The 121,896-nt window shown below is 47.8% G+C and overlaps 1 long non-coding RNA gene across 1 annotated transcript; it reads right to left on the bottom strand.

The window, feature by feature from the left end:
• Positions 1–9,332: 9,332 nt before the first annotated feature.
• On the bottom strand, positions 9,333–89,922 carry LOC132421130 (uncharacterized). Its single transcript, XR_009518502.1, has 4 exons — positions 89,772–89,922; positions 87,089–87,322; positions 81,769–81,880; positions 9,333–9,434 (listed from the first exon to the last, which is right to left on the bottom strand). It is a non-coding gene; the product is annotated as an uncharacterized lncRNA (long non-coding RNA).
• Positions 89,923–121,896: the final 31,974 nt, after the last annotated feature.

Raw genomic sequence — 121,896 nt, 5'->3', positions numbered from 1 at the left:
ACTCAGCTTCAAGCCCAACCTCAACCTGAGCCCGCGGGGAGCTCTGGAGCGTGAACAGTCCCATTGGTTGTCCCACCTTGAACAAGGGGCTGCCCTTTTGCACAATGCAGGTTGTTGGCTGAATGTAATGACCTGGGGGGAGGGTGGGATCGTCCCTGCCTTTCCAGGTGAGGCAGCTCCTATCAACCCTGGAGAAGGGCTCAGCTCACAGCACCTGGAGGATGGATACCCCAGCCTGGGGATGGGGGTCTGGACACTGGCAAGCACGTCTCTCCTCTCCAGGTTGGAGATTATAATTGGTGTGTAGAACCCAGCTCAGCTCATCAAGTCTAGTATTCCTTGAGGGCAGATCTCCTGGACCCCACTTAGGTTTCGTCACCAAACCCTATTTTGTTTTCTTCTGGGAACGACATACCCCTTTATCTGCAAGTGGTTCTTCCACTGGGACCTCCTAAACTGTTTCTCCAAAACCCCACCCCCTCCCCTCCACCCCATTTTCTACCCCTATTCCAGCCATAGGTGAGTAGCTGAAGAAACTGACAAAAACAGGAAGGAGACATTGGTAGATGTGAGGCAGAAGTGTGGCTCTCACATGTTCAAAAGTTGGGGACTATGTCTGTTTTTCTTGTTGGTGCCAACCCGATGTATCACAGTAACAGAACGCATGAGTCAGAAGGTTGTCCGGTCCCCTTGGGGAGCATCTGTCCTGTTCTGGTTCAGCCTTTGGAGTGTGTGCCTCTTCATCCAAGAGTGTGCTCCCCTATAAAACCCTCGGAGTGATACCAGGCGTGGAGAATCCGGCTGGTCTTCTGTATACAGTCTTCTCAGCTTTAGTTTCCACTGCCAATCCTTTTGTTTATCTTCCATGGAATTTTAAAGAGAAATTGGGAGGATTCTCAAAGCTATCAGGAATGGCCAGTCTTCTGCCAAGTTAATTCAGAAGAGTTTTTAAAAGGAAAAGAAAAAGTGTTTGCACATTTGAGAACTTTTCTGAGAATGCCTTCGAAGTGATGTCTTTTTTGCTAAAGACTTCCTGTTTAAACCAGACAGTCTTATTTCTACATACACTTGAGAAATAAATGATAAATATGCAAATTCAAAAGGAATAAATGAAAAGCACTGAGGCTTTTCCCCATGAAGTCTTAAAAATAGTCAAAAGACAAGGGGATCTAATGGCGGAATAGGAGACGAAGATTACAGAGAAGCAGAAAAATTCAGGAAGAACTGAAGTGGTCAGGGCTTAAGTTTTTAGTTCAAATCCCTGTCCTACTCCTGAACATCTGCCACTTTGGACAAGGTTATCTTCCCAAGCCTCAGTTTCTTCAGCTGTGTAATGGGAATGACGTTTCTTTCCTCTCTGGGCCAGCATGGTGACGGCTGGGGATATCTGCCCTGCAGGCTCTGGAGTCAGAAAGCCTGGCTTTCAGTTTTGGCTTCACCACGTCCCAGCAGTTTGACCTTAGACTCAATAACCATTTTCAGTCTCCTTTCCTGAAAAAATGAGTATAATGAGAGTACTTATCTTCTAGGGGATGATTGGAGAATTAAATGAGTTAAAACCACTGAAATGCTTAGAAGAATACTTGGCATGTAACAAGCCTTCAAACCACATTGGCTGCTTCAGTATCCTGTGATAAACCATAATGGAGAAGAATGCGAAAAAGAATGTATACATATATACATGTATATGTATAACCGAATCACCTTGCTGTACAGCAGAAATTAACGCAACATTGTAAACCAACTAGACTCCGATAAGATAAACTTAAAAAACAACATTGGTTGCAATGTGTTAGATATTATCATGATTTTTAAATTAACTAATGTATATAAAGAAAATGATAAGTGGTCAATAAGTGTTAAAACAACGATTTGATCTGTATGTATTTCATAGCAAGTGGTATATTATACGTGAACGCCAACTAAATGTTTCTGATTTGACGTCACCATCACTAAGGACAAATAACTCACACGTCGCATGACAAGGTAACTGAGGCCTTCTGTGCGAAATATTGACGGATCTGTCTAAGTTCATTATAAATATGGTGTATCTTCTTTCTTCATTTCTTTTTCCAAGAATATAAAATATCCCTTATCTTAGCATGATGGATCATACTGACAAAACCGAAAACGAACCAGTCACTAAGAAACAGCCTTGAATAAAATTAGCCCTCCTCTCCCAGAGTGACAAGGAAGGAAGGAAGGAAAGAGGGAGAGGGAGAGACCGAGAGAAAGAGAAAGTCAGAGACACAGAGGGAGAGAGACTACGAGAGTGAATGAATAGGACACAAAAGTAAAATGGTTTCATAAAGATATCAACATGCAACTTAGAAACGGAAGGCTACATGGTGTCTACGCCTGATGTTAGAAACTAGTCAACACTGAATCCAGGCTACCTTGGATGAAAGGGCATTAGAACAGCATCTCGCTTCCAGGCAAATGAACCTCTACGTTACCTTTTTGGTAACTTCAAGACTTAAAGTAAGGACTTGCAATCCGTTTACAGAGATCATAGAGACACATCGAAATTAAGTGTTGACATGTGTCTTCCAGGTAAAGATAAGACAGGTGTTTCGGCTCTAAGGTGATGTGTTTCCTTACAAAGCTTTGTGCCCTGCAAAGTGATTTACTGAAGGAACTGAGTTTATGAAGACATGAGATTACAGCAGGCCATTCTAAACTACGCAACCTTGTAACCAGAGCAGTATCAAAACAAAAATTGGTTCCCGGAGTAATAATCTCCAGAGCCCAGTTAGGCAGCTCTCGGGGAGTCTAGAAAATGCCACAGCAAACGAGTGAGCGGCATCCCGGGTGACGTTTACATCAGAACAGAGCTGGCAGGGCTGCGGCAGCACAGATCGGGGAGGCTGTGGGCTGCTGTGAAGGTAGGCGACCCTGGACCTGCTACTGCCCCAAGGCGAGGGCCACAGAGGCTGTGCCTCGCTTCTAGGGGAGGGTCTCCCAGAGGCCCACGATATCTATTTCCTTAAAGGTACAGGTTATAGGTTCCTAGTGCTAGGGTGGTAATCAGGCTGTTTAATTTTTCCTTCTCTGCTACCGGTTATCATTCTATTGCTGTGGTAACAGTGCCCCTCGCCCAGGAAGAGATCGTGAACCCATGCCGTTTCCAGGTCCTGCTAACCTCCTTTCCTAGTGATCAATTGCATGGGAGTTAACTTGCACTGTGAGTCATCTAATGTGATCAAGATGGTATTAAATTGGACACGTTTTTAGAAAAATTACAAAGCAACTTGCTAAGAGACAGGTTGCTTCTGGCTGTGGGAAAGAGAGCTACAGTTTGAATGAAAGTGCTGGGGACCCTGGAGGGAAACTGAGACATGAGCACGGTGAGTGAGGTAGATGAAGGCCAAACCATCATAATAAGGCTTAATGCTTAGACGATGTCTAATCCTGTCAGCCCTCAGTATCTGTGGGTTCCCCATACACAGAATCAACCAACCACAGATCAAAAATATTCAGAAAAAGAAATGCCAGAAGGTTCCAAAAAGCAAACCTGGAATCTGCTGTGTCAGTAACTATTGACAGAGCACCTACGTGGTGATTTAAAACGTACAGGAGCATGTGCGTAGGTTCTAGGCAAATACTACCTAATTTATATAAGGGGCTCGAGCATCCGCGGATGTGGGTATTGGCGGGGCTCGTGAAACCAATCCCCCAGGGGTGATGAGGGATGACTGTACGAGGGGATCTTTGGGAGTCCTAAAATCCATCTTTAGCATTTTCCCAATTTCCTTCTCTCCCGGGGAGGCTGGGACTGGGGGGAGGGGGAGCACGAAATGAGTAAATAACAAATTGAGATAGGAAGGGCTGTTGAAGAGAGAGACAGGGACGACCAGTCCCCCCATCTGAACATCAAGGGAGGGGCCTTTGAAGAGCCAGAGCGTCCAGACCATGATCCCGGCCTCGGCTCCGGTTACAAGCCGAGGAGGCTGAGGGACAAAGAGGCTTGGGAGCCTTTGCTCTTAACATCTGTGGGTCTCCGTCAGCTCTTTTTACCCTCCGTCTGTTTCCAGCTGTTTCCAACTTCAAAAGGATGAACGGATTGTGGTTGACTTCAGGAGTTGGAAAGCAGGAGGGTCTTTATGGCTGATCCCAAGGCTTAGAAGCAAGAGAAGGATGAAAACCTTGACCCCAAGAAACAGGTGGGTGCAGTGGAAATCAAAGCCATGGGACAAACCCAAGAATTCTTGGGAAAAAAAAAAGAATTAGTTGACCTCAGGCAAAGAAGCAGCCCAGGGGACTGCCGTCTGGAGGCTGAGCGCCTACAGAGACACCACCCCCCTCCAGAGGCAGCCCCTTCCCTCGGAACCGCTCACTGTGTCCTGGGAGTGAGGGGACCCTGCTTCCATTGTCCAGGATGTGTGGGGCGACTGAGGGGGTCTTTGCTCTGGGAAAAGAGACTCTGGAATCCCACGTTAGAACCGGCAGGCGTTCTCCCAAAGGAAATTTCAGGGTGTATAAGCACAAATAATGTAACAGTAGAAACATGCTGGGTACCACTTTTAGCTCAATACAGGAAGTGATGAGGCCGAAGGGAAAGTTTAAGGATGTGACGGGAAAGACTGGAGCTCTCGCTTATCGGAGGTGATTCCTGAGCCACCAGGCATGATGTCTGGCTCTGCGGCCACACTGGTGCTCAGGAAGCTGGCGTTCACTACGCTTGGAGCCTGGAGGAAGGAAGAACCAGGCAAGCTCTAGAACGGGAGACGGGCATTCAGGTAACGGCAGCCGGCAGAGGGGTGGGCTTCGGGTCGGTATCTCCCCAGGTGAATCTCCTCCGACCACGAGCACTGAGCTCATCTGGTGTACTGGTTGACAAGGCAGATCCCCAGCCTCTCCCCCAGACCTACTAAGCCAGCACCCCTGGTGGCGAGGCCCTGGAATCAGCATAGTAACAGCCACTCCAAAACTTTCCCATTCTTCTGCATGTTAATATCGGAGAACCCCTGGCTTAGGTTTTGTTCTCTAGAAATCTGGGTGCCTGGATGAGAAATGGGAACAACTGTCCAATTATTTCCCAGAACTCTGAAGACTGAACATCCACGCACAGGCCGTGCATAGGGTTATAACTGAATAGATCTCATTCTCCTTACAACGCACACAATCGCTATTGTGCTACTTGGTAATTAGGCGTCATTGTGAATGTTTCCCCAAATGACTGCGATTCATGTGGTTTTCAAACATTTCAAGCCAGCATTTCTGCCAGCAGCAGGGGAGAGAAGCGGGAGCTGGAGGGTGCTGTAAGGAGAATATCAACTCTTACCAGCATAGGATCCGGGTTGGGTGTGCCGTTCCTGCAGCTGGGACGCCCACGATAGGAGAGGTCATCGCTTCCTTTCCTGCATGGAAGGTGGAGCCAGGCCCCAGTCTCGGCTTCCTGTGCCGTGTGGGTGTTCTCTGAAGCCCTAGCTCCCTGGCCCTTCTCAGGAGCCCAGCACACCGACCACTGGGCCCGCTAGCCTCTTCCCTGGGCTCCCCGGGCTGGGAAGGAGAGTCGGGTCAGCCACCTTGAGCGGTACAGCCCGAAGGAAGATGCGGAAGATTCGCATCGCAGGACAGAAGAGCCTCTCATCTTGCTGGAGAGAGCGGCGCCTCTGAGGATTAACGGGGCTCACCTGAGGGCACAGGACTCACTCAGGGCAGCTCTGCACCCTGACTTCGGGTCCTAACTCCTAACGCAGTTCCCCTTCTTTTCCATCTATCCCTGAGCTGTTTGGCTCCAGCTGGGCAGAAAGCGAGCATCTGACTCACAAGAATTGTATACCAGGCACAGCTGGGCCCGGGAATAGCTTCCTGCTCTTCCGCACATCGCCAGATGGCTTCTCTTAGGCATCACTCCATTTTATTGGCATATTAAAATCACAACTCAGAATCGGCATTGGTGGCAGGATCTTAAGCCCTGGGGGAAGCAACATGGCAGATCTCTTACTTTCCGCTGACGGATTATTGAACATCATTTTTTGGACCCCTATTTGTTATTTTCTAGCAAATGTTCTTAGTGCGGCCAAGGGGACCAAAAATAGATTCCAACATTACTTGTGGTAACTGTGAGAAGCTGAGGCCATGCAGCTTGGAAATACAGTGAGGTCCTGGGGACAGACGTGGCTACACTCAGCCTGGTTACATTTCTCTGTGCTGAGGTCATCAACAGGGCTGGGGACTTCCTAAGAGACAGACAAAGTCCCTGCCCGGAAGGACTGTTCCCAGAGAAGTTTATGTGCTGCACAGAAGCGTCCTCAAGTCTATCAGAACTTTCCACTTAAGAACAGCCATGCCCCGTAACACTCTAAAGTTTGGGGAAAAAATAATCAAAGCCCTTCTTATTTCTCCACCTACTTACCAAATAGCATTGAAAACCAAGCAAGGCTTGTGTTTTAAAAAGGCACGTCTGTTCTTCTTCACAAGTGATCTTCTTTTCAGCCTAAGTGGATGTGAATGTGTCAACCTGGCAGGTGATACAGGCCCTTTACAAGAGCTTATCCTCAGCCCATAAAAGCGCCCAGAGACATCACACAAGTGTGCTTACCTTCCGTCAAGTGATGCTCTATTGTTCTACGGGGAAAAAATCCTTTCAAGGGCCTGTGGTTTTTAGCCAAGGATGAGCAATTTGGCAAGCTCACCAGGACAGGCTGCTAGATCATTCTTCTAAAAGAATGGTGGAAATCTTTGACTCTGCAGGTCTTGTCCAAGAAATCCCCAAGGGCCCCACATCCCTATGAACTCCCCATTTTTCTTTTTGGAACAAGTAAATGATTCTGTCAAGAATAGATCCTATGGTTGCAAGGAGGAGAGAACCAATTTTTTAGTAGAAATTCAGTCATCACTTCACTTCTCTGCAAGAACGAAGGGGGGAAAGGTGTCAGTGGCATACAACCAACTATAATAGCTTCAGCTATGTGAACCTCTTTATATATCTTGGAATTTTTGAAGCTGAGATCGTCTGTGCCAAGATACACTTGGGCAATACAACCTGAGAAAACAAAGTTTTAAATAAAGCACTCTGACATCTTTTTCTAATGACACATGCAATTTTGTAATAGACCGAGCTTACGTCTTTCCTTCCAGCTCGGGAGAAGGCAACATCGTCTGAGTCTGGCCCCAAATCAGGAAGAAAGCTGGGCTTGGCTTCACCCCTGGTCCTCTGTGGCAGCTGGTCCAAGAGGCAGACGGAGAAACCATACACCACCCCCTTAAGCCGAGAGTTTTGGGGAATCTGTTCCTGTTCCCTTGGTTTCTAAACATAAATATGTGTGAAGATTTGGGCTGGGAATGGGCAATCCTCTTAAGTCATTCTGGACGCCCGAGGAAGGTGGGATGAGCTCTCCTTCATCTGGAGAAGTTACCTGGGAAACTCCAAGTCATCCTTCTGTAGGCTGATCACAGTAAGAGCTCCATTTTCTCCACGAGAGCCAAACTCAAAGTTAATATGATTTTCTACCAGTTTCAACATACTAATTAAATACCTGGCTTTAATTTTTTGGAAGAAAGAAAGCAGAACCTTCATTTCAGTCACAGAAATAACCGTATCTTTGGCTTGTATTAAAGGCTGTTGGTCTCCCAAGCTCTGTTTGAAATTCACAACATGGGAATTTACAGAATTTTCATAAAAGCAATTGAAGTTACAGTGTCTCCATGAACTCCCAGGGTGTACTTCTATTAACAAAAGATGTTTTGCTTTACTCACACCTGCTCGGCTCTCCATGGGGGCTCAAGCGATACACATTCCAATCGAGCAGCGTCAATAAAATCAAATAAAAATTAAGTTCCAGGGGACGGAATGGAGATAAACAACATAAAGTCCATTTGAAAAGGAGCTGAATTATTGGAACTGGTTTTCTAAGCAGAAAATGGTTACAGAAAAATAGATTTTTCAACTGTAAATCATATAGTTTTGACTTGGTGGAATTCTCTTTCTGCAATTCTAACACGTCTTCCTTCTGTTTCTCCCTCTGTCTGTGTGTGTGTGTGTGTGTGTGTGTGTGGGCGGGGGTGGTGAGGGAAGGGAAGAGAAGGGAACAGGGACGGAGAACATTTGAAAGAGGTAGGAGAGGGATTTCCCTGGTGGCGCAGGGGTTAAGAATCCGCCTGCCAATGCACGGGACACGGGTTCGAGCCCTGGTCTGGGAAGATCCCACATGCCCGTATGTCACAACTACTGAGCCCGCGAGCCACAACTACTGAGCCGGCGTGCCACAACTACTGAGTGGGCCACAACTACTGATGCCCGTGCGCCTAGAGCCCGTGCTCCACAAGAGAAGCCACCGCAGTGAGAAGCCCACGCACTGCAACGAAGAGTAGCCCCCGCTTGTCACAACTAGAGGAAGCCCGCGTGTAGCAACGAAGACCCAACGCAGCCAAAAATAAAGAAAGAAATAAAGAAATTAAAGAAAAAGAAAGAAAGAGGTAAGAGAAAAGAGCTAGTGAAATAGGAATTTCTTTTTTCTTTTTGAATGTTACTGGAAAGAATTACAGAGCTGTCACAAAGTCTGCCTAAATGAATGTGTTTATACTCATTAGATTATGGTCTTAAGAAAAGAAAACTTACGTTTCCTTACTCAAAGTCCATGAAATCCCACTTGTCTTAAGAGGCCTTCTCTCTGTTGGGAAACAAGGTAAGAACTTAATTCCCCTAACTGCCAACACGTTCATTTTCAAACACAGTATTAACATGACTAAGGTTTGTTCTGAGAATCAAAGAACATCCGAAGAGTTTGGCATCAATAGTGCCCCTTCCGCACGCACACACACTCACGCGGAGCACATAGAACTATAGGTGAAAGGCAAGGTCCCTGCCTTTAAAGAACTTACTCCTTTTGGGGAGCAGGAATGTGACAGATATGTGCGTGATGGGAACAGTGTTTTTGTGAGAGGGAAACGTTCCTTGTTATTCACAATTTTCTGGCTGTTTTTGAAGGAAGGGGGGATCCCGAAGGGACCGTTTAGGGGGAGGTGATGGGTGTGAAGATGCCGGGCTGGGGAAAGAGCGGTAGCTCTGCCTGGGAAGGGGACATATTGGAGGGGGGGAGGGTGCGGGGAGATCCCGGAAGCAGGAGATGCTGGCCCAGAGCTATGAAGGGCAAGTAAGGAGAGCAAGGTGAGGCCGCCTGTGGCTGAAGAGAAGCTCTGGAAGGGGACCAGAGATGTACGATGGGGACTTTTCTTGATTTTTTTTTTTATTTTTTTTTTTTATTTTTTTATTTTTTTTTTATTTTTTTTTTTTTAATTGAAGTATAGTTTATTTGTATCATCTTTTTAAAGATTCCACATATAAGCGATATTATATGATAGCTGTCTCTGTCTGACTTACTTCACTCAGTATGATTATCTCTAGGTCCATCCGTGTTGCATTATTTCATTCTTCTTTATGGCTGAGACACACACAGACTGAAAGTGAGGGGATGGAAAGTTATTCCCTGCAAATGGAAATCAAAAGAAAGCTGGAGTAGCAATACTCATATCAGACAAAATAGACTTTAAAATAAAGACTGTTACAAGAGACAAAGAAGGACACTACATAACGATCAGGGGACCAATCCAAGAAGAAGAGGTAACAATTGTAAATGTATATGCCCCCAACATAGGAGCACCTCAATATAAGGCAAGTGTTACTGATTCTTCATTCATTCATTCATTCAAACGTCTTTCCTGAGCACTGCTGTGCACCAGGCTCTGTTAGATGCTGGAGACAAGGCAGACACCGGCCCTCAAGAACCCTCCGTGAAGGGGCTCATTGCCTTGTGGAGGGCATTTTCTCCTGAAGAGGGTAGGGAAGGGTTCTGAGATGTTGTCCAGGCTGGCACGGGGTCGAGGCACAGAGGTGCCAGGGAGCACGGCCATGCCTGCCCCCCTCACGTTTCAGAGGGGTGTCTGCAAAGGATAAACGCAACGTGCTGGCTCTGACTTGTAATTGACTTGATGACCAAGAGTTGAAAGCATCGAAGTGTAGGAAGACCATGCACATCTGTCAGGAATGTGGAGGGAAGGGAAAGTTTGCTTTGGACGGGGTTAGTGACTTCTCAACGTGTTAAGGTGACTTGACCTAATTAGCTTGTTCTTTCACCTTGGTCTGGAACAGTCTTGGGAGTTTAATCCTTCAGAGCAGCTGTTCTCAACAGAGGTGTCCCCAATAAATTGGAATGAGTTTGGAGGGGCGCTATAATTTCTTACTAAAATTACCAAAAGTGGGCAAATGAAGCCACCAAAATGTTTAAAGTGAATATAATAAAAACTTGGATACTTAAAAACAGCAACCCCCCCCCTAAAAAAAAACTCAGTCTTCTCTACCGCTGTAACATGTGACAGTTTAATGTTTGTGTTTGCATGCATAACCCAATGAGTGTTCCCAGCTTGGTAGCTATAATTCCACTCCTTTCTGTCCCTTTCAAGAAGGAAATGCAAGTGAATACGAGAGAGATTTATTGTAGGTATGATTTTCCTTAAGGCTACTTCTGGGCTCAGTGGAAAGAGTGTGTGATTGATTGATAATGTCTGTCTTGGATACAGGAAGGGGGTGTGGCAGTGTATTGCCAGGTAGTTGCCTTTTCAAGTTAGATCATTTCTATGAGCTCCATGGTGTTGCAGCTCTTTAGTTTGCCTTGTGTTCTAGTCACCTATATTGTAGTCATCTGGAAAACTCTATCTTACACAGTTTTGAGTAACTCATCTCACCTAGCCCAGCCACATCCTGCACCAAAGGGGCTCAGTAGATGTCGTTAGAATTCAACTGACTTTATATACCATTTAGCTGAGCGCTTCTAACCTGGGTGCTCTCTTAAAATTATGGAACGACTTTACAAACGCAATGCCCATGGCAACCCCTGTGCATATAACACTCAATATAGACAAGGTACACAAAATATTTTTCTCAGTAATTGTCCTAATAGAAAAGAATACATTTTGATCGATAGTAAAGCTGTATTCAACCAGAAATTTGGGGGAATTGATTTTTCTTCAGAGCCAGTGCTTTTAGGAACCCATCAAGCACCCATGGCCACTTTCCTGACTCGGTAAACACGGTCCAAAGGGCCAAATGCAAGCTGTGCTGGCACCTCGTGGTCCCTCACACTAAAGATTACTTGGATGGGGGAGACTGGGTCAAGGTTGTACGAACTCAGGTGGCCACCAAAAGTTGCTCTTAAATAAATAAATACACAACTAACCAACCAATCTGGGCTCTAGGAGAATTTTGCTGAGAGCGACCACTTTATGAAAAGACCAGGTAAAGAAAAATAAATTCAATAATTGAGCATTCTGGTAAGCCAGGAGCAGATAATTCTAGGTTTTTCTATATCTAGTTGCCCAAACATGGATAAGAACTTAGAACCCTGAACTATTGAACATCTGAGGTAACATTTAGTCTTTCATGGCTTGCAGGTCCCATGCCTGGATCAATGGATTTAAAAATCTCACTTCCTGGTATTTATGGTTCCTTAAAGCTTCATTCATTTTAGCATTTGGAAACAGCCAGTAACCACCTTGAAGAAGGCAGCTCCACTTGTTCTATAAACTTACCCCCAGCTTGAAGAATTGTATAAAGCAAGCAAATAAAAATAACTACTACTGGGCTTCCCTGGTGGCGCAGTGGTTGGGAGTCTACCTGCCGATGCAGGGGACACGGGTTCGTGCCCCGGTCTGGGAAGGTCCCACATGCCGCGGAGCGGCTGGGCCCATGAGACATGGCCGCTGAGCCTGCACGTCCGGAGCCTGTGCTCCGCAGCGGGAGAGGCCGGGACGGTGAGAGGCCTGCATACCGCAACAAAAAAATAAATAAATAAAATATGACACAATGGACTTATCTATGAAACAGAAACAGACTCACAGACATAGAGAACAGACTTGTGGTTGCCAAGGGGGAGGGGTGGGGGAGGGATGGATTAGGAGTTTGGGATTAGCAGAGGCAAACTATTATATAGAGAATGGATAAACAACAAGGTCCTACTGTAGAGCACAGGGAACTATATTCAATATCCTGTGATAAACCATAATGGAAAAGAATATGAAAAAAGAATGTATATATGTGTATAACTGAATCACTTTTCTGTACAGCAGAAATGAACACATTGTAAATCAACTATACGTCAAAAATTTTTGTAAAAATTATAGATGGGTGAGGTCTGGTGCTCACAACACCCACACCTAGAGGGTCAATTCTCATATACACACGGCCTTTCCAGCTATACGATCCACAGTGATGTTTCATTGCTGACCAAATTCTAAAGTCTGAATGTCAGCCAGTTCTTTAAAGTGGCTCCAAAATTCTTTCATACAAAGGTGACGTGGGTCTAGTGTCCACTCCCAGAAGCAGAGTGGACCTGGACGGCAGGCACTCTGGCTTGAGAACTGGCACCAGGGAGAGGCTGGACCCCGGGCCCGAGCAGCCATGAAGCACTGTGACAAAGGGACCAGTGAACAGTGCAGCTAAGGAAGGAAGCCAGAGGTCAGCCTGACGGCAGCAGTATCAGACCACAGGCCAGAGGAGCAGGAAACAGGTCTAGGGCTGTGACCTGGCCAGTCAGGACCAGGTGGGGAAGGGAAGTGGCCAGCAAGATGGACCGAGGCAAATATTTCAGGATGCAGCCTGGGAGCACGGGGAGGGTGCCGGGCGCCTTTTGGATCAGAGCCAACAGTAGGAGGTGGGGATGGGCCTTCCAGTTTAAAGGCCTTTGCAAATGACTTTGCTTAAGGTATTCTGAGGGGCAGTATTTATACTATTTAATAATCTGGGTTGGGAGGGAATTCTCATTTCTTCAGAAACTTCACACAGACCTTTGGAAGTTTGAGATTGAAGTAAACAGGCTCAAAACTTAATCTCCAGCCCCTTCCCTTCTCCAGGCTTCCATACATCAATGAAGGATGCCTCTGGGGACAAAACTCCCTTAAAATGACATTACGTGAACAACAGTGAGAGCATAAGTTACGTGAGCCACAGTGGTGGGCATCACGTAGCTGAACGACCAAAGTTCTCTATGTTCACAGGGTGCGGTCGTACAAGGCGGAAGTTGCACATGCGAACCTCCCGCCCATCCAGGATCTTTATTCTTGTCTTCACCCCTTGATCCGCTTTGTGGCCAGCAGCGTCCTGCTTTCTAAACCACTCACCTTATGAACAGTAGCAGCAACAGCTATGCCCACGTATGGAGTCGTAGGTTGTGCTAACTCCTTTACTCGTAATACATGGTAGGATCCTTGCAACGATCCCCACGGTAAATGGTGTCATTATTCCCGTTTTACGGATGAGGAAACTGAGGCTCATAACGGTGAAGCAACTTGCACAAGGTCACCGGCAATGGGCAGATCTGGAGTTAAATCCAAGTCTGTTTGACACCAAAGCCCAGGCTTTTGACCACTCTGCTGAGGTTCTAATGAGAATGGGTTACAGCTGCTGATGGATTAATTACACCCAGGGAATGTAAGTTCTAGGCCCTGCTCTCAGGATCTATATTTCAATACAGATGTAATTTATATTTTTAATTTATAAAACATATAAATGTAAAATATTTATATTTAATATACTTTATATTCATATGTTTTATCTTCAGTTGTGGAACAAAAGTTTAGGTCCCAAATTATTTTTTTAATTTATTTTTTCACTGAAAGTATAGTTGATTTACAACATTGTGTGAATTTCTGCTGTACAGCAAAGTGACTCAGTTATACACACATATATTCTTTTCCGTCATGCTTTATTACAGGATACTGACTATAGTTCCCTGTGCTCTGCAGTAGGACCTTGCTGTTTATTCATTCTCTCTCTATATGATAGTTTGCCTCTGCTCATCCCACAATCCCAGTCCGTCCCCCCTCCCCCTTGGCGACCACAGGTCTGTTCTCTAGGTCTGTGTGCCGGTTACTGTTTTGGGTCCCAAATTAAAAGGATGGGAGGCAGGAGGGAGAGGGCTGGGTGACAGAGGGGGTGAGGCTGCCTAAGGCCAGGTGTGCTGCAGGGGGGTTGGTTATCCTTTTAGGACCACCGGAGTGAGTGCTCTGAAAAGGTTGGGAGGCTCTGATCCACTTCTTCCAGAGTCTAGGAGGAGAAGCAGCTCAGGGCTGCCCGGGCCCCTGCCAAACCTATTTTCAGTGCCTGCACGCATTTGGCCAACGTTCTTATGGACGTGCCCTGTGGCCTGGAGCACGCCGTTCCACCCCAGCCCCGAAACCTCAGACACGCTCGTGCTCCATGCTTTGCCTCCTGTCCTCCCTCTGAACGGTCCCCTTCCTCATACGGCCCATGTGCTGCTGCTGAGAATAAAACGGCAAACGCATTGTATTCACTATCCAAACACGCTACACATCTTAACTCGTTCGATTATGTTTCCAGAGCATTCGAGAAGTTTTTTCTAAATAATCCTCTTTGCTCTCATCCCAAAGGACGTTCTTAAGTTCCTTGTATCTTTTCTTCCTTCTGATGACCATGTTTCTGACAACCTGGCGTGTCACTAGAACGCGTCCTTTCTGTCAACAGAGGGGCACAGTCGGGCTCCCTCCTAGATCTGCGTCACCCCTGCTTTGCCCCTCTGCTCTCCCACCCGCCTCCCAGAGCCCTGCTCTAGGGCATCTGCCGCTCCTTCCAGGCCTCTGAGGGGCGTGCCTGTGAATTTACTTCTATTTTCTTCCATGACCCTTCTTTCCTATCGACGCCATATTTGCAGAATTGTGACCGTCCCTCAGAATTGGCTTTAAACATTGCATTTAAACTTATTTATCTTTAAGGCATAAAGTCATCAGCTCTGAAACCCGATGCCGGCCACAGAGTCGGCCCCTCTTCCTTCTCCCGGGCTCAGCTGTGGACTAGCACGTAAATTGGGAAGGACCGTAAAATAGCGAGCGACAGCTGCACACCCCACACGCTGTCACTCCTCTCACGCTGAGGAAGGTCTGTGGCTGGTCTTCTCTGCTTCCTTCCATCCCTTCAAGAAAAAAGAAAAGCGCTCGGCGGACTTCCATCGACCTTGCCTGGCCCGAGGACAAAACAAAGAAAATCTCTTTACAACAACCATTAAGTCACCGTGAAATCTGGGCCCTCATTCTCGTGGTTTTGATAAATATGAGGTGTGCTGAAATTAGAGATCATAAATTTGGGAACCAAGAAGAGATTGCCTGGATTTAATAGAACAAGGTGCTACAAGAAATCTGTCCTCTTAAAGTTAATTAAAGGAAGTGGAAATGCTCATGTGTTAGCAGAATCCAGCCCTCCAAGGAACGGTTCGTGAATATACGTGTAGAAATGCGTGCACAACTTGTAGGTGTCATGTGTATGGACACACAGTGTGTCTGCATTTATATACAACATCTTCTGGTTCAGAAGACCTAAATGGACATTTCTCCAAAGAAGATATACAGATGGTCAACAGGCACATGAAAAGATGCTCAACATCACTAATTTTTAGAGAAATGCAAATCAAAACCACAATGAGGTATCACCTCACACCGGTCAGAATGACCATCATTACAAAGTCTACAAATAACAAATGCCGGAGAGGGTGTGGAGAAAAGGGAACCCTCCTACATTGCTGGTGGGAATGCAAATCGGTACAGCGACTATGGAGAACACTATGGGGATTCCTCAAAAAATAAAAATAGAGTTGCCATATGATGCAGCAGTCCCACTCCTGGGCATAAATCTGGACAAAACTCTAATTCAAAAAGTTACAGGCACCCCAATGTTCACTGCAACACTACTTAAAATAGCCAGGATATGGAAACAACCTAGATGTCCATCGACAGATGAATGGATAAAGAAGATGTGGTACATATATACAATGGAATACTACTCAGCCATAAAAAAGAATGAAATAATGCCATTTGCAGCCACATGGATGGACCTAGATATTATCATACTAAGTGAAGTAAGTCAGAAAGAGAAAGGCAAATACCATACACTATCAATTATATGTGGAATCTAACATATGACACAAATGAACTTATCTATGAAAGAGAAACAGACTCATAGACACAGAGAACAGACTTGCGGTTGCCAAGGGGGATGGGGATGGGGATGGGAGAGGGATGGACTGGGAGTTTGGGATTAGCAGATGCAAACGATTATATAGAGAGAATGGATAAACAACAAGGTCCTACTGTAGAGCACAGGGAACTATATTCAGTGTTCTGTGATAAACCATAATGGAAATGCATATGGAAAAGAATGTACATGGGGCTTCCCTGGTGGCGCAGTGGTTAAGAATCCATACTCCCAATGCAGGGGTCCTGGGTTCGATCCCTGGTCAGGGAACAAGATCCCATGTGCATGCCACAACTAAGGAGCCCACCTGCCACAACTAAGGAACCTGCGAGCCACAACTAAGACCCAGCACAACCAAATAAATAAATAAATATTCTTTTTTAAAAAAAGGAGAAGAATGGGCTTCCCTGGTGGCGCAGTGGTTGAGAGTCCGCCTGCCGATGCAGGGGACACGGGTTCGTGCCCCGGTCCGGGAAGATCCCACATGCCGCGGAGCGGCTGGGCCCATGAGCCATGGCCGCTGAGCCTGTGCGTCCGGAGCCTGTGCTCCGCAACGGGAGAGGCCACAACAGTGAGAGGCCTGCGTACCGCAAAAAAAAAAAAAAAAAAAAAAGGGAGAAGAATGAACATATTTGTATAACTGGATCACTTTGCTGTACAGCAGAAATTAACACAACATTGTAAGTCAACTATGTTTCAATTAAAACAAAACCAAAACCCCCCAAAACAACAACAACCAAAAATGCAGGCAGCGTAGTAACACCCCAAGCTAAGCTTAAGGTATGGCTTGGTTGTGAAGCCATTGGCCCCCATCTTGGAACCCCCACGGCTTTGTGCTGCTGGAGCTGGAACTCAGCACGCTCAGTTTCTGCTCTGCTGGATGCCTCCCGATTAGGCTCCACCAACAGGGGGCACTAGAGGGAGATCGGAGGCAGGGGTCGGGGGAAGGAGCAGGCCCCTTCCTGCGTGCTTCCTGGCTTGCCAGTTACGCACCAGGGCCCCTCCCTCTGGACCTGGACGCTGGCCGTTGAGTCCACCAGCAGCTGGTCCCAGTCTCTGGCCCTTTCCCCACACCCAGCAGCAGCCCCATCACCCCTCCCCTCAGAGCTTTCAGCCCTGGCCCTGCTGCTGTCCCCTCCAGGAGGTCCCAGTTCTGCAGCCCCTCCCCCAAGCCTCTAGGTCTGATGACACCCACTTCTTCCCTTTGTTCCTCCAGCCCCTGGTTACGGAAGCTGCTTCCTGCACTTATTATTCCTTTCTTATTTCAGGGTCTGCCTTATACATTTGGAGTTCTCCAATACCTGTTTAACCAATTTCTTATATTAAATTCTCTCTGCTAAATAGTGTTGTTTCTAGTTTCCTGACTAGTTCAGAAAATTAGGAAATCAAATTATACGTATACAGAAACAACCGTATGAAGCTATGTAAAAGCAGGTGGGGAACAGGGGAAAGTAGCAGAAGGAAATTTACCGAAATCCTAATAAGTGGCTGTGTTAGAGGGTTAGTCTTACGGTGATTTTTTTTCCTCCCTTCATTCCTACTTCTGAGACTTTTTTTGGTAAGGTGGTTACATGACTTTCGTACTAAGAATATGTATCTTTATATATTTTAAAAAAGAGGATTTGATGCCCAATAAAAGACTATGTAGCCGGAAGAGAGATGGGCCTATAAAACCGGGTGAATTATAATCTGGGTAATGAAAAGTGATTGCCAATGTGATCACAATTCTATCGTGGGTATCTTTTGAAAAAGAGAAGTGGTGTCCCAGCTCTCCAAGGGGCGAAAATGGTACAGTTCAGAGATAACGAAATGAGAAGACTGATGTGGGTCTCCAACAAATTCTTCAACAGCCTATTGCGTAGATGAGAACGCTGGGCGAAAGCTTGGGTTTACAGACACCATATTATGCCAGATTCCCCTCATTTCCTTCTCTGTTGGGTTATTATATGGGTTGATCATGTATTCACTTATTTATTCGTTCGCTCATTCATCGAACAGACATGAATTACGTAAATGTTCCACGAACTACGCTCCGGGAAGTGTCTTGGCGATGAAGACAGAAATACAAGCTTCTCGTAGGAGAGAAAAGGTACATGACATTCAGATGCTGTCAACATATGTCCTAGAAAATAAACTCTTCCACTTTAAGCTTTTTATTTTACCTAATACTATGCAAAAGAGATATCTGTATTTTATACCTGGGCCTCACACATCAGTGCCCCCCAGCCCCTGCTTCTGGTGGGGGATGGATTTCGGGGCCTGGGAAGGATGAGGGTTTGGGGTAAGGCCAGATTGGCATGGGTGGGGTGAGGGACGGTTCCGGGGTGGGGGGGTGTTAGGCACCATCTGGCAGCCAAAATGCATAAAACCAGGCAGCATGTGTTTTCCACACTTGCTCATCACAGCAGGGGCCGTCAATCATTCTCAATAAGAGGTGTGCTCACTCTCTTGGTTTCACATGAACATGGAACGGTCCACGTATCAGATTCTCTGATTCCCCCTTAAAGCTGCAGTGGTCAAATGCATTTGCTTCCTAGTAATAAACAGATTTAGCTGATTAGTAATGGAAGCCATTCCATTCTTGATATGGACACTCCTGCTTTTTTTGGTATCCTTTCTGATTTGATTGTCCTTATTAAGTACACACAGGACATCAGGGGGAGGGAATGACTTGTCCACAGTAGGATCTTCTATTCTCAAATCCAAACTTAAATAAATTTCTAACTGTCCTTTTGGTACTCCCTGTCGTGTGCACATGTCTTGGTTAAAATTCTAAAACTCCACTATGATGAGGGTTGGGAAGACAAGACTAAAACATTTGAGGGGTTAACCCAGATATAGATGTTCCTACATCTTTATTCTTTTTTCCCTCTGATGATAAAGAGAGTGTACCCATACAAATTACAAGCCGATGGGAATGAATAAAGTAGAAAGTGAAAGTTTCCCACAATTAGCAATGGCAGGTGTTGGAGAAGAAATAAGAGAGGGGGCTTGGTTGACCATGATCCTTGGTAATTAACAGTGAGTTTACTTTCAGGCTACAGTAGTAGGGATGAATCAAAATGCTCTGCTTCAGGGCAGGTGAGGCCCCCAAGCACATCTTTGCAATAAAATGTGGTAAAGACTCCAGTGGAACAATAGCCAGGACATGGAAGCAACCTAAATGCCCACCAGCAGATGGAATGGATAAAGAAGATGTGGTAGACACATGCACCCCTATGTTCATAGCAGCACTATTTACAATAGCCAAGACATGGAAACAACGTAAATGTCCATGGACAGATGAATGGATAAAGAAGATGTGGTAGGTACATGCCATGGAAGACTACTCAGCCATGAAAAAGGATGAAATAATCCCATGTGCAGCAATATGGATGCAACTAGAGATTATCTTCCTAAGTGAAGTAAGCCACACAGGGAAAGACGAAAATCATATGCTATCGCTTATACATGGAATCTAAAGTATGACACTAAGGAACTTTTCTATGAAACAAAAACAGACTCATAGACATAGAGAACATACTTGTGGTTGCCAAAGGGGAGGGAAGGGCTGGGAGTTTGAGGTTAGCAGATGCAAACTATTATATATAGGATGGATAAGCAACAAGGTCCTACTGTATAGCACAGGGAACTATATTCAATGTCCTGTGATAAACCATCATGGAAAAGAATATGAAAAAGGATATATATACATGTGTATAAATGAATCACTTCGCTGTACAGCAGAAATTAACACAACATTGTAAATCAACTAGACTTCAATTAAAAAAAAACAAAAGACTCTCCTGGAAGATCAAGAAGAAAACAGTGTGAGCATCAGGGCAGAGGCGAAGAGGAATGTTTGGGGATGTGAGGCTCCAGGCTGGTGTTCACTCATAGCTCAAGGTTACCATCCTTAGCCTTAAACAACAACCAATTTATATATACTCCACCATACTTCAAAACTATAAAGTGATCTATTAAAATGTATATTATACTGGAAGAGAAAATAAGTTGTGAGCAGGGGGCAAGAGAATTAGGGTAAGAAAAGTAAGATTAACCCATGAGTAAGTTTTGGTCCAAAATCAGTATTTGTTGAAATAATACACAAAAACCATTTGTAGGAGTCCCTATACATTTGCCAAAGATGGGCCACAACTTGGTTCCAAGCTTTCAGGTACGCATACAAAAAAAGAGAACTCTGGGGCTTCCCTGGTGGCGCAGTGGTTGAGAGTCCGCCTGCCGATGCAGGGGACACGGGTTCGTGCCCCGGTCTGGGAAGATCCCACGTGCTGCGGGGCGGCTGGGCCCGTGAGCCATGGCCGCTGAGCCTGCGCGTCCGGAGCCTGTGCTCCGCAACGGGAGAGGCCACAGCAGTGAGAGGCCCGCGTACCGCAAAAAAAAAAAAAAAAAAAAAAAAGAACTCTGATCACATTGTCAATCACTTAATTATTGTACTTAATTAATTGCTTAAATATACCATTGAATCAGCCACGTAAAACACAACTCTTCATGCTACGGAGTGAGAAAGAATTTTTCCCTGTGGACCTTCATAAAGAAGACACCGAGTGATACATGATGTGTCCCGGTGGCCTTTAAAAGTTCAAAAGGCTTACTTCACTCTGTGTGACAGGCTCTAGGTCTATCCACCTCGCTGTAAATAACTCAGTTTCATTTCTTTTTATGGCTGAGTAACATTCCACTGTATATATGTGCCACATCTTCTTTATCCATTCATCTGTCGATGGACGCTTAGGTTGCTTCCATGTCCTGGCTATTGTAAATAGAGCTGCAGTGAACATTGTGGTACATGTCTCTTTCTGAATTATGGTTTTCTCAATGAGTTTTGTGAAGATGTTTCTTATATCAACTGTCAAGGAGATGAAGTCAAAATACCATCACCCAATTCAGGAAGAGAAACGTTATGGGAAAATAAAAATTATGTGGTTTGAGTATATAACTTATCCTAAATGTTCTATTCATTTATTTATTTAGAACAAATATGTATAGAGACTCTGCCGTGTTCCCGGCAATGGCAGCCGTGGAAAAGTACTGCTTGGATCGTCTGGTGTGAGGGGACCCAGCTGCTTCTCTTCCAGACTCACCACCACATTCGCACCAAGGCCACTGTCCCCCAAGCTGCTTTCGATCCAATGACAGAGCACAGTAGAGAGAACCAGATAGAAAGGGTCCCTGCCCCATGTGAGATGACTCTACCACGTAAGTCATGCTAAGAATTTGGAACTTTATCCCTCAAAATGTTTTTATGTTTCATTTTGTTTTTAAATGCCCACAGCCTTAAAATAGGAGACTTTAAGCAGTGGAGTGTCACCATCAGGTTGAAGGAGTTTGTCTGAGTCAAAAGGCTTGACAATTGATGAAGTTGAACAGGTGGCGGGAACGGAGCCAGCCTCGGGGCCCCATCTGTCTGAAGGCAGGGGATCTTCCCCGAGTGTTGCGTTTAGTCTAAGCTTTTGAATCACCCGCACTGTAGGGGACAAAGGCTGCTGAGACAGTCAGCAAACAGAGACGGGAGGTGAGGAGTTCCTCCCTTTTTTTTTTTTCTGGAATCCATCAAGTTTGGGTGCAGCTGATCTGGATTTGGAAAGGTAGAGCAAGAAGGCTTCCAGACAGCCAGCAGGACGAAGCAGCCACGGTGCCCCTCCTGCTCATTCCTCGGGCAGCTCAGCCTCACAGCCCCTGTCCTCGGTCTTTGGACATTCTGCTCCCTCGCCTGGACAGCTCATCTTCCTTCCGGTCTGGCTAACTGGGGCTGATCTTTACGTCCCAACAGTCATGTCCTTTACCCCAAGAACCCACTTCCTCGGCTGGGTCAGGTGCACAACATGTCCCCTATCACTGTTCACTTAGATCACTTTACTTTTTATTCATTTTATTTTTCTTTTCCATGATGGTTTATCACAGGATGTTGACTATAGTTCCCTGTGCTCTACAGTAGGACCTGTTGTTTATCCGTTCTATGTATATGAGTTTACCTCTCATCCCAAACTCCCACTCCATCCCTCCCTCATCCTCCTCCCCCTTGGCAACCACCAGTCTGTGCTCTATGTCTGTGAGTCTGTTTCTGTTTCGTAGATAGGTTCATTTGTGTCATATTTTAGATTCCACATATAAGTGACATCATATGGTATTTCCCTTTCTCTTTCTGACTTACTTCATTTACTGTGATCATCTCTAGGTCCATCGGTGTTGCTGCAAATGGCATTATTTCGTTCCTTTTTCATGGCTGAGTAGTATTCCATTGTATATATGTACCACATCTTCTGTATCCATTCATCTGTTGATGGACTTTTAGGCTGTTTCCATGTCTTGACTATTGTCAATAGTGCTGCTACGAACATGGGGTGTGTGTATGTTTTTGAATTAGAGTTTTGTATGGATGTATACGCTCAGGAGCGGGATTACTTAGCTCACTTTAGAAAGCTTTGCTTGAAGGCTCACCATCTACAGCTGGACAGGTGACACCTTACAGTGGGGGGCCATTTATACCATAGTCTATGGGAATAATGTCCCCTGAAGTTGGCCAGTGCACACCCTGTGCAGCTGTACATCTTCACCCTGATTGCCTGTTTTGTATGCCTTCCCCCATTAGATTGACAACTCCAGAAAGTCCCAGACCACATCTCTTAGCACTATTGCTGGTAACTATTAAGCTAGCAGATCTATCCTTGTTAATGCAGATAATGGTGAAATGGAATCTCCCCACTTGGATTTATTATACCTAAATTTTTCCTACGCAATGTGTTTGTAATCAGATTTAAATTAGTAAGATCCTCAGTGACATCTTTGCATTTTTGTTTCATAGGCTGTGGCATTACCGCGACCAGATTTCCCGCCCCTTCTATTTCCTAACAACCTTCATCAAACTGCCCCCTGGAAGGGCGAAGCCTCACAGTTGCAGGGATGGATGTGAGCTGAGACGAGTTTTAAGGGCTCAGCAATCTGCTGACAGAGGATGAAAGGAGGGAGTTGAGGACCAGTCAGAAGAAGTTCCACCCCCAACGTTGGCATCCATCTCCGTGCCCCCCTGCCCTCCCCACCTGCAGGGAGGCTAGCAAATGGAGTTCTGTCATCGGGCGCATTGCTGGTAAGAAGGGAGGGTAGATCTGAAGAGGCACCAGCAGTCCTGACACAGACTCGAAAGGAAGACTCTGCTCAAATGCTGGGCTGAAAGCAAATGACCACTTTCTGCTCACCCAGCTTGGACTAGCTCCATATAAGACGAAGGCTGTTTGCCAGGGGGACCTTCTGTGCTGGCCCTCTGGGGTTGAATAAAGGCCAAATATTCCCCACATCTATTCTGCCCAAGGTTCTGCATACAGTTCGGAGAAATTTTCCTTTTTGGTGAATACAACCACCTCTGAAAACATGACCACAAAGGCATTCAGTCCCCAGAGACCCCCAAAGACCGATGAGACGTGGAAACAGGAAAGGTAATGTACGAATTCAGAAAAATCATGCCCTGCTTGCTCCTGTAACTCAAGCAAACTACTTTCATAATTTAAAGCAACAAACCACACAAAACCCCGTATGAAGAATGCCTTCAGTGAAAAGGAGGGCGTGAGTCAAGAGACCTCAGGTTGGGCTCTCGCTGGTTTGGAGAACGTGGCAAGATGATCGAAGGTCCCGTTTAAATGGCGGTTGGAAATATGGAACTACGATGTGGGGATCGGGGTCCCAGAAAATGGATTTGATGGCTCATAGAGAAGAGGAGGAAGCGTATATAGAAAGAAGTGACAAATTCCCAGAGGATTCTGCTCACCCGCCCGGCTGTGTCTAAAATAACCAGCACCAACCCCTTCCAAGTCAACCCATGTCTTCAAGGACCAATCAACAGATAATACTAAGTGCCCATCCATTTGAAAAGAGGGATAATCTGCGACTAAGAAACACGCAATGAAGGTGATCTAAAATGATAACTTTGGTAGAAAACATGCTTAAAGATGTGTGTCTAAATATGTCAGTATTTACCATATAACTGAGGAGTGCTTTCTTCCCTCTGAAATTAAATTTTGCAATTTAAGACAACTCACTCTGATGAAAGGACCGTTTATTCACTAAGGAAGTTATTTCTGTGCAACATTAATCATCTTAAGCTCAGGGTTTCTCCAGAGGGATTATTACCACTTTGTTACAGGAAAGAAACCACATTACTAGACTAGTATCCTCGCTAACACTGTAAGATGGAATTTAGAAATATGATGGGCGTTATGACTTCCCTGTGGGCGCCATGATCACACATGGGCACCATTATCACCGGTGGAAAAGACGGCAACTGCTTTGGGTGCAATGGAAACGACACATTAATGAAACTGACCAGGCTGACGTGTTCTTGAGCGCTGATGGAATTCACGGAAAAAGCCCTATTTGTGAGCAGCTTAAATAATTGGAAGATCCTGACTGACATTCACCGCCGTGACGATGACAGACTTAATTCCAGAATTTCACATAACGGTGTAGCGTGTTGAGAAAAGTGAATAATCCTTACTCTTTTAGACACCCAGATATGCATTAAGCATTTTAAATAATGCTCTTATACCTAAAACTATTTGAGACTATCAACTGGGGCTCGGCTCTGGCAAAAACTGTGCCATTGGGAGAATTCCTTACATATCTCAACAGTCTCTGTTCCCAGTGAAATGGGCATTCATTACGTATTTCAGTATTTTTCCCTTTCTCCCCGCCAGCAGAGATTGCAAACATGGTACCAGGATCTCGCTTCTTCCCCGGCAGGCGTCACTAGTCAGTCTCGGCATACTTGCTTGCTAAGCCCAGACCAGCTTTCCAGAGATAACACCTCAGTGATAGGCCAGTGGGTCGGCGCTTGGGTGAAACAAAGTTGCCCTTCCTGTCCCCCAAGATAGCTCTACAGACCTGGTTTAAAAAGTTAGCTACGTTCCATATATTCAGCTCTCTAGAAGATTTCTTTTTATGACTGTCAAAAGTGTTTCTCAATAGGTTATTGGGAAACCAGATGTGATTATACATAATTAAAACACCACCAATCTTTTAAACTCACACATGTAGAAGATAAGATATGATAAAATGGTCAGCCAACTCATGTATAAAAACCTGTGTGATACCTTTCATAAATATATTTTTGTATAATGGAGTAAACCCGTAAGCACAGTTAAGTTTTATTGATCTGTGGAATATTAGTATCTGAGAGGAGATCGATTCATCATACTTTTTTAAATTCAAGCATAGTTGACTTACAATATTATATTATTTTCATGTGTACAGCATAGCGATATGGTATTTTTACAGACTGTACTCCATTAAAAGTTATTACAAGATAATGGCTATAATTCCCTGTGCTGCACAATAGATCCCCGTTGCTTATCTGTCACACTTTAACACTGCACTTTTTGCCATGGCAGTAGCTATCATAACATCACGAAAACATAATCGTCTTCAAAAAATAATCTTATCTAGGAAGGTTTTTTTTATGTTACCATAAACTGCAAAGTAACTTGATTATTAGGTAAATTGTATCAGCAAAAGCTTAGCTTCTAGGGTCATGCTTTGTAACATCTTTATCCTCAAGTCCATTCCCAGAAAAGCCTTCCTCAGAAGAGGGTAACTTCCGGCTCTAAACATCAACAGCCTCAAATGCTGTGATCATTATTTCTTTCCATTGGAATAGTTGAACCATAAGCCCAAGGCTACTAAGAGCTTACACAGGTGGCAGGGAAATAACCCAAACAGGACTGGAAGACTTCTCAGCTTCTTTGCCATCCTTAACCTGGGGACCATCTCCTTCTCAGGATGTGGAAGAAGCTGGGGGGCAGGTGTGGGGCAGGCTACCTACTGTCCCTCCTGTGTCCCTGTCTCCTGTCTCTTCTCTACTGCACCCCAGGAAGCAACGGAAGAGACCTGGGAGGCATGAGGTGTTCACTTAAGGAAAGGATTTGTGTAAAAGGGAAAGCCAAAAATCTATCACACACACTGGATGTAAGCCAGCTCTTTTTTTAAAAAAAATAATTTTATTTATTTATTTTTGGCGGCGTTGGGTCTTCATTGCTGCACGCGGGCTTTTCTCTAGTTGCGGCAAGAGGGGGCTACTCTTCATTGCGGTGCACAGGCTTGTGCTTGTGGTGGCTTCTCTTGTTGCAGAGCACGGGCTCTGGACATGCGGGCTTCAGTAGTTGTGGCTCGCGGGCTCTAGAACGCAGGCTCAGTAGTCGTGGCGCACGGGCTTAGCTGCTCCACAACATGTGGGATCTTCCCGGACCAGGGCTGGAACCCGTGTCCCCTGCATTGGCAGGCGTATTCTTAACCACTGAGTCACCAGGGAAGTCCAGCCAACTCTTTAAGGTAAAAGCAAGGCACAGAGCACTTCTCCATTTGCAGTGAACGTGGGAGCTGAGTGTTTGCTGGATTCTCTTTTCTGCTCCGCGAGCATTAAGCCACCTGAGAGCAGAGGACTCAGCCCACTCATTAGCACTGTTGGGGGATTCGGCTGGAGGTGGCCTGTTTTCTTTTCTGTAAGATGGGGTGATGATTCTTGCACTGCCTGCTTTGCAGCATCCAGGGAGGGGAGGAGGGGAGAGAAATGACATCACGCACGTGTAAGTGCTCTGGCTGCTAGGGCAAGAGTCCCCAGAGAGCCAGTGTGAGGTATTATTTTATTGTCATCCTTATCATCTTATGTCTATCTGATAAACTTCAGGACACACAGCTCTTTCTTGGATTCAAACAAGATGAAAGAGAGATTTAGATAAAGTGCAATACTGTCAAACCCACCTTCTGGTTTATTTCCAGCCTCCACCTACCCATGGTTTTCAACCCTGACTCAGCACTCAGAATTAATCGTAGGTTTTAGTTTATTAAAAACATACATTTTTGAAGATCCCACTTATAAGTGATATCATATGGAATCTAAAAAAAAAGGATACAAATGAACTTACTTACAGAACAGAATAGACCCACAGATATAGAAAACAAACCTATGATTGCCAAAGGGGAAAGGCGGGGAGTGGGGGGATAAATTAGCAGGCTGACATTAACATATACACACGACTGTATATGAAACAGACAACCAACACGCACCTACTGTGCAGCACAGGGAACTCTACTCAATTTTTGCAATAATCTATAAGGTAAAAGAATGTGATAAAGAATATACCTTCTTTATTTAAATTTTTTATTGAAGTCTAGTTGATCTACAATGTTGTGTTAATTTCTGCTGTACAGCAAAGTGACTCAGTTATACACATGTATGCATTCTTGAAAAAGAAGATATATTCTTTTTATACATATATGTATAACTGAATCATCAAAACTAACACAGGAAACTAACATCTGAAACTAACATAACATTGTAAATCAACTATAATTTTGTAAAAAACTGGAAAAAATAAAATGAAATTTTCACTATGTACTGACAAAACAACAAACACCCAAACATTTTTTTTTTGGCGGTACACAGGCCTCTCACTGTTGTGGCCTCTCCCGTTGCGGAGCACAGGCTCCAGACGCGCAGGCTCAGCGGCCATGGCCCACGGGCCCAGCTGCTCCGCGGCATGTGGGATCTTCCCGGACCAGGGCACGAACCCGCGTCCCTTGCCTCGGCAGGCGGACTCAACTACTGCGCCACCAGGGAAGCCCCCAAACATTTCTTAAACATAGAGAAGTCATGCAAAGCTTTAGCCCAGGACTGGACAGGACCCAGTGGGTTCTCTGTTTAAAAGTTCCACTAGCGATCCTGTTGCTCAGCCAGGGTTGGGAACCACACACCAGGTGATTCAGGGCCATTGTATTAACCCTACACTCCATTCAGACCCCAGATCTCTTTTCTCCCAAGCACACGTCTGGGTGCAATGGGCAGCGATGTTGTAACATTCCACTGGCAGTGACTTTGCTTGGCCCTGGCCTCTCCTTCTTTTCCTTACCTTCCCAGGAGAAGCTACCTTCCCAGCATCAATTCTGCTCCCATCCTACCTCCTCTTTCTCTAATTAATTGTTATGATGACTTGGAATAGGAGCCACCTGAAGTAAATGTCCGCTCCATCTCTCAGCAGCTAACGTCTGACACAATCACCATGAGTAGTATAAAGGCAATGAAACACAGAATGAACTTTATTATACAAAAAGATATAGGCGTGCATTTCAAGTAAGTGTCTGGGATGACATTTTGCTGAATTCCAATTTTAAACTCAGCATTGAAATTATGTGGGGTTTTTTTTCTTTTTTTTGGTTCCAGGTAACAACTTCATTAGCAAGACATGACTATGTTGATTCGTAGTAATCCTTTTCTCTTGGGTGAAAACATTTTATTATCTTAAATGGTTTCTCTCCAACTCACCCCATCACTAGCAAGCATCATTTTAGCAGGGCTCATTCTAATCAGCTCAATGCTAGAGAAAGATTTTTGTGGCTTTGTCAATCCTTTTTTTTTTTTCTCCTGAGCTCATTTCTAGTTAAATTAATCTTTCTGTACGTTTGCTGTTAAAATCTTCTCTGGAGGGTACAGGTAAGACCATCAAACTGCTGACATCGAGAACGCTCCCCTTCTCACTTCCCTTAAGTTTTTCAGCGCATTCGTACAGTAATACTTCCCAGCTGGTAATGGACCCCGCTTCTGGAAGAGGAAGAAGCAAGAAACCCAGGCTAGCTCCCCAGCTGCATGCTATTACGTGATTTCCAATTCACAGGAAATGAACAATCATTTAGTCTTGACAGGTACATCCAGAAACTCAGTCTTCCTTTTCAACCTGAAAAAAACAAATCAGGGCCTGCAGAAGTTAAGCATTGAAGTATGCTTCCTATTTTTTTTTTTCTTTTTGCCAATGTTATGAGGATATCTTGTGAAAGCTTTTGAAAACACTCTGGGAAAATTCTGCCAATAGGCTTAGAAGCTGAGGAGGAAAAAAATAATCATCCGAAAAAATACTTTGTGCCCATGAAGATATGTAAGTGAGTGGTCCCTTGTGAGCTGGGCAAGGCTAGAAATATGTGATGGTAATCGGGGCATTAACCCAAATGGCCTCGTTAGTAGAGTCTTAGACCGAACAGGAAAGCGAAGTCATCAGCAGCGGACGCAGCCCCAGATCAGCCCCAGGATGAACAAAAAGCAATTACAAATATGCCAGGGAGAGGTTTTCTCTCCTTTATCCTGATGGATTGCTCCCTCGATTGAAAACACTTCTATTTTCTGAATGTAGTTTTCCAGAGTAGGAATAAAGCAACACCAAGCAACGCTCCCCCTTCGCCTCGCAGCTTTGCAGAGCCCGACCGGGGACCGGCCTTACTCTCTGCACTGTCCGGACGCCTGGGCGGATGCGGGCCCCCATTGTACAGATGACAAAGGGGGACCCGGGGGGCTTCGCAGGCTGCCCCTCTCCTAGCTGGGGGCGCCTGGCCGGCAGCTGTCCCTGCCGGCTCCTCGGCCAGTGCTGTTTAGTCTACTTAGCTGAGGATTTGAAAACATTGACTCCGGCTTAACTCGCTTTGCCCCCTATTATGGGCCATTTGTGTGTGTCAGTCTTTATCTCTGGACCTGAGTCAAACTTCACTCCTTTCTCCCACCTCCTGGTTCAGAAGAGAGAAGAAGAAGAAAAAAAAAAAACAAAAAAACACCCAAAGCCTAAATATGGAACACATGTGCTTCTCAGCTGGGCTGTGGAGCGGGACTGGGGAAACGGGAACTGTCACTGGCCCTCTGTCCCCGGGTCTCGGGCTGCCCTCCCACCTGGGTCCCCCTGGCACTGCTACTGGCCCCAGCCTGAGGCCGAAATCACTCAACATCCACCTCTGGGGCCTGCCTTTTCTCCAACTTTCATCTTTTTGGGCTTCTCTGCATGTTTGGAGGTTGGTCTTACTGGCCTATGAAAAATCCGGTGTGCCTCAAGGTAGCTCAAGGGTAGCTTTGGAAGTGAGTCGCAGGAGGATGGTAGGCACCTTTGACGTAAAGATCCGGAATCTTCTGCCACCCCTCCGCCTGGGCCGCCATGCGCAGCGGTGACTCACGGTGAGGTCGTGCATTCCCAGGCGAGGTCTATAGTAGTTGGGGGGCTGAGCTATTTGCAGGTGCCTCTCGCAAACTGAGCGTCCTCATTCTAACTCCCCTCCACGCCGCCCTGGCATCTCCTGAAGCCGAGCTTCGTGGGGTGAACAGGAAGACTACAACACTTTTATTATCGTTGGCTTCCTTTGCTGAATTAGCGTTTATATTTTCCCAGTAGAAATCCCCAAATTGAAAATAGGTGTCAGCCAGCACCACTTTAGTTAAGGTTGTGTCAACATTTCCTATAAACCTTGTTTTTCTAGGGTTTATAACTAGACCATAAAAATGTGCTCAGCTCTGAAACTTGGCTTAGAAAGGAAACCTGGGAGTGAATTTGGCAGAATTTGAAGAGGGGGAAAAATAAGGCCAGCTGTTTTTAACATGTGCCTGTCCTAAAACGGAAACGATTGGAAGGTGCATATTCTCTTTGTGTGATTCAAATGGAGTTTCAGATTAAAAAAAAAACTCCTGGGGAGATTATTCCATTAATACGGGCTAATTGCACTTGTCAGTCTTTAGAGGAGACGTTAGTGGCTGAGGTATGGAACTCAACCCCCTGACTTCACATCTGTGGGTACCAGTTTCGGCAAAGCCGTTAGCTGCACATCATAACGTGATCTGGCAAATCATCCTCACACCTTTTAGTGCAGGAAACCACCAACGTTTCGAAGGAAGGAATCCTTCCTGATAAGAGGTTAATGGGCCGTTTCAAAATGCATGCTCGCTCAGAATAGCATCCCTTTACTCATGTTCACGTAATCTGCCGTTCACATTTACTGGATGACCCCGGAAAGCAGCTCCCGTAATGTCTGTAGGAGGGAAACATCCGATCCTTCTGAAAGTCTACCTTTTCCTGTGGGCGGGGTTAGTCTTCTGCGTCGCCAGCAGATCCCTCTGGCTGTGCTGGCAGGTCACTGGTACTTTGGAGGCAATCAAGCGACGTGCGGCCATGTGCCTGTGATGCCCTGGCCTGCATCTGTCTCTGGCCTTGGACTCTGGGAAGATGGCAGCCAGCAGGGGCTGGAGCATCGTGGAGGAAAGGAAGAAAGTGCTGGATTCAGCACCAGGAGAACCGAGTTCCAGCATCCTCTCTGGCCCTTCCCGACACTCGGCTAAGCTAGAGGCTTACGGAGAGGGTCCACTGAAATCACATAAGGCACTTTTAAAACTGTAACGCGTCCTCCAAATGGAAGCAGGTAGTGCCTGCCTCAGCGTCCACGGATGCCCGCTGAGCGCCGTCAGGCGTGTAAGGACACGCCCCCCGTCAGCGGCCGCGGGGAGAGGCCTGGGCTTCCCAGCCCGACAAGCCAGCACCGCACGACCCAATCCTGCTTCATTTCTTCTGGTTGCGTCTTCTGCTTCCGCTCCTCTCGCCCATTACTGAACACGGAGCACCGTTGTGAGAGGAGAATGATCCGGGGTCTTGGCTGTCCATGGACATCAGCCCTGTCTGGCCCCGGATGCCACTTTGATGTCACCTGCTCTGCCACCCTCACCCCCCTCCCCCGCCTGCAACGTGACCTCAGGGCCTTTTGTGCGCTGCAGGCATACCGTTTTTTGGTACCTTCAGGTTTTCTCTGAGACTGTCCCCCACTGCACCCTTGGGCTTCCTTCCTCAAAGAAGGAGGCTGCACACCTTGGCGCCAGTGATATATGTTTGCCGAGGGGAGTTTTCCCCAGAGAGATCTGTGAAAGGCTGTGAGCGTGGTCAGTCCTCGGAAGGGCCCTGAGCCCAATTTAATGCTGGGCTGTCGGCACCTTGAAATTCTGAATACATTCTTTTTTTTTTTTTTTTTTTTTGCGGTACGCGGGCCTCTCACTGCTGTGGCCTCTCCCGTTGCGGAGCACAGGCTCCGGACGCGCAGGCTCAGCGGCCATGGCTCACGGGGCCCAGCCGCTCCGTGGCATGTGGGATCTTCCCGGACCGGGGCACGAACCCGTGCCCCCGCATCGGCAGGTGGACTCTCAACCACTTGCGCCACCAGGGAAGCCCCTGAATACATTCCTAACAAGAGGCCAGCCCATATTTTTATTTTGGACTCTGATCCCTACAAATTGTGTGTAATAACAGGTTCTGGCCCTGATCTCTTCCCCGCTGGCCCTGACGACTGGGGACAAGCCCGCTGAGCACTCCAGCCACCCGTGACGCGGGCTACGATGTCTGCAGCGGAGGGGTTAAGAGCGAGTCTGCCTGCCCCACCCTGGGCCGGTACTGGCCTCCTGTCCCGGAGCCCTCTCCCGCCCCCGGAGCCCCCTCCCGCCCCCGGAGCCTCGGGTCCGTGTGAAACAACAGCAGGCCCTCTGGGTAGCATTTCTGGCCCTTCCTCCAGAAGCCTGGAGGCTGATGTGGCCCCTTGTAGTGTCCAGCAGAGTCCTCTTCCCACACGAGGGGGACACTGGGCACCGAGGACCATCCGTCTGCAGGCAGCCTGCTGGATGCCATCCGTTTACCCAACCAAGGCTAACTGAATGGCAACCGTGTGGCAGACGTGACATGGGCCCTGGGGACACCTCCACAGGCCAGCAGAGATGCCCCTGCCCATGGGGAGGGCTGCATTAGGAGCTGTGAATTTCAGGGGGAAGGAATATTCTAGGCAGAGGCTACGGCTGGAGCAAAAGCCCCTCAAATGGAGTGAGAGGGCTGACGAGGAGGCCACGTGGCGGGGATGGGCGAGCGGGGGGGGGCCGGGGGCGGGGGGGGCGGGCTTGTCACACCAGCTGGAGCAGTGGGACACCAGGACCCGCTTCAAAGGATGCCTCCGGCTGCTGTGTGACAACAGACCGCAGAAGAGCAAGCACAGGGAGGGGAATGACCAGCCAGAAGCCTGTGCAATAACCCAGAGGGAAGCGTGCGCTCCCAGAGAGCTTCTTCTGGTTGGAACAAGATGGAGCACGTTTCTTTAGTGTCCATCTGCTAAAATCGAATCGGATTCTGACGTGTGCTCTGAAACACCAAGTCATGCTCGTCTGTGTCCCCAAAACGTATAGCAAGAAAACAGTTGTCAGTGATAGTGGATGTGGTCCGAAGCAGCCGGGAGGGGGGATGGAGAGACCCTCCCCTTTATCTGGGTGTGACCACAGCGAGAGCCCTGCCTGGGGATGAATGGTGGGGTCACCACCTCCAAAGCAAGTTCGGCTGTGGGAGGGCTAGACAGTGACACGCTGAGGGCAGACGGCGTCACTTCCCCGTCTCACACTCAGGCCCTCAGAGCTCTTCTGCCCGGGCTGGGGCCCCAGCAGTCGCCCCATCTCTTCCCACTGGTTTCTCAGAGCCTCCTGGTGTGAAGGCTTCAGCAGCCTTTGCAGCTAAATCCATCCAACCAAGGCCTGGGAGGGTATCCCCTTAGCTAAAGATTCTTTTAAAAAAGAGCTAGCTTTTGGGCTTCCTGGTGGCGCAGTGGTTGAGAGTCCGCCTGCCGATGCAGGGGACACGGGTTTGTGTCCCGGTCTGGGAAGATCCCACATGCCGCGGAGCGGCTGGGCCCGTGAGCCATGGCCGCTGAGCCTGCGCGTCCGGAGCCTGTGCTCCGCAACGGGAGAGGCCACAACAGTGAGAGGCCCACGAACTGAAAAAAAAAAAAAAAAAAAAAGAGCTAGCTTTAGACCTGGGGGTCCTTTAAATCCACAGCTGGGGGAGGATCCTTACCTCGGGCTCCTTAAGACCCCCCCAGGCCTGCAACACATTCTGCAGACCCTCTCCTAGCAGCTGCGTCTGTACTCCTTGACTCACCCATAAGCTTGTTTCAAACAAGCCCCTGTGGACAATAACACCTTTGCAGGCAGCAAAACGCGGCTCCCTCTGAGGTCAGAAAGCTTCCTCAGCAAGAGGCAAGCGGGTGGTGCCTATAAGCAGGAAGAACAGCTCTGGGCCCCGTGCCCTGCCCATCGGCACACCTGGCCTGCAGGTGCAGGTAAGCAGGGAGGGAGGTGATGTAAAAAGGCCTTCCTCTCTCCCTTTTGTTCACCCCCATCATCTTTTTTCTTTCCAATACGTTGTCCGATCTGTTAATGAAAATGAAACCTTTCACGCCAATCCCAGATTGCATCTGGAATCAAATAAGAAAATTGCAAAAGTGCTTTGTAAACACGAAAGCACTCTCCGAAATGAAGGCAGCGTCATTATCTGGGGAAACAGTCTCCAGCATTCTCCTTTCGCGTTTGGAAATAGCGTGTTGAATAACTTCCAAACAATTAAATCCCATCAAGCTGCTCAAATTGTGTTCTAATAACCTGCCCAGGCTCTCACTGCATCTCTCTCCGGGGGGCTGCTGGGATGCAGGACTGGCTACATTTTCTGCTGTGCTGGGATGCTGGGTGATGGACCAAAAGTCAGAGCGCCCGCTGAGCTCTGTACCTGGGAAGTCACCCGTCCTCTCGGAGGTTCCATTTCTTTATCTGTAGAATCTCCTACCAACTTCACAGGGTTTTGGTACAATCACGTGCAATAATGCTCACGAACATCCTCTCTAAATTGAACAGTACGATGCCAGTCGCCACTTCAAAGGCGGATTCATCAACAAATGGAACCCTAATTCTATGCTCATCAGCATTTTTCTCCTAATAATGCCAAGACCCACGTGCAGGTTAAGTATAGGTTTTAGGGACCTCCCTGCCTTCTGTTCCTTTTGGTTTGTTTGTTTAGAAAAACAAGAAAGCCAGGTGGCTGGATCCTGTCATCATTAAGGTCTTTGAGTTTCTTAAGTGAGAAACACCACATCACCGGTCTCTGCGGTCATTTGCAAGAATGAACAGGAATTAATGAATTCCATGTATGAGCAGCAGGTGAGAGAAAGGAGAAGAAAACTCCATCAGGACTTCCCTGGTGGCACAGTGGTTAAGAATCCGCCTGCCAGTGCAGGGGACACGGGTTCGAGCCCTGGCCTGGGAAGATCCCACACGCTGCGAAGCAGCTAAGCCTGTGCACCACAACTACTGAGCCTGCGCGCCTAGAGCCCAGGCTCCGCAACAAGAGAAGCCACCGCAATGAGAAGCCCGTGCGCTGCAACGAAGAGTAGCCCCCGCTCGCCGCAACTAGAGAAAGCCCGCGTGCAGCAACGAAGACCCATCGCAGCCAAAAATAAATAAGTAAAATATAAATAAATTAATTTAAAAAGAAAAGAAATGAAAACTCCATCATTAAAAGCTGTGGGCAAGCCCCCAGCAGGGCATCCCTGAGTCCCCAGAGGCAGGAGTTACTCGGGTAGGTTCCGGCCACCTTGCTGGCTGAGGAGGCCGCACAGTAAAAGTCCTGCCCCATAAGGGGGTCACGTCTTGTGACTGGGTCAGAAGGCCCTCACTCTCTCAGGATACCACGGGAAGAACAGAGAGGCCTATTGTGCGACCCGCCGGCCAGGGAGCCCGCAGCCCTGGGGCCCGCGCCGACCCCAGCGTCTGTTGTAAACTCTCCCTTCATGGCCGCGGGCCCCTGATTCCTCGCCTGTGAAGACGCACTCTGCGGTGGACCGGGGTAAGTCTGACTCAGGACACCACACGGCCGATGTGTACAGAGAGCTTTGCTGCACCAAGCCCTGGGCTAATGGCCTCTACATGCGCCACCGTATTTAGTTTTCGATAACTCTGTGAGTGCGGTGCTAATCTAGAACCTGCATTTAGAATCATGATGGAAAAGAATACAAACAAGAATGTATATATATGCGTGTGTATATGTATATATATATATGTATAACTGTATCACTTTGCTGTACAGCAGAAATTAACACAACACTGTAAATCAACTTGACTCAATTAAAAAAAAGAACCTGCATTTAGGACAGTCTAAACAGTCCCTACTTGATATTCTACAACCCGAATCCACCAGAATCCTGTTCCCTGATTAATAATATATGTCCTTTTGGTTCCGAACGCCAAAATATTCTTGGAAATGTCTGTATCTCCCTCAGTGGCCACAACGGATCTCCTCTGCACATGCAATTTAGTGGGGACCCCTCTCTCAGCTGTGGGGTATTACGTACTGACTCTGGCAACGAAGGGAGGCCCACTTCGCTAATAAGTAGCTGGTTACAAGGTCAGTGCTTTACAGGTGTTATACACTGACCCTTCAAACAACTCTGAGATAGACTATTCTCTTCATTTTCCAGATGAGGAGTCCAGGGCACAGAAAGGTTAAGCAATGGCCCAAAGTCACACAGCCCATTCAGGGCAGGACCGGGTCTCCGTCCTCACCGCTTCCTTAGAAGGCACTCGCCAGTGAGGGCATTGCTATTCCCTGCATCCCACCCATCCTCCAAATGGTCCAGGCCTCTGGCTCCACTCCTACCAAAAGACCTCGGAAAACGTGTCGTGTGCACACGTGAAGAGTGCAGGCCAGGCCCAGAATGCACTGGCTCCGGTTGATGGGGAAGAGGGAGGAGGGAGCTGAAACAGGCCGTCTGCTTGCGTGTGACGCGTTTTGTTTACTTTGTTTTGTGTTATTGTTGTAAGATTATTCAATACGAGACCTACCCTCCAAACAAGTTTTTAACTGTGCAGAACATTCTTGTTGACTACAGACACCGTTTCCTTGTGACTTTTTACACAGGAGCAAAAACTGAATTGAAACATTTGATTCTCATCATCCTTTGACAGAAGCAGCCTGTTTAGGGAAGGTTTCTTTGGGATTTTATTTTGGATTATAATAAGGACTATCTTGACCACAGATTTAGGGTTGAGATATCATTTCTTAGGAAGGTCTGTTCAGATAGCCAGAGTCAGGATTTTAGCATCTGGTAGGAAACTGGACCCTCAGCCTCCCCCCTGCTAAATTGACATCCTTTGTGCCCCCCTTTTAACAGTCTCTGAGGGTACCTTCCGGTAGCCTAATAAAATCTTTGCTGTGATAATGTGCTACGTACTTATGAAATTAGGGTGATCTGATTAAGAGACATTTGGCTTTGTCTAGGGAGTTAGACGGCACAAGGAGTTTCAGATAACAAAGGTCCTCATTTTGTTCCAGGATGAGTTCAGACTGCTGATTCACTTTGGAGCCAGTACACGCTGAACAAGGAAAGGGGCAGAGGGCATCTTAACATCACCTGGTGGCTGGGTCCCTCTCCAGTCAACGGGAGTCCCGAGGACAGAGGTGACGCCGCACCATTACGGCGCTAATGGTGTTATTTTCTCGGGCCATTAGTGGGCGTCATCGTCCCAGCTCTCTGGGGCTCTCCTGCGTGATAAGCCTGTGAAAATTCACCTCCAACTTCCAAATCCAGTTGTTCCGGGACCCCTGGGGTAAGTGTGTTTCCTCTAATGCTGTCCTGTATGTCAAGAGGTTCTCGGAAAAAGAATGGACACCTAGGAACAGAAGCAAAGAGTGGGGTCGCTTTCTGGAAAGACCCTGCTTGGCTATGCAAAGGTCGTACTCAGGGTGTGACCAAGCCAGGGCCGGGGGCTGGGCCAAAGCCGAGGTGGTCCCAGGCCTGGGACAGGCAGGCAGGAGAGGGTGGCTATTCGAAGGCCGAACCAGGAGGGGTCAGTGGGGTCTGGGTGGAGGAGTCGGGCCGGCAGTAGGTCAGGGACTGACTCTTGGCCCAGGGACTCCACAGAGAGAGGCTGTCAGTGAACTTGAGTTCATACTCTCGTGGGGCACCCTGCTCAGGGGAGGCTCCCAACAAGATCTATCCCAGGCCTGGTGACTGTCCCCCAACAACCCCGCGGGGTCAGGTCCTTGCACTGAGCAGCATGGCTTTTAGAAAACCATCTGTGAAGCTCTGAAGGCCCCGGCGAGGCTCTCCTCAGCCGGAGGGAGGACACAGGCCTGGTAAGGAAAACCCAGAGGAAGCTGGATGATTCCCTCATCCTTTCCAGAAAGGAGCTGATCTCAGGACAGGACGACCTTGGGTGGACAGGTGATGGCAGGTGCGTCAGGCCCGACAGGAAGACGCCCCCTTCCCCAAGCTTTGCTCACCGGGAGCTCCCCAGACCTTCAGCCTCAGGCCCCCCTCCCTCCTGAAGCAGTTCTGACCGGTTCAGCAGGACCCCTAGCCCTGGGGTGGAAGGGAGGAAGCTGCTGGATGGGTCTGGAGTTGGTCCTGCCGTCACGGCCCAGCGGCCCTGGGCTTCTGCGGACTTACTCACATCAGATTTCCACGCCTCTAACTTTCTGCGGGGTCTTCGGAGAGATTCCCTCAGGTCTGCCTTCTGCCTCAGCTAGACAGAGACTGTTGTGTTCCAGGTCCATGGAGGTTTTCACTGTGATTATGATTCTCATTTTTATCATTTCTGTTTGGTTCTTTTTCAAACCTTTGTTGTTGTTATTCATTTCTTCTTTCCTAATGGTTTCAACATCTTATATTTTTAAAATGTTCACTTTATAGTCTCTTCCAGATTGTTCAGTCGTCTTCAGGTTTTGTTTCTCCCATGGTGGTTCGGCTGTGTGTGTGTGTAATCTTCTTGTATAAGCTCATCCTCAGTGGAGAGCATCGTCCTCTGGGAGGCTGTGTGCCATGGGCTGAGATCCGTGCCCTGCTTCTGTGCAGGTATCCACTGGGCATCTGGCATTCTCCAGTTTGGACAATATTTTCTGCAGCTAGAGAGTCCCAATCCACGTGTGTCATGTAAATTCAGATTCCATCCCTGAATATGAAGTGCAAGATTGGCTCTTTTTTTTTTTTTTTTTCTTTTGCGGTACGCGGGCCTCTCACTGTTGTGGCCTCTCCCGTTGCGGAGCACAGGCTCGGGACGCGCAGGCTCAGCGGCCATGGCTCACGGGCCCAGCCGCTCCGCGGCACGTGGGATCCTCCCGGACCGGGGCACGAACCCATGTCCCCTGCATCGGCAGGCGGACTCTCAACCACTGCGCCACCAGGGAAGCCCTTGGCTGTTAATATTATTCACAGTAGACATTCTTTCCTACTCAGAGCTCTGAACAGGGCACAATGCTTTCTTAATACCTGTCTGGGCCATTGGATGGAGTTTCCTGGAGCCCTTCTCATAAACCAGCAGCCCTTCAAGAGTCCTGGCTTTCAGCTGAAACCTCTCTTCCTTCTATTTTGAGTAGCCTCAGGGCCACGTTTCTCATCTGTGTGCGGGAATTACATTCTAGCCACGTGGCTTCAGCTCGAGTGGACCATATTCTGATTGGAATTCACTTTGCCTCTGGCGTATGAGAGTTTCCATTTCTTTTTTTAAAAATTCAACTTGCATTAAACAACAATTTTTTAAAGATTCTATTCCATCCAGGATCTCACTGTATTTGCGCCTGAAGGAGTGGATGAGTCAACACACTCCACCATGTTGCCAGAAGTCGAGCCCACGTACCCGCCTCTGGGGGTTGAATTTCGCCTCCCGCGTGTCAGTCACCGGTGGAGGGCTTGCTCTGAGCTAGCCGCTAACCTGTCTACCACACCGCTGTCCGCTAACTTTGAGTGTCACTGCTCCTGGGACCTCTGATGCTGAATTCACCCCACTGATTATATTGTGCATCCACACGTGTTGACCGGATCGTGACTACTTTTCCCTTCCCCGCTGGAACACTTTTGGTGGCCCGCTAACTTCCCTCCGGAGAGCCAGCCACTGAGGGCACATGTGAAGAAAGGAACTTGGTTGATCAGAGCTTCCTTATTCTTTCTTCAGGCAGGCTGGCTGGACAAGAATCTTTCACCATCTAGAATCCTGTAATTTGGCGGCGGGTCACAAATCCCTTCGGGGATCTTTAGAAAACAGTGTATCCTGTCCTGAGAAAAAAACGTACGTGCACAGAAACTAGTGCGTGAATTTCAGAGCTTCATGAACCCCCCTGAATCCCACGTTAAGAACTTCTGCTTTGGGGGGTGGTTGTTCTTTGGTGAATGGGAACCTCGAGTTTTCTAGCCTTATTCAAATCAACTCTAGTGAAAAGCCTTCTTAAAACGAGACCCTATGACATAATAACAATCTTTCAGTTTTTCACTCCTTTGACGCCATCTTTTTAAAATTTATTTATTTATTTTTATTTTCGGCTGCGTTGGGCCTTCGTTGCTGTGTGTGGGCTTTCTTTAGTTGCGTCGAGCTGGGGCTACTCTTCATTGCGGCGCGCAGGCTTCTCATTGCGGCAGCTTCTCTTGTTACGGAGCACAGGCTCTAGACGTGCGGGCTTCAGTAGTTGTGGCATGCAGGCTCAGTAGTTGTGGCTCGCGGGCTCTAGAGTGCAGGCTCAGTAGTTGTGGTGCACAGGCTTAGTTGCTCCGTGGCATGTGGGATCTTCCCAGACCAGGGTTGAACCCATGTCCCCTGCATTGGCAGGCGGATTCTCAACCACTGTGCCACCAGGGAAGCCCTTGATGCCATCTTGAAACATAACAATGGCACACGAGAGTAGTGTCAATAATTAGTGACAATCTCCCATAAAAATCTCTCCTTCAAAGTACTTTTTATTAAATAACTGATGTTACCAGAGCATCATTTCCTCAAATACCACTTTCTGATTCAAACCTATGCCATCTACAGGGCAGAAGCAGCTTCATGAAATAAGACAGACGGATACAGCATGGTAGAAATAAAGCTGGATTCTAGATTCAATGTCTAGATTTGGGACCTTTGCTTTGAACCATCTAGTGACTTTGGGAAATTCCCAATCTTCCCGGGTTTCTTTTTCCTTATCTGTAAAGTGAGGAATCTGGACTAGATCCGAGGTTAACAAACTAAAACCCACCAGCAAATTCTGCATATTGCCTGTTTTTATAAATAAAGTTTTGTTGGAATACAGCCATGCTCATTTGTTCCTGTATTATCTGTGGCCGCTTTCCTGCCACAAGGGAAGAGCTGAGTAGTTGTGACAGAGACCATAGGGCCTGCAAAGGTGGAAATAGTTACTCTCTGCCCCTTTACAGAAAAGTTTGCCAGCCCCTGACCAAATGGTCCCCTCCCCCTTTCCACCTCTTGATGATTCTCAGAGGCAGAGAAGGCAACCCAGGCACATTCAAGGGCACAGGTGGAGTAGAAGCAAAAGATGGATGAGTCAAGACAAGTCACATTCTTTTGCTGACGCAGCATCCTCAGTCACTGTTGCTTATGGAAGTGTAATAACAGTCAAGTGGAACTACTTAAAACAACCAGACTCCACGTGGGCTCTGCATGGTTTCATCACCCAGACACTGGCGATTCAGAAACACCTTCTTCCAGCCTATCCGAATCAGTGAGGATTTAAAAAGTGACTCTGATAATATACATTAATAAACACAATTAGGTTTAGGAATAATGGACAGGATAGCGAATACAATCCCTTTTGCCCGACGCAAATCCTGTTTTGAAATGCGCAAGAGCATAGAACGACCCCTTCTGATGAAGCCCTTCTGAGGCGGATGTCAAGGGCGGGGTTCCCCTAACCGTGAACTTTCTGGGTGGAATATTCAGGAGACTAATAATATATTCTGATGATCCGTGTGTCCAAACTGTGCTGTCCAAACATCGTGAAGCTGAGAAGTCGCTGTGCCACAGGGCACGGCTGCAGTGGCCCACGGCCCAGAGGCTAGGGTTTCCCACCAAGTCAGACTTCCAACAATCTCATTACCTTGGGACGCATCTTTTTTTTTTTTTAACATCTTTATTGGAGTATAATTGCTTTACAATGGTGTGTTACTTTCTGCTGCATAACAAAGTGAATCAGCTACATATGTACATATATCCCCACATCCCCTCCCTCTTGCATCTCCCTCCTACCCTCCCTATCCCACCCCTCTAGGTGGTCACAAAGCACCGAGTTGATCTCCCTGTGCTATGCGGCTGCTTCCCACTAACTATCTATTTTACATTTGGTAGTGTATATATGTCCATGCCACTCTCTCACTTGTCCCTTCCCCGTGTCCTCAAGTCCATTCTCTATGTCTGTGTCTTTATTCCTGTCCTGCCCCTAGGTTCATCAGAACCAATTTTTTTTAGGTTCCATATGTATGCGTCAGCATACGGTATTTGTTTTTCTCTTTCTGACTTACTTCACTCTGTATGACAGTCTCTAGGTCCATCCACCTCACTACAAATAACTCAATTTCTTTCTTTTTATGGCTGAGTGATATTCCATTGTACATGTGTGCCACATCTTCTTTATCCATTCATCTGTCGATGGACACTTAGGTTGCTTCCATGTCCTGGATTTTTAAAATTGACTCTCCTGTTCCTTTTCTCTTCATTCATCTGAGGAGGAATTATTTGAACTAAGTAGCAAGAAGCGTTTTTCTGAAATTAACGTATTTGAAAGCTCTAAACTGAAAAATAAGACAGGGACCAGTCCCACAGATGCTTAAAATTCCAGGTCCAAAGGAGCAGAAAAATCTCCTATCATCGATGCATTTTACCTTATGCTTTCAATCTACCTGAACCATCAGACTGCTATCTCCCCTTCTCTTCCAACAGCATCTTTGCATACAGCCACTTTTGTGTCTTGGTGCAGCGGAAATAGCATATTATGTGGGCCTTAAATGACGCCGAGAAGTGATTTCCAAACAGCTCTGAGTTCAACATTGCTAATTATTAGAGAAACGCAAATCAAAACTACAATGAGGTACCATCTCACACCGGTCAGAATGGCCATCATTAAAACCTCTACAAGTAACAAGTGCCGGAGAGGGTGTGGAGAACAGGGAACCTCCTGCACTGCTGGTGGGAATGGAAGTTGGTGCAGCCACTATGGGGAACAGTATGGAGGGTCCTCAGAAAATGAAAATAGAGTTGCCATATGATCCAGCAATCCCACTCCTGGGCATAAATCTGGACAAAACTCTAATTCAAAAAGTTACCTGCACCCCAATGTTCATAGCAGCACTATTTACAATAGCCAAGACATGGAAACTACCTAAGTGTCCATCAACGGATGAACGGATAAAGAAGATGTGGTGCACTTTTGGAATACTATTCAACCATAACAAAAGAATGAAATCATGCCATTTCCAGCAAAATGGATGCAACTAGAGATTATAATACTAAGTGAGGTAGGTCAGAAAGAGAAAGACAAATACCATATGAGATCACTTATATGTGGAACCTAAACTGTGACACAAATGAACCTATCTGTGAAACAGAAAGAGAATCACAGACATAGAGAACAGACTGGTGGTTGCCAAAGGAGAGGGGGTTGGGGGAGGGATGGAGTGGGAGTTTGGGATGAGCAGATGCAAAGTAGTACATATAGGATGGATAAACAACATCCTATATTGTTGGATGGTCCTACTGCAGAGCGCAGGGAACTATATTCAATATCCTGTGATAAACCATAATGGAAAAGAATATAAAAAAGGATGTATGTATGTATAACTGAATCACTTTGCTGTATGCAGTAATTAAGACAACACTGTAAATCAACTATACTTCAGTTAAAAAAAAAAAACAGCTTTGAAAAATCTCTCTCATCCGCCATTTTGTTCTCTTGGTGGCAACTGGAGTAAATTGCCCCAAATGATAGGACACAGGTGATGTCAAAGGACGTAGTGTTTGAATCCCCCTCCACTTCCTCAAAATCATAGGGGATTTGGACCCCAACCCAGCTGGTGTGGTTCCTCGGGGTCATGGCTAGAGCTGGGAGCGTAAACTCAAGTTCCCAGAGCTGCCCAAGCTGGAGGGTGAACAAGAGAGAAGCCAAGTTACTCCCCAGGAGCACGAAGAGACCTCTGTGCACCTTGGATCTGAGGTTATCTGGGCACAGACTCCCAGCCGTGGCCATCTGCAGAGTCCCTGGTGAGCCTCACAGCTGCTGCCCTGGCTCAGGAATTTACATTCCGCTCCCTCGTAGCTACCACGAGAAATGTGACCTCATCACATACGTTTTTCATTTTTGGTGTTCTTCTTCTGGAAGATTCCAAGCATCCTTTCATGCCCCGCACACAGCCCTCCTCTGCCTTCCTGCTTCCGCTTTGCTTTAACTCCGCTCCCCAGGCTTACGCTCCCTGTCTTCCAAAAGGACTCCGGGCCCTGGCGGTCTCTTAACTCATCTTTCTCATGGGTTGTGGCTCCATCGTTTGCTCCCCTCCCCCCAGCCTGCCTCACCCCTCATTCTGGCTGAAAAAACAATCCTCTATCATGCTTGTCATTTGGAAGCAAAACCAACTGGGGAATTGTCTAGAAGGAGGGCTTAGGCTGCTCACAGCTTTTTGGGGTGGGGCAAGCAGCTGGGACGTGGGTCACAGACGGGGAGCAGAGTGGCCACAGGACTTCATGGCAGCTCAGCCTGTTCAGGACTTACTAACTTCTACAGTCAACACAGACAGAGACAAAAGAAGAACCGAGTTGGTGTTATCCGCATCGCAATCCGTCACTTTGCTACCCTTGAATTCCTCTCTTTTTCCTAGTAAAGACATGCATGCATTGCCTTGTTTGGCCCAGGAACACCGGTCTTGCCCATAGCCCTGCTCTGAAGTTCTTCGTTCCAGGGTTTACCTCTGTTCAGATCTTGGTTCTATATTTTGCTTTACTGTTTATGTTTTCTTACTCAACTTCCTGGTCTAAACTCTGTGAAGTTCAACTCCAGCCAATTACAGCTGTAATACTTTCTAAATTAAGTTCTGGCAATTCCCAAAGTACAAACACCCAATTTATGAATGTCCCTTACACCGAAAGGGCTGCCCCTTCTTGCTTGTGGGTGGCGTTATCAACCGCGGGAGAGAATTCCTGTTCTCTGTGAAGTTTTGGCAGCGGGAGGAGAGTTCCTCTCGTCCAGCTTTTTGAGTTGGAGTAATTTCCCATAGAAACCATTGCACATGGTAGTCTAGCTCCCAGAGCAGCCCACAAAAATGGCCTGCTTAATCCATAACGCAGCTGGAAAAGAGTGAAAAAAAAACGCAGCTGATACAAGATGCTTTTGCTAATGTGTACTTGTTCATTTCCATTAGGGTGACATTTACACAGCCACATTTATGGGAAAATGTTTGCGTTCCAAAGACTGATTTACAAACAAACTCTTGGAAGAAAATGTCTCATCTAAATTTAGAACTTCCTAGATTAGCTCTCGGTTTTCAGCACGTATTTTTCCTTTCGCTTGCACAAGTCATCTGGATACGGGTTTACTGAGGCCGTCTCTGCAGGCAAACCAAAGCCATGACGGGGCACCTGTCTGGAGTCAGACACCCAGGTGCCCAGGGGCCAAGGAAAAAGGAGCCTCCGTAATCAAGAAAGGAGTTTGTTCAACTTGGACTGGATTTTTCTGGATTCGTTTAAAATACTGTCATCACTCTGCCTGTGTAGAACTCACGTCAGATAGATTTTGCTAAGTAAATTCTGCCTTTATACCTTCTCAATTATCTGATTTGTTGTGAATATGAATTTTCCTTTAAAAAAAAAAGCTAAATAGTACAAAACACAACTTCCTAATTGGCCTATCAGAGAGTAGTTCTTCGTAGTCACGTGGAATTAATGTACATTGGTTGGATTTGCCCAGAATGCTTTGCTCCTGCAGTCAGTGACCATATGAGAATGTGGGCTTGGGACCTGTCTTCTGGTGGGTTCACCTGAAGGATGGAGCTGTTTCTTGAGTCCAGTTAACCGTAACTGAAAAGGTTCCCTAGTGAATGTTGCTCTCAGGACACAGCCGGGCTCCCGGGCCAGGTGCTCTGAGGGTCCTCGCTTCCTACACCAACTCGCTAAACAGTCAAGGTGTGCCTGCCGCTGACACTGTAGTTCTTTTGTTCAGCGGGCTTGTAAGCGGCACTTTATTTAAGCCACAATGACTGGTAGGGAGGGCATTTCCTGATACTTAATGACCAACTGGAGGAACTGTGGGCCTGAGGCAACGCATATAATATGCTATTAAACTCTGAAATTCAAGAATGTAAAGAAAAAATAATTACCTTCTTATGCATGTTACCATGGATACTAAGAATTGTTTATAGTTTTAGTCTTCTCCTAGAGGTTCAAGTCTAGTTGGGCCACCAGTAGGGAGGAAGAACTTCAGACTCAATTTCCACTCACTTCACAATGTCTGACATTACCTAGTTAGGGTACGTTTCTTCAAGAAGGCGCCCATCACCCCCGAAACAGGATATGTAACGAGTGATGTGGATTGCCATAATAAGTATTCATATTTTATTGAACAGTTTGGCAATCAGTATATAAAATCAGCTAACCTTGTAGAGAATCACGTTCTGTTTCCCCAGAGTGGCAGTAACTTTCATACCATTCTTTTTCCCCCCAAGAATGAACCATTTTTCAGTCTTCAGACCGCATGCACATATTTTATGCATTAGTTCCAGAAACACGTTTTCAGTCGGATCTATTATTATAGGGCATAACTCAGAGATTCACATTTAAGCATGAAGGAGAAAATACGCAGAGAAGCACCTGATACTCTGTCATTTACGTGGCAGCCATTGGTTCTATACTTTTGTGAATCTTGGAACTTTCTCTTTCCTACGTCTTAGGGAAAGATAGGACGGAATTAAATGAGTCTCACAACACCGCGGAAGTGCTGGCCCGGATTAATACCACGAACTCTCATCTACTCTAGGGATAAAGGAACTCAGGAAAAGTTAGAGACTGGCTTTTATCTACAACTCCAAACTTTCTCCCACAAACATTTTCCCCACCGTTCTTAGCACGATTTATCTGCTTTTTTCTTTTTTCTATCATAATCAAATATTTAATCCGGGAATATCATTCATTCATTCATTAATCCGTTCATTCATTTATTTATCTTATTTATGTATCATGAGCCAGATCACAAAAGCCTGCAAATGAAAAGGCCAAGTTCCCCTTTGGAGAAGTCTGTCTGCTACAGAGTCAGGCATGGAACGTAAATTACAGTTGACCCTAAAGCAACACAGGTTTGAACTGTGCAGGTTCACTAATCTGCGGATTTGTTTCAATGAATAGTAGAGTCCTGGAGATTCAGGACAGTTTCTCAGAGGAGGTGACATCTACTTTAGATGTGAACTGTAACGCCCTCTACGTAATTATAAAGTTGTTATTATTAGTTTCCTTAACTGTTCTCCTATAGGAATACAAAGATGGATAAATTCTTAAAGAGACTATAACTCAGTTGGGAGTCAAATAGAAAAATTTGATAGTGGTTATAAAGCCCATTTTAATACACTTCCCCTCCAGATTTCCCCTCAAATATTCATATCTATAAACAGTGCTAAATTTACATACAGAACTATATCTTGATGGGAGGGAGGGTAGGAGTCTCTGGAAAAGGAGGTGGACACCTCCCACGGTGTTCATTTCCGCATTGAAATGCAATGCACAAGCTCTACATTTCCTGTCTTTATAAAAATACCTGAGGAGAATCCTGACACCTTTCTTTGAACGATTTTTATCTGTAGACATCCAGCTCACACTCTGTGCCGGTGTGATTGTACAAGACGGAAGCATAAGCTCTGCGTAAGAGGGAAATAAAGGAATCAGAAGAGAGTTCATTAGGGAAGGCTGTCCCCTTGGGTTTGAGCAAAACCTCTGGGGATGTAACGAACATAAATTCACAGTGAAAGGCTAGCATGGACGCAAGTGGCCAGACAGTATCCAGCCAGTCCTTGGGGGTTACAGAAAGCAGATCAGCTTCCCTGGCACAGAAGGGCTGGCTGGCTGGGAAGTAAGGAGAACTTAGATTAAAACGATAAGTGCAGGGGGACTTCCCTGGTGGCACAGTGGTTAAGAATGCGCCTGCCAATGCAGGGGACATGGGTTCGATCGCACATGCCACAGAGCAACTAAGCCCGTGCGCCGCAACTACTGAAACCTGAGCACCTAGAGCCCATGCTCTGCAACAAGAGAAGCCACAGCAATGAGAAGCCCACGCACCGCAACGAAGAGTGGCCCCCGCTCGCCGCAACGAGAGAAAGCCCGCGCGCAGCAACGAAGACCCAACGCAGCCAAAAATAAATTAAAGAAAGAAAGAAAGAGATTTATTTAAAAAAAAAAAAAAAGATAAGTGCAGGAAGGGGAACAGATGTCAAATGGCCCCTGTCGCTAGCTTGAGGAGTGTGGATGGATTGATCAATTCCTACTGTCCTCAGGACTCTGGGTCACTTTCCCTGATCTCCACCCCTAGCCTCATAGCACTTAAAAATGCTGTACTGATCTGTTCAGACATCAGTCTCTCCACTTCCCCGCGTCCCCAACTCTGATCTCTTGCATCTATGCAGTCACTCCGCCCTGTAGTGCGTTCAGAGCCCAGCCCGGAGCCTGCCAGGCTGCTGCTTGAACCTGAAGCAGACTTCATTTACTGAGCCAAGAGTAGCCGAGGGTCACCTGTGCCAGCACTGTTCCAGTAGCCAAGGAAACAGCGGTGGAAAACATAAACCATGCCCCTGATCGTCTGGAACACACAGGCCACAAGGAACCATTCTAGACACGTATGCACAGCCAACCTGGAGAAAGTAAGGAAGATTGTCCTGGATGTGAGTCAAGTCAGAGACTTCAGCTGGGGGCTGCTGCCTTGTTCCACCTGTGACTATGTGAGGAGCTAAATCCGGCTTGACCAGAGGGCACAGCTGGTCCACACAATGGCCCATCAGAGCTGAAATGACAGAGGTGCCAATACTGGAAAAGTCTACCATCATTTTCAACAGTGGCTTTTTCAATGGAAAAGTCCAAGGGAAAGGACAAACACAAGTACAACTGCAAGTATGTTGGCATCCAAATGTACATTGATGAGGCCGACAGGAGGACTGGGTTCAATATTCCCATAGACCATCTCCCTGGGAGACGGCCTAACCTCACTGAGAAACGACAGGGCCCAGCAGAAGCAAGCTCTGACTCGGGCTCTGACAGCTCCTGGGCTCATCACTCCCCTGAACTGCTCTGTTCTCCTGGCCTCTCCTGTCCGGTCCGCCCGCCGCTCCCGGCCTCTGCCGCCCCTGTGACGGCGGGAGTGCAGCACACAGGGCAACCCTCAAAGCTGGGGAGCGTGAGGGGGTTCATTCTTACAGTCCTGCTAACCAGAGACGTTTAGAGCTGATAGGATCGTGCACACCATGAAGAGCAGAGCTGCGCATGGAGGAGGGTGGGGAGGGAAGATGGGAGGTGGGGCTCACCGGGACCATGTGCAAGGTCAGCATCCCTCCACGAATTAGCCCTCATGCCCCTTCCAGTAAAAGATCTGAGAAGCTTGATATCAAGTGGAAAAGCCAGTTTGCTTGCCTCAGAAGGATCGTATGAAAAGGGGAGAAGTTCTCAGCTCTTTACTCAAGCCCTAAGAAGAGGTGAGGACTTCCCTGGTGGTGCAGTGATTAAGAACCCGCCTGCCAATTCAGGGGAAACGGGTTCGAGCCCTGGTCTGGGAAGATCCCACATGCCGCGGAGCAACTAAGCCCGTGCGCCACAACTACTGAGCCTGCGATCTAGAGCCCGTGAGCCACAACTACTGAGCCCATGTGCCACAACTACTGAAGCCCACACGCCTAGAGCCCGCGCTCCGCAACAAGAGAAGCCCCTGCTCGCCACAACTAGAGAAAGCCCGTGTGCAGGCTTTCTAATGGGTCTAACAAAGACCCAATGCAGCCAAAAATTAATTAATTAATTTAAGGAAAAAAAAAAAAAAAGAAGAGGTGAGCCCAGCTTCCACAGCATCCTTGTCAGAACCAGCCTGTGGACATGGCCATTCAGGCCCATCACATGAATTAGCAGTGATCGTGTGTGCATTTTCTTTATACCGGTCCCCTCTGTGACGCTGAGGCTGCACAGAAGAATAGGCACTGGAGTGTGGAATTAGTATAATCAGTGCTGAGTTGTACGAACCTGTCGGAGAAGGTTTCTAAACTACTTCCTCAGATCAATAACCTTCGGTCACGAAAGAACTCAGAGGAACCACCTTGTTCTTTTCCCAAAGGATCCCAAATGGGATGAGACATTTCTTGCGGATGGGACGAGAGCTGAACTTGAAGGGTCGAGGAAGAAAAACGTGCCTTGCTGATTTGTCCAGGCACTCAGACCTAAGTGGACTCGTGTGCAAACAGACGGCAGGTTGGGACACCGATTCTACCTTTCTGATCAACCCTGAGTTCCCCAACACCTCCACAGAGTTCACAGAGCTGCTATTGGGTAAATACGGAGTCATAACTCAAGAAAATATTCAGAGAGGTTTATAAAAATTAATGTTTTTAAGCTTCTGCAGTTGCCCACTGAATGCGAACCTTGGCATATATCTGAATTATGTTACCCATCTACCTGATCGGGACGGTTCAGTTTCAAGAACGGATTGAACAAGCCATACATGCAAAGGAGGCACAGAACCTTAGGATTCCGGACATGAATGTATGAATCCACAAAGGTCCTACAGTTTCTGACCATGTGTCAAAACTCCAGGGAATGTCTGCATCTACTTAGCTCTGTGAAAATGCATTCTCTTTTATGAAATGGCTAAAATCCAAACTGAGAATTGCAAGCAGAGTTGGAAATCTGGCATCTGAAGTGAGGTGTGTCCAGACTGCAAGTATTTAGGAACTCTCAGAAAGAGTCCCCTTTGCTCCCTAGATGTATATTTTAACCAAAATCAATTGACAACTAAAAAAAAAAAATCAATTGACAACTAGCAAGGTGCTCATAATTAGAGTTTGGTATGAATAAATGGAGCACTTTTCATAACCCAAGTTCTGTCGTTCACTGACCTCACCAGCCTATGAATACAAATTATCTCATCTGGTCACGACCCAAGTTTCACGGGCTGTTGTAGGTCGTGTTCCCAGGGAAGTAGCTGATTGAGGACTGCTCTCAGGCTCAATACTTGTGAAGGGAAAGGGGGAAGCAGAATTAGACAAAGGGAGAAGTGGAGACGTGACACAGTCATCAGCCAACCCATGTGGAGCTCCAGACCTGGGGCAGCCTTTTAGAGTTGTCCCAAATTAGGGCAAGAGGGCGTTTCAAAGCAGGTTGTCACTAGAAGGAGGTGTGATCTTCAGATCACCAGGCAGATTCCTTTAGCTGCAGCAAACCCCAGAGGCTAACAGCTGAGGGCCATCATCTGACAGCGCTCCCAGCAGCTGGGGGACCAAAGGAAAGCGTTTATCCACTAGCGCTTATGCCCCACCAGTCAAAGGTTTGCCCACAAAACTTACTCCCCAGAGCTTCTGGCTTAGTCAACGCATGGGCCCCACGTGGCTCCAGAGAAGCTCCGCGGCAGACGCTGGAAGCTTCAGCAGAGATGTGAGGTGTGGGCAAGGGCACGGCCCTGTCAGGCGGCCCCTGTAGGAAGCTGCTCAGAGCCTGCCTCAGTGGCTGTAATAAAGGACAAGAGATGCCCAAAGGCACTGAGGTGGTACCCACGAGGTACTCCAGGTCTAAAACTGGATTCTGCTTTAAGAGCATCTTCTTGGTAGAAAGAAAAATACCATATTTTATATGTAGAATCTAAAATCCGACACAGATGAACCTATCTACGAAGCAGAAACAGACTCAAGGACATAGAGAACAGACATCTGGTTGCCAAGGGGGAGGGGGGTGGGGGAGGGATGGAGTGGGAGTTTGGGGATTAGCAGATGCAAACTATTATGTACAGGATGCATCAACAACAAGGTCCTACTGTATAGCACAGGGAACTGTATTCAATATCCTGTGATAAACCATAACAGAAAAGGATATGAAAAAGAATGTGTGTGTGTGTGTGTGTGTGTGTGTGTGTGTGTGTGTGTGTATGTGTATAACTGAGTCACTTTGCTGTAGAGCAGAAATTAACACAACATCGTAAATCAGCTAGACTTCCATAATTTTTTTTTTAAAAGAGCACCTTAGAGAAAATCTTTTGATCTTTAGAAATCCCTAAGTAGTGACCCTCCCCGCCCCCCCTGCCAGTAAGAGTTATGTGATGTGAGGATATTTGAGCCACACACCATTCTGGGCATTGAGATTCTATTTACATATAGAGCCAATATTTGAAAAGTATGTCCTTTGTTTCCTGTTTCAAAGTATGACGCTTCATGAATGCATCGGAGATTATATCTGGAAACAGATTTACGCCAAACATCTTGTCTAGCAAACTCCGCACAAGTTAACGTCCTTTGCAGAAAATGAACAGTTGAAGGAGTGAAACTGTTCATGTTACGCGTGTGGGTAAGAAGCCATTTCTACACTCATTTTCAGAGCACCTCTGAATTTCCAGAAGCAGCTTTCTTTTAGGCTGGCTGGTTTAAGTGCAATTTTAAAACAATGTGAACTGTCCCACTGTCCTCTGACCTACAACCCCTGCAAATGTTTCTTCTCTGAGAATCCAGTCCTGATTTTTTTCATGGTCAAATTAAGCTGCAACAAACAAGGCAAGATCCTATTTACTTTTCGTTGTGAGCAGGTCTCTGCTGTTTAAAATAGTGTGGTCTCCTGGATCACAACCCCGAGGCCGAGGAACTCAGCACTTGGCTACTAACCGGTCCTGGGAAATGGACTGCGGGCGAAATGTCTGAATCTTGATGTACAGCTGCTCTGCCCCTCTCTGTGAGAATAATGGGTAATGGAATCACAACTAAATTTACTTAGAGGGAGAGCTCAGCCAACACTGGTAAAAAACTGGAATTCTACTCTACAGCACAGGGAACTATATTAATATTTTGCAATAACCTATAAAAGAACTGAAAAAGAATATATATACATATATGTACATATATATATATAACGGAATCACTTTGCTGTACACCTGAAACTAACATAACCTTGTAAATCAACTATACTTCAGTTAAAAATCTCAAAATAATTAAAAAATTAAAAAAAAAAAGAATTAGAATCCTTCTGGCTGGAAGAGCAATGATGAAGTGCAGAAGGCATCACTTGAGTTCCAAAGGCAATGGTGGAGAAAATCTCATCTCTCAGACCATAGTCCTCTGTGATCTGTTCTACTGACACTTGACTTAAGTAGTTACGCTAACCTACTGGAGGTTGGCTAGTCAAAGTTTAATTAATCAGCTACTAGCGTTTAAGTCAAATGCATGCTTATCATGAGAATTCTTAATATAGCTGACTCCTGAACTACTCAGGGGGTTAGGGGCCCCGACCTTCCATGCACATCCGAGCGTGATTTATAGTCGGCCCTCCGTAACTGAGGTTCCTCTGTATCCGCAACTCAGCAGCCACGGGTCAAACGACCCGCTGATCGTGCAGTACTGTACTTATTGGGGAAAAAAATCTGCATGTAAGTGGACCCTCGCAGTTCAAACTCATGTCGTTCAAGGGACAGCTGTACATACCAGAGTTTTAAAAATTATAACAGCACAGAAATTCGATACTATTATCTCTCATTGCAAAGTGCCTGAGGCACAGAGAGGCTAAGGAAGGCCTCCAAAGTCACACAGCTAAGCAGCGGTAGAGCTGGAGTTTAAGTCAGGCATCACCAGCCACTGAGGTCTGCCTCTTTACTCCACAACCTCGATTCTCCCCTTATCATCAAAAACCAAGGCAGGGATTTGTCCCAGGATGTGACCAAGAGGCCAGGACGAGGGAGCCAACCTTGATGGGGGCAAATTAATCCTGTCTGGCTCTCCCATGGCCGGCCCTTCCAGCCCCGGGGCCCAGGAAGAGATGGGGGAACCGGGGCAGCGAAGTTACCATTTAGCTCCATCCACACCCCCAGCTGCGAAGTGTTACGTAGATGCTCCTGGCCGGGACACAGGGCAGCAGGCCCGTCAAGGCTCTAAACTCCTTGCAGCGCAGAGCCCTGTCTGTCCCGCCTCAAGCCCTGTCCTCAGGCTCACTTCATGACAGCACCCGACCTCACGACGGTTCTACAGAAAACAGTTCTGAGATCACCGAGCTGCACAAGACCACGAAAATAATACATTCTGCACCACGGCTCCTCTGTTCCAGGTGGTTCCCCCCGGGGGGACCGGCGTGGAACGCTCACCGCCTGCCCTCACGCCCAGAACAGAAACTCTAGCAACGAGTTGCTCGTTAACTTAAGGAAAGCCTGATTATTCATCAGCCCAACAAATTATTTAGGGAACACCAGGCTGGGTATGCGGACTCTGTTCATGAACAGAAAGGCCGGTTTCTGCTTCCAGAGCTTACAGTAGAATAGGGGTGATGAACATTGCCCAACTGGACCGGTCAGGAGTATTTAAAAAAAAAAAAAAGTGCCAGGTGCTACAGAATCACTTAATAGGAAGACCTTCTCTTACGGAGGCACCAGGGAAGTCACATTTCACCCGAGGCCTAAAGAATGAACAGGAGATAAACCGATCTGGGGAAGGGGGGGGGATCCATGCAGAGGGCACCGCGTCAGCAGCAGGCCTTCTCCTGGTACACTTCCACCCCGGCTTCCCACCTCTGCTTAGACCCCTTCCCTCCCTAGAAGCTGGCTTTAGGGACCCCCCCCCCCATTTCCTGTCAATAGCGCTCATCATCCAGAGTCCTGGTTAGCTGTTTACTTTTGCACAGCATCCCTGGCAAACGGCCCACACCTTGAGGCCTGGGTGTCCTGTTTCTTTATTTCCCTCGTTCACAGGGCCACTCCATAAAACGTCTGTGGAAAAGCAGGGAAGAAGGAAAGAGGGTGCAAAGCGATGAAATAACACCTCCCTGCAGCCACAAGTTCATTCTCCACAACGCCCTGGTTTCAGTCAAATGGAAAACGACAGCAGTTGGACCCGGAGGTCACAAGGACCACACCCCAAGCCCTTCGCACGTTAGTCTAGCGTCCAAACATTTGTGCGAGGCGGGGAGACAATGATGAATAAGATGCAGCGTCTGTGTTCAGGGAGCTTGTGATCTAGGGGTGGAAACTCAACAGAAACGCTGTCCTCTCATCCTTCCATCGTTTCGCCAAAATACGAAGCAGAAAAGGCAGGACGAGTTTGGGTGCCAGCCGTCCAGGCAGGATTCCGGCCTCGCCCGCTGACAGCTGGCTTTACAACTGCCCGCCGGGGCCCTGCACGAGGAACCCTGATGGATGCCCCTCTCTGTTCGCTACGAACTGTCCCGCACCTTCGCCGGTTCTTCCCAGCGGGGGTGGGAGAGCCCCAAACCCTTCTGTCCGCGGGGCTGCCCGACCCCTCCTCCTCGCAGGGCGGGATCCGGGTCCGCCCCGTCTGCAGACCCGGGACGCCTCCGCTCGCCGCGAGCTCGGGGACCCGCGCGCCCACTCGGCCAGCCGCCCCTCCCCCGCACGACGTCACCTGGGTCACGTGGGCGACCCCCCCTCCCCCGCCCCGCCGGACTCAGCCGCTCGGCCCCAGATCGGGGGGGGGGGGGGCGAGCGGCGCGTCTGCTTGGCCCCTCGGGGGTCCCCGTCCCCCCCCTCCGCGGAGCCCGGGTCGGCGGGAGGGGGGCCCTCTGGTGAAATCGGAACCGGGGCTCCGAATGAAGGGGAGCAGATGTCCCTGTGTTGCTGGGAGGCCCGGGTGGCCTGCTGTTCAGACGACGGTCGTCGGGGCGCTGACCTTCCGGGGCCGCCGTCAGTCTCCGTGCAGATGGCCCGCCCGCCGCCCTGCCCGCTCCTCCGCGCGGGGACCGCGGCAGCCGGCGGGTCGGCGGCCGGAGGGAGCCGTCTGCGTCGGGGGGGCGGGGGCTGGCGGGGGCGCCAGGCGGGAGGACAGGGCCGGCCCCGCGCACAAAGGAGCCCCGGCGGCGGCCCCTCGGAGGACAATGCAGCCCCGGGGCGCGGGGGGCTGCGCCGCGCTCCAGCTGCCTCTTCACAGCGAGGCCTGCAAACGTGCCCACTTGATTCTAAATCCTCTTAGGCGCTCGCCGTGTGAACCGGGAAGGGGGTGGCCCTCCGAGCCTTTGCAGCCCCAGGCCTGGAGCCCAGGCGCTCGGCGAGCGGTCTGCAGCGCGCATGCAAATAGAGCCGGCGTTTTGGAGACGTGGGCAGAGTCTGCAGGCTAACCAGCAAACGCCCCGATCTGGCCCTTCGGTGCCTTGCGGGGTCCTGAAAAATGTGAAGGGTGTTTCCCCTGAAGGACTTCCTGCTAAGTGTTCAGAAAAGCCAGCTGAGCTGCGCTAAGTCATTAGTCACCCAGGTATTTACACTGTTTTTCCTATTTCCTTTCTCTCTTGGCCTCTGTGGTCGGTGGTATAAAATTCCTAGGAACTCCCACCTAAACACCAGCTTCCTGTTTATGCTCTCAGTGGCTTTAATGTTAAGCTGTTGAAAGCAGTTGACCAAGTCTCTATGAAACGACCAGCAAAGGTTTGCAGGTGAACAGAGAAAATAAACGGAGGGGGAACCCTAACCCAAATGGGTAGGTCAAAGGTTCGGGTTCATTTTTAATCACGTATGTCAGAATCACATGGGGAAGAGGTAAAAGTGAAGTGTAATTTGATGCCTAAGTCCGTGGCTCGGTTTCATTTGGCCCCTGTGTCTACAGGAACCTGTAAAATATGATCCGCTAAACCATGAACGTTTTCGCTTCTCGCAGTTAAAGGCCTTTTTTTCTAACGTGGCATGACGTTCTTTTGTTACAGAAGGCTAAAGTTCGCGCGTCCGCACAATGTGTGTGCCCCTGTGTGCGCCTTACACCTCCCCGGGCTGTTCTTCCTTAAGCTCCTGCAGCAAAATGTTGCATTTATGTAGCTACCTGAATTGCAGCCTCCCTGACCTGGAAAGAACCTTAAAAGGGCAGCTCACCCAGCCTTTTCTGATGCAGAATTCCCTGTAGGACTCCCACGAAGTGCAGGATAGGATCCCTCTGGAATTCCCTACATCAGAAGAACCTAGGGGTAAGACGGGAATAAAGACCTACTAGAGCATGGATTTGAGGATATGGGGAGGGGGAAGGGTGAGCTGGGACAAAGTGAGAGAGAGGCATGGACATATATACACTACCAAACGTAAAACAGATAGCTAGTGGGAAGCAGCCGCATGGCACAGGGAGATCAGCTCGGTGCTTTGTGACCACCTAGAGGGGTGGGATAGGGAGGGTGGGAGGGAGAGAGACGCAAGAGGGAGGAGATATGGGGATATATGTATACGTATAGCTGATTCACTTTGTTATAAAGCAGAAACGAACACACCATTGTAAAGCAATTATACTCCAATAAAGATGTTAAAAAAAAAAAGATAGCATGTTTCCTTGACAATCTGATTTTTTTTTTAAGGTTTTCGATCCATAAAACTAGAATCTGTCTCCACTTATGGAGCCAGAGGCGGACTTAATCTAATTTCTCTTCCACATGATATTACCCTTCAGGTATTTGGAGGCAACTCCCATGTCCCCTCAGCGTTTTCTCCCAGTTAAATACCTGCAGATCCTTCACCAGTTCCTGCCGTGGGTCTGAGTCTCCTGCACCATCCGAGGATCTGGAGATGCTCCAGTGCATCTGAGCTCCTTTGAAACTGAAGATGGTGTTTCAATCATGCAGAAACTCAGCCTAGGAGGCAGCACGGGAGGAATATGGCTTAAAACCAACAGGGAAAAGCAAACCACGGCCAAGTTATTCAGACAAAAATAAATTTTGATTTTCCATTTTAGTCTTTCTCTACTCTGTGGCAATCATGCCCGACTCAGTTTTGAAGCCCAGGAAAGAAGGAAAGCGCTGTATTGCTGGCTAGCAGCGGGCCTTCATGCTCTTGCATTTTATCCTCACAAAACCCTTCTGAGCGGGTACTATTGTTATTCCTCTACTACAGGCTCCAAGGTCAAAGAATCCACCCGGGGTCACCCGGCTAATAGGTAGCAGAGTGAGGTCTCTAACCTGTGACTTACGCTTTCCATTTCCTGAAGCTGCTGCCCTGGAGCCCATAGTGAACACGGAGGTCCTGGATTGGATTTGTTTTTCAGCATGTTCTGTGACATACAGCTTTAATTCAAGGCCAGTTCGTATACATCCTATTTATAAAGCTACAAAAACTTTTGAAATGCAAGTTAAGCACGTTAGGGGGGAAAGTTCTTTCTGGAAGCAAATGAAACAGAAATTCCAAGTGAAAGCCAAAAGTCATCCCAAACATGGTTTTATTCCAATGGCATTACTTAACGGTGAAGTGTTATATTACCCTTGAATTTCCTGCCTGGGCTCAGGATAGGCCAGGCCCTTGATGCTATTTCGATCGTCCGTGTATCACAGCAACGCCATCGCCCCTAACTCACGCCCGCCCTCCAACATGTCAGTTACTCAAGAAAAAGGGGAGAATGTTTCCCATGCACGCACTGTAATTTTTTTCGTGTTGCTCAGCCTGCCAGAGCAAACGTAAAACCACAGAAAGAAGATTTAGATCAGCCTCTTCCCCGTCTGGCTGTTAGTTTACAGTTTTAGGAGGGGTTGGACATCAAACACTTGAAACTGTCATCCACACATTCCTTCTCGGAATAAAGCAGCACTGGCGTGCGCCCCTGCTAAATTATTTTCTACCCCCAAATGTTGGAAACTTTTGCCCTCCAGGAAAATACTCTACAGAAGACACACTGAATTAAGGGAGTTCGTTCTGAGAAAGTCTCTTGCGGTCTATAATGAACTGGCACATGTTGACATCTGGCCAGATGTATTCTCCGCCTTAGCAGGGGTGTTGCCTGGACGCTTAGTTTTTCTGATTCGTTGGCTATTATAAATAGTGCTTGAGAGAATTGTTTCTTACTGCCCTATCTAAAGCACCCACCCCCCAAAATCACTGTCACATAAATCTGTTTCTATTCTTCAGAGTCTTTATGGCAACCCAATGCTCTATTCCTTACACGTTTGTTCACGGTCTCCCTTCTCTTGATCACGACTTGTGCGTACATCAGGTAACCTGGTCTATCTTGTTTATTACCTAGCATACAGTAGGTCCTCAGGAAATGTTTTTTGAATGAATCCATCTTTCGTGGATGTATATGTTGCTCTTAGACAATTTTCTCCTTAAGATTAATTCTTTGAGTCGTCAAATTCCTAGAGACAGAAAGTAGGACACAGTTGCCAGGGGCTGGCGGGGGGCAGGGGGAATGGGGAGTTCGTGTTTAATGGGTGCAGAGTTTCAACTGAGGAAGAGAAAAAAGTTCTGCAGATGGATGGAGGTGATGGGCGCACAACAACGTGAATACACTTAATACCACCGAACTGTACATTTTTAAATGGTTAAAATGGTAAATTTTATAGTACCTGTCTTTCACCACAAGAAAAATAAATGAATTCTTTGAATTGAAATTCTTGGGCTAAGGGTAAGTGTGTATATTTTACATTTGGGTATATGTTACTAAACTTTCCTCCAGAAGTTATGTCAGTTCACGTGCCAACTACCAGTTCAGGAGAATAAGCATTTCCCAGCAAGCTGGCAACATTCTTCGCTCAGTCTCTTTATTCTTTGTACTTGGTAGGTAAACACACGCACCCACAACAGTATAGTTATTTGTGTCACTATACTTATTATTAAGAGTTGAGTATATTTTTATATGTTTGGCATTTCTTCTTTGGTAAAAAGCTTAATGTGTTTCCTTTCCCATTTTTATTGGGCTATTTGTTTCCTTTTATTGATTTGTAGAAGACCTGTGATCAGTAAGGATATTAACTCTTAGTCTGTTATACAGTTTGCAAATATTTTTCCCAGTTTATTATTTCTCTTTAAATGTTATTTGTAATTTTCTGCTGTATGAAATTTAAAATTATGTGCTGTATCAATATAATGTTGGGATGAAAAAGTCCCTCATTCCAAGATGATAAAAATAGTCATCTATGCTTTTATCCAGGACATTTGTGGCTTTGTATTTTTATATCTGATGCATCTATATGTTGATGGTAAGCAGCAAAGAGCCAACTGAATTTTCTTTTAACAGACAAGTTATTCTATCATCGTTTATTATAAAGTCCATATTTTCTCTCAGGAACTTGAAATGACATCGTTTTGTTGTAATGAACAGTCATATTCTGAGGCCCATTTCATTGCTCCATCCATCCCAGCACCTAGACGTGCCGCTCTGCGCACAGCGAGTTACCAGCACCCAGACGTGCCGTTCTGCGCACAGCGAGTTACCAATACATTCAGATGGTGCTTATTGCCACACATCTTATACTAGTGACTAACCTTTAAGAACTGATCCATCATTGGAAAGATTTTAAATTACGTAGAATTATAAATTGGAAAGGTACAGCCAGACAGAATTTCCTCTCCTGGGAGTCAGCAAGGAAGATGCTTTGGCAAGGACCGGTGGTAGGAAGGAGAGGGCCTGGCTGGGATGATGGGCACAGCGTCAGGTCTGCTCTTGTATCCAAATCCCATTCCCCGGCGAGATTAACTCGGTCACCACGTGGTGGACGTTACGCTGGTGGCACTGAGTTCTCTCTCCGCTACTTATTGGCTTTGTGGTCTCGGATGGGTCACTAAAGCAATGTGCTTATCTCAAGGCAAAGAACAGCTCCCAGCATGATCATCCTATAGGTTAAACTGCACGTTTAGATGCACTCTGCAGATAGCATCTAAATGTTTATTATCATCATCACTATTACTGCGACTGCTGGAGGGGAAGACGGTTCCCCTCCCGCGTCTTCCTGCTTCTGCCCGTCCACCTGCATCCTGGCCCGGCCCCTTCCTTGTGACACATCCTTGTCCTCCAAGGAAGAGCTTCCAACAGAATGGCGAGGCTCAGAGGCCGCCACCCTTCGAGGGCGTGTTCCCAGGCAGCGGCCCCTCTGACGCACCTCGTCCAGGACACTGCTGGCTGCCTGTGCTGTTCTCTCCCTACAGACGGTCGTAACTCGCTAATTCTATCATTTACATTTCCTTGCGGGGGAGGAGGTCTTCGTGTCTGTGTGGTCGTCAGTCTAGACGGCAGGCTCTGATCCACCTCAACCCGTGAGCGCTGTGTTGGGGTCCCTGGGATATCGCAAGGCCGTGTGTTTGGGATGCCATTCTGCCACTGTTCCTCGCGTGCTGTCACAGGTGTTCCGCGGTGACACACAATCACACCTCAGGGGAGGGGGACCGACTGACAGAGACTTGGGACACTGCTAGTTCCCGAACGACGATACCATCCCGGATGTCAAAGCCTCACCTCTGTGACCTCTAAGCTCTGACAATTTCCCGTCCCCAGCCTGGGTCGGTCACTCCCACAGGGAGAGTCTGTGGAGGACACAGAGTGAGAGTTCAGTGGACGCCAGTTACTGTTACTGCTCTCAGCACGGGCTCTGCAGGCGGAGAAGTGGGGTCCTGTGACACGGGGAGCTGCTGCACCTGGGTCTCCGCCCCAGCGTGCTCAGCCTACACTGATTCCTTGCCCTCCACGTGGCCTTGCCCTCCACCTCCAGCCCCTCTGGGCCCCCAGCTCTCTCGCGACCTGCTACTCTCTGGGTCCAGCCCACCCTTCGCCCCAGCCCCTGCCTTCCCTTCTCCAGTTTGCCAGGGCTCCTTACGTTCTGTCTCCGTTTCTCTGGGTGGTGTTTCACCAGGCAGCTCGCCAGGGCAGCTAGAAGAAAACCTGATGAGTGTTCAAGGCATCCCACGCCCAAGCAGGACGTGAGAGCTGCCAGCCAGCAGGGGGTTCTGTGAAGGACAGGCGCACAGCGAACCGTGGGCACGGCCAACCCTGGAGCCTGCTCTCGTTAGAGGGAGGCTGGGTAGCATCTGGCATCTCTGTGCATTCCTGCAACGCCTGTGCCACTTACTGGGGTCAGAGGTGGGCAAGACAGACGTGATTCTCAGCCTCCTGGGAACTCAGTCCAACGGGGGAGACAGACGAACACCACAAAACACGTGAATAAACAACCCAGTGTGGCGAGCGCTGTCCAGGCATGGCCTGGGTGCTGAGGTCAAGGCGAGGGGTCCCGGCCTGTAGGCCCACTCAGACCTGACGCCAGGGAAGTCCTCCCTGAATGCCTTAATCCCACTTTCAGCAAGAACTCTTTTCTCATCCCATACAGATTTGGAAAGACTTCCATCAGCTCCTCTTACATTTTGCGACTTTTCTAGTGACAAAAACAGAAACAAAAAATGATCACCAGGTGGTAAGTAGCGAAACCTGTCAAAGAGGGCATCCCTGGCCCCAGTCACACTTCCCTCTCTGTTTGCCCTTTGACACGTCTTACTTGATTGCATTGAGGCCTGGATTCATTTTTCCTGGCCCAAGGCCCATGCTAATTTACATGGCTCTTCCATAGGGGTCAGATCCAGGAAGACAGCAGGCCAGCCTGGATTCACAAACAGAGTCACATCCATCACACAGCTATGAGCTCAATATACTCAGGGAGAAGAATGGAGGGTAATGAGAAATCCTACCGCGGCCTGAAAGCGTGACTCACCAGGGCTGCCCTGTGGTCAGGCTGATGGGTGAAGCACTCCATCATCCTTCTGTTCTCCTTGTCAAACACTTGTGGGATTCCATTTGGGGCTTTAGACATGTAATTACGGTTCCCATTGTTTCCAGAGCCAGAATGAAACCTCAGATGATACGATTAATTGTGAGCTAAGTGGAGTGCCCTCTTTCATTGTATGCCCTCTTCTGCGACGTTCATACAAATCCTCGTTTCCTGCAGCAACACTGTATACTGCCGAACCACACAAGCCCCTAAGATCCACGTCCATGTCGTCATATTTAGCTGTTGTTCCGAGTGGGGAACTGGTGACTGACTTACAGCTGGGGCTAAAAGCCACCGTGGGAAACTCTATTCTTTCGCTGATGTGTTGGCATCATCAATAATTCTTTTGGTCACTGGCAGTGTTTATTCATTTATTCACATATTCATTCATTCGATCAATCAACAAAGACAATTTTAGGTCTGTTACGTGGGAGGAACTGTACTAAGTGCAAGGTGAAAAGGCATGGTCTCTGAACTAAAAATAGAGCTGCCGTATGATCCAGCAATCCCACTCCTCGGCACTTACCCATCAAAACTCTAATTCTGAAAGATACGTGCACCCCTATGTTCACAGCAGCACTATTCACAATAGCCAAGACATGGAAGCAACCTAAATGTCCATCGACAGACAAATGGATAAAGAAGATGTGGTACGTGTATACAATGGAATACTACTCAGCCATAAAAAAAGAACAAAATAATGCCATTTTGCAGCAACGTGGATGGACCTAGAGAATATCATACTAAGTGAAGTAAGTCAAAGAAAGACAAATATATGATATCACTTATATGTGGAATCTAAAATATGACACAAATGAACTTATCTATGAAAGAGAAACAACCTCACAGAGAACAGACTTGTGGTTGTCAGGGGGAGGGAAGGTGGGAGAGGGAAGGAGTGGGAGTTTGGGATGAGCAGCTGCAAACTATTATGTACAGGATGGATAAACAACAAGGTCCTACTGTAGAGCACAGGGAACTATATTCAATATCCTGTGATAAAGCATAATGGAAAAGAACATGAAAAAGAATACATACATGTGTATAACTGAATCACTTTGCTGTACAGCAGAAATGAACACAACATTGTAAACCTACTATACTTCAGTAAATTTTAAAAACCTCGAAAAGGCATGGTCTCTGGCCTCAAAACTGCCCGGCTGGGAAGGCGTCCCCCTTGGGGCAGGTGTTGCATCCGAGTCACCTGGGCAGTCACATGTGTCTGCTCTTCTCACCCCAGACTCGTCCGAGATTTGGATTTGCCAGGTCCAGAGAGAGGCCCTGGCGTGTGGATTATGAAAAAACAAGACTCCTACGATAGTTCTGATTACACCCTTGGGTGGTGAACCACTGGTCTAGTGATCTTTCCAGAACTCTGTAGAAATCAGCTCCTTTTCGTGGGGCAGTAGGTCCGCAAGCCCCTCTTGGCCCAAGATGTCAGGAGCTGCCCTGGGCCAGGGGTAACACGGGCTCCCGAGGGCCTCTTCCCAGGCACGGGGTCGGGCCTGCACCGGCCACCTGCTCTCATGCCGACTCTGGCTGGGGCATCTCTGCTGTAGTCTGTCCCTGGCCGGGAGCACCCCTTTGTGCTGAGCTTACCTGGTCCCCTGACCTCCTCCCTGGCTCCGAAAGCCCGCCTTCTGGGGTTGGCTCTGAGGTTACACCTCATGACTGTCTCAGCCCCCTTCTCAGTGGCGTGGGGACCCAGGGCACCTGGCTCTGTGGGCTGAGGAACATGGAGACGCCGAAGAGGTCAGAAAAGTGGCATTTAGGGAAGTGTCAAAGCTCAGAGGAGGTGCTGGGCAGGGAGGCCCCGCCACCGAGGAAGGTAAACAGAGAGGGTGAGCCGGGCTCTGACAGCAGCTTCCGAGCGCGGGGTGGGGTGGGGGGGCGGGGACAGTTAAAGGCCTGGGCGCAAAGCAGGCCTCGGAAGGGTCGCAGCCCCGCCGGGCCGGGCACCGCCCTCCCGCTCTGCCCCGTGCAGCAGCCAGTGTGGCCAAGCTCCGGTCCGAACACCGCACGGTCGCTGCTGGACCGTCGCTCTTGAGTGACCGGCAACGGTCTGCCTCAGCTCGTGAACGGCTGAGCGTTGTTTCTCATTGCGAGCGTCACGCCTGATTATTTTGGACATGACGTTCTGGCCTGAATACGGCTGACACTGGGGACGAGTCAGAGATGGTGCGTTCACCGTTTTACAACGTAAGGCTGCGTAGGCAGAGCCTGGGCCGGCCAGCCAGGGCTCAGGGTCCGTAGGTCTCCTGAATGGGTGAACGCAGTCACTCCAGAGAGTCTTACTGAAACTCAAATAAGCTGGAAAAGTACAAGTAAAACCAGAGTCAGCTGCTGTATGTTTGCTAACTGTGGCGATTTGCTGGGTTTTGACCTTCAATCATCACATCCTCTCGCAGCGCGTCATCCGTGGGTTCATTTGCTCGGCTTTCCCTGCGGTGGGGGGGGGGGGTGTCACAGGCGGTGCCTCGGAAGCCGACCCCAAACCACGCCTCCTTCCTCATGGCCACACCCCCTCCCCTCATACATGGACCACCAGGCACACATGCAGATGAAGTGAACAGACGTGGTTTCCTGTCCCTCAAGTCGCCCCGTCGGGTGAGGGTGACAGCCACAGAGCAACCGTTCCAAGGTGATGGAGCCTGTGGTGGCGTCTGCCCGGGGGCTTGAGGACGCAGAGCGGAGAAGCCAGGAGCACCGCTCTGCAGAGCCCGTGGCGCACGGTCAGATCGGGGGCGTGCACGGAGGGCAGGCCGGGAGGCAGCTCCGCGCCGAAGCCTGACCCGTTGCTCCGTGAGTGGCTGTCCCGCGTGTGCCATTCCTGCCCCTCGGGCACTGCGGCGTGACCACGGTCCACCCGCAGCCGCCCTCCAGGGCCTCAGCTCAGCTGGAAGAGAAAACTCAGCCCCTTGTTCTCGGGACACAGGGAGGGAGCCGGCGGCGGGCGTTTATTTCTCTTCTTTTGGCCGTTGAAACAAACCACAGCGAACTGCTGCTGGGATCCCCGTGCAGGTGTCCCACAGACCTGGCAGCACACGGGTCTCCTCCGGGTGCGGCCCCGATGGAAACACGTCCTGAGCCCTCAGAGAGGTCTGTGGCGCGAGGCTAAGAATAGGCGAGCAGAGCAGCCCCGGCTCAGGGATCAGTGTGCTTTGCAGGCCCCAGGAAAGGCAGCTGTAGCAATTTCAGGCCAAGCCCCAGGGTCGTGAGAGACTTCCCAGCTTGGCTCCGGGAGCTGGGAAAGACGGGCAGGATGTGGTGCAGTGGCCGTGTGCGGTCTGCAGGGCCAGCGCTCCCAGCAAAAAGCCTCCTACAGACGCTTTGAACAGTGCTAACCAGTTTGAAAAAAACAAAAGAGCGCGCGCGCACACACACACACACAGCCCCTGAACAGCTCTTTGCTTTAATCTCCTTCAGTGGAAACTGGGATTTGGGGCAGTTCTCATAGCGGGCGGCCAGCTCTTGGTTTTCAGGGTCTTCTGAGTATGTATAGCCATCAGCAAGGCCGTGAAAAACAGCGTGTACCCTGATAAAGCCACATGTGTCCCAGGTTGGCGGACGTGAGTGATGGCCAAAACCCAGAGCAACAACTTCTCGGTGCTGACCTGCAAAGGACCTGGCCAAGCCCGGTGTGTGACGGTGCAGGAGTCCCTTTTCTAGCCCCTCCCTGCCAACACCTCTCCCCTCCGCCCTTCCAGCCGTGGAGCCCGTCCGCTGACCGTTGGCATAGTTTCATCCAGGGAACATGGGTCCGAGGGACTGGAATGGTAATAGGTTTCAGTCCTGATTCAGTGTGTTCTAGGGCAGAAAAAGCACTTCCTCTTGGCTTCTGAACTCCTTCCTGAAGAGAAGAGCAAAAAGCCACTCCCAGGAAGGCAGAGCAACATAGTCACCCCTGCGTCCCCAGGGAACCACTTCAGGGGGCTTCTCTTAGCAGCAGGTGGATGAGCTCTTTTCCAACCAAGTGTGTGAAACCTGAGACGCTCTGAGCACATTGCTGGTGAGTCATGCTGAGGGGGGTGACTCAGTTTCTTAGACTCTGATAAGGATCGTTACCGGAATCCCTAGGGCAACTGCCATCAACATTTTGGAGCGCACACATTTTATAAACACGGAAAGGCTCTACCCTCTTACTTTTCAGTTCTTTATTTTTTTGATTTGCCTCAAGCGAGGCACTCCATTTTCTCCCCAGCTTCGTGGAGATGTAACTGACAAGGCCCTACTCTTTAAATCCCCAAGTAGAGGAAAAGATCTTCTTAAACAGATTGTTCTCTTACTCCTTCCCGACCCGGAGAAGAGTCTTTCTTCCAAATACATCCTCCTTGACAGCTGTAAGATAGGATTGACGGGAAAGAACGGGAGAGGGAATTAGTACTTCCTAAGCGACCGCTGGATTCTGGGTCGATGAACAGCCAGTGAAGCAGATTTCTAACGTGGGCAGGTCCCCTCCATCGGACTAGCTGAAGACGCCTGGAGACAGGTAGTGTGTGTGAAGGCTGCAGCCTGAGGTCACGCGGTCCAGGTTCGTGGAGACGCCGAGTCACCTGCTCCACGGGTTTGTGTGCATTTCGGGAGCTGACCCTCGAGCAGTCAGCACGGTATCCAGCACAGAGGACATGCTCGGGAAACGCGAACTCCTTCTCCAGTTATATCATTCCCGGCCCATAGCTCTGAAACCCATAGTTTATGTTCACTGAACACCGATTCATTTGGAAAGATAGACCCGGCATCAACCACAGCTGCGGTACAAGAACGATGACTTGCGTTGATGCGTATTTCGGGGGGAAAAGGCAGAGTGACGAGCAAATAGCTTGCCGTCTGGTGGCCCAGAAACGTGTTACTAGGCTGTGCTTCTTGCACCAGCAGAGTTAAAGCTTTTGCCAAGTAGGAAAAGACTGCGCTCCCGGGGGCTCATTAACTCACCGCGCGGCTCAGGCTCTTACTTGAGGCTTCTCCCTTTTATTCCAAAGAGATTTTTTGCAGTTATTCCATTTAGTTCTAAAGACCTGAAGTGTTATGGGATAAATCTGCTTATGGTGACGGACGGGCATTTGGACAACCCAGGGCTTTGCTTCGAGGGCACTTTTATGAGCGCTGAACATCACTCAGCAGGGAAAGAGCCCAGCACCCCAACCGAGAAGTGTGTGTTCCTCTCGCGTTGCAGAGAGACCAGGTGACTTGTTTAAAAGTGCCTGACAGATTGGTGACAGGCAAAGTGGGCTGCCCTCGGCCATACTCTCACACGGAGGGAAAATGAAGGAGCAGGTCAATCCGCTGCCCATCTGCCTTTAATTAGAAACAAAGGAAGTCAGGGCTTTTTATCCACCGGAGAAAAACAGTGAAACTTGACTAGCTAAACACTGAAAATCCCTGTCATCGAGAGTCCATGGGATTGAGCTTCTGGAAGGCCAGCCCAGCGGTGAACGCTGGTGACGTGGCTGTCCAGCTGGAGTGGCTGCAGAGAGTCATGGGATGGAGCACGGTTAGCAGCTGGTACAGGAGTGGGGAGCGCGCCCTGCCTTGCCGCCTGCCCTGGAGCCCGCAGGGCCCGTCGTGGGCCACTGTGCTCTGACCTCCTGAGGAGAGAATGGCACCAGGCATTTTTCCCGTTCCAGATGCAAACCCAAGACCTTGAGTCCAAATGTTCTCAGTGCAGGGAAAGCGTTCTGAGACCTCAGAAAACTCATTCCCACGGAGACCATTTTCCTGACTTGTAATTGGGTCGGTGATCACCCGTTTTAGAAAGGTTTGGGGTGGTCCAGTTTCCTCTGGGAACCCTGGAGGTTTCATGGTTTCAGTTTCCGGAGTTTTCTGCTGGCCTCGGAGTTCCAGGGAAAACTGAACTTGCTGAGGAAGCGAGCGCCAGCTGTTTGGCCGCAGAGGTAGCTTCATGCTGAGGAAAAGAAAACCCCATTCGGATTCCTTCCCCTTTCTTGATACGAGCGAGGGAGCTGGCCTGAGCACAGCCTGTGTGCAGAGGGGGGCTTTGAAAGTTTCATCCCTGGTATACCTGCATAAGGAAGATCTGAAAACTTCAGAAAGACTGAGAATTCCAAAACATTGTGTAATGAGCTATACACTTTTTTTTTTCAAGCGTCATTAGATCTCCTGCCACCACCGCTAAGCGTCAAGCATCACCCTCCCTAAGGGCCCGAGTCGGCTGTGACTGGGGACGGTGTGAGTCTCTGGTTTCCACACACTTTAACGCAGCCCTCTAATCTGAAGTATGCAAACTAGGTTTTCTCCCTTCAGAAAGATGATCCCATACAATTTGGTTGAGAAGCTACGCACACTTCACAGCGAGGGGATAGGGGCCACCCAAAAGGATGGAAATTGCTCAAATGAACAACGTGCATTTCCTCTCCTCCCCGGGGGAAAATAAACGCAAAAACATCTGCTGTGAAAGTTAAAGCCACTCTTCAACTCCTCCAACTTTCCCAGCCCTTGTTTCCTACAGCAGGGCACTAACAGAAGGCAAGGTGGCTTTTTTTTTTTTTTAATGCACGCACAGAGAATCCGAGCTACAACAAATGGTCCAGGGCACCAGTGTGGAGACTGAGAATATCAAGTCAGGACAGTCAGCTTCTAGAACAAGTTGGTGGAGGGTCCCTGTGACGACAGAACTAGTCGAGGAGTGTCAGCAAGCATCCCTGGGCAGCCTGGGTGGTCCTCCAGCCCGAGGGGTCATTACCCTGCTCTCTGTAACAATAAACGTCAGAAAGCACAGCCCATCTCCCTAAGTGAGCAGAAACCTTTCCCCACTTTTCCAGCCCCATCAAATACTTCTCCTTCCAAAGGCAGGACGGTCGTGTGTTTCTTGAAGCTAATCAAGTAGGGACAGTTTGAGATGCAGGTGGAGAGTCACCTCTCTGAGGCCACTAGATTCAAGCCTTCACCATGTGTTCTGGGGGAGCCCAAGGAGCCCCCGTGGGCATCAGATGGGAATTTCCACCTCCCAGCTACAGAGCCATTGTGGGAAGATCCGGCAACACCAGGTCCGGAGCTCCGTATCCAATTAGGGCAGGTATTTCACCAAATGCCAAACACAAGTTGGTTTTCTTCTTTCCCTTCAGAGTTGCTCTGGCTAATTTCATTAGGTCCCTGAGCTTGGCATCAAGACCAATTAGAAGAGAATAAGGATAAAGTCCGGGAGTGTGCAGGGCTAAATAGATTAAAAAAAAAAAAAAAAAGCCGTCGCTCATAGGTCCCAGTGGAGCTTTCTGGCAGGAGCCACTTTCCAGCATCAAAGCCATTTGGAAGTTATCTATAAGATGTTTGACCTTTTAGCTGATAGAGCTGCTTTGGTCTGATTTGCAAAATACGCGAAGTTTTCCAGCCATGACCTTGGCTTTCCGCTTCTTTTTATTTCTTCTTTTGTCTCTTGAACCAGACTATTCTCTGAGTGTAGTTTGGTTCCACTGGCCAAAGAGGTTAGAAGTAAGGGCTGGGTTCAGATATGTCACTCAGTCCAGCCTTTTTGCCCCTCACGATGAAGGAATTCTGTGCAAAGACCTTACCATTGCTGATCTTGGCACATTCCGACAGCCCGCCTGTGTGGGCCCCAGACAAGCCCCCACTGTGGCCAGCTGGATGGAGGTCACCGGGGAACCCTCTCATCTCAGAGGGTCACTTCCTTTCTCAGGCTACAGCCACCAGAGCGGTGTCAACTGGGGCTGGGAAAGTAGGCCAAACCAGAACTGGAGGAAAACCAGGGGGTGTGTCTGGAGGCGTCTGTGATCCACAGAGAGACAGATACCTCCTCTCTGTTGAGAGTGACTTGGGGATTATCTCCATTTGCCTTCAATTCCTTAAGGTCATGCACTGTGGTCCAAACCATGTAATTCACCGAAAGCTGCACAGATGAACTAGATTTTTGCATCCAAATTTCTTTTCTAAGAATCAGCGTGTTTCTGTCTTGTGATCTTGTGTCTCCAGATATTGCCAAGCGTGTGTGCGCAGGGTGTGGATTCACTGGGGCCAAACCTGGGTGGCCATCTGTGTGCAGACGTGTTCCTCATATGTCCTCCTCTGCCAGTTTGCTGCCTGAAACCTCAAACAGGAAACGAAATCTTTAATTCTACCATCTGAGCCAAGGCCTCTGCCAAGAGGAAAAGATGCCTGTGGAAAACGTCCCACGAGATTTTCGATGATGTACGGATTCTTGCCTGAGGTTAAGCTCTGAAGGAAGCTGGTGGCGGGGATGGGAAAGGGGTGGTCAAGAACAGGCGGTCCATGGGTCCCAGAAAAAAGAAGAGTGTATCTGGAAGGGCATCAGAAGGGACACGCGGAGAAAGGAAGACAACTTCACCTACGCCACACCTTGCCTGGGCATCGGTGGGTTATTCTCTCGGCATCAGCAGAGCAGGCCTGCGGGTGACAGCTCTCAGTGGATGGGAAGCTACTTTTCTCCACACCAAGGTCAACGGCAAACAAAGCTGCCTTTGTGTCCGGTTCACCCTGAACTTTGCTGACCACCCTGCCCCCAGCAGAGCCGGGAGGAGCTGACTCGATCGTGAGATCCAGCTCCCATTCACCTGGTTATAGACACAGGGACGCAGCCATGGGTTTCCAAACCTTTGCTCCTGACGTGCCTTCAAGGGCAGGTATCCACAGGCCCATGGGTCTCCAAATTGGGAGAACTAATATTAAAGCAGCATCTGCTCTAGATCCAATCTCCAACCACCTGGCCCTTTCCATCAGGTCCTCCAGAAGGCCGAAATAACCTTTAACACGGTCCAGGAAGAGGATCTTATCAGAAAGAGGGCTGAAAGAAGACCAAGCTCACTCCCCCCCTCTTCCCTTCCCTGACTTAGCGAGGCAAGCTCCTCTACTCGTCTGTTCTCCTCCTTGATGGCCCTGGTGGGAAGGAAACATAAAGGACCCGCACGTAACCTTTGCTCATAATCACTTCTTAACCCTTTTGCCAACAAGTACAGGCAGAGTCCATGGTGTGTAAGTACAACGGAAACTCAACTGCTGAAACGACTGGGGATGTACTTGGTCTAGACCACCTGGGACCAAGTTGAAGGGACTGGATCCCAGCTGGCTGACTCTTCACCTTGAAAAAACTGCAAGAGTTGCCCAAAGGCCTGGAATCACCAGTTGTATTTTACAGCATTGTGCCTATTCTATTTACAGTAGCCTACTTATAATAGTCTATTTACAGTTCATTTACACCGAAGCGACCTAAATGTCCATCGACACATGAACGGATAAAGGAGATGTGGTGCATATATACGATGGAATACGACTCAGCCATGAAAAAGAATGAAATCATGCCATTTGCAGCCACATGGATGGACCTAGAGATGATCATACTAAGCAAAGTATTGACGGGTCAGAAAGAGAAAGAGAAATACCATATGCTATCATTTATATGTGGAATCTAAAATATGACACAAATGAACTTATCTGCAAAACAGAAACAGACTCGCAGACATAGAGAACAGACTGGTGGTTGCCAAAGGGGAGGGGGGTGGTGGAGGGATGGAGTGGGAGTTTGGGGTTAGCAGATGCAAACTAGTATATACAGGATGGATAGACAACAAGGTCCTACGGCAGAGCACAGGGAACTGTATTCAGTATCCTGTGATAAACCATAATGGAAAAGAATATAAAAAAGAATGCATATATATATAATCACTTTGCCGTACAGCAGAAATGAACACAACATTGTAAGTCAACTATACTTCAATAAAATAAAATTTTAAAATAACATAAAATATTGTGCCTATGAACACAACGCACAGTATTTGGTTTCACTATCAACATGTGTTTCAGCATAATTAAGGCCATTTCATTCCTTGAAAAAATGTACAATCTTATATTCACAGTTAGGGTCTGAGTTCCAGAGTGCCTTTTAGTTCTTTAGCATTTCAGCTTTTTAAGAAATCGTATAACATATGGAAAGAAAATGGAAAGATTACTCACTTGACTGGAATCAGATTTGAAATCCCTCTGAATGTATTTCCTAACACTTCCTCATTGATTGCCTCGGAAATAAATAACCGCACGCGGTAGCATCATAAGATTTCTCTTATTACTCTGCTTCTAAAATAAATTCCCAAGAAAGTGCGCAAAGTATCAAAATAGCATTTTCAGTATCTGCCAACCTCACGCTCGCATCTCAGCAAGAAAGCATGCAACGAGTGAGTAAAGTGCCTCCTTGTCAACCACAAATGTGGCAAATTCTAAGGCGGCTCCTCTTCCACTGAATTGTCTCAGCACGCAGAGCAGCGGGGACAGGGTTTGCTACGGGACCCAGGCAAAAACCCAACCTTCAGATGATTTCTCCAGGAGGGTATTATATTACGTTCCTGGGAGAAATGACGAGATTTTCGCGGTGAAACGGCACATTTTCTTTCAGAACCCCCTGCTCTCTTTAAATGCGTTCGAGTCTCCGGAATACGTGTGCCTGCCGGGCCACTGGGTCGCACACAGAGTCCCCGGGATGCTAAGGAACTCTGTAACCTCACTGGCTGCTGCGGTTTCCACGAGGCCTGACCTCCTCTGGACTCACCCTGACCCCGCACACATGCTTTCCAAGAGACACAGCCTTGTCTTGTCTGGAGCACCGTGTGATGAGAAAGCAGCCGGGCCCTCCCACCCAGCAGCCACGGTCGCTCCGCACAGCCTCCGCCCGCCTCTAGCGGGGCGGCAATGGCTCTGCCTTGGCTGTCCTCAGAGGTGTCTAGTGGCCCAGCGATCCAGGGCGTGGCTCGCCCGGAGCCCAGGCTCGGCCAGACTCACGGAGTGCCAGGCGCTGTCTGCTCGGAGCCTTGGGGGTGACACGGGGGCCCGTGGCAGCCGTGCCCCACGTGGCCTTGGGCGGCAGGAAGGGGTCTCCGTCACCTGGCGCCAGCTGCCCAACGACTCCACCCAGAGCGCAGAGACCATCCAGGGGCCTGTCCAACCCCACAGCCCCTCATCGCTCACGAGCTTTCCCTGCAGACTCCCTAAATCCCGGTCCCCCAGGCCCCGTTTTTAATCCAGCTCTCTCTCCATTTCTCTCTACACCCAATAAGATCCCTTGCCCTACCAAACTGGACTTCTAGTTCCTGTTTTCAACGCCCCAATGCCAGCCTCTGACCCCAGACACTCTAAAAGCCTCTCAGCAATGATCTCCACACTCAATTCCACGTCCTCCGATTCAAGGATTACCCTATAACCACATTTCTTTTCCAAGTACACACCTCTGGGGCTTCCCTGGTGGCGCAGTGGTTGGGAGTCCGCCTGCCGATGCAGGGGACGCGGGTTCGAGCCCCGCTCCGGGAAGATCCCACATGCCGCGGAGCGGCTGGGCCCACGAGCCATGGCTGCTGAGCCTGCGCGTCCGGAGCCTGCGCCCCGCGGCGGAAGAGGCCGCAGCGGTGAGAGGCCCGCGTACCGCAAAACAAACAAACAAACAAAACAAACAAATACACACCTCGGGCCGTGTTACAATGTCATTCTCCTGCTCACAGACTTCCAGCGGCTTCTCACGGCCTGGAGTCCCCTTAGCTGGGCGCCCTGGCCCTGCTGCCTGTTCGCGTAGATAAAATTCTATTGGCACGCAGCCACACCCCTCATTTACATATTGTTTACAGCTGCGTCCATGCTCTGACGGCGGAGCTGAGTCATCGTGACGGAGAGCAGTGGCTTGAAACGCCTAAAGTACGATTTATCCCTTCACAGAGAACATCGGCTGACCCCTGCTCTAAAACGTGGTCCCATATTTCCTTTTGCAGTTTCATGTCTTTAGAGCCTGGGCGCTCCTGCCTTTAGGGCCTTGATTTCCACGAGTCCACTCTCTGCGGGGGGAAATGTACCCTCCAGGTCCATCCCAAGTGGACCCACTCACAGACACTTTCAATGCCATGTCTCCCTGCTTTGGACCCATCACACACTGTTATGGCATTTTGCAAGTTCTGACTTTTATTGTAAGTGTTAATGTGTGTTTCCCATCCCGGTTGAGTCTGGAATCTCCCGGAGGGCGGGAGCCAGGTCTCAACCATCTTAAGCTCTTAAGCCAGCTCCTGCAGTGTCATTCAATAGCTACTTGGCGACTTACTTGACTCAAAAACTGGGAGTCTTTTCTTCCAGTGGCTTCCAGAATAAATCAACATTCTCCCAGATGCCCACGGGCATCCCAACACCACCCAATTCAAGGGGGAGTTAGAGTGAAAAGAGACAGTGGTCTTAACGGATTTTGCTTCAAATCTCTTACTTTTGCAAATTAAACAAAACAAAAACAAAAACAAATTACCATATGGTAAGGGCCCTTCCCAGGGCTTTGGAAGGAGTCAGGGCAAGTGAGGGGCTCCGAAGCTTAGCTTTATCAGCTGCTCGGCAATTTACCTCTGTATAGGGGAGTCACTCAGGTGTGAAGCCTTTAATGCGATTGCCTAGAGAGAGCTGGTCCAAGAGGTACTGTGCTCTGTGCTAATGAGGGTTCCAGACGCAGCTGGCACTCATCACGCAGGCATCCCCATGGCATCACAAGAGCCTTCTTCTACATTTTTTCTTTAATCTGGGTTTTTTAAATCTTGCAGGTTTGCTATGGAAAAGAGTTTGGTAGTTCCTCAAAAAGCTAAGTGTAGAATTACTGTATGACCCGGCAATTCTGCTCCTAGGTATATCCCCAAAAGAATTGAAAGTAGGAACTGGAAAAGATACTTATACACCCATCTTCATAGCAGCATTACTCACAAAGCCAAAAGGTGGAAGCAACCCAATGTCCCTCAACAAATGAATGGATAAGCAAAGTGTATGTATACGATGGAAAATTATGCAGCTGTAAAAAGGAATGATGTTCTGATGTATGATACAACATGGACAGACCTTGAAAATATTATGCTAAGTAGCATAAGACACAAGAGGACACATATTTTGTGATTCCACTTACATGGAATATCTAGAACAGGAAAATTCCTAGCGACAGAAAATAGATCAGAGTTTACTAGGGGCTGGAGAAAGTGGGGAAGGGGAAATTATTACTTAGTTGTTTTGAGAGGTTCTATTTGGGATGATGAGAAAGTTTGAGAAATATACAGTGATAACGGCTGTACAACACTGTGAATGTAGTGAATGCCACTGAATTGTACACTTAAGAATTGGTCAAATGGTACATTTATGCTATGCACATTTTGCCACAATAAAAATACCAAAATAAGGGAGGTAATATCTGAGCATCAGAAATGAATTCCTTCAGATCAGGTTATGCACGCATAAAAAATATCTGGCAGAATCTTTTGCATGAAAATATTTATCTAGGGCTTCCCTGGTGGCGCAGTGGTTGACAGTCCACCTGCCGATGCAGGGGACACGGGTTCGTGCCCTGGTCCGGGAGGATCCCACATGCCGCGGAGCGGCTGGGCCCGTGAGCCATGGCCGCTGGGCCTGTGCGTCCGGAGCCTGTGCTCCGCAGCAGGAGAGGCCATGGCAGTGAGAGGCCCGCGTACCGCAAAAAAAAAAATTTATCTAAAATGATTGCCATCTCTGGAATAAGAACACTGTAGAGCTCATATAGAAAAAAATCTCACAGGTTAATTACCAAGCCAATGAAGATTGCTAGTAACCTGCTGTACATGCACCAGCCGTCCCTACACTTGTCAGCCATCCACATGGATGCGTTCAAGGGCAGTGAACACACAGGTTTCAGGAGATGGTGTGGCTTGTGTTCGCCAATGTTGTCTTCCAGAAAAGAAAAATGTACTCGGTGGTGATTTGCCTGGGCTAATTTCTTTCAGATCCTGCACTGCCTGAGGTCTGTTTAATATGCCTCCTTGGCTGTCTGTATAGATCCTGACAGCCAGCCAGAGGTGAGGGGCCCCCGGGCAGCCTCACAGAGGTTCGTCCAGAGCATAAGAGCATTGATAAGGGAGGGTCGTTAAGTGAGCGGCAGACCACATGCCACCTGGACATTGTGAGCCATCTCTCTAAACGTATTTGCTACCCCTGGCTCCCCACCCCTGCCCCAGGTTCCAGTCTCCCTCTCAGTTGCTTTCTCTGGGACACATCCCGAGCCTGCATTAAGTAGGGTAAACAGTGCTTGGTGGGACAACAAACTCTGAGATGGTTGAGCACAGTCAGAGCTCTATTTTGCATTCCAGCACCATCTGAGACCACTAGGCAGGTGGCCTTCTGTGCAGCTGATGAGGGAACTGAGCTCCTTCCATCGGGTGGGCCCCCATCCCCGTCAGCTGGGGGTTTGTCTGCGGATCCTATGCACGTGACCAGAAGCCCGGAGAGTGGGATTGCGAGACGGCCCAGGTGTGTTTTCTGGGCCAGGCGCAGAAGTGATGCACGTCACTCACTTCCACCTACATCCCATTGGCCAAGACTCGGTCACATGACCCCACCTGGCTACCAAGGAGTCTGAGAAATAGCTTTGGGTGAGTTCACAACAGTGTTTTCTGCCACAGGGATTTTATAAGCCACACAGTCAGTGCTCTTCCCATCCCCTGTCCCATTTTATCTCCACTCCACCAGGCAACAGGAATTGCCTTGCCTTCCAAGGGTAGGAAATGGGAGAAACCTTGAACTCACGGCTCCAGCCTAGATAAAAGACTGTGGCCAGGAGCTGCCCTTCCACTTCCCTGGCCGGGGCAAGACTCCTTTCTCTCGTGACCTGCTCTGAGCTCCAGGGAAGACTAGGCCAGCCTCTGCCCAGAGGGAGATCTGCTCAGAACATCTGGGCCCCAGATGCCGCTGGCTTCCCTAATGGCTCCGAGGGCAGGGGAAGGTATTGGTCTTAAGCCGTAAAATCCTGCGGGGTCTGCTTTTCGTCTCTGAGAGCTCTTCTCTCCCCTTTGCACTCTTCGAGGGCTGAATTCAACGGAGCCAGCCTTCTCTGACAGCTGACAGGGAATTCTCCGAGGAGGACAGTTGACTTTGGAACAATTCCTGCCGTCAGTCCTGTGAAGCCCAATCTTCCTGACCTATAGGACACGATGACAATCCCACCTGTGTTTGCAGTTAGTCACTTGAGGGCTTCACTGTTAAGAGTGTGTCAGAGGTTAAGCTGGATGGTACAGAAAAGGATGCACTCACTGGGCTGAGTCTCGCACTCTGCACTCCTCCTTGTGACGTTGCTCACAGGCCCACGAATGTGTGTTGCCGAGGTGTGAAGACACAGTCAGCAGGAGATACCTTCTGCCTCCTCTAAGTGTAGGTTTCCACCCATACATCTGTCTTGGCATTTTATTTCCCATGAAAGCGGTCCTTGGGTTGAGGTGTGTGTCCACTGCGTGACCTCTTCATTCCTAGTAGGACTAACAACATGAAGAGCTGAGCAGATCCATAAATGGTCATTCGTAACGGGATGCGGGGGAAATGAAAGTGCACTGTGTGCAGCTTTAACTTTCCAAGGTTGCGATCAAGAACGATCACACCTTCCAACTTTCCTCCCAGTGTATCTTTCAGTCACACGGCCCTGAACTGGATGGATGGTATGCTGACCCCAGGAGGGATTTTTTATGTTTGCACATAGCTCTGTTACTAAAGATGCTTTACAGATAACTATGAGAAAAGTAAATCTTTGTTATATTAATACAATATATACGAGCAGAGAGGCTCAAAAACACACTTGCTTTAAGGTTAGGGAACGTAGCTCTCTCGTGTTCAGGTGAGAGGGCTGAGATCTGGGTTGTTGGTTTTTTTTTCACTATTTCTGAACATTTACCTCTTCAGGTTTGCTTCCTCTCTACCACAGTGGAGAAGAAAGGCATGTGCTTTTGGGGGGATGCTTTCCGATGCGAGGAATAGCATATCTGACCAAAAGTGAGGTTTACTTTCTCACATAGCCAGACATCCTGGATGTTGAGTCATGGGAAGGTTGGCTAATTCAGTGGCACAAAAACATGATCTTTTTGCTCTGTGGTCCTCAGCCATGCCTCCTCATAGCCACAAGATGGATGCTGAAGCTCCAAACATCACATCTTCACGGAACTAAGGCCAAAGGCTGCAATGTCTTTACTCTCTTCATCCGAGAGAAATACCTTTCTTAAAATCCTCCAGCAGACTTTCACTTGTATCTCAATGACCTGAAGGGAGTTCATTCTTATCGTTCATGTACTCATTGGCAAAAAAGGGGAATGGGATTTTATCACAGTTGGTTTAGACCAGTGGTTCTCAAACTTCAGCATGAATCAGAATCTTCTGGGGGGCTTACTAAAATACAGATTGCTGTGTTCCTCCACCAAAATTTCTGATTTACTATATTGGGGATGGGGCCTAATAAATTTGCATTTCTAATAAGATGCCAGGTCATCCCACTGCTGCCAGTCTGGGGATCATACTTTGGGGACTATTGGTTTAGACAGGTCCTGATTCATTTTCTGGGGCTGAGGGTAACAGGAGGAACGCATCAGGACCAAGTCGGCAGAAGGGAGCTTGTTAGGTCGGTACCCAGTCCCAACCACCTCATGCTTTCCTGTATCTTACCCTGCATTTTCTGAGTACATACCTAGACTCTTTTGGCCCTTGTTTCAGGACCACTGCAGATTAGATGGCTTTCCTGAAATGTTTTTATTAATTTGATTCCTAGAGCAAGTCTTTTCCTTTTGAAACTAACATAAATTCTAAGTCCATCGGTGTGTACTGCTTAAATTATGTAGAGCTTAAATGATTTCTTTCAGTATCTATTGCCTTTGGGCCTTCTCTGTAAAACGTTATCAGTCTTCACGTTTGTTCCGTCATCCAGTTTATTAGAGCCATCTTAAGGTCCTCACAACCCTCCTAGCTCTTACCAACCTAAACACTTCTGTGTCATCAGCAAATTCTTTCACACGGCCATTCACTTCATCCTCTAGACCACTGACAAGTGTATCGAGCTAAATGACTGGAACATACCAACTTGAACTTCAGCCACGAGCAGCATCTGAAACACTGCGACAGCAGCCTTCAATCAGTGTATCAGTTTCTTACATTAAAAAAATCCACGTTTGATGCCATTATTTCCCGTGCAGAGTTTGTAGCAGATATATAGAAATAGATATAAACATGATTATACAGAAAGAAACTTATCTTGTTGGAAAGTCAGCGTAAATGGCTTAACATTTTGGAGATCTGGCGGCACTAAATGTGGAGATTTGTTTCGAGAGACACCCCTTCCATCCCATGCCCAAAGAGCTAGCTACTTGATACCAAATTCCACCATTAGAAAGTCATTTAAATGAGCATCTCGTTTAAAATAAGTGTCTCTTGAAAGGTTAAGGTTAAGAGAGCTGTAGCCCTAGTCGTATATACCAACCTGAGCGTGACTCCATTTAGTAACATTCATTCCTCCCAGCTGTGATCTACACACCGAAAGGACGGGAAGATGGAAGCAAGGAATGGATTGACTCGGGAATTCAGGGCAGCAAACCTCTCTGGGAAGGAATTCCCAGTGGGCCCTGGGCCGCTGAGGGGGTGACACGGGGAACCGGGTGTGACGCTTGTACATCACAAAAGGCCCGAGAAGGTAGCAGTGGGGACAGAAGTGGGAACACGTCTCTCACGCTTTGATCCAAGACAGCCCTGTTTAGTAGCTTAATGCGCATCTTAATAAAGATGAATAAAGAGCCCGGGGATGTTCTCTGGATGAACTCCAGACCAGCCTTTCTCCCCTCACCTCTGGTCAGAACAGGCTGATGGGCCCATGCCTGTTCTGAAAGCCTAACCATAGTCCTTATCTCAACCAAGCCCCACAGGGCCAGAATCCAAGATGAAGAAGCTAAGGTATGACGACTTCTAGGTGATTCACCAAAGGCCACATGGTTAATGGCAGAGCCAAGATTCGGTGGTCAGGGCTGTTTCTATCACACCACGTGGTCTATAGGATCAGGGCTGCCGTGGATGGCTGTGCGGCCTGTGCACTGCACAAAGGCACCCAGGTGACGGGTGACGGGGCAGCAGGAACCAGGGGTCCTTTTGTAAGGAGCACCAAAGCCCCTAATGTACTGGCTTAGGCTTTGCTTACTCATTACTAGCTCCTATTTTCCTACAAATGAATTCACCCCTAACAGACCAGGATTCTTATGCTTATATTAGAGTTATTTATGTAAAACTGGTTGCTGTAAAGCCGGTTCTAGGTGTAAGGACGATTTGGATTTCTCAGCCTCTTCCTGAGTGGTCTTCCTGCCCCAGTCTCGCCTCTTCCAGTCGCAGGGCCAACACCACGTTGCTTCACGTATCATGAACAAACAGTACACGGTGTGTTTTAAAAGTGTACAGTTTGGGGACTTCCCTGGTGGCACATTGGATAAGAATCCGCCTGCCAATGCAGGGGACACGGGTTTGATCCCTGGTCCGGGAAGATCCCACATGCCGCGGAGCAACTTAAGTCCGTGCGCCACATCTACTGAGCCTGCGCTCTAGAGCCTGTGAGCCGCGACTACTGAGCCCGCGCGCCTAGAGCCCGGCTCCGCAACAAGGGAAGCCACCGCAATGAGAAGCCCACGCACCGCAACGAAGAGTAGCCCCCGCTCGCCGCAACTAGAGAAAGCCCGCACGCAGCAACGAAGACCCAACGCAGCCATGAAGACCCAACGCAGCCATGAAGACCCAACGCGGCCATAAATAAATAATAAATAAATAATTCTTTAAAAAAAAAAGTGTGCAATTTGAAATGCCAACATACGTGTACATCCACGAAACCGCCCCACAAAGTGACCAACATGCCCAGCCCCCCAAACTTTCCACCTGACCCTTTGCGATCACTCTCCCACCCCCTGCTCCCAATCCAGGGAACCACGCACCTGCCTTCTGTCCCCAGAGGTCAGTTTATGGTATGAATGGAATCATAGAGTCTGTGCTGATTTTTCTCTGGCTTCCTCGCCAGCATGATTACTTTGAGCTTTACCCACGTCCTTCCATGTGTCAACAGTCCGTTCCTTTTTCGTTGCTAAGTACTGTTCCATTGTGTGGATGGGCCACAATTTATCCATTCACCTGATGATATAACCATTTCGATTGTGCTTGGTTTCCTTTTAATTCATTAGTTAATTAATTAAGGCTATTACAAACAAGTCTGCTATAAATATTTGTATACACGTCTTTGTATGGACATAGGCATTTATCTCACCTGGATAAATATCCAGAAGGAGAAAGCCTGGATCTTATGGAAAGTGTGTGTTTATAACTATTTAAGAAAGCGTCAAACTGTTTTCCAGGTACTTGTGCCGTTTTACATTGTGTGTCACAGGTCTAGTTCGTTCGCATCCTAACCAGCAATTCACAGGGTCAGTCTTTTTAACTATAGACGTACAAATAGGCACACAACAGTATCTCACTATGGTTTTAATGTACATTTCCATAGTGCATAATGATGTTGAGTATCTTTTCATGTGTTTATTTGCTGTCTGTATATCTTCTCTGATGAATTGTGTGTTCAAATCTTTGGCTCATTTAAAAAAATACAGTTGTTTGTTTTCTTATTGCTGAGTTTTGGGAGTTATTAATATATTGTGGATACCAGTTCTTTATCAGATATGTGATTTATAAGCATTTTCTTCTACTCTCTGGCTTATCTTTTCACTTTTTAACAGTGCCCTTTGAACAACATTTCTTAATTTTGAGGCAGTCCAATATATCAATTTTGTATGTGTGTGTATTATTCTTTTGCCGTTGAATGTAAAAAAATCTTTGCCTAACCTGAGGCCACAAAGATTTTCTCCTATGTTTTCTTCTAGAAATTTTATAATTTTCGTTTTTACAGGTAGATCTCCAATCTATTTTGACTTACTTTTCGTATAAGTGCCAGGATTGGACTGGAATTATTTTTTGCATAAGAATATCCAACTGTTTCATCTGCGTTAGTTGAAAACTTTGTACTTTCTTCTGAATTATCTTTACACCTGTGTAAAGAGACATACGAGAGAAGTTGACCATTGAGAACTGCTGACACCTGTCTCCGGTGTATCCCACAGGACACCTACCAAAAGAAAGAAAACCAGAAAGAGAGAGCCAGGATAGCAAGACACAGGCATTGCAACACCCTGGCACAGGCTCCTGCCAATGACAGCTGGGTTCCTTGCCACTGTTACCATTTGTACCAGCCTTGCCACTCTGCCCCTTACCTGAAGCCCTGAACTTTAAACCCGAGGATTAGGTTAAAAAAAAAAAAAAATTACCTTATCGATGTGAGTCTATTTCTGGACTCTCCATTTTTTTCTATTGACCTTATTGTCTGTCTTGACACCAATATCATACTATTTTAATTACTCTTCTGTTCCATTGATCTGCTTATCTATCTTGATGCCAATACCACAGTATCTTAATTACTGTAGTTTTATAATAAATATCAAAGTAACGTAGTATGAAAGCTTTCCTCCTATTTTTCAAAGTTGTTTTGATTTCCCTAGGTTCTTTATATTTCCAAATGAATTTCAGAATCAGCTTGTCAGTTTATACAAAAAGGATTCTCATTGGGAATGCTTTTTTTTCTACAGATGAATTTGGGGGAAATTTGACATATTCGGTATATTGAGTTATCTGACCCATGAAACTTGTAAATCACCCCATTTATTTAGGCCTTTCATTTCTCTCAGCAATGTTTTATAGTTTTAAGTGTGCAGACCTTAATCATGTTTTGCCAGATTTATCCCTAGGAATATAACACTTTTTAATGCTATTGTAAATGGAATTTAAAAAAATGTCAATAGCGAACTGTTCATTAGTAGTATTTGGAAATAACAGATCTTTGTATATTGATTTTACATCCTGCAACCTTCCTAAAGCCACTTATTGGTTCTTTTGGCCTTTTTTTGCAGGTTCCATAAGATTTTCTATACAGATGATAATGTCATCAACGCATAAAAAAGGTTTTACTTCTTTTCCAATTAAGATGGCTTTTCTTTCTTTTTCTTGCCTTATCAATGGATCTGGTTAGAACCTCCAGTACTGAATACAGGTGGTGAGTGAACGTCCTTGTCTTGTTTCTAATCTTCAGGGGAAGGTGTTCGGTCCTTCACCACACATAGGAGGCTAGCTATACATTTTCCTTTGATAACCTTTATCAAGTAGAATTCCCTTCAATGCCTAGTTTGCCGAGACTAGGACCTCCAAGTACACATTATCAGACCACTTGAAGCTGTCCCAGAGTGCACAGATAGTTTATTGTTTCCAGTCTTTCTCTCCATGTTTCACTGTATTTACTTTCTATTGCTAAGTCCTCAAATTCACTAATCTTTTTCTCTGCCATGTCTAATCTATTCTGATCCCATCCAGTGTGTTTCTAGTCTCAGATGTTGTAGTTTTCATAGAATTTCAGTTTGTATCTTATATTTTCCATGTCTCTGCTAATCATGCGTGATCTTTCCTCCAATTTCTTGAGCACACTGAATACAGACATAATAACTATTAAATATCTTTGTCCACTAATTCCATCACCTATGGCATCTGTGTATCAGTTTCCCTGAGCTTATTTCTTCCTCTGATTATGGGTCAAAATTTTCTGTTGCTCTACATGCCTAGTAATCTAGATTGGATGCCAGACACTGTGAATTTTACCTTGCTGGGTACTACCTGTTTTTGTATTGCTTGAACTATTCTTGAACTCTGAACTCCGGAGCACAGTTAAATTACTTGGAAATGGTTCAATCCTTTCAAGTTTGCTGTGAAGGTTTGTTGGGCAGAACCACAGAGAATGTGGTCCAGGTCTAATTTTGCCTCACCACCAAGGCACACACTTGGATCTCCATGAATGACGCCTCTTTTGCTCTGGCCCTGTGTTATCTCCGGAGACTATTTACTTTTATCTCTTGGGTGGCTCTTTCCCCAGCCTCGGGGGTTTCCTCACACACGCTTGCTGATAGGTCGTCAGCTGAAGCCTCAGGGGAGACACTCTGGACATTTCTGGAGGCTTTCTCCACATGGCCCCCTCTTCTCCCGCTAACTCTAGCCACCTTGGCCTCCCCAGACTCTCAGCTGTCTCCTCAACTTAGGGAGATCACAGGGACCTGCCTGGGTGCCCTCCTCTGCCCCACTGCTTGGAAACCCTCCTTTAGGGATGCCCCCCACCCCAACCCCGGTTTGCTTCTCGTCTCTCAAGGATCGCTATCCTTTACTACCCGATATCCAGGGTCTTTCAGACTCTTGTTTCACATACATTATCTCTGTTTCCAGTCATTTCAGGCAAGAGGGTAAATCTGGTCCTTGTTACCCTATCTTGTCTGCCCTGTGTTTCAAACCCTTGCCTTAAATCAAAACCTACCAGGTTCAAGTGCCTCTCTTTTAGAGCGTCTTCCCTAAGTTAGCAAGTAACCTAAGCAGGCAGCCAGGGTCTGTGATTACGAGCATAAGCACTGAGGCTGCACAGTGTTACTTCACTCTCGTGGTTTGACCTCGAGCGAGTTCTTACCTTCTTCAAGCCCCAGTCTCCTCCTTTATAATGGGGGAAAATACTGCGAGGGTTAATTTTATGTGTCAGCCTGGCTATGGGGCTCAGTTGTTTGGTCAAACATTAGTCTAGATGTTGCTGTGAAGACACTTTGTCAATACGATCAACACTTACGAGCGGCTGACTCTGGAGGGAGTTACCCTTGGTAATGTGGGTGGGCCTCATCCGATCAGCTGAAGCAGACACTGCGGGTTCTGGGAGAAGAACGAATTTGCCTCAAGACTCCACACACAAGTCCTGCCAGCCTGCCCTGCGGGTTCTGGACTCACGATCGCAACTTAACTCTTGCCTGAGCCCCTGCTGCCCTGTAAATGCCGTACTTGCCCATCTCCACAACCACATGGGCCAATTCCTTAAATGAACCTCTCTAAGCAGGACACCTGTTACTGAACAGTTCTTCTGTTCTCTGTCTCTTTCCCACATTCCCCCTACCACGTATTTGTGTGTTTGTTTGTTTTTTTTTTTTGGTGGTACGCGGGCCTCTCACTGTTGTGGCCTCTCCCGCTGCGGAGCACAGGCTCCGGACGCGCAGGCTCAGCGGCCAGGGCTCACGGGCCCAGCCGCCCCGCGGCATGTGGGATCCTTCCGGACCGGGGCACGAACCCATCTCCCCTGCATCGGCAGGCGGACTCTCAACCACTGCGCCACCAGGGAAGCCCCATGTATTTGTTTCAAAAATACACGTTGCCAACAGCTCAGGTGTGTGTGTGCTTTCACTTTACCACTACAGAGGGCCATCTTCCATGAGCTGTAATGTACAAGGCAATATTTCAGAAGAGAATACATCTCTTAAAGTATGTCAATTCATCTATGAAACAAATACATGAACGCAGGTTCTGCTGTGGAGGCCTATGGGGCAAGGGCCTGACCCTACTTTCCCGCAAACTTCACGTTTTTCCCCTGACTCCCTGTCCGGGGCTGCCCTGAAATTCTCTTCCGCTTCACGTCCTCCCTTCACAGAGGCAGCCACTGGGGCCAGTGTAAATCTTGGGGGTCACAGCCAGGAAACTGAAGTTGGGGGAACCCAAGCAGTGGCAGAGTGAGGTTGGACTGATAACTTGAAGGAAAGCTCAAACTCCAAGTTTTTATACTAAAAAATCCAGGGCAATCGATATACATCAGCCTGACCTACACTCAGCAAAGCAGAATGTAACAGCTCTGACTTCCTGCTCTGTGCCCTGGAGAATTAAGAGAGTAAGAGAGGCATCTTTTAAACTAGGAGAACATCCTTTTAAATGTTGAAAATATTTGAGGGTCTCTTCCTCTTACAGTATCATTTACGCCATCATCATAGCACTAAAACCTGGTATTTCTGGCAACGTGCTTTCACTATTACGTATCCATACAGAGATCAGGTGGGACTTCAAGCGGAACCTCTGTGCGGACCTTCACTCTGTCAACCTCTTTGCTCGGGTAGATGTGTGTATTAATTCAGTTATAGAAATAGTAACTTAAATAATGGATGAGCTCTTTCTACTTTTCGTAGACAAAGAGATTTAAGCAACCGAAGAAAAGGCAATTGTATTTATCCGAGTAAACATGCATGATGTACGCCGAGAGGAATAACTGGAGACTAACGATAGGAAGACACCAGCTATTTTAATTTATCCAGTGTTCTTTTTCTTTTTGCAGTGGAGTTAGGAAATTGAAATGTGTAAGCCAAAACATTTGGAGTTTTAAGTCCTACGTATTCTGACGTGTGACGATTTTAGTCACATAAAAATTTAAATGTCTTGCTTTGGAAAGAGCTAAGACAATGGAATAAGAAGAGACACGCCTATGCTCCAAGGATGAATTTTAAAATGGTGTTTGATTTGCTCATTGAATCTTTGTGATCTGATTCCTGCTATGAAACTGGCAAAAATAAACACTAAACGAGGCACTTTCAAATAAATATAACGTTGAAAGCTCTGGTCGAGGGAACTATACTGTATATCATTTGGTAAATCTCATTTCTCTGAAACTCTGGACTTTATGCTTTTATTGGCTTTTTCTTGCCAATTTTTAGTCTCCATCTCTGAGTCATTACGACTGTTCAAAAGAAAGCCAGAATTCATGCAAAAGCACATAAAAGAAGACTTGATTAATTTTGAAATTATAGACACTCCAGGAAACAGTAAAGTTAACACACCTGGTATAAAACGTACTTGGAGCACTTTCATATTTAATGGAAAATATATTCCACTGAGTGTTAACCCTGAACGACATGACCTAGAAATCCATTAATAGTTTTGCAGCTTATTGGAAAATTGAGATTTCACTATCCCCACTCTCGCCGAGCATTATATGAAAATGATTATAAATTTCAACAACCCACCCTGAAGTCCTGCCAATTGGAACTTTTGCCCCCAATCAGTGGAATGTACATGAAAATATAAAAAGTTCAGCAATGTCTACAGAGACGTTCCAAATCACTAAGGTATTAAATCATCTAATATGAGATGGATCTGTGACCACAATGGGAAGAGTCCCTGAAGAGGACGAAATATTTATCTCAAGGGCCAATGGATCATGGGACACAGAGTGGGTTTGTAATATGTTCAGTTATGTTCTCACTTCAGGGAGACAGAATGCCGTGATTCCCTCTAAACCGAATTTCGGTTGTTCAACAAAACCAGATTATTACCCTGTACGAAGAAGTAAGACCATAAATAGCGATACAGACCTTGGGTTTTCCCCTCCTCCCTGTGAAACTTCTCTGGAATTTCCTGCTTCTCTTTTATGCAAGAGATTTCTTTTCTCCATCGTTCTTCTAAGGCTGATTGGTTTGTATCATTTTGGAACACGGATTTTTCTTTCAAAATATCAGATTAAAAAATTCTCAGCCTTGCGTTGTCTCATAAAGATTAGGCTCTGATTAAAACCAGACCTGGCTTGTGGATCCGCTTTCATTTCTTTCCTGAAACGCAAACAAGAGAAATTTTAATAAAAACATTCCATTTCCCACCAGGGATGCTGGTGATGGTAATCCAGGTATTACCCTATCTGCAAATATGCATCCAACACGCAGGGCCAGCATGGAAGTATTTCAAAGGCTTAACCCAAGATTTTCATATTAAGAATGGAACGTAGTATTTTTTGATTCCTTAAATCCCTAATTTTGGAGAAAGGCACCTTTTAAAATGACCTGGGACTGCTAACAGATATCCGGTAAGATAATGAGCTCACCTGTTTCCCTTTCTCAGTGCTTTTTACAAGTGGGGAAACGGCACCCAAAGACACATGAGAAAAGATGTTCACTGCAGCCTTGCTTATAGCAGCCGCCAGCTGCATGTAGCCTGACGACCCATCAGAAGGGGGCTTGGGGAGGGGGCTAGTGGGGGGGTTAAAAGCTGAAGCAACGGAGACCAGCTGCCTGGTTATGAAGTCACTAATCCTGTGACCTTGGGCAAGTTGCTTAAACTTCAGTTTTCTCCTCTGTAAAATCAGGATAATCACAGGAGCTACATTTTAAGGCTGAAGTGAAGCCTGAGCGAATAGCACCTAGAACAGTGTCTCCACATAACAGGCTCTCCATAAATACGTGTTGAATAAATACGAAGAGGGTGCAAGAGTGCCCAGCAAACAGTCGGCACTCAAACGGTGGCCATTACATGGTGTGTCCATACAATGGCATAGTAGGCAGTGATTTTTTTTTTTTTCTTTTGTGATACGAAGGCCTCTCACTGTTGTGGCCTCTCCCGTTGCGGAGCACAGGCTCCGGACGCGCAGGCTCAGCGGCCATGGCTCACGGGCCCAGCCGCTCCGCGGTATGTGGGATCTTCCCAGACCGGGGCACGAACCTGCATCCCCTGCATCGGCAGGCAGACTCTCAACCACTGCGCCGCCAGGGAAGCCCGAGTGATTTTAAAACTTTATGTATCACTATGTAAAAATAGATTTTCAGATTTTAAAATATGATATAAATAAAAAAGCATAAGATGCTACAATTTTTCTAAGAAAATGGCCAACACGTATATACATACACACATTTTTAAAAAGTATTTATTTGGTTGCACTGGGTCTTGGTTGCAGCAGGCGGGCTCCTTAGTTGCGGCAGGCGGGCTCCTTAGTTGCAGCACGTGGGCTCCTTAGTTGTGGCACACGGACTCTCAGTTGCGGCATGCCTGTGGGATCTAGTTCCCCGACCAGGGATCAAACCTGGGCCTCCTGCATTGGGAGTGTGGAGTCTTAATCACTGTGCCACCAGGGAAGTCCCAAAACACGTATTTTTTTTTTTATACGTATACATTCACACACTCAGGACCATCTCTGGATGCATCCGCAAGCACAGGTGTGCTTATTTTCCTTTGCACACTGTTTTGGCCTGTTTGACTTCTCTGTGTGGCAGGTGGGTCTTCTGGGAAGCAGATTCTCTGAGCTGAGACTCATGTACAGAACATCTGTTAGGGGGTGCTCCTGTGGAGGCGAGGGGGGAAGCAGGATTGGATGGAGGGAGAAGTTGGTCTGCGACGGATTCCCAGCAAAGCCAACCCCTGGGGAGTCAGAAACTGGATGGCCCCTCAGAGCTGCTCCAAGATGGGAGGAGGGGCCCGGCCTTCATGCCCCATCGATCAGGCACTGGATGCTGGCTGGTCCTGGGAGGAGGTGGGCCTGGGGTGAGGCAGTTTTCTTCAGCTGAGGCAATCCCCAAAGGGGGTCGACGGTAAGGGCCTTCTAGCACATCCCCAGCAGCTGCGGGAGAAGTCGCTCCTTCTTGAAGGGGAATCAGGCAGCACAGAACAGTATCCACGACATTATCTGTTCCTTCAGTAAGTGAATGACATAGCTATCGAGGATTCAATTTCCAGTCACACAAGTTTGTGATGTGACTGACACGGTGCCCCAGGGCTATCAGCCCTCAGCCCCCACCCCCGGGTTTTCCCCACACCACCCTGCCACAAGTACCAGAAGTTTTAACGATTTGTTGAGCGATGGTCTAAGAGGTGCTTCCTGGAGAAATTTATTTGGGTGTACTCATTGCCTCAATAGGTTACTCAATAATTGTTTATTATAGACCATAATTCAGGCACATGTCAGAACAAGACACTGAAAGTGTCCAGTTTTCCCAGTTTAGCCCTTGTGAACATGAGCACGAGTTTAGGGCTGACTCTCTGGACCACCAAAGGAGCATGAATATAATATAGAGCCGTGTTCCCCAAAATGGGATGTGGGTGCTCCAGGGGGTACAGAAGACCCTGGCCCTCTCTTTATAGCAGGGGCATTTGCTATAGAAAGGAAATTTGAGAATTTTTACAGATACAAATTTTTGTCTTTAAAAAGGAAAGGCAAGGAAGAAGTAACGTTTCCCCAATATTTAATAAACATACGAAGGCTGGCCCCTAATTTGGCCGACAAGCTAGACCAACCTTATTTCCGGTCCAGTGGAAAACAGAGTCCTGATTCCACAGCAGGAAAGAAAGGGACAAAGCCACCCCTGCTTTCAGCATCTTGTAACACTTGCAGTGAGCTCTTCTTGATGAACTGGAATGCCAAATAATATCATCTAGTTTTAACTAAACAAATCTTCACAAAATTATTACGTGGCATTGGCTGCTGACTCTTTTGGTGACATGGTATCCTGGAACAGAAAAAAAGGGCAATAATGGAAGAACTGGAGAAATTCAAATAAAGTCTATAGTTAATAATACTTTATTAGTGTTAATTTTTTAGTTTTGATGGATTTACTATGGTTATATCAGACGCCCACATTAAAGGAAGTTGCAATGAAGGGTATATGGGAATTCTTCGTTCTATCTTAGCAATTCTTCTGTAAATCTAAAATTCTCTCAAATTAAAAAGTTCTTACAAAAAGTCTATTTGAAATACAGCTTTTTACACCTATTATTGTTAACAATGAACACTGACCTAAGTGTATAGCGTTCCTTTGCTATATTAGAAGATGACAGAACAAAATTATCATGGTTAGCAAGCAATTTAAAATCAAAATTCCAGAATATAAAAAACTAAGCCTCTTGTTTTGTTTGAAGTGTATGGTTGTGTGATTCTCCATCCAGGATTTTAAAATAATTTACGAAATTTTTATAATATTTAGAAGCTACTTTTGAGATTTCTTATCTAATAGCAAATACACTGTTAGAGAAACTGCAGCAGAGAAATAATTTACATAAAGCAATAATGGAAAATGAAAGCGCTCTCTTTAGTTAGAAAACCCTTTAGAAGACACAAGCAAAGTGTTAGAAAAAATTACAAACTGTGGGCTGATTGCCGCAAGAATGAACGTTGAAAGCCTTCTAACACGACTCCATAATTGAGCGGCTGGATTGTTTCAATAATAAAATACCTGCAGAAATGCTTTCATATGGGCTGCCAAAGAAAAGACGCACCAGACAAAGATACATGCTCATCAAAGTATGGCTTCTTTAATTAGATGAAGGTGGTCAAAAAGTACAAACTCCCAGTTTTAAGATAAATAAGTCCTAGGGATGCAACATACAACATGATAAGTAGAATCAACACTGCTGTGCGTTATATAGGAAATTTGTTAAGAGAGTCAATCCTAACACAAGTTCTCATCACAAGGAAAAAAAATTGTTTTTCTATTTCTTTGATTTTTTATCTGTAGGAGATGACGGATGTTCACTAAACTTATTGCGATTATCCTTTCATGATGGATGTAAGTCACATGATGATGCCGTACACCTTAAGCTTACACAGTGATGTATGTCAAGTATATCTCAATAAAATTGGAAGGAGAAGATAAAGATAGAAAGAAAATAAAAAGAAGTGGGAGTGGGGTGGTATCCATATAAGTATAATCACTCATGGAGTGGCAGCTTTGGCAGAATTAAAAAAAAGAGGAAAACGCCCAGACCTGGTCCCTCCCTGGACGTTCGTTGACAGCATCAGTCACAAGGATGTCACTGCAGCAAAAACACTGAACCAGAGACCCCCCAAATGCTACCGGATGTCATAAAAGAAAGAAATAGGGGAATGACCATGAAAATCTCTTGTGCCCTCGGATGGTTGTAAGATATCTGATGGCAAAGCGCTTAAAAACGTGATTAAATTTGAAATGGTCATTATTCTTTTACAAATACAAATGTTCCAAATGTGCTGGCTTTTTGGGGGTGTGGTTATAAGGGGTTGACACACCGTCTGGCAGACATTTCCAAAAAGTAAATATGTTTAATCTGTCCATTTGCGAAAATGATGTTAAAATGAGTGAGGAAGGAATAACTTTTGAAAGAAATTCATGCTACGGAAACAGCATTTTGTAACTGGATGTTTGAGAATGTTTCTGATTTACACGACTTTTACTGTCACAAACAATGTAAAAACTCATATCTGCAAACATGAAAACTCTGGAAACAGAATTTTCGAACCTGCCCCCAGTTGTTCCAAATGAAGAATTTTATCACGTTTTAAATATGTTTGTTAGAAATGTAAAACAGTGCCACACTTTCTAATTTTCAACAACATCAATTGGACATTCAGAAAAAATGGAAATTTACTAGCCCATAAGAAACCTTGGGATAATTAGCGGAGGGAATTAAAAAATCAGTATCATAATTTAGTAAGTGCAGGAAAAAAGGTGCTTCTTCCACTTAAATCTACGTATCTTTGTGAAGCATGTTTTCATTTATTATAACTAAGTAATAAAAGATAGCGAATTCAAAACCAACATCAGAAATTTGTTTCTTGTTTGTTTTATTGGAGTTGATTTACAATATTGTGTTAGTTTCAGGTGTACAGCCAAGTGATTCGGTTATACATACATATATATATATATTCTTTTTCTATTTTCCATTATAATTTATTACAAGATACTGAATACAGTTCCCTGTGCTATACAGTAGATCTCTGTTGTTTACAAACTGGTTTTGATCTCACTGTATCACAAAGTACTAAACCAAAAATTTCACTAATCAAAATCTTAAATCTTATTTCAACGTTTTTCCTTTAAAAACATTTCTTTAATATTAGGAACATATTCAAATATGTCCCTACTAAAGCACAATATCGTATATAAATAAATACAGATATTAATATTCAATATTTTTAAAGTGCCAATATTGGAAACACATGCTCTAAAGTGTTTTCCTGATAGGGGTGCATGATTTATAGTCTGTTATAGAGGATAGCTAATCAGAAACAGCAAAGAAAATGGGTTGGTTTAGTCCTTTATAAAATCTATTAGAGAAAAACACGCTCCCTGCCATATACACAACAGGCCAGTTCTAAGGGTGCGTGGGCCCTCTTTACACCAAGTAAACAAATTAGAAAGCTAGTTACCTAAGCACTTTTATGATTGTTCAGCAATGTCATCTATTTGCCTTTGGTTGAAAGTCACGTTTGTGGAGCACAGCCCCAGAGATTCTGATGCAGCAGGAGAACGGGTGTCAGCCCAGGAATCTGGACGGTTAGCGAGTACCCTGCACTGTCAAGGAGCAGTTGCTCATGCGTGGAGATCTAGAGAGTTAAGTGACTTGCCGGTGGTACACAGGTGGTTCCCTAACCAGAGCCAGGACTGGGACGGTCCAGACTCACCTCTTTGGGTCCGTCCTGCTCTTGAAGCGACCATCTGGTGCCAGTCCAGTTTGATATTTGCAGATTGGAGGAAAAGCAACCGATTCAAAGCTTCAGCTGGAAATCGCTCTTCGCTTGCAAAATATCCTTTGAATTTTCTGGTGAGACTCATGCCACAGGCTTTATAGAGCTAACGACAAAAGGTCATTGTTGGGTTTGCTGGCGTTGCCATGTTGCTAGGAGAGCCTCTGCGATGGAATGTCTCAGGCCACATGAGCTTGGAGCCTCCACTCAGCCCCGCCGGGTGCAAAGGATGCCGCCTCTGTGCACGGGGAGTGAGACCGCGCATCCCAAGGCCAAGGCCTGGGCACCCAGTCCTCCCGGACTCTGTGGGAGAAGGATCGAAGACGAACACAAAAAGTCCCCAAGTCACAATAGGGTGCTTACAATATTAAGAAACAAGCGTATGTTAAAATTTCAAATATTATTTTGCCTTGTGGTGCCCAAACCTGCTCGTTTCTCCTTGGCAATAGTTATAACAAAGAGCAGCAAAACAGGCCTAAATGGATATGAACTCACTTTGCTGGAAATAGGCGATGGCCTGGCCGCAAGAGTTGACTTGCTGGCCTTGGGAACTCTCCAAGCACGTGGCGCGAGCGCGGGAAGTCAGCCCAGCGGCCTCGCGGGTCAGGTCAGCGAGCACAGGGGAAGACGAGGGTGCACGTACGGAACAGACGCTCCGTACGTCACAATGCGCTAAACGCTGTGCTGGGATGCAGGGCACAGACCCATCTCTTCCAGGCACCAGGATTCCAACCGCCACACTCGTACATCCTAGAAGATACGCCTCCAAGCGTGACGTGTGCTGTGTATACATACGTATATATTTTCAGAGCCAGAGAAAACAGAAAGAGTAAAAGGACACTTCTGACTCACCAGCTAACGTTTTTCAAATGCCTGAAAACTCCTTTGGGGAAAGCGACATAGCTCTTGCGTAGAAAATATAACCCATTTGAATTTTAAAATATCCCTGCAATTTTGGGGGGCAGGATGTGTTTTGTAAACCCCCCAAAGCCGAGTGTGGGTGTCAGTTCTGGAGTCTTCCTGCGGCGTGCTAACGGGAGGCTGTGTCCCCTGCGACCAGGGCTAAGGGCACAGCCACGGGCTCCCACACCTGCTTCTGAGCTCCCAGCACAGGGCCAGAGAAGGGCGAGGGCATGATGGGCTGAGGGCAACTCTACCCTTGGGTGAAACTGGAGAAAAAGAGAAGCGGCCACAGGGAGGATATTCTGGAGTGGTTAGAAGAATGGGGGACCTTCCACTTCAAAAGCTCAGTGGGGACCACAGGGCTCAGGTCCGCCCGGCGCCCCGGGCATGGGGCAGAGCCCCCAGCCCTGCACCCGGCCACCCCTCCGGCGCATAGTGATGCTCTGGCTAAAAAGCTGAGGGGCGGAGATGCCTCTGGCGGAACTGGGCCCATCCTCACCAGAATCTCCTCGCTAGGACGCTCTGCTGCATTCAGACTGTCTGCACGTCACGGCTGTCACAGGGAATGGTAATACCTGTACATCTCAGGGACCGTGGAGAGCGAAGAGGAGGGAGGCTCCAGGCCCTGCCGAGGTGCCCGACACCTGAGGGCACCCGTCTGTCGATACACTGACAACTGGCACAGAGGCGGGGAAGCTCTGCTGCAGGAATGAAAGCCTGTGCCCCCCACTGAAGGATCTGGAAGGGCAGGCATCTTCTGCGTGGCCCTGAGGTCACGGTGCCGAGGTCTTCTGTTGGGGGAAAGCAGAGACGTGCGAGGCTTGAAGAAGGAGAAGTCTGCAGTCCTGGGGGGGACTGGGAATCCCTGGCAGCTACCCCAAGTGGAAGAGGGCACCCTGGTGCCTGCCCTGCGCCAGGGCAGAAGCTAAGGGGAGTGCCCGTAGCCCTCGGTTTCTCAACTCCGCACCTGTCCTCCCTCTGAGAGGGGAGAGGGCCACAGGCAGAGCCCCTGTGCTGCCTGGCCTGGATCCCGGAACTGGGATGCGGAGAGAGTGGGTTGGGGGTTCCTGCCTCTCCTGTGGTCCCACCTCCGGCTGGGCCATCCTCTGCGCGCCTCCGAGGAACGATGCCACAGGTGAGGAGTGGTTGGCAAGGTGTGTGACAGGGTTTGTATTCGATGGAGGAAGTGAAGGGATAGCGGTGGGCCCATCCACAGAGGGGGACACAGCAAATACTCCATAAGGCGGGTAATCTCCCTTCCTCGTGTATTCTCTGGCCAAGAGGAAATCATTCCATTCACATACTGCAAGTAATCGCCCCGTTACCAAACCCTATGGACTTAAGAGCGTTTTGTGTACATAGCTCAAAGAATCAGGCGCGTGGTTTTCAGTTATGACTGCTTTCGTAATTTCTGCCAGACTAAACAATAAAACTCTCTTCTTGCTTCCAGAGTCTTATCAACGTGAAGCACACTTTATTAGACATTTTTAGTCTCGCCTGAGTCCCCAAATAATGGTGCAGGCGGTCAGGACCACGTGTCACAGCTGCAGACAGACAACCCAAGCCCGAAGACTGCCTGCCACGTTTTCTGACCAAGTTCCTCAGAAACACCTTCTTTCCAGTTCAGCTCAGGTGCTTTTTGGCATCAGACAATTTTTCTCACCTCCTAACTCTGTCCCCATCACTTACTTTAACTTGCTTTTATTGAAATAGCGTTGATTTACAATGTGGCGTTAGTTTCAGGTATTCAGCAAAATGATTTAGCTGTTGCCCCGTGGCTAAATCGAGTCCCACCTTGGAGGCTGACGGGTCCCGGAGCTCGGCCGTCCCCAGAGTCTGGAGCGACATGGGGACGACGCACGTGGCAGTGGTTCAGAGGAAGCCAGGTGGCGGTCCCTGCATCCTCATTCCGCCGTGATGCCTGTAACACAGGCGTAGTGACGTAGACGTAGGGACGCCGGTATCACCACGTGTGTGGAATTCTCAGTGAACGAAGATGGAAGAAGCGATGTCAAATGTAACTCGCGCAGGTAAGAAAGAGGTGACGCTCCACAAGGTGACGGGGAAGCGGGGTGTCCGCTGGGGGAGAGACTGGAAAAAACTACTTCAAGCAGGGAGGTGGGAGGGATGCCGCTGGGATGAAGGGGTGATCGCGGATGAAGGGAACCGGTGTTGGCTGTCAGCCCCGCCGGACTCACCTGAGGGACCCCCGAGCTGCGCCGGAGCCCTGTGGGTGACCACTCTCTCCTCACACACACCTGCAACTCCTTCCAGGCACAGAGGCGAGCGGCTCCAACTGAGAAAACTGGGGACAAAGAAACAGAAATGAAGCGCCACGGGATGGCATTTGGGTCCGTCCCCCAAGCTCCACGGTGCCCCCTGTGCGCCCAGCGCTGCCCCAAATCCTAGGAGCCGACAGGTGTGAGTGTGGCTCCTGCCCTCAAGGAGCGGATGCAGAGGGGGGAGGACGCGGTCAGCGGCGCACCTGTGAGGACGGACAAGCCCGGACCATAGCGGGCAACGGGCGGGGACGTGCATTCTCCCTGCAGCCTCCCCTTAGAGCTTTCAGCGGGGAAAAATCAGGGGCCCGTGACTTTCCTGATCACATTTAGACGTGAGAAACGTCCCAGTCATTTAAATCTCAGAACACCAGCTCATTTCAGTGATTTATGTCGCCAGGCAAGTGTGATAATCAAAAGCTCCACAGTTCATTGCACAGGAAAACTTCGCCGGCCCCTCCCCCTGGCACGGACCGCGGGCTGAGGGCAGCAGCGGCGAGGTGCCCCCCAGCTGGCCCACCCCCAGCTGTGGCTCGGATTCCTGCCTACCGCGGAGAGGGGTGAGGCAGCGGGGATGAGGGAGAAGGTCAGGGAGCCGGGAGCTGCTCCAGGACCACCAGCGGCAGTGCATCGGCCTCTCTCTCTCGGCCCCGCTTAAGTTCCAGCAGCTTCTTTCTCGCGCGATGCCTTCAGTGGTTCTCCCAGACCGTCCAGCCCGCCCCCCCCCCCACCGTCCCCAGCTCGGCCCCAGTCCAGCCGGGGTCTCACCGCAGCCCCTTCTGCTGGGTGCATCCCCTCTGGCTGGCCACTCTCCACTCTTGCCTCGGCTCCTGGACTCTACGGTCGCGTCCTACTAGGGTCGCCCCACTCTCTACCTGGCCCCCCTGCTCCCTCCTTCTGCTGAACGGGCCTCATCCCGCCATCTGGAAACGCTGTGAGCCCCCTGCCCACCAACTCTGAGCGCAAGCTGGTCCCCGGGCGGCCGCCTCTCCTTGCTTGGCCATCAGGGTGGCTGACCCCCCAGGCTCTCCCTCCAGACTCAGCCAGGCTCCAGCCCACTGTGTCCCGCCAGCTTCAGGGACATAGGTTAAGCCTCCAGTACTTCCTCAAAGCCCCTGTGTACAGTTTTGAGGGAGTCACCCCGTTCTCCCGGGTGGGACCCGCCGCGTAGCCTTCTCCCCCCAATTCTCTCCTGGGTGGGACCCGCCGCGTAGCCTTCTCCCCCTAATTCTCTCCTGGGTGGGACCCGCCGCGTAGCCTTCTCCCCCTAATTCTCTCCTGAGCACTGCAGTTCTTTCCTCAGCTCCTGCGTCACCCTGTACCGTCTGGAGGTGGGTGGTGGGCTGAAAGTATAGAAACCTGGTCTTCACGAGCATTCCTTGCAAAGCTTGCAGCTCACTTTGGAACATTTTATCTATTGCTTGTGGCCTCGGTTGAAACGGAGGCTAAAGGTTCCAATTTAGCAACCTTAGCGCATCCCTCTTCCCCCCAGGGCGTCGCATGTACAGAAAATGGAAACATCTGTGTGGTCCTCTAGGGTCAGTGGATGTGCCGTTGGCAGCTGGAGGTGACTGGCCAGGAGCTCCAGCTACTCGAGGCCCAGCTGGACACCTCAAGGCCCGAGGGCGCGCCTGGGATCTATCTGCGTGCCCGACGTGCTACGTCACGTTGGTTGGGAAGCTGTGCGCTAGACGGTGCACGAGGCCCGGAGTGAAGCAGAAAAGCACACGATTCAGCTGAGCTGCGGCGTGAAGCCACCCAGAGGCGGTGATGCCTGGGCTGGGTTTTGAAGGACGAAGCAGAGTTCCTAGGCAGCCAAGTAGGGCAGAGGCATTCTGGATAACTCAGTGACTTGGTGCAGCTGGAGAATTCAAGTGTGCGTCAGGCAGAAGGGGACCTGGCTGGGCAAGAGGCCGGAGGCTCTGATTGCGCAAGGGCTCCTGGGAGGCCTCTCCCTCAAGACTTACTCACAGCTGTTACCTTCAGCAGTCTCAGCGTCACCTCGGCCTCACGCCTTCATAATTCACATCTGATGAATTACCTTTCAACTCTTTTTCACGTGACCCCCTCCACTCCTTCCCCGCCCTCACTGCCATGGTCATACCCAGGGTCTTCTTTCTCCCACCTGTAAAGGAGGACCTCCTCCCGTCTCCCTTGCCCACCTGCCCCTCTCCCCATCCACTGTCTGCACTGCAGCCACAGTGATGTTAAGACATCCAGGCCGCTTAGCCGCCCCCGCCCCCTGCAATCACCTCACATCTCATTCGGTGAAGCCCCTGCCTTGCCGTGAGCCTGCCCAGACCCACACGCCCCACAGCCTGCTGCCTGTGGGACCACCCGCCCCCCCTCCCCTGTCCCCTCTGCTCCAGCCGCGTCAGCCTCCTGGCTCTTCCTCAGACTGGCCAAGCACACCTACCTCAGGGCCTTTGCACTCACTCTTCCCTATTTTCGGAGAGCTGATACCTCAAGTATTCTCCTCTTCTTCAAAGTCTCAAACACCACTTTATAAGAGACCATCTGTAAACAACAGCAGCCCTGCCCACGACTCTCCCCTCCCCCCACCCCCCCCACCCCCACTTCATCTTCCTCCAGAGCATTGATACCTCGTGGCCTGTGGCACATTTATTTGATTACTGCCTGCCTGGCAGAATGTGAGTTCACGAGGGTGGGACTTGGTCCTCTTCCCTAAATAATCCCCCACGGCTGGCTGGTAGGAGGCTCGCAAATGATGGACCAGTCAAGAGGTGTGGGAGGAGATGAAGAACGTCCGACTCACTTTACACCCAAGGGCTCTTCAGCCTGGAGAAGCTGTCTCCTTTGATACCAATCATTTATTGAACATTTATTGAAACATTTTACATGTATCACCTCAGCTAGTCTCTGCAGTAATCTACGAAATATATATGATTTCTAGCCCCCCTTGCAATACAATGTGGGTTTTACAGTAAAGTAAATCATATAATAAGACATTCAAACATACAACAACATATACTTTAAATTGCATTTACTCCTGCAACTTGTTTATCTTTCCTGATCTTTTTTTTTTTTTTTTTTTTGTGGTATGCGGGCCTCTCACTGTTGTGGCCTCTCCCATTGCGGAGCACAGGCTCCGGACGCGCAGGCTCAGCGGTCATGGCTCACGGGCCCAGCCGCTCCGGGGCATGTGGGATCTTCCCGGACTGGGGCACGAACCCGTGTCCCCTGCATCGGCAGGCGGACTCTCAACCACTGCACCACCAGGGAAGCCCTTTCCTGATCTTTTTCTGTGTACACATAAGGGCACATATATTGGACTGGGAGTTTGTGTGTGTTTTCACCTGCTTGTTTTGTTTTTTCCTTTATAAAAATGACACCCTGCTATGGACATTGTTATATGGTGTAATGTGTCTCAGAGATTTTTGTCATGAAAGTTAACAAGATACACCTTACTCTTTCTCTTGCTTTCTTCCATAGGATACACCACGATGTGTTCGAGTCATCACCTACTGGTTCACATTTGCGTTGGATTTTTTGTATTAAAAACAATTCTACAAATAACAAATAACAAATGCTGGAGAGGGTGTGGAGAAAAGGGAACCCTCCTGCACTGTTGGTGGGAATGTAAGTTGGTGCAGCCACTATGGAGAACAGCATGGAGGTTCCTCAGAAAACTAAAAATAGAGCTACCATACGACCCAGCAATCCCACTCTGGGGCATATATCCAGACAAAACTCTAATTCAGAAAAATACACGTACCCCTATGTTCACAGCAGCACTATTCACAACATCCAAGACATGGAAACAACCTAAATGTCCATCGACAAATGAATGGATAAAGAAGATGTGGTACATATATACGATGGAATACTACTCAGCCACAAAAAGGAATGAAATAATGCCATTTGCAGCAACATGGACGGACCTAGAGATTATTATCACTAAGCAAAGTAAGTCAGAAAGAGAAAGACAAATACCATATGGTATCAGTTATATATGGAATCTAAAATATGACACAGATGAACCTATCTATGAAACAGAAACAGACCCACAGACACAGAAACAGACTTGTGGTCTCCAAGGTGGGGTGGGGGAGGGATGGAGTGGGAGTTTGGGATGAGCAGATGCAAACTAGTATACATAGGATGGATAAACAACAAGGTCCTACCGTACAGCACAGGGAACTATATTCATTATCCTGTGATAAACCATCATGGAAAAGAAGACGAAAAAGAATGTGTGTGTATATATATGTGTGTGTGTGTGTATATATATATATATATATGTTACTGAATCACTTCTGTACAGCAGAAATTAACACAACACTGTAAATCAATTATATTTCAATTAAAAAAATCAAAAACAATTCTGTAATAAAACCTGTCTTCCTATATATATTGTTGATCAGGGCCCAGGTAGGTTAGCGTATATCAGGAGGGACATTCCTAGACTTGATTCCTAAGTCAGCAAATAGGCACATATCATTGATATATTAGCATCTGGTACGACGGCTGTGGTCTCTGTAGCAGGTGTGGCCAGTGCCTCACCTACATCTCTCCACCCACCATTGCCAGGCAGGCTGTCCTGACTCTTTGCCTGAGGCTTCCCAGAGCCACCAGACCTTGCTCGGTCTGTGTGTGAGCCATGGAACGAACACCCCAGAGCAGACTTCAATCAGTGACCCACAGGAGCTCACGGACACGCACCCGTCGGAGGGTTAACTGCGTTTTGAGTCTTTCACTGGATCTCGGCATTCCTTTGCTCTCAGTGGTAACCTGATTGACAGACACTGTTGGTCGACCGCCTTCCCTTTCCTACCAGCTCTTCTCCTCCTCCATTCCCTGCCCATGTTTCTCAAGTTCACCACCAAAATGAACCCTCACGCTCAAATCCCTGTCCTGGTGTCTGCTTCTGGAGAGCCAAAACTAAGACACCCTGATTTATTTCTGGGGGAAAAAAAAGAGTTTTTTCTCTAAATAAAGGTGATGCACGAACCTGGTATTTTTTAAGTATAAAAAGATAGAATATGAAAGGTAAACATCTTTCACCTCCCAACCTCTAGTCTCTCTACCCAACAGTAATGCCTGTTCACAGTGTCCTTTATTTCTTTCCAGAAAAACACATGACTACACAAATATATACACATATCCTTTTAAATTTACATAAGTGGAATAATTCTAAACACTGTGCCTGGAACCTTTTTCCCATGTAATGCTATAGTCTTGGAGACATTTTTATTTGCACATACAAGGTCTTTAAGTAACAGTTTAACTGCCTTATGTTTTGTGGCCACCCCATAGGTTTCCAACCAGTCTCCTATGAGAGAACATTTATTGTATCTAATATTACACAGGTACAACCATGCTGTGACAAACGTTTTTGTACACAGACCTTAGCTCATTTAAAAAAAAATTTATTTATTTATTCATTTTTGGCTGCATTGGGTCTTTGTTGCTGAGTGCAGGCTTTCTCTAGCTGGGGTGAGCGGGGGCTACTCTTTGCTGCGGTGCGTGGGCTTGTCACTGCGGTGGCTTCTCCTGTTGCGGAGCACGGGCTCTAGGCACACGGGCTTCAGTAGTCGTGGCTCGCGGGCTCTAGAGCACAGTCTCAGTAGTTGTGGCATGCGGGCCCGGTAGTTGTGGCTCACGGGCTCTAGAGCGCAGGCTCAGTAGTTGTGGCGCACGGGCTTAGCTGCTCCACCGCATGTGGGATCTTCCCGGACCAGGGATCAAACCCGTGTCCCCTGCACTGGCAGGTGGATTCTTATCCACTGCGCCACCAGGAAAGTCCCTCAGTTTAAAAATTTTAAATAAATTCATAACAGAACTGCTGGGCCAAGGGGTATATGCATTTTAACTTATTTTTCTATTTTAGATACTACTGTTTTCCCTCTTGAAGTTAATTGCTTTGATTTACACTCTTATCAACAGTGTGTGAATGCCTGTTTCCCATGGCTTCCCTGACACTGGGGTTATCAAACATTTTAACATTTACTAATCTGTTAGAGGCCATATCATTTTACTGTGGTTTCTACTTGTTCATATCCTTGACCCATTTCTCAATTGCATTTTTTTGTCCTCTTTTTGATTTCTAAGAGCTTTTAATTAAATAATTTTTTGAGGTAACACTGGTTTATAATGTTAGGTAAGTTTCACGTGTACAACGTTACATTTCTACTTCTGTGTACCCTACAGCGAGCTCACCACCAAAATTTTAGTTTCCAGCTGTGACTATACGGTTGACCCCCTTTATCTCTTTTGCCATCCCACCCCCGACCCCTTCCTCTGTGGTAACCACTACTCTGTTCTCTGTATCGACCTGTTTGTCTTTGTTTGGTCTGATTTGTTCACTTATTTTGTTTGTTTGTCTTCTACATTCCACCTACGAGTGAAATCACATGATATTCATCTTACTTTGTCTGACTTATTTCACTTAGCGTAATAGCATCAAGGTCCATCCAGGTTTTTGACAAATGCCAAGATTTTATCTTTATGGCTGAGTAGTATTCTGTCGTCTATATATACCACATCTTCTTTATCCATTCATCCGTTATGAGCACTTAGGTTGTTTCCATATCTTGGCTGTTGTAAATAATGATGTGATTTACACAGGGGTGCATATACCTTTTCTGACTAGTTTCTGAGAGCTTCTTTATTGAGTATGGCTACTAACCTGCTAGATACGGCACTTATATTTTCTCCCATTCTATGAATTCCCTTGAACTTTATTCTAATGAAATATTTTCTTATACAAAGGTCTTAAAGTATTAAATCAAGTCTGCTCATTCTTCTTTTTTTTTCCTCCATAGTTTCTGGATTCTATATCATGCTTAAGTCCATCCTGCCCCAAGTTTATAAAAGTCTCCATCTATGTATCTCCTAGTTCTTTAAGATTTCACTTCTGTATTTAGGTCACTAACCCAGCTGGAGTTTATTTTTGTGGATGGTGTTTGTTGTTGGAAGAAACTACAGAGAAGTGGGAGTGGGGCAGAGAGAACAGGCCAAGAAGAGAGTGCTTGGGTGGTGTCTCCACTGATCAGAACCAGCTGATGGCCTTCCTAGGGAGGGTGAACTCGGTCCTTTTCTAGGGCTGTTGTCAGCGGTGTGATGGAGCCAGCCTGGCCAAATTATTACATACAGCCATTATTATAAGTTGAATCCTACACATCATTATTAAATTATACTTCTGTAAAAATATTCCAAATTCATCATTTTCTAATTATTTTACTGTGTTTTACTATTACCTGTGTTTCTAAGGTTATTTACTTGTATCGGATGTAATACGGTGGAAATACGACGTAAGGAGATGTCTTGTTGGAAGCTCAAATAGGCCATGGAGGGAGCATATACGCCATGGAAATTGGCAAATGCTACCAGTCAGAGTCTTTCTTTTTTCTCTGGGGATCCAGTTGTTAAGCATCTACCAGCACACCACTGACTTTGCCCATCTCCAGATACGTCTATTCAGAGAGGAGCTGCCGTGCTGGAGAGGAACCTCGAGCATCAATTATGGAGTCAGACTGGAGGACACTGAGATCCCTTCCGGTCCTAACATGCTATGATTCTGCGATGCTCATAATGACTCTCGATGGCTATGCTGCCAGGGGGAATTTAGCTCAGAAGAATCTGCTTTTAGGGGGTTTCTCCACGGTCTCCACATTGCTAACCTGGATCTCATTTTGGTGTAACTCAGTCCCTTGATGGGTCCTGCACAGGATTTTTCCCTGTGATACCTCAGATCTGGATGCCAGGGCGGCAACTCAGAGCTCTAGATAGAATTATTAATCACCATCCCTCTGTTTTTCACTTGATATTGTGTTCTGCAAAGATCTGACTCCTCTTTAAATTCTATTAAAGTAGCCACAGCGTACTAACCACCTTACTTCCTCCCTGCCACATGGCCGCTCCTGTTCTGTAGAAAGTAAAAGAAAGTTGGAGGAAAGAGAAGCAGAAGATGAGCTTGGGACCCTACACCAACTCTTGGAGCAATGGAAGCCTTCTTCCCAGTTATAAACAAGGGCTTTTGTTTGGTCTTCATACATCACTTTTTCAGAAGAAGCTACAACACTTAAAAGGTACATAAAAGTCACAGGAAAAAACGTAATATTCAAGGAGCTCTTATGAGAACCTTCTCACTTGGAATTGGAGAAAGTTACTTTTTTCTGCTTCAACATTTTCTTTTAAAGATAGAGAGGCCTTTTAAAAGTGTTTACCACACAGTTAGAAATCCCTACGGAATCAATCACAATAATAATTTTATGCACTGTTCATCCTGGACCAAATCCATCTACCATATTAATAATGTTTGGGGGGTGGAGGTTGCTTTCACCAAGAGTTTTCTCTTTCACAAATACTCCTTAGAAGTCATTTTGCTCACATTTCACAGATGGTCAGACTGTCTCTCAAACATTCCAAGCTAATTTCCAATTTCTCTCCTCTCCCTCTTGCTGCCCAGTTCAGTGATGCTTTATTCTTCAGGACTCAGAACTCCTATTTTCTGTACCACTAATTGGTGCCTAATCATACCTTCCCTTGTGACCTGATGCTGTTAAGTCCATTTCTACTGCCTATGGTTTTACCCCAGCATTTAGATAAGAGGTTTCTATCCTGGGATACACGGACCCCTTGAGACTTCAGGGAAACTGGGGATGTCATGAACTTATAAGTAAAATTTTGTGTGTATGTGCTTCTTTAGGGGCAAAATTTCTTATCTTTCATCAGATCCTCCAGAGGATTTTTGACCCAACAGTTTCGTCTCCTGGAGAACAGAAACTAGATGCTATTCTTCGTTGTATTTTCCACAGTACCTTCAATAACTCAGCTCAGTAACTGAATGGGCACACGGTCGATCTAATGTTTCCACTTATTTGCTACCAGTGAATCCCTAATTTTCCAAACGAAGAAAGAGGGACAACGTGGCTTGTCTGTTTCCATCTCACAGTTGAGCATATATGGAGATAATAGATGTTTAAATGTTTGGAAAAATATAAAACAATACCGTACAAGTATGAGAGCTCACCTTGAGACAGGGAATAAAGGAAGTCTGCACTGATGAAATTCTCTGTCATTTGACTACCTTTTAAGAATCTTCCAGAGAAGCAGAGCTTGGGAAATGTCTTCTCCCTTGACACCAACTTCAGCTGCATCTGTTTTATCAATACCTCCTCTCACCCAACAGCTTGTCAATGAAAATTGCTTCATCCCCTGGTCATTACTCTCCATTCACTGATGATTTTTATTTCCTGATTGACTCTCATTCTCTCCAATACTATTCCCGCTCTAATGCTTGGTGATATCAGTACTCTCTCAGATACCCCTTGCAATACCCTAGCCTCTCATCTCCCGAACCTTCTCTCCTCCAATGATTTGTCCTCTACCCCACTTAAGCCACTCACTCCCACGGTCATACCTAGACCTTGTCTTTACCAGTAACTACACTCCTTCTGTGTAGGTAATGATCCTGCCACCCAAAGATGTCTACACTCTAATCCCTAGAATCTATGAATATGTTGCATTACGTGGCAAAGGGGAATAAAGGTTGCAGACAGAATTAAGGTTGTTAATCAGCTGACCTTAAACAGAGAGAGTATACTGCAGTACCCGGGTGGACCTAATGTAACCACAGGCGTTCTCAAATGTGGAAGAGGGAAGAGAAGAGGACGTGAGAACGATGCTACGTGAGAACGTGGCTTTGAAGACGGAGGAAGACAAGCTTGAGCCCTGGAATGTGGGTGACCTCTCTGTGGGCCGGAAAGAGCCAGGAAGTGGCTTCTTCCCTGGAGCCTCCAGAAAGGAACACAGTCCTGCCCACACCGTGATTTCAGCCCAGCGAGACCCATTCCAGAATGCTGACCTCTCATAATGATAAAATAATACATCTGTATTGCTTTAAGCCAATAAATTTTGATAACCTGCTACAGCAGCAAGAGGAAGCCAATACACCTTCCTTCCATTAGCAAGTGAGGTCATGCTGCCTCCAAGCAACCCACTCTCCTGTCTCTACAGTTTACTCTCTACTACCCAGTTCCAGCAATGCTTTGACCCCACGAAGACCTACAGTCCCCTGACCCTATAGCCCGTGACCTCACTCCCTGCGTCCTGATCCCGAGCAAAATCCTAACTAGCTGAATCCAGCCCTCCACCGATTTTGTACTTGAACCTGCGGGCTGAATGTAGTTGGAAAGAAACACACAACCAGCCTGACTGGTTTCACGTCAAACTCGAGAAGGACCTTTGTGGCCCTACGAGGATTCTGTGGTCCCCTCACCCTCTCGCTCTCCTAGGAGACTGTTTCACCATTTCTATTCTCTCTGGAAATCTCCAAATCCTCTTTCTCCAAGTCACCAAATTCACCCTCTACTGATTTTGCATGAACGTGACCTTACTTCCTATCCCACTGAGAGAGAAGACAGTCAGAGGAGTGCTTCCTCACACCCCGCCATCTCGTCCGCCCCCGCCTGTCTACACTGCCTTCTCTTCCATAACTGCGAACCATCTCTGGCGGCGTCTAAGCTCTGCCCCTCCAGTGGGACAGAGGACCCGTCCCCTTACACCTCTCCAGCATCTGTCTCCTTCTGTGCCCGTGAAGTCACCTTTCCGTTCTCTACTGGATCCTCTCCTGAATATAGCATCCGAACACCTTGCTGTTCCCCATTCTAAAAGCAAACTCTTTTGTCCCTGTGTCCCCACTGCTGTTACTTCCTCCTCTTCTCCATCTTTTCCTGGACCACTCCAGTCAGCCTTGCATCCACACCTCGCCCCGAAACTGCGCTTGGCCACGTCACCAGGGCTTCCCCACAGCTAAACCCAGGGGTCAGTTCTCCGTCACATCGTACTTGGCCCATTGGCAGCAGCTGGTATCATCTCTGGCCTGAATGATCGCCAAATATTCCTAAACGGCCTCCCAGCTCCCCTTGCTGCCCTGGGTTTGTTTTCTACTCAGCAGTCCGAGCGCTCCTGTGTTGTTTCATCTTCAGTGGATTGGATCCTGTCTCGCCTCGGGTGATATAACCCTCCAAAGCATCTCAGCTCATTCAGGGTAAAAGCCAGGATCCTGACACTGGTCCACGATGTGCCTACGGTGGCCCCGTCACCTCCCTGCCATCACCTGCTGACACCTCTCTCCCGTTCCCTCTGCTCCAGCCTCGGGGCCTCCCCCCGGCCCCTCAGACACACACGTCGCCTGTTCCCGCCTCCGAGATTCTGCCCCTGGAGCCTCTGCCTGAAGACTTCTTCCTCCAGATCAGCACGGCCCTCCCCTCCTTCCTTCAGGTCTCTGCTCAAATGTCACCTTATCCCAGTGGCTTCCCGGACACCATCCATCATGAAACAGTAGCACCCCTGCTTGCCCCCCCGCTTTATTCCACGGTAAGATACAGGAGAGGCATTTAGAGCGGGGCTGTTCCACGTGTCACTCACACTGACCAGCATGTACCACTATCTGAGATTTCATATATATGAAACATAGATATAATTTAATATTTGCATTAAATTTAGATTCGATACTTATTTAATATTTAATAAACATATTCAATAGTATTAAATTGTATAGAATAATGTATACTATGTACATTAGTGTCACATATACTAATCATGTTGTATGTTAACATAGTATATCATATATGTAGGTAAGTGTATTATGTACATGTATCTTTTTTCCTCACCCACTAAAATATAGATGCCATCAGGGCAGGGGCTTTGTTTTGCTCGTCGCTACACCTCCAGCGCTTCCGAAGTGCCTCCTGCGTAGCTGAGTAAGCCTCCTGACGGACGGGAGGAATGGGTGGGTGGATTTAAGGACAGCTGAGCCCCTGTCCGGCGTATCCAGCTTGGCCGCGGCCCTCTGTGCTGTTTCAGCAGCGGGTGGGCGGGATGAGGTCTTCCTCGCTTCACACGCCTCAGCTTCAGCTCTTACCAAATACTGATCGTGTGATCCTGGAGCTGGTCTACCTGACTAATGTCTTTTCGGCCGCAAGGGGCACCTCCTCCAGGGAGGTCCCGGATTCCTGTAATGTCACCACCATCTAGCTCTCTTTGTTGTCTTTTGACCATCTTCCCTTAAAAGCGCCCTCCTTGGGGGATGACAGTAAAGAAACAGAAGTTAATTATTGATGCTGCTGGTGAATGCCTTCTTTGATTTCTGTGAAAGCCCCTGCCTTTTTTCAGGAGGAGCTTTGTACCGAGGTAGAGCGGCACTGCCTCTCCCACCGTGGTAGGGAGCAGCTCAGGTCCAAAGCATCGTCTGAGAACGGCACCTACCCAGCAGTCAGCGCGTAACCACTGCATTGACCCAGGGCCATTCTGTTTGTCAACTAGCACGTAGAAATATACGCCCCTAGAAAAATGGAGGCAGGTCAATTTTCTCTCTCATTTTCACCTTTTCTTTAAAGGTGACGGCCCCATGGAGCCCCCTGCCAGCGGGGCCGTGAGCAGAGCGTTTGTCTACACTGCCCTCCAGCCCAGTTCCAGAAGCACAGAGCTTCTCAGCGGCTCCGGAGGCGGGACAGGCAGAGGCTCTTTCAAGTTCCTGCCACAGCGAACCCTCTGCTTTAAATCATCACCATCAACAATCCAAACAGGACCTGGTTTCTGAACAGGGCATCGAGAGAACCGGATCCTCCTTCACCCCTGACCTCGAGGTGTGACCTGCCACGTCCACAGAGGAGCAACAAGTGTGAGTGGTTAGACCACGACGCCGGGGCCCCAGCTCGCCCTGGCGGCTTGCACGCTTGGGCGAGTTACTGAGACTCTGTGCCTCAGGCTGCCTGCCTGTAAAATGGGGAGAAACGGCGCGGCGTGCATTGAGCGGCTGGAGCTGCGCTAGCGTGTGCACGCACGAGGACCGCGCCCTGCACCTCCCTGCACCTCCCCAGCGGTAGCTCAGGGGTGGCAGGACCTGGAGGCTTGCATCCCCTGGTACCACTTTGGGACCCAGGGCCACGGTGTTTAAGCACGCTTCGGCTCCTTCACTGTAAACGGGGATGATTATACTACTGAAACCGTAGGGCTGTGCAAAGGACTAATCCGAAGAAAGCGCTTATGCCTCTACCTCGCTGAGCTCTGGGACGGGAGCTTGGTCAGTGATGCTGCCCTTACCATTGCCCTCAGCATCTTTCCACCTGGGAACCAGCCCCCACCCCTGCCGCGTGGGAATCGTCCTCGGGTACCACGACCGGTACAGGGACGCGGGAGGGGAACACCCATCCCTTTCCTGTTAATACGTGACAGCAGTTTTAAGTGGCTGTTTCTCTGGGAGACTTTGGCGGCGGCCCTGGAGTAAAATGGGAAGCGCCCTGGGATTGGAGAGAGAAGCCCCGACTCTGAATCTCAGCTCTTCCACCGCCAGCTGCGTGTCCCTCGCCAACTTGCAACCTCTCTGTGCCTCACTGCCCTCCCTGATGGAACCAGTCCCAGGGCTTCCGTGCGGACCAGTGAGAGGATGCCTGTCTGAATACGAATGTGAAGGCAGAGGCAAGGCAGGAGAGGTTCTGAGATGGACGATACCAAGACCACGGAGGCCGGCAGAGGCGGGGAGAGCCCAGCCCAGGCCCCGGGGCGTCGGGTGGCTGCCTGGAGGGGAGAAGCCCCCTGGGGCCCCCAGCCATGGCCCACATCTGATGCACACCGCCAGGCATCGCTGGGCCATCCCCATCGGGGAGCCCATTTTGTGCCCAGAGCTGCGGGGAAGGAGTAGAGTGTTTCCTTCCGGGCACGCTGGACACAGAGCTCCAAAGAGAGGCGGGAGATCCCTGGACAGAGCTTCCCAGAGCATCCCTGAAGGGAAGGACGAAACGGTGGCTCCTCCCTCCTCCTCCATTAAGTGAATGGTCCCGATTATTGACTCATTCACAGGAGTCCCAAACAGGATTATAAAGGGTCGCTTTAAAGGTTAGAGGGGGAACTCAACTCTACGGCAACTGCCCCGAGACAACTGAAACGTGCTGGTGCCCCCGCCCCAGAGCAGCTGTCGGAATGCCTCAGCCTCACACACCTCGGCCCGGCTGGCCGCCCGCAAAGCCGCATTCCCGGCAGGTCCAGGAATCAAGAAGAATCCACCAGAACAAGGAGGGCCTCCGCGTTCTCCAGTTACCAGCAGGTGGAAGGGAGGCCGCTCCGGATGGAAACGGTTTTGACGGACCTCCAGAGTTCAAGGGCGTTTCCCGCTCAGCACGCAGGGCTGAGTGCTGGCCGGTCTTCCTTTGGAGACACGGCTCTCATGCAGTCCGAGCTTCTGCCCCCAGGGTCTGCCGGCCAGGACACTGAGAGCCGCGTGCTGACCCCTTTCCTCGCCTCTGTGCCGAGATTCCCACAGGAAGCCAGCGGCCGCGGCTGCTTTCCTTCAGGCACTGAGCTGCCCACGGCCTTGTGATCTTGCTTCTGCATCTTCTCGAAAATGGACAGTCGGCCAGGAGACATGTGGGTTTTGCTTTACCTTTGTATCGGGAAATTATGGAATTGAACTTGAATACTAATTACAAGCGCCACTGCCCTTGTGAATGAATTGGGGGTTACTGGCGCGTGATTTCTTCGCTCCACACTCTGTCACCACGGGGGAGAATGCCTCTTCAAGGCTCCGTGATGCTGATCCTGATTTACAGAGTCTTTAGCTGGAAGGATGGTTGAGTCCCCTCTGTCTGCCTTACTGGATGGGCCAGCTCTTTCCGTGTCTTTATAAAAAAGTTTCAGGGACCAGGTTTCACAGGAATTCTAAATTGGGCAAAAGGCACAGCGGTGATGCACGGAGAATTCTCACTCCCCTCTATTAAACCAAAATCCTGCTATGGGATCTACGGCGTACGTACCTCCTTACTGTGAAACGCGTGGACTGCACGAGCGCCGACGCTCTGGTGCCGTGTCCGGCCTCTAGGTCCCTGCTGCTGCCCCTCTGGGTGCCCCGTCACCTGCAGCTCTCTGAGCCGCGGCTGCCTCTCGGGCTGGGGGTGCCGGGGGACATGATGCTCCCGCGTCCCAGCAGAGAGCCCTCAGAGCCTAGTCTGCTGAAGGCTGGGCCCCTGGCCGCAGTGGTGCCCTGTGGTACCCCGCTCGGGTGGCACCAGCACCAGCTTCCTCCTCCTGCCTGGCTCACTTCTCCTGGGATGGCTCCCAGGAACGCGGCACTAGCCTCTCTTCGGTCGCAGGTGTGCTCCCAGGAGATGCACACTAAGGAGGATCCCGGCCCAGGACAGCAGGCTGGGCTGAGCTGTGGGGAGCGTGAAGGGCCCTGGGAGCCGCAATACCTCTGCAGCCTGGCCTGACCCACACTCTGCCACCCGGCACCTGTGTTCCCCATGGCCTCCCTCACCACGGGCTCCGGAAGAAGCACCTCAGCATCTCTCCTTGGGTCTGGGGTGTCACTCTCCCTGCCTCTCCCCCAAACGCAGCCAGCTTACCCAGTCTAGAAGGCCGGCCCCGGACGCTCCCTTCCTGGAAGCCAGCTTACGCGGCACAAGGGACCAAGCACTGAACGCCTGATGCCTCGCTGATGCTAGTCTGGACCCGCTTCACTGCTCCAGCGGGATTGTCAGGTTCTGGAGAGCTAGAGACCGGGGCAAATGGTTTTCGTTTAGTTTCGTTCAGGTTTTCTTCTTTTGTGCCCCATGCTACGCCGAGCACAGCCCTGGTGACACGAGGTGGGGACGCAACCACTCAACATTTCAGCAAGTGTGGGTTAAGTGTCCACTGCGTTCTGGGTTGCGGGGAGATCTCTCTCCCAGCTCAAATGCTAGTGTAGGAAACAGTGAGCAAGAGCACATAACTAACCGCACGGGGCGTCAGAAAGTGTTTGTTAGCAGATGCACAGCAGGGGAGACTGCCCAGGGTGGGCAGCGGGGAAGTTGCCATTTTAAACAGTGTCCACGGAAAGCGGTGTCGACAGAGGTTTGGGCTGAGCCAGGCCTTCGAGGAGCGAGGGAGCAGGTTCGACAGGCGCCTGGGGGAAGAGCAGCGTGGCGGCGGCAGCCCCCAGGGCCGCGACCCGGAGATGCGGGCGCACCTGAGGCACCGAAGGCTGCGGCAGTGGGAGGCTGCAGACGCAGCACCCGACCCTCATCCACTCTGAGGACCTGGGCTTCGGCCGCGAGTGAGATGAGGGGCTGCAGGTTTGTTCAGACGAGTGACGCCATCTGACTCCCATTTTCACAGGACCCCTCGGGCTGCTGTGCTGACAGTGGCCTCTGGGTGCACGGGCCGGGGCGGGGGGCAGGGACACGAGTGGGGAGGGGATCGGCGATCCCTCCGCGGGGGACGACGGTGGTTTGCCGGGATACGGTTTGAAGGATTTTCCGTCGGGTTGGAGGCAGAGTGTGCGAACTCCGGTGCCTTGGTGAAAGTGCAGTCCATCAGGTTTCCCCCGGGACGATGTTACTTTTCCCTTTTGTAATTAACAAGGAATCTGGGGGGAGACACATTGAGATGCTGTAAGTATCCTCTACCTCATCAAGCTTTGGATGATCCTTGCTTGAATCAGTCATCACTAGGATCATTGGCAAACGGTGACTCTCCTAACCCCATCATTCATTCTGCATTTACGCATCAGCACTTGCTTGTAAGGAGGGCTTTCCCTTGTGCCTTGATTATTTACTCATGTGAGTGGACTCACACATTCTTGTTTTTACTCACTGAGTTATAATCTGTTCATATCATTATATATTTTGATGATCAAAATATCCCAGATTTGGCCAGTGGGAGCCACTGCAGTGGGCCCCTGGGTCATTTTGACATTTCTCCACCATTCTTTGAGCACCTTCTCACTTCCAGGCTCTGGGGGGGGACCTCACTGGGTCCGCGTGCTGGGGGCCTCATCGGGGCTCCAGTCTTTCTCAGACGGTGCCCAGGGGACTGTTGGCAGTGCTGGGGGGTGGGGGACTGGGGAGCCCATTGCTCCTGTGACGGGTGTTCTCTCCTCTGTGATGATTTGCCTCATCTCCTGCCCCTACTGCTGCCAGTCTCCACAGCCGAGGCTCCCGGGCAAAGCCCCTGCCACCGCGGCTGGGGGAAGTTCAGGCAGCAGCTCGACGCGGCACAAGCCCCCACCCCGAGTCAGGCTGACCCCTCAGCGTCCTGGAGAGGACGTGCGTTCACTGGGGCTCTTGCGTCTGCTCCTCCCGGGCCCCTTTCTCGAACGTGCTCCCTCCTCGGGCATCCTGCATCAAATCGTTCTCCCCCGGCAATGCCCGTTCCCCAGCCCAAGTTTCCCTCGTGCCTGCATCTCTGTCCTGGAACCCATCCAAGTGTCCCTGCTCATCCGGGACTGTGGCCCTTGCCGCCCCCTCCAGTCCTCAGGATCTGGATGGAGCCTGGCTCACGGGGCAGCCCCCCTAACGATCCGGGCAGCTTTCTCCTCGTGACATGTTCCCTGCGGCCCAGGCTGCTCTGCTGCTTCCCCCTGCAGCCTTTCTTTCCCTGGGAGCCCTGGATACCTGCCTCCTGCGACGGTCAGCCCAGGCTCTGACTCCGACCCCGTTTCCTGGAATGGCTTACACACCACATCCTGTCCTTGGCGATTATAAAATCTACCACGATTGATCGCTTTTCTCCAAACTCCTCCATCAAATAATTATTCCTTGCTGGGCACCCTTAAGCTCTGAGCAATCACTGGCTCCGCCGTCAGCCCGCCCTGCCGCTCCCCTCGTGTGCCAAAAACCTGCTTTCACCAGCTCCTCAGACGTTTCCTGATCTCATCAACGAATGGGTACGTGATCTCTGGCACACTTTTGCTATGTCTGGAACTCCAGTTCTTTGCAAATTGGTTCGGATGGTTATATGCCCAATGTATTCTCCAGCGCACTCGATTAGTTCAACAGTTTCTATCAGCCATACCTTCGCCATGGCTTGTTGGCATACTCCTGTGTTAGTATCTTCAGCAAAGCGTTTACAAATTAGAGGATCCCAGAGGAGAAACTCTGACACCTCTTCCGAGGTGGAAGGGAGAGGTGACATCTGGAGTGGCGTCACGTACAGACAGACCTCATAAACCTCGGATGACGATGCTAGTAAACCAGAAGGGAAAGCCCTGCACGACTCCTGGCCTCGCTGTGAAAGCACCTTCCTATGGCCGCAACGTCAAGCGTACGTTTCAGAGGGAACTAGCGCTCGGTGCCAAAGGCATTAAAACTGACAGAGTCCGAACGTTGCATCCTTTTAGGTAAACCAGTTAGAAGCCGGAGACCCTGGCCTCCCGGCTGCCGGCGGCGACAGGAAATCTTATTCGCAGTGGATAATGGCAATACCTAAAGGACGAACAGAAAGAAGGAAAGTGGGGGAGTTTCTCCGTGCCTTCCATCCAGGAAAGGTTCATTTGCTCCCTCGTGGTTATTGCCTTGCGGTAAACCTGCTTAGCGCTAAGCAAGCCCTCAAGATGACACAGCGTGTTCCAGAGCAAGTGGCTGACGGCAGCTCCTCGGCAGGCGCTTACGGGGCCGTGATTCAGCGTCTGTGCGGGGCCCTTGAATTTATGCCTTTGCGGGGAGGCTCGGCCAGGGAGCGGGGCGCAGGGTGGCCGGGCACCGCTGCTCAGGCCACCAGGCTAATGAGGCTGGGAGTGGGCGGGGCAAAGGCCCGGGCAGCGAGCGCTTCAGAAACCGTTACAGCCAATCAGCGCCGTTACCAGGCTGATTCGTGTTACCGTTTCCTCCCAGCCCAGCCATCACCTGCTCTCCTGGGACACGCTTGCAAGGCCCTGAGTTCTTTAGAATCCAGTTGAAAAAAGGTTTCAAAAAATTTTTTAATTAAAAAAAACTTGGTCACTGTCTCTCTTTTCACCTTTCAGAGGGTGGAGAAGGGTGAGGCTGGGGGGGTCAGGCGTCCATCCCGCGATGAGCGGTCCCCTGGCATCAGATAACTTGTCCGCGGCAGCATCCTGCCGCTATGCCATCCCTCGCCCACCCCCCTGAGATGCTGCCTAAGTTCCTGGCCATGATGTTCCGCTCGCAGGCTGAGTCCAACTGCGATTAACTGTCGGGGGAGTGTCAATGGTTTCCCTCAATGGACACAAGGTGGGAGCAGGGGGTCCTTCCTGCCTTAAGATGACAAAGTGCTTGACCTTGACCTCTCCCTTTGTAGGATGAGGATAAATACAGCTGCCTCATATGGTTGCTGTGAAAACAGAAAGACTGAATACGCATGAATACAGGTAAACGCTCAATAAATGTTTACCATCGGCGGAGGCTGTAGCAGGGGGTGATCTTGCTCAGGAGGAAATGAGTCATCCCTGTGTACCTCTGACCATTGGTGAATTCAATCAAATATGGAAAGTTCACTGATGCCCAAGCTACTCGAGGAGCACCACCTTTTATCCTCAAGGTAAGTGCCAAGAAGACATTTCCTACAGAATAACGCGGCGATCTTTCCAAAGAGAGAACTCTAAGGCTCCCGCTTGCCGGCCCCAGGGTCTCAGGCAGCATCTTACCTCACTGGAGCGCACACATGCCCGTATATGATGGGGGGATGCCAGAGCCTGGAGATGTCACATTTGTCATCTGTGGTTGTGCCACCGTCAGGTTGTTAAATGAGACTTTTTCAACGAGAGAATGTTCAGCAAACATTGAAACAATACTCAGAGTATTGGGTTGAATTTATCTAAGGGTATTTGTTTTCTTTGAACACTGCCCGTGGTGCATGGCAAAGAATCGGACCTCATTGTAAGATAGCTCATGCTTTTCCTGGGGGAGCTAGAAGGCAGAATAAGGTCCTTAACATGAGAACAGCACCCCAAGGAAAGGCCTGTGATGGCACCATGAGACAATGTGGGCCATGGAAGCAACTTAAATGTCCATCAACAGATGAACAGATAAAAAAGATGTGGTACATGTATACAATGGAATATTACTCAGCCATAAAAAAGAATGAAATAATGCCAGCTGCAGCAACATGGATGGACCTAGAGATCATCATACTAAGTGAAGTAATTCAGAAAGAGAAAGACAGATACCATATGATATTGCTTATGATACAAACGAACTTATTTACAAAACAGAAACAGACTCACAGACTTAGAGAACAAACTTACGGTTACCTGGGGGAAGGGTGGGAGGTGAGGGATAGACTAGGAGTTTGGGATTGACATGTACACATGGCTATGTTTAAAATAGATAACTAATAAGAACATGCTGTACAGCACAGGAAACTCTGCTCAATACTCTGTAATAATGTAAATGGGAAAAGAATTCAAAAAACAATAGGTAACAAGCATATGTGTAACTGAATCACTCTGCTGTAGACCTGAAACTAACACAACATTGTTAATTAACTATACTCTAAAATAAAATAAAATAAAAAATAAAATAAAAACAGACACACACACAGACACACACACACACCACACACACACAAACACACACAGACACACACGCACACGCACACACACACACACGCACAGACACACACACAGACACACACAGACACACACACACACAGAGACACACAGACACAGACACACACGCACAGACACACACCACACGCACAGACAATGAGGGCGAGTCCTGCCCCCTCCACCAAAGTCAGCAGGAGCCTCTGGTTTGTCCATCAGGAAGGCAGCACTGAGAGTCACAAACTCCATTTATAGAGACAAAAACTGAAATAGCTTTGCAAGTTCCCACACATTGTTGGACGGTGAAGTCAAAAGTGGACCTCCCCAAAGTCAGCTCCACAGAAGGAAGGTGCTGGTCTGCTGTGCTCCCAGCAGCATCCCTGGGGCCTGTAGCAGCAGTTGGCACAAAACGAATGCTCACTGTTTGTTGAATGCATGTTTCACATTTTGGGCGGCGGGGGACTCGTTTTTTGCTTACTGAAGATTATTACTTAAAAGAAATGAAAAGACAAACTACAATCTAAGAGACTATATTTGCCACACATAACAAAGAAAGGTTTCTTATGCAGACTGTATTAAAGTCTTCTACAAAGCAACAAAAAATAATACTGAAAAGACAAACAAATCAATAGAAAACTGAGCAAAAGATGTGAACTGGCACATCACCAAATGTATAAGGCCAATAAGCACATGAAGTGATGCTCAACTTTCAAGAGTCAGAGAAATACAAATCAAGACCATAAAGGATAGACTGCTTTTACCCGTTCCGCCGGCAAAAATAATTAAGTGTAACACCACCAAATACTGAAGGGTATGCAGAGGAACCGGATCGCTTACACACCAAGGATTAGGACAGAAATTGGCGCAATCATTTTGAACACAATTTGGCATTATTTTGTAAAGTTGAATATTTACACATTTTACGATTCAACAATTCCGCTTCTAGATAAGAACTCCCCCAAATCTTTTGACGTGCGTCCAGAGACGGATGTAAGAATGTACTTAGCAGCACTGTTCAAAATAGCAAAAAATAATTAGAGGCAACACCAGTGACCACTGGCAAGGGAATAGTATTTTCAAACAGTAGGATATTCTACAGCGGGACAATGCATGATACACACAACATGACTGATCTTGGCAACCACTGGAGAGCAAGTCTCAGAACGTTACATACCCTTTTTATAAAGTTCAAGGACGGATGAAACTAAACAATACATTGTTCAAACATACAAAGGTACTTGATAAAAACTACAAACTAAAAACGTCAAGAGAAGATTAAACACAAAATCCAGGATAGTGGTGATTTGGGCGAGTGGGGAAGTAAGGGGACGAGATGGGAGAGTAGAACGCTGGTAAGTTATAAATAATGGGTTGGCAGTGAATTCACAGGTGTCCCAAAGAATTAAAAAGAAAACATATCTTAACAGAATGCTATTGACATTAACTATGTCTTACGCATTTCCCATTCAAGAGAATTATTATGAAATACTTATTTTTCCTTTTTCTTAATCTGAATGCCTTCCAGGCTTACAATCATAGAATAATTGTTTAGAAACAGATTCCGTATAAAAGAGAAGATTCTAATTCCGGGATGTACTGTTTCATCTTGCTGGACTTAGGAATGCTGTTATCGATCTCTAAATGGAATTTTGAAACCAGTGACTTTTATAAAAATATGATGTACTGTGGGAAGAAGTAGGAAATAAAGAGGAGGGAGAGAAAGAAAAGACAATGTACAGAACAAACTCAAACAATAACTTTAAAGGGCTTTATCCTTCCCTGTAAATCAACAAATCATTTTCCCACCAGCCAGACAGTTGCAGTAGAATCTGGATTCATTCTGCTCGTTCTGGAGATGGTTACAAGTGCTCGGACTGGTGCCACGTTATGCATTTGGAAGAATGATTGCATTATAAACCCCATTCCAAGCTTCCCACTGTTCCAACAATGGAAACAGTGAAGCACGTTTGGGCTGATTGAAGATGTGAAGATGTCGCTCCCATATTCCTGAGGCTTCCTGCCACTCAAACGTTCCCCCCAAATAAGTCTCAATCACCTGCCTAATTAAGGTCTGAGGTTAGGTAAGAAAGAATCATTTCTTCTAGTAGTAACTTGTATGCTGCTTGTAGAACGATGCACTCATGAAATTGGAGCCCTGTAGCAACTCCAGGCTTAGCACCTAGCAGGAAACAATCAACCTCGACAGAACAGGCTTTGGGGCCTCTGTTTCCACAGGTGTGATTGATAAGATACCCTGAAGGACCTCCCGCACTAAAAACTGAAATACTAGATTAAATGTTGAAAGACACACCCCATTCATTTAGGGGCATTGCTGAGCTGGCACTGAATCAAGGAATGTGCAGAATCCTACAGAGAGTGACAACGGGCATCCTGGGAGGTGGGCCGACACCAAATCCCACTTATGCCCTGAAGGGGTGTGGCCAAACCCTAGAGATGCTGAGTCGCTGCTCGGATGGTCTCTGCTATCAGAGGACAGAAGGTAAGGCAGAGGGCTGCCCGAGGGGGATCTAATAGGAGACCCCTAGTTATCCGGAAGCCTCTAGGCCACAGTCCTAAGGGAAGGACGAGTGAGAAGGAAACTCTGAGATTCAGGAGGGAACAGAAGGGAAACTTGGCTCCACTCTGAACTGAAGGTTGGGAAAAATAAATGCCCCTCCTCCCCCTGAGAATTCGTACCCACAAGCCAGCAGTCTAAATCCACCCTACCCGGGTGGTACAGAAAACTCAGGTTGAAATTTTAATTTAAAATGGTCCAGGGTTGGTGGCTCTGAGGAACAAGGGCTAATCCTCTCCAGAGGAGCTCGGCTTCCAATCCAGCCGGGAAAATTCCTGCGCAGGTAACTTTCCCAAACCATCAGGCAACATTCACGAAACACTTGAGGAAAGAAGCCGTCACAGGTGAAATCCACCAGAAACAACACAAAACAGAAACAAGTCCCCAAATGCTTTAGATATTGAAAATAACTGGCCCAGAATAACTCATTTAATAGGCTTAAAGTGAATATAATAAACTCAATGAACTGCCTTTGTAGCAGATTAGACGCAGTTGATTCGGAGAGGAAACTGTGAATGGCAGATAAACCCAAAGAAATGAAAAAGATCTGGAGAGGAGAGGGATGGGAAATGGGAAAGAGAGTTTAAGGGGGAAGGGGATAGAGTTGGAAGCTTTAACATATGTCTAATTTGAGTTCCAGAGGGAGAAAACAGGGTGTGGACAAGGCACTGTCCAAACAGAGAAAGCTTCAGAGTTGTTGAAAGACGTCCATCCTTAGATGCAGTAAAGCCCCGTGAATTCCAACCGGGATGAATTTCTGAAAAATCACAGGAAAACCTAAGAAAAACAGAAGATCCTAAAAGCAGCCAGAGAAAAAAAGGTCACTTACAAAAGAACTACAATTAGGCTTGTGCTGATTTCTAAACAGAGGACTGAAAAGCCAGGGGGAGCCCACCTGACCATCATCAGTAGAGAGAGCTTTCGCCTGAACTTGAACTTCATAAACGGGATCACACTTTCTCTCTCTTTCCTGCCCTCTTCTTGGCTTTCTGTATGAGGCCAGTGCTTGATGTGCTCGCAGTGGCAGCATTTCATCAGCCTTCAGTCCTTCTCTGCACACGTACCAACTCGCGACCTAGCGTGTAAATGTCCAGATTGATCCCCTCAGGTACCCTCCCAATGTACCTGTCAGTTCTCACTTAAAATGACCAGGTAATCAACATTGTAATGAGGTAAGAATGAAAAGAAAGTTGATACGAGCCAGACATTTCCAGGCTGCAGCATAACCCATATGATTAAGTGAAAATCTCAAGAAACTGGTAAACGTCCAAAGAAAGAGGTCCTACTTCATATGCTGTAGATAGTAGAAATCTACAGGCCAGAGTCTAAATGATCACCTATACTTAGAAAAGATGCCCATGGATGGCACGTTTTAAGGGAAGTTCCTGCCAAGCATGGAGTTCTATATTAGCTGTTTGAGAAACTCTTGAAAATTGGAGTTTACGTGTTAAGTCCGACAGTACTGGCCGCACTACACAGAGAATAGCGCCGTAAGTAAAAGCAGCCTGGAAACTGTCAATGACATATTCGTGCCATTAAAGATCAGCACATCTCCTTACTTTTATTAATGCTACGATTTTTAGCATTAATGAAAGAAGAGTAACCATAGCAACAGAGCATTGATCTTATTTCCATGGGAAGGAAAGCAACTCCTTCCGTGGAATACTTTGAGGCGTTCTGGCAACGATTCTACCTGAGAAGATTCCTCTCCTAAAGTCCTCGCTGAACTATTTAAAGTAACGGGAATTCTCTAAAAATAATAGGCAAGCCGTTTAATAATAAAGGCAATTTTCATTGAAAGTTAAAATATTCTTACTATACAGAAATACAAAAATGTGATGGCAATAGACCGAACCATCCAAGAGGAAAGAGGGAGAACACAGCAAAGGACCAAATCAATGTTCAGACTCTGCAATAAAAAGGAAAAACTGACACGCACTGAAAGCCTGCTCTTGGCCAAGCACTGTTATATACTTCATTGCACTGAAGACTCATGACCACCCTATAAGTATATATACATATATGTTTATTTGTATCTTTTTCTCATCTGCTAAAGCCATCCAGTCCTCCCTCGGTATCTGGAGGGGACTGGTTCTAGGACCGCTGTGGGTACCAAAATTCGAGGATGCTCAAATCCCTTATAAAAAAATGATGCAGTATTTGCATAACCTACGCACAGCCTGCCAGTACACTTTAAATCATCTCTAGATTACTTATAAGATCTAATACAAGGTAAATGCTATGTAAATGTTTGTGAATGCTACGTAAAGAGTTGCCAGAGGGCAGCAAATTCAAGTGCATTTTTACTATTTTATCTCCTTTCCCTCCTCTCTCAGTATTTGACAGTTTTACCATTAATTTTCCCCTCTCTTTTGGTTACCTTTGTAAATTAAAATGCTACATCTAAACTTCCCTTTCGTGTTCCATCAACTTGCAATGGTGTATCTTGATTCGTTACTTTGCAATATGAGGATATTACTGTCTCTATCCTTTCCTACAAATTTTAAACTTCTACTTATTATTATTATTTTTTGGGCCTGTGCTGCACGGCATGCGGGATCTTAGTTCCCGGACCAGTGATCGAACCCACGCCCCCTGCAGTGGAAGCGTGGAGCCTCAACCACTGGACCACCAGGGAAGTCGCTTAAACTTCCACTTTTGATAGATCCTATTTTACACGGTCAAAGCTGATGTTATGTACATTTTGCCTCTACTGATAGAATAGTTAAATATTTCGAGGTTTGCCTATAGATTGATTCTAACACTGGAAATCAATAAACTATTTATCATGGTTGTATAGTTATTTTTTATTCTAGGGCCAAATTCCTTCTCCCTTGTTCCAAGATCACAGTGCCATTCGCCTTAAAAGACAATATGCTAGC

The sequence above is a fragment of the Delphinus delphis genome, chromosome 2 (assembly GCF_949987515.2).
Source record: "Delphinus delphis chromosome 2, mDelDel1.2, whole genome shotgun sequence".
Classification (NCBI taxonomy): domain Eukaryota; kingdom Metazoa; phylum Chordata; class Mammalia; order Artiodactyla; family Delphinidae; genus Delphinus; species Delphinus delphis.
The sequence above is the reverse complement of the archived record's forward strand: the minus strand, read 5'-3'. Positions and strand labels throughout refer to the sequence as shown.